Source organism: Channa argus, chromosome 19 (genome assembly GCF_033026475.1).
Source record: "Channa argus isolate prfri chromosome 19, Channa argus male v1.0, whole genome shotgun sequence".
NCBI lineage: Eukaryota > Metazoa > Chordata > Actinopteri > Anabantiformes > Channidae > Channa > Channa argus.
The window spans coordinates 3,070,917-3,215,095 of record NC_090215.1 but is presented as its reverse complement, the minus strand read 5'-3'; the positions used below and the strand labels follow the sequence as shown (position 1 = coordinate 3,215,095).

The 144,179-nt window shown below is 39.7% G+C and overlaps 7 protein-coding genes across 19 annotated transcripts; 4 read left to right on the top strand and 3 right to left on the bottom strand.

The window, feature by feature from the left end:
- The first annotated feature begins 61,289 nt into the window (after positions 1-61,289).
- On the top strand, positions 61,290-71,986 carry LOC137105043 (cyclic nucleotide-gated channel beta-3-like). The gene is given in 14 exon segments (XM_067486997.1): positions 61,290-61,343; positions 61,848-61,929; positions 62,865-62,946; positions 64,719-64,847; positions 64,849-64,874; positions 65,011-65,545; positions 67,980-68,114; positions 68,704-68,796; positions 69,051-69,241; positions 69,353-69,439; positions 69,519-69,613; positions 71,344-71,465; positions 71,719-71,871; positions 71,968-71,986. Coding segments are annotated over 14 exon segments (1,803 nt in total).
- A 1,635-nt stretch (positions 71,987-73,621) lies between these two features.
- cngb3.1 (cyclic nucleotide gated channel subunit beta 3, tandem duplicate 1) lies at positions 73,622-87,210 on the top strand. Its single transcript, XM_067486996.1, has 17 exons — positions 73,622-73,702; positions 75,543-75,624; positions 77,765-77,936; positions 80,162-80,313; positions 80,409-80,702; positions 80,789-80,997; positions 81,072-81,122; positions 82,143-82,229; positions 82,325-82,389; positions 83,342-83,464; positions 83,833-83,974; positions 84,061-84,220; positions 84,919-85,016; positions 85,223-85,306; positions 85,384-85,502; positions 86,265-86,417; positions 86,880-87,210. The coding sequence occupies exons 1-17, from the start codon at positions 73,622-73,624 to the stop codon at positions 87,208-87,210; spliced, it is 2,403 nt and encodes an 800-aa protein (XP_067343097.1).
- An 834-nt stretch (positions 87,211-88,044) lies between these two features.
- On the bottom strand, positions 88,045-107,875 carry nsmaf (neutral sphingomyelinase (N-SMase) activation associated factor). The gene is made up of 31 exons (XM_067485652.1): positions 107,724-107,875; positions 104,410-104,496; positions 103,440-103,518; positions 102,827-102,888; positions 102,501-102,537; positions 102,253-102,303; positions 99,883-99,954; positions 99,691-99,738; positions 99,029-99,081; positions 98,788-98,917; positions 98,173-98,244; positions 96,997-97,105; positions 95,550-95,726; positions 95,386-95,465; positions 95,211-95,301; positions 94,632-94,695; positions 93,946-93,997; positions 93,527-93,647; positions 93,285-93,416; positions 93,168-93,210; positions 92,929-93,095; positions 92,549-92,660; positions 91,736-91,794; positions 91,088-91,155; positions 90,940-91,007; positions 90,737-90,860; positions 89,735-89,818; positions 89,352-89,502; positions 89,171-89,273; positions 88,893-89,002; positions 88,045-88,142 (listed from the first exon to the last, which is right to left on the bottom strand). Exons 1-31 carry the CDS (start codon positions 107,759-107,761, stop codon positions 88,048-88,050), a joined length of 2,739 nt encoding a protein of 912 aa, XP_067341753.1. The 5' UTR covers positions 107,762-107,875; the 3' UTR covers positions 88,045-88,047.
- Positions 107,876-108,559: 684 nt separating this feature from the next.
- Positions 108,560-115,284, top strand: LOC137104459 (UDP-N-acetylglucosamine transporter TMEM241 homolog). 9 transcript variants are annotated; one of them, XM_067485661.1, is made up of 17 exons: positions 108,575-108,783; positions 108,924-109,009; positions 109,148-109,232; positions 109,312-109,358; positions 109,759-109,848; positions 109,934-110,015; positions 110,121-110,198; positions 110,360-110,385; positions 110,722-110,773; positions 110,887-110,944; positions 112,161-112,206; positions 112,311-112,346; positions 112,546-112,580; positions 113,083-113,152; positions 114,188-114,281; positions 114,483-114,547; positions 114,808-115,284. In XM_067485661.1, exons 3-17 carry the CDS (start codon positions 109,179-109,181, stop codon positions 114,863-114,865), a joined length of 891 nt encoding a protein of 296 aa, XP_067341762.1. In that variant the 5' UTR covers positions 108,575-108,783; positions 108,924-109,009; positions 109,148-109,178; the 3' UTR covers positions 114,866-115,284. The 9 variants fall into 9 exon arrangements, with proteins under 9 accessions (XP_067341759.1, XP_067341766.1, XP_067341761.1 ...); XM_067485662.1 differs by lacking the exon at positions 108,924-109,009 and having other exon boundaries at positions 109,144-109,232; XM_067485658.1 differs by lacking the exons at positions 108,924-109,009; positions 109,148-109,232 and having other exon boundaries at positions 108,560-108,783.
- On the bottom strand, positions 114,807-126,191 carry rbbp8 (retinoblastoma binding protein 8). Of its 4 annotated transcripts, none has more exons than XM_067485657.1 (19): positions 126,073-126,191; positions 123,160-123,299; positions 123,009-123,051; positions 122,688-122,783; positions 120,457-120,548; positions 119,514-119,586; positions 119,016-119,197; positions 118,824-118,913; positions 118,492-118,565; positions 118,339-118,409; positions 117,543-117,747; positions 117,276-117,447; positions 117,055-117,140; positions 116,785-116,890; positions 116,495-116,638; positions 116,358-116,400; positions 115,655-115,742; positions 115,435-115,576; positions 114,807-115,324 (listed from the first exon to the last, which is right to left on the bottom strand). In XM_067485657.1, exons 2-19 carry the CDS (start codon positions 123,257-123,259, stop codon positions 115,227-115,229), a joined length of 1,905 nt encoding a protein of 634 aa, XP_067341758.1. In that variant the 5' UTR covers positions 123,260-123,299; positions 126,073-126,191; the 3' UTR covers positions 114,807-115,226. The 4 variants fall into 4 exon arrangements, with proteins under 4 accessions (XP_067341758.1, XP_067341757.1, XP_067341754.1 ...); XM_067485656.1 differs by having other exon boundaries at positions 123,160-123,295; positions 125,958-126,123; XM_067485653.1 differs by having other exon boundaries at positions 123,160-123,269; positions 125,958-126,123.
- Positions 126,192-127,686: 1,495 nt separating this feature from the next.
- On the bottom strand, positions 127,687-136,549 carry fam168b (family with sequence similarity 168 member B). 2 transcript variants are annotated; one of them, XM_067485669.1, is made up of 7 exons: positions 136,412-136,549; positions 134,425-134,516; positions 133,856-133,939; positions 131,220-131,362; positions 130,898-131,096; positions 129,548-129,673; positions 127,687-129,447 (listed from the first exon to the last, which is right to left on the bottom strand). In XM_067485669.1, exons 2-6 carry the CDS (start codon positions 134,492-134,494, stop codon positions 129,561-129,563), a joined length of 609 nt encoding a protein of 202 aa, XP_067341770.1. In that variant the 5' UTR covers positions 134,495-134,516; positions 136,412-136,549; the 3' UTR covers positions 127,687-129,447; positions 129,548-129,560. The 2 variants fall into 2 exon arrangements, with proteins under 2 accessions (XP_067341770.1, XP_067341771.1); XM_067485670.1 differs by lacking the exon at positions 136,412-136,549 and adding an exon at positions 136,173-136,191.
- On the top strand, positions 136,293-139,862 carry fbxo45 (F-box protein 45). Its single transcript, XM_067485668.1, has 3 exons — positions 136,293-137,548; positions 138,184-138,540; positions 138,626-139,862. Exons 1-3 carry the CDS (start codon positions 137,225-137,227, stop codon positions 138,809-138,811), a joined length of 867 nt encoding a protein of 288 aa, XP_067341769.1. The 5' UTR covers positions 136,293-137,224; the 3' UTR covers positions 138,812-139,862.
- Positions 139,863-144,179: the final 4,317 nt, after the last annotated feature.

Below are 144,179 nucleotides of genomic sequence, written 5' to 3'. Positions count from 1 at the left end.
CTTTATGAATAAAATTGTAGCTATTAGAGAAAGAATTCACCAGATCCTCCCCCCAAAAATTACAGATAGATCTTCATGTGCAGCAGTGCTAGAATCATGGATAAGGCCCCACTCCCTGTTAGACTGCTTTTTACCCATAGATCTCTCTGAGCTAACTTCAATTATTACCTCATCTAAACCAACAACCTGTCTGCTAGACCCTATTCCAACTAAGCTGCTCAAGGAAGCTTTACCCTTAATAGATACGTTCATATTAGATATCATCAATCTATCTTTAGAAACAGGCTATGTACCACAGGCCTATAAGGTAGCTGTAATTAAACCATTACTTAAAAAACCCTGTCTTGACCCAGGTGTTTTAGCCAATTACAGACCAATATCTAATCTCCCCTTTATTTCTAAAATAATTGAAAAAGTAGTCGCAAAACAATTATGTGATCACCTTCATAGGAATAATTTGTATGAAGACTTTCGGTCAGGATTTAGAGTTCATCATAGTACAGAAACAGCACTGGTAAAAGTCACCAACGATCTTCTCATGGCCTCAGATAATGGACTCATCTCTATACTTGTTCTGTTAGATCTTAGTGCCGCATTTGATACCATTGATCATAACATTTTATTACAGAGACTGGAACATGAAATTGGAATTACAGGAACTGCACTAGGTTGGTTTAAATCCTATCTGTCTGATAGATTTCAATTTGTTCATGTTAATGATGAATCCTCCATGCACACAAAGGTTAGCTATGGAGTTCCACAAGGCTCTGTGTTAGGACCAATACTTTTTACTTTATATATGTCTCCTTTAGGCAACATTATTAGAAAACACTCCATAAATTTCCACTGTTATGCTGATGATACCCAGCTATATTTATCTATGGAACCAGATGAAAATAATCAGTTAATAAAGCTTCAAGCATGCCTACAAGACATCAAGGCCTGGATGTCCCACAATTTTTTACTTTTAAACTCAGACAAAACTGAAGTCATAGTATTTGGGCCCAAAAATATCAGAGATATGATGTCCAACCATATTGTTACTCTAGATGGCATAAGTCTGGCCTCCAGTACTACTGCAAGGAACCTTGGAGTTATTTTTGATCAGGATCTGTCCTTTAAGTCACATATAAAACAAATCTCTAGAACAGCCTTCTTCCACCTACGGAACATTGCCAAAATTAGGAGCATACTGTCTCAAAGTGATGCCGAAAAACTGGTCCATGCATTTGTTACTTCTAGGTTGGACTACTGTAATTCCCTACTTTCAGGATGCCCCAGTAACTCCCTAAAGAGCCTGCAATTAATCCAAAATGCTGCAGCAAGAGTGCTGACTGGAACTAGCAAGAGAGATTATATTTCACCTTCACTAGCTTCTCTCCATTGGCTTCCCATTAAATTTAGAATAGAATTTAAAACCCTGCTTCTTACATATAAAGCTCTGAATGGTCAGGCTCCATCATATATAGAAGACCTCATAGCACCATATCATCCCAGTAGACCACTTCGCTCTCAGAATGCAGGCCTACTTGTGGTTCCCAGAATTTCCAAAAGTAGAATGGGAGGTAGAGCCTTTAGCTATCAAGCTCCTCTCTTGTGGAACCAGCTCCCAGTTCAGATTCGGGGAGCAGACACCCTCTCTACTTTTAAGTCTAAGCTTAAAACCTTCCTCTTTAATAAAGCATATAGTTAGTTATAGTTATGCTGCCATAGGCTTAGACTGCTGGGGGACCCACCCCCCAATGCACTGAGCTCCTTTCCTCCTCTTGACCATCTCTCCTCTCCTCTCACCCCGCAATTCTCACCACTGTATGTCATTAACTCTGTGTGCTCTCTCCCGTAGTTGTCTTTGTCTTCCTCTGTCCCCCTCTCTCTGTCCCTTTCTGCAGGTGTCCCCCGGCTTTGAAGCTGTGTGTCTTCCAGCGTGCAGCTACTGGTCCTACCAATCTGCCCGATGTTTTGTTGTTGCTTTTTGTTGCTCTGTTCTTTTCTCTCTCGCCTTTCCACTCACCCCAACCGGTCGATGCAGATGGCCGTCCACCCTGAGCCTGGTTCTGCTGGAGGTTTCTTCCGTTAAAGGGAGTTTTTCCTCTCCACTGTTGCCTATGGCTTGCTCCAGGGGGAATTGTTGGGTTCTCTTTATATATCTTTATAATCTTGACTTTATTCTGTAAAGTGCCCTGAGATGACTTTGTTGTGAATTGGCGCTATATAAATAAAGTTGAATTGAATTGAAAATTAGCTTGGAGAGTCACACAAACATAACATCACCGTTAAATGAAAAGTTATTCCCTTTGCCCGATCGCCCTTTTTATTTGAGATTTGGTTCCCCCACAGCATATTCATTTTAATGTTAACACTTAAAATGGCACAAATAAACGATTCCCAGAACATATGTTCCCAGTCAGTTTTGCCAATAACACACTGCAAAAGGCTCATTATGTACAGCAGGGGAACTTATATAAAGCAGTATAGGGCGATTACCTCAATCCTCTTATGGCCAAGTAGTTTGGATCAGAACTATAGGAAATAGATAACCAATCATAAAGTGAGTTAGAGACCGTCAGACACCCAGACTGATTTGTCTGTGGAAACAAATCAAGGGATCAATGAGCATTATGTTTATGGATACAAACCGCCTGCACTGAGGTGGCTCAGTCAGGCAGCTTTGGATTGAAATCAGCGAACGCATGCTGTGCACTCATTATCTGCCTTAGAAGATTCATGCTCATGCACATATAGAGAGGCACCTGAGCACACACACACACACACACACACACACACACACACACACACATGCACACACACTAATCAGCAGTCTGACAGATGCACAGGGTGAACACACAGTTCAATAGAGCAGAAGCCTTTTTATTGGCTTCATTAGATCCCAACCTGGGGCAGTGTTTCTAAGAATAAATAATAATAAAATAATGAAAAGTTTTCAATGAGTTATAAAAGTCAGTTAAACGTTTAGTAGAGCCTACAAGTATTTGAAGTATGGCCTGTCTGTAGCGGATGATGCAACAATTGTGAATATTCTACACATTTTACAAATGAAATGACCACCAAAGCTCAAGCACATGGACGGATTACAACAGAAACTTCCCGCGAGGACATAAACCGTTTCGATGCTAATAGGTGGCCTGGTGAAAAATGGTTTTATTGGAAGGAAAGCTCATAGTCACTGATGGTTTTGATTGTTGGCTCCCTGCCATCTCTTTCCTTTTTCCCACAGCCCTGTGTGTAACTTATTTAAGAGACAGGGACAGGGACAAGACGTATAGAAAAAAACGTCCAATCTAAGTTTAGGCTGGCATTGATGCTAGTGCTGACGTTCCAAAATTACAGACCAGATTACTGAGCAGCAAAGATTTGCTGTAATTTATAGGAGAGATTTACCCACTTTTCTTCCCCTAAATGCTGTGTCTGCTTTTCTTTTTTCAAAACTTTGCTGGGATCTCAACCAAAGCCACACGTTGCAAATGCTCTTGAATATCCGGTTTTACTAAATCCAAATGTGTAGGCCTAGTTGAGATTTTAGCAAAGTCTCATGAACACATTCATCTTGGTAGTATGTTCTTATGAACATGTGCAGGGGTCTTTAGTCATAATAAGTTAAAGGAGCTATAAATAAGAGCTAAAGAGCCACATATTGCCCTCAGGAGTTTATGAAGACCAATTGTTTGTGTTATGTTCAAAACCAAAACCTCAAACGTCTCATTTACAAAGCTTAAAGCTCACTCTTAATTCAGTACTGTCTAGGCTATTTGTTATTATCTGGATTTGGGTTCTTCCTGGCAGATCCTCTGAAGTTCCAACAAAATCAGTGGAAAACTTCTGTCCACTGCCAACTTTCAGGTCTCTCTACAGAAAGGTTTGGGATTTGATCTTTCTGTTCTGGTTAGTTTTTCGCCCCAGTTCCCAGCATGCTTCACTGATAGATTCTACAACATGATGAGCAGTGCCTACTCTTAATAAGAAAGATTGCTTGGACCTCTGCCTAAACAAACTTTAGTCTGGTCTCATCAAGCTAGAGAATTTTTGTCCTCTCAGCGTCCTTTAAATAAATATATATTTATATAAATAAATATTGGCAAACTCACACATTGTAGTTTTATTCTGGCCACTTAGAAAGGTCTGATTGATGGAGTGCTGATGAGATGGTAATTCTTCTGGCAGACTCAGACTGACCACTAGGTTCTTGGTCAAGTCTCTGACCAAGGCACTTCTTGTCCAGTTACTTAGTTTGAGCCTTTGTGGTTTCAAACTTACTCCAGTTTGCACTTAAGCCCCTTTCAGACATGCACTGGAATTCTGACATTTTCCTGACTTTTTTAGAAAGTCAGAAGGTGTGAACACAAATCACTGCCAACATTATCCGGACTTCATCCCTCAGGCCCCCTAGTGCAATGTCTGTAATATGTGCATGAGCTTGTGCGTGCAACACGCTGCTCTGTGCTGAAGTGGATTTAAAACAAGTCAGTGGGCGTGTTGGTGACATTTCGATCACTTAACTGCCATTATAGTTGAGTGATTGAACATTTTTTAGATGCACTGCTCCAATGCGCTTTTAAACAAAACCCTGTTTCCCACAGCCCAAGTTTCATATTAAGCTATGGCTTCTGATTGCACATGGATATTCATATGTGAAAGAGCCTTTAGTGCGACCCACAGGTTTAGGCATGATCTTCCAACATTCTTCCAAACTCTTCCTCACCACAAAATGTTTTGCAAAATTTGCAGTCGTTCGAACGGGTTGGAATTTTTGTTATATGTACCACTTTGATTAGGACCCCAAAAATTCACACACTTTAGAAACTTTTTTGCAAATAAGCTACTTGAAAAACACGGATTGATAAAGTCTCATAACCCTCTCTGTCCTTTCATCCCATCCCTAAAGCACAAATCCAGGCATTTAATCATCGTTTTGCTCTTCAGAGGGAATTTTCTGGTTTTTGATGATATCTTTGACTGGGTCATGGATGGGATCCTGGGTGGATCCCTTCAGACTCTTAGCTTAGATGAGCTCCAATAGCTGGGTTTGGCTATCTCTACCATTCTTACTTACCAAGGATTTTGTAGGATGGTCAAATAAGAAAATCAACCCTACTGAACTCATTAAGCTTAAATCTGCATAGTTACTGAGTTGATTGGCTAAAGTCACGCACGCTTTGTCTCGTTCAGACTGTAAACGCCTAGTTTAATGACTGTCTGTAAAGTCCTTGTTGATCTTTCAAACAGTATTTGTTCTGCACCCGTGTGCTGTTCATTTGCCTCTCCCTCAGTTCTTCTGGTCTGTCAACCTGCCTATCTATCTGTTAGTCTGGCATGAACACACATAAGTGGTGCAAGGTTAGCATCCATAATGAATTTTCTTCTTAAAGTCCGGATTTGAGCCAGAGCAATGATGTAGCACAGTGCACACTGTAATCATCTTGGGAAACTGGCAGAAACCCAACACACATCTGAGATGACACCACCACAAACACACAAAGAGAGCAGGAAGGGCAGAAAGTGAGAAGGCAAGATTTGTGGTGGGAGAGAGGGGCTTGTTGGAAAAAACAAATCCCCTGTAGCTGCTGGCAGAGAATTAGTAAGCTCTGCAGACTATCAAACCAAGTCAGCGTTTCTTTGTGCACAAACTCACAAAGCAGGAGGATGCATTAAATAAATAATTCCAACACACTGAAATGTAGTGGTGTCACATCAGATATGATGTTACACAAAGTGGATTTTGATGATTTTCTGACAGTTCGTGCTAATAGTTTCACGCGGTTAGTTCTCTGTGACAAATGGAAGATTGTTGTGAACCTGTAAAGTCCAATTTGATCTCTTACCAACAACAGACAATAGAATTCTAAGAATAATAAAAAAACAATGAGAATCTTACACACAAACATCAGTTGGTCTGTGTTTTGAACAAAAAATTAGGCACATTATAGACTTTAAAAGAAACCGCTAGAAAAAGGTTAAATATTTTATAGTAAATGTAATTTAAATTATTTTAAATTAAATAAATGATTCCGTAAATTATTTATTACTAGTTTTGCATACATGGATTATTATAATTGCAGACAATTTGCGAACACTTAGTCACAAATATGCTGGTGTATGTACTTAAGTGTGAAACAAAGAAGCTGGAATATGGAAGACTTGTGTGCACAATGATGATTTGGGGGAAATCTAGCAGACTGAAGTCATGGTCACACACTTTCCAAGGTCATGAGCTGCTCTTATTTTCAAATGTCACACTGAGAGGGAACAGATGGTGAGCATGAGAGTTAATGTGTGAGTTATTGCCAATAGTTTTAATAACTGGTATTTCATATATATATATATATATATATATATATATTTTCTGTTTTGTGGGACTTTTGTGCTGTCACTGTGTGATCTGTGGCTGTCTGAGTCGTGCTCGTGGTTCACAGACACCACTGCACATGAACACAAGACAGACTCATATTCTGTGGCACACAGCTTTATATAAGTTTAAAAACTGAGTGATAAAGCTGAAAAGTCCTAAGAACATACAGTCAGAGTAAACCTAAGAATACTCAATACCTTTCTATGTATCAACTTTTTACAGTAAAAATACATTTATTTAGATGTGACCCCATTTTTATAACTAACATTTCGATTAGAAACGGTGATTTACATGCATATTTCAGTAGCTTTAACTTATTACATCTATTCGTTCACTTGCATGTTATTAGCTAATCACCAACACTGATCACACATGACTTTTTTAAAAATACAGGCTTTATAGACAGTGTGACATTTTATACTATGTGTTAAGTTTCAGAGGAAGTGGGGACCATGTTGTGAACCATGCAGTCTGATTATCTGTATGTGCTATAGTGGTTAGAACGGGCTAGATGCATATTTGCTGTGTGTTTGTTGTTTAAATCATTCAGATATGATGGAGATAGGAAGAGATTTTGTTTTGCTCTGTGCAAAATCTGCTAATTGACAACGCAGCTAACTGCCCGAGCACATCCATACTTGCAAAGGTAAGGTGGCCTTATTTTACTGATCTACTATGGCCTCAGAATCATGACAGGAAGTCAAAACACTGCCTGCAAATGAACTACAAATAGGCAGGTGATTCCTCAAAACGTGGTAAACGGAAACAAACTGAAGATTCACTACGGCATAAGGTCAACTTCGCATTCTCTGCAGGCCTAGGTTCTGATAGCGAGCTCTATTCTGGATTCCAGGTGTTTTGATCAAAAGTCCAAATGCAAAGATATTCCACTTAAGGAAATATATAAGAAAATTAATAAATGAATAACAATATAGTACTGTATTATGTATTAAATTAGTTAATGGAAATTCTGGCACTGCTAAGTCCTGCTGGTAAAGGAAATCAGCATCTCGAGAAAACCAGTATCAGCAGACGACATAGCACCCGACTGTGGAAAATTCACACTGGGCTTCAAGCAACTTGGATTCTGTACTTTTTCCCAGTTTTCCTCCAGACTCTAAGACTTTGATGTCAAAATGAAATGCAACATTCACTTTTATCTAAAACAGGGATTTGGGCCACTGTGCAACAATCCAGTTCTTTTTTTTTCCTCAGGCCATATTAGATGCTTCTGACATTCTCTTTAGTTCTGTAATTGTAGCCCATTTCCTAAAGGTGTGTAATCATTTTAGAATATTATCTCTTTTATCTACAGACTTTCATTTTTTGAAAAGTCTTTTTAAACATATAAAAAATGTTTGAGATGCACTAGTATATCGTCATAACTGCAGAACAGTAAGGTACCAGTATTACAGTGTTTGTACACCAACAAGATACAGATGCAGATATTTCCAGTATTATTCAGGAGGCGTGAGCCGAGCACATTTTTCTCAAACATAAAGTTTAAAGGAACAATATAGTAAATAGTTAATAAATAATAAATTAGTTCAAATGTGCTTGTGTGTGTGTTAGAAAGTGAGAGAATGTGTGTTTACTCCTCACATATAATACTACTGTGCCCATGTTCATTATTGAAGAAACATGTAGCACTGATGTAGATGATTTTATTGCGGCTTGGACAGTAATTAAGATCTGTGGCACAGAGAAATGACCTATATCAGGCTTTGATGCACACTGAATACCTGTTAATTAAAATATAAATATCACCAGCCTATCTTATAAGTAAACAGATTGCAGGCCCAACAAATAATTAAAGGCTACATGTCCAATAAAGAATTAAGCTGGTGTCCACACTGAGATGGACCCAGTCAAACAAAGCTTAGAGACAGTGCCCGTAAACAACTTCACTGAACGCTGCTATTTATTTTCAGCACGATTCAGCATAATTGGCACTAACGTCTACTGATTAGCATTTGTTCATGAAATCCATATTCAGGTTTAATTAATGGCCAACAAATACATAACAGAAATTCTAGCTCACAACACATTTAATTTGTTGCCAGAGTTCCACTTATCCTCTGTGTCCTCAGAGGAGCCACTGTCATGTACGGTAAAAAGGTGGTTTTGCTTTTTCTTTGGTACGAGGAAATTTCAGCGCCAACAAAAGGTCTCGGCAGCAGCCGGATCGCGTGTTGTTGCTGCTGTTTGTAGCCTCAGCAGAACCTGTAGAACATCGAAAAACAATCAGAGTATTTCAAATGATACTTTGCAGGCATTAGATACTAAAAGTGTTTGTCGGATGCAACGTTTGATTGCTGGGAGCAACAAGCCATAGTCTTCAAATGTGTCCTAACTTTTTAATGTGTTTTTTTTTTTATCTGAAGGAACGCTGATGTGTCTCTTGTCACGTTGATGATAATGCCTGTAGCTTCCCTGTGGGCCAACAGAACCGAGTGAAGGAAGACATCCTGCTACTATTTAGCCTAAAATGCACAAACATGCCTTGAATGACATTTCACTTAAACCTGTCAGCAGTGTTGTCAAACAGCTGCCTGTCACTATACATCCACAGCTGTCAACCGTCAGAAAAACATTACCAGTATTTTACCTCTCATATGTTGTTGCTTATGGACCACAGTGCAATGCAGATCAGGCATTAAAAATGCTGTGTGATAGGACCAAAAGCTCATATTTTAATAACTTAATATCCGGATAATGATACATATTGCGATCTGGCACATTTTCTGTAAACAAAACAACAAAACAAATGGAAAAGCCTTTTTTTTAAAAATGATCTATAGTGTTGTTACAACACTAAAATTAGGACTTTGATAAAGATACCTGTCTAAATATCTCAATATGGATATTAAAAGGATACTAAGGATACAATCAACCTAAAAAAGACCTGACAAATAAAGGAATAACAGATAAAAGAACTAAAAATCCTGAAATCTCAGAAATCTAATTTCACTAAATAGCAAAGTACATCAGTTATTTATTGGTGTTACCGGGGTGAACTAATCTTTCTTTGGCACCGGAGCTCTGCACACACACCACAAACAGAAAGCAGATTTAACCAGTGTGTCACTGTTGGAATTAATATTCATTGGTGACATCGAAAATAGACCATGGGGTGACTGAGAATCTCGCAGCTGAGGCTCCTCCAGTCACATGTCGAAGTGTCCTTGAGCAAGACACTGAACCCCAACTTAGTTGCTTCCGGTGAGTGTTGGCCAGCTGCATAGCAGCTCCCCCATCGGTGTGTGAGTGTGTGTGTGATTGTGTGTGTGAATGGGTGAATAAGAAGCAGTGTAAAGCGCTTTGAGTGCCGATAGGTAGAAAAGTGCTTTATAAGTGCAGAACATTTTACTGTTTACCTGCTGCTGTTGGAGACTTTGCCATTTTAACACGAACGTGCAACATTAGTACTCGAAGGGAAAAAAAGCAGATGCTAGCTGATTGTGAATGTGAATGTACCATTCGCTGATGATAACAGGCATCAAGTTGAACAAATTATTGGCATTTTGCCAACATCACTGTCTGAAATGACTTCTCATCCAAACTATAATAGTTTTTTGTAATTAAGTAATTTATCAAATTTGTTAACCTGTTACTCCAAGCAGCCGTGTCTCTGCACCATGAGAGCTGCCTGCAGTGTAGCTCAAAGTGTGTGTGGCAGCCACTGAAGAGAGAGCACTGCTCACACACACTTTCCTACTGTCACACATTGATGCAACAGGTTTCTCTTAAAAAGCTTTCAGTCTTACAGTACTGATACAGTACGGATACTGGGAATAGTGTTCTCTGTTTTAGTATTGGTTTACCATGAAGCTACGTCTCTACTTGACAAATAAAAGCTACCTAATCATAGAGGGATTGATTTTATCTCTTTATTTCCAACCTTTTTCCAACTTTTCACTCTAAATGCAGATATGTCTTTGCATATTTAAGTTATAGCAGCAGCCGATATCTCCTTCCGTCTGCTTAGTCCTTATAAGGTGAGCTGGAAGCAAAAGCTTCTTGCTATAAGGTCAGTTCTGAACACTTGGCTGTACTTTCTAGCTCTCGTCCATGCACTTCCTCCGTACTGTCTGACATAATTCTTGTGTAGGCGGTAAAAGAGGTTGGTGGTGTTCGAGACTGTTGCAGAGACTTGTCTGTGGAATAATATGCAAAGTAAAGGTTTCTGGACCGGGTCAGACTGATAATACCTAAATCACCTCCGTGTGACAGCACAGCCTCTCTTTCAGGTACAAACTCACTTTATCCCTTGATTGGATTGACCCTGTTCGGTGACATGTTCACTTTCCTCCATGCTTTTCTTTGTGCTACTTTCAAACAGATTTTCACGTCTGTTTCTGTGTGGAATGACTAAAAAGATTTGTTCAAATGATGAAAGACATTGCTGTAAAGAGCAACACAATAAACTAAACAATGTAGAATATTCTGAAACACATTTTATGTCATTACACATTAAACTATATATACATTACATACAAACGTTTAATAATTAAATACATATATTCTAGATTAATTACCCATTAGGTAAAATGTGTGAGTTTCCTGTTGGGATGAATAAAGTATATGTCTATCTCTCTACCTTAACTCTTTCTCTTCTCTTAACTCGTGAAAGTAAATAATTATTCAAAATATTAGAATAATAACAAAGATTAATCAAAAACACTTGATGTCAATCTTTATTACGTACATTGTTGCTCAGTATTTAGTTGGAGATGCTTAAAAAAATAAATTACTGAATTGACACAGCACAGTATGGAAGCAGTCAGCCTGTTGGTTGAAGACCTCACTGCTTTGATAGCGGCTGGTCTGTGTTGTTTGGTCAAGTGTTTTTCCATCTTTCTCCTGATTATATCTCATAGATTCTCTATGTGGGGGATTCGGCCGGCCAGTCAAGCACAGCAATAATACGGTCGGCAAAATTAGTTAATGGAAATTCTGGCACTGCTAAGTCCTGCTGGTAAAGGAAATCAGCATCTCGATAAAACCAGTATCAGCAGACGACATAGCACCCGACTGTGGAAAAATTCACACTGGACTTCAAGCAACTTGGATTCTGTACTTTTTCCCAGTTTTCCTCCAGACTCTAAGACTTTGATGTCAAAATGAAATGCAACATTCACTTTTATCTAAAACAGGGATTTGGGCCACTGTGCAACAGTCCAGTTCTTTTTTTTTTCCTCAGGCCATATTAGATGCTTCTGACATTCTCTTTAGTTCTGTAATTGTAGCCCATTTCCTAAAGGTGTGTAATCATTTTAGAATATTATCTCTTTTATCTACAGACTTTCATTTTTTGAAAAAACTTTTTAAACATATAAAACATGTTTGAGATGCACTAGTATATCGTCATAACTGCAGAACAGTAAGGTACCAGTATTACAGTGTTTGTACACCAACAAGATACAGATGCAGATATTTCCAGTATTATTCAGGAGGCGTGAGCCGAGCACATTTTTCCCAAACATAAAGTTTAAAGGAAGCTAAATATGTTGAAGCTCCTAATGTTGCTCGTGTATTTTCCTGTGTTTTTTTTCTCAGTGTTGTATCACTGTTTGTGTGATCACATCAATTTAACAATGTTACGTTTAGATCATGTTGATCATTTCATATTCCCAAGTAAAAACTGGTTATACCTGGGAATTACTGTAACCTGCTGGCCTTATAAATCTTTATCAAACTGTTACGTTATTTTGATAATGCACCAAATATTCAGCTGGACGAAACTGGCTGGAGGCAGGAAATATTTTCTCACCCATGAAAAAAAGGACAAAGGCAAAATTTATTTGATTATGCGAATTGTTTTAACGCTGCTTTACTCTCACCATATTCATCCTAAACAAGAAAAATGTGATGAGAAAACAGAAGCTAGACGGCACCTTAAATAGTTTACTGGTACAACAGATGGATAATATGACTGTGTGGTTACAGAAACCGGAGGAGAGAGAATAAGATGTTTTTGTTCATGAAGACAGATTTTAGCAAACTGGGTGGAATCACAGTTACAGGAGTTTCTGAAGAGGAGGTTTAATAGCTGCTTCCTGTGTCTCACTTTTCAGAGACACACTTTAACCAGTGGAAACATTTTCTTAGATGTTAATGATAGCGAACATTCAACCAGATCACATGCGATTAGTTTGTCTGAAAAGCAGCAGTTACAGTCTTTGACTCATCAAACCAAACCAAGTAAACAGGTTCACAGCAAAATCCCCGGTGTAACTCTGACCTTGGTGATTTTCCTGTGTACATACAGGAGAATAGACTGGTTGTGTCCTCAGCTGCAAACAGGAGCTGCTATAATAACACGTGGGGGGGGGGGGGGGGGGGGGGGGGGGGGGGGGGGGGGGGGGGTGTTCTACTACTAACAACTTAGCAGGGCGGAGGAATTGAGCGCTCTGAAAAATTAGAACCAAGCCAATGCCTTCAGAGGAGTCTGGGTTTTCATTCATATTTAAATGAAGTCGTCATTTCTTAGGTGTGAGACCATCTTCATGTTATCCACCATCACCCTGCCCAGGGGGGAAATCTGAAGCAAAGCAGAAACACTGACACACCACTGCAGAGCTCATCATCCACACAGAACAGCTGGAACTTTATTAATGATCCTGTTATTATTAAATATGTCCAACACTGAGACAGGACAGGATTTTTAAAGTCATTAAATCCGTCCATCTCACCTGGAAAAGGCTCTGGACATTGACAGGAGGGGACTTCTGCACCTCTTGTGTCTGTTTAGTTACTAACACGTGATAATTAAAAGGCAGCGGATCCCGCTGGAAAGTCTGACAGTGGAAACAACGCAGTGACAAAAGAAGCAAGAAAAGAAGCCGCAGATTCATAAACTGTATCAATTGTGAATTTTTAAAACTTAGACTCGTACAGGCCACTTTGTGCTGGTTGCAGTTTTATTCAAATGTGGTTGGACTTTGGTGTAGAAATGAGCAGACATCACTCTGTGGTGATAATGTCTCTTTTCTGCCTCTGTGCTCTTAAAAGAAGCCAGTTGGGTTTTTTAACAGGTGGTCTAACAAATCTACACGCAGTGAAACAATCATTCAGCACATTCATTGTTCAATAAATGTAAAATCTAAATAGTCTGATAATGATGAGCTCGTTGACAGCAGAGGGAGGTGGTTGTTGTAGTTTAGCCAACAACTGACACCAGCTTTTTTCTTCCAAATGAATTACAACATTTTAAAACACAATGAACACGAAATCGGTAACTCGTTCTCAGGCAAAAAGATGAGCATGAAGAACACAGTGTCAGTCTTGGGATGATAATTAAAAATCTTTGAGCCTCAAAGTCCCAGACCCCGGGAAGACCCAGACCCATTCCGGTTCTTGCACTTTACCGGGGCAACATCACCGCTGGCAGTGCGGATGGAAACGTCGGGTCAAATTTATAGACTAACTTTGGATAAACTGATATACTCAAAGTTAGTCCATGTCAGACCTGCAGTTTTAGAGGCCGACATGTGAACCGTGATTACTTCAGGTTCTAATTCTAATATCATAATCTCTAATACCATAAGGAAAATAACTGCAATTGTTTATGTATCATTTATGGTTGCGTGGAAAAGTCACTGAGAAAGACGTGAGAAAGGAGGAGCTGCTCCAGCTGATCTGACACCAAACCGAGGACAGTAAAACATTCATCGCAGCACATAATGAATAAAAACTAATCCAAGTAATTCACATAACATTTAACAATATTTACACACAATTTGTTGCGCAGACAGAGACAGAATTTCATTCGCATTTCTGTAATTTCTCCAACACTGTTGATGTGTAGACCTGTACTTCCAACTGAGAGGAGAACTCATTTTAATAAATAATAAAACTACTTGAGTTGCTGGTTATTGCTCTGTCATGGAACATTGTCTGCACTTTACCAGCTCTCCTCTCCGGCAGAGAGAGTGTTCACATGTCTATCGATAAATGTATCAATATCAGTGCATCCAGAAAATATTCCCAGAGCTCAACTTTTTTCATATTTTGTTACGTTACGACCTTATTTCAAAATAGATGAATTTCTTTTTTTTTTTAATTCTACAAACAATACCCCATAATCACAACATGTAAGAAGTTTCTTTGATGTATTAAAAATTAATAAGTATTCATGGCCTTTGCCATGAAACTCCAAATTGAGCTCTGGTGCATCCTGTTTCCACTGATCATGCTTGAGATGTTTCTACAACTTTATTTCCACCTGTGGGTATTGCAGCACTTCACGATTTTAAACTCAGCGTCGGCACACAACCATGGTGTTCGTGCATAATAATTTTTGATAAAACACTACACCAAAGTATTTCTACAGAAAAAAGATAATTATGTGAATACAGAGATTCTCACTTCCTTAAAAATCTGTGCTATTGCTGGACATAGCCCACTGTTTTTCTTAAAAAATGTCCATGATAAAGAAAGATACCTTACTATTGATAACTCTGGGTTTGATAATGATTGACAAGGTTTACACGAGATTCTGTGTGCAGCACTATTACAGCTATCTGCCCAGTTTAGAGTCGCCCCAATCCCAAATGAAAATGCTGCGATCTCTGCAAGACCTCCTGGCAACTGTAGCTGCGTTTAGCTGAGGTTCTTTATTCTGTGGTTAAAGAGCAGAAAGGACAAAAGCTCTGAAAAACAGTTCCAAGCATGTTGAGGGACTAGTTGATTCAGTTTACATCTGCAGTGAACTTTGGTCTATCTTTGTTCTTGTTCTAGTGCCGCTTGCTTGGTTGGTGTATACAGTACGTTCCCGCGCTGACAATATGACTTAAACAGCAGTCATGAGAATGTTTTGTGGTACGATTAGTTACTCAGTTCATACTAGGGATTAATGCAGCTCTTCTCAACTCAACTTTTAAGTGACATGATCTTTGTTCCAAGTAAAACTGAGAATCATTTGGATGTCTCCTCTGGATGTTCCACTGATGAAAAGTATCACTGACATCATCAGCAGATGTTTTTAACTCTTCTGCCAATTTTATGTTTACTGTGAGCGTTCTGCTGCTTTACATCTTTTACATTGACATGAACAATATATATTATTCTAAAATAGCCTAATTGTTTAACTTGGATGCCTAAAATATGTGTAACTGTGTATTAGAGGTTATTTAAGATGGACCTGATAATTTAAACACAGCAACATCAGCCAACTGCTGGTACAGTTTACATTTTCCATACTAACGTGCAACTACAATTTAGTGGGACCAAAATTATGACCATCAGTTATACAACTGCTTGCAGATAATGCACCAATTTGAAATCCCATTGTTTTAACTCCATCTTTACAACAGTTTATTTTACAAGTACAATTTAAGGAAATATTTTAATGATCTGTTCATTAACAGCAAATTTGTGACGTGACAAATAGAGAATTTACAAGACATTCACCCACTACATAACATAGTCCATTTGTAATTATGTTTATTCCAAAACATATTTTGTGCTGCTCGTTATTTGTGTATAAATTTCTTTCTAGGAGACAACGTGATCTTAGATCCTACAGTATTTGGCCGTTTAGTGCCATTTAATTGTGCCGTGCAGGTTTTGCACCTCTTTTTTCATGCACTACCAGATTACTCCAGCACTACAGGAAAGTACAAGACGACGAATAGAAAACACAAGAAAACTCTCTATATACTCTATAAACCACCCTCTCGTGTAATCAGTGCGCCTGTCCCTGTTGGTAATGTTGGATCTTTAGTGATAAAAGCCCATTATGTTGCAGTCACTGTGGGCCACTCAGCATAGGAACATTAGCAGAACAAGTGCGAATGTAATGCAGATGTCTGCAGTCAGCGATGCTCATTTATACAGAGCGTTACTGACACAATTTCAGTGTTTAAATTCAGGCTAACAGTCACTTTTTCATTGCTGCCTGTGCCTCCTAATCCTCTGTTTGTTTCTTTCTCTCACATTTGCGTCCATTTGAGTCACTCAGGCTGTTGCCTAAATTTTCCTGTGATGTGCCTTAACACCTCCTGTAAGAAGTGAAGAAAGCTCTGTGACAGCTCTGCGACTCTGTTAAGGCAACAGTTTCATTTAGTTACTGGATGTGTGGCTACTCTGGGACTTTCAGGCACTGGTTTATGGCATATGACACAATTCCCGTGGCTCGCATTTATGACTGTGTGGAAAACTTCAAACACTTGTAGGTTTAACTTCAGTATAAGTTGGTCACAGACTAAGCTATATGAAAACCTTGTTGCTCTACTGCCAAAGGACATAGACTGCTGTTAACACACCGTTTGTATTTCACACTTAATTTTTAATTTACAGTTCGCTGTCCACTGAGAAATACTTCTCACCAGTCATATCCGACTTCAAAGGCCAACAGGGTAAATCTAAGTCAGGAAATCGGAATAGCACCCATTCCCTTCCTGTAGCTTTTACTTGGGATTTCCGTTGACACAAGCATGTCCTCATATTACCGTTTAGCTTAATGTAGCTCTAATATTCCTCGAACATATTTCAGATTTTGCATGACCACTCACACAATTGCACCTGTCCTAATAATGGCTTTTATAACTTGTGTCTACTGTTGAATCCCTTTTCCATCACTGCCACCCTTCTGCTCTGTCCCTTTTCCTGTGTTTACAGTCTATATCCTGTATGAACCAATGACTCCATCATCTGCTTCAATCTGTTCACAATATGGAAAAAAAACATGCCACTGTAGAAGTTCTAAGAGGAACAACACAACTTTTAAGGAATGCACCCACCCTTTAAGCATCAGTAGTGCAAAGTTTCCAGTCTATGGAATCCAGGGCTCCCTACAGATGAAATGTTGTATTCGAGTATTTCTGAAAACGCTGGATTGCTTCATCAAACGTCAAACAAAAATAAGTAAAATGACAGATCAACAAACATTTTAAGAGCTTTTTTTAATCAAACAATACTGAACTCTAATTGAATCTGTGTCAGCATGTATTAGGCTTTAACTGTGTGCTTTTGGGAGATGGTACCATAAAAAACGAGGGAGGTTCGATTAGTTTATACGTTTGTTGTCATTGTCAGCATAGTGCTTTCAAGACACTGCTCTCAAACTTGTAGAATTCCAGTGGGAAAAAAAGCATCTCAGTGCAAACCACTGACAAATGCTTCACATCTGATAGCATAAAAGCAGAGAGAAGAAAGAGACAGAATGAAAGAGGTCAAAAAAAAGAGATTATGTCTCCATGTGAGAAGGGGTGTGTGCTGTTACGGTGGTTACAGTTGCATTGATTTACAGCACAGTGAAACATCGGTGCTGATGGCTGTTTTTACAGCCTTATCTTAGTGTGGTCCCGGTTTACACAAACAGGAAGCATCGGTTCTTGCCTGAAGGATGAAATGTGTTCCTGTGTGTGTAGCTTGTGTTTAATTCACTTCAATTCAATTTTATTTATATAAAAAAAATGATCTTAAGGCACTTTACATAATAAAGTCAATAGAGATTTAAAGAGAAAAATCCAACAAATTCCTTTGAGCAAGAAATGAGCCGATAGTGGAGAGGAAAAATTCCCTTTAATGGAAGAAACCTCCAGCAGAACCAGGCTCAGGGTGAGCGACCATCTGCCTTGACCGGTTGGGTTTAGTGGAAAGTGAAGAGAGAAAAGAAAAAAGAGCGACAAGAAGCAACAACAAAACATGGGGCAGGTTGGTGGGACCAGTAGCTGCCTACCAGCTGACGTGTGCAGACAGAGAATCCTCCAGCACAATCTCAGGGTGCAGGTTTTGATGCCCTGGAGCCAGGAAACTCGTGCAATGTTTGTTTTTTTCTCCATTATAGTGTTTTGTTGTATTGCATGGCTCATTCAGAAAAAAACATCAAAATCCAAATGTTCCGCAGATGTACAGTTGGCTATAATAATGACTATAATTAGCTGTATAATATGCAACCTTAGCAAGAAAGGACGCAGCAACCCTTCAATCACATTCGGAACACTGGGGACACTTTACAGTGCTATTTATTGTGAAATGAAGTAATGTTATTGGACGGTTTACTGCCAAGACTCAAATGTAACATGGTGAAGTTCAGCAAGATTCAAGATTATGCAATTGTCCTCAGACTGGGGATTAAAGTTTTTATATTCCCCCATGAAACTGAAGCCCAGAAGTCTTTACTACTTAACTATTATGTCAAAGGTTGACAGCCTTCCAGTTCTCTATGATATTGTTCTAACAAGCACTCAAATATTACTCTAGAAGTGCACTACTTTGAATATTGCTTAATACAATATTGCTAAAAATATGAGGTTTTCACCATGTAGAGTACATAATGTTGTCAAAATATTGTGAGTCTCCAAAAAATCTAAGTGCTTGGCCTTCAAGTCCTCAGGTCCATCAACACAGCTTTTAGCATAAAATATTACCTTAAAAAAACCTTTGTTAAATAACGCAGTCTATTGTTGCATCCAGAAGGTCAACGTGAATAGTATGAGGCCATAGATCAAGTTTGTGCAGAAGCACCACTGAGTTCTCTGTGTCTGAGCTTATGTCAGATAGACAAAAGACAGTGGAAATGTATTCTCTGGTCTGACACGTCCACCTTTTAGCTTGCTTTCCTGAGAAATGGACATTCAGCTCTGTGTGACATAAACAAAACACATCGTGCAGAGTGTTATCAGTGTAAAGTGTTTGCAGCAGGAGCAGTGCAAGAAATTTCGGGCTTGAACAGTATTTTGCTCACAAACATCATCTCAGCACAGCCCTGTTCTGTCATTTCTTATCTGCAAGGATATGGAAAGGTATTTTCCTAACATCTTTGATTTATATCCTATTTGCCAGTCACCAATTCAGAGGTGACATTTTATGTCGGCTAAAATGTATTCCATCAGATTTTTTCTTGCTTTGATTCAAACTGCTCCTGGATAAAAATGTTGTTGACCAGAAACAGCAGGTCACACGTTGCTTACACACCTGTAGTTTGTGCCGTACGGTGACGTGGTTTGATTGTGTAGCATGTGGCTGTGTGGATGTAATGGGCATCAAAATGTCAAACTGATCATTTGGTTTTTGTGTAACCTTGGAGCCCAGTCTGGTTTAAATCCCAAATATGAATCCATCAAAACATCTCTACATTTTCCTCTAAAAATGTTGCTACACTTCTATTCCAAAGACGTTTCACTGTATTCTGGACGGAAAACAGTCTCTTATCAGTCAATAGATTATCAAGTCCACTCTCTTCAAAGATACTCAGCTAATAGCTACTTTCTTAATTTCATTGGATTGAATTGTGCAATTTCTATTTCACAGCATTACTAAATAGCAGAAGAACTGATTAATAACCAGCTGAAAGTTCAGGTATAAATTTCAAGCATGTTCTAGAACCTGAAATTGGTGTCATTGATTGACTCCAGGCTGATGGGGTGAAGGTTTATAGTAGTTGGTGGAGACGGCAGAAGCAATTACCGCCTGGCTGTACAACACGTATACAACACAATATGTCATCTCACGGTGTGTTGACACACAGATATTTAAGTATATTTCATGTCTAACTGAGTAAAAACAAAGTCATTGAGCTCCACTCATTGCTTGTGCTCTTACCAACCTGAAAGGGCTAATAAGGGGCAAATCATCTTCTTTTATTGCTTAGTAATAGGCAGCTATTACCCTGTTTGAGACTTTCATTGACAGTAATGAGGCCAGTGGAGCTATAATCGGTCCATAATGTGGTGTGGAGCCCTGGCACATAGAGCAAAAGTGGGGGAAAAAAGGAAGAAAAAGACAGCTGAGAATTCTCAGACCAGGCCACATGCCAACAACGCACAAGCTTTAGGAGGAAATTAATTCATTCCCACAGGATGTATCGTGTAACATTAGAGCAGTCGCACTGCTGCTAACCACTGATGGCTCAGTGGGAACAACACAAAACTCCACAAAATACGCAGCAGACTGTAAGCTTTACCACCTGCTTTCCCTGAAGGCATCGGAGGGATGCCATGACGAAGAGCTGCCCCACTCAATTAAAAGACAGGACTGCAAGCGAGAGCTGGACTGTTCACAGGATTAGGGCAGAAGGCCTGGCAAATGCATCAGGTCTCCCCCTATACATAAATGTAGACTTTTTTTAAACATGTAATCCATCAGGCTGGTTGGATTAAAATGCCTGCACATGCACTATATTTAATCCTCGATTCTCAGCGTAGAAATTTAGCAATTAGACCTGCAAGTCCTCCATGCAGTGTGTGCGCCTGTGTGTGTGTTTGTGTGTATGAAACACACACAATAAGTGGTGCAGTGAACTAATACGACTGGATATTAGACAAAATATTCCAACAGTTTGTCCAGTAGTGTGTCCACTGTTAAAATATTCCACGGTATCTTATTCCAGGACTCCAGTTTGGAAGCGTGGGAAAGCAAAGCTGCTGCCTGAACTAGGCCAGTCAAAGGGCCGGGGAGGTTTGTGTGTGTGCGTGTGTGTGCGCTTGCACACTTTAGTCAGTCCAGTTTTTAAAAAACGCAAAACGATGTGTGTCAGGCTACTGTGTGGGTGCTCATTATAGAGAGATCACAGGGTGGCACAGACTTTAAAGTCTTTGCATCTCCTCATTGAAGTGTCTCAGTGAGAAAAGCTCTCAGATTCCTGTGCACAACCTCTCATAAAACATCAATACTTCATTATAGGACAGACAGTGCTTTAGTGCAAAGCTAAAAAATAAAACAGGGAGACTGGTTAAGAAGGGAAATGTGTCCCAGGCGATTGAGGTGGTTCGGAGGAAAGGGATGAGGTGACACCATGTAATGTTTTTTTATGAGAAACATCAGTCAGTCATATTGGAGGTCATCAGTACTATGTTCATGCTATTTCACATGTATATGGTTTGAAGAAATGTTTGACATGGGAATTAAACATTTTAGCAAATAGGCCAACTACATGAAATACAAACCTTTAGCCAGGAGAAGGTTCTTAGCTGTGTAGACTAGAAATATGGGCAACAGCTAGTACATCCTGCTAACAAAGGTAACAGTACCTCCAAAGAATACTAACAACTTCTGTCTGGAACTTTGTGTTTAAGACACGTAAGACTGGGATTCATTTCGCCTCATTGAACTCACTGAAAGACAGCAAATGAAAGTGTTTTCCAAATGGCCAAACTTTTCCTATAATTTATCTTAAAATAATAATGACCAATAATCACAAAAGGACAGATTCCAGGAGAGTATGCCAGTAAAAATGACTAATGAAATACTCCTGCTTCAACAACAGGTTTCAATCTGTCTCTGCACTGTTTCATTTACCTTTTTGTTTAGACTTTAGCAAATTCTTTGTCTTATAACCAATCAATTTGGCATTTTTAAAATGCATTTACTATCTTTAGTTTAATAAACTGAATCTTGTGGATTCGAAATATATTTTTAATAAAGGTTTTATCAAAATTTGATGAAGACTTCAATTCAAAAACTCAAAGATTTTCAGTTGATAATAATTTGAACTAAACAAACCCCTACATTACTGGATTTCTGCTCAGTGTACGCTAAAGGTCACTATCTGAGGAAACCTACAGAGCAACGTCCTCCCCAAACTAGACACTCTCCTCCCCCAGTCTGCATCTTGAGCTCCTGATCGTGAAAAATCACCAACAAGATTGGTGACAAGGGACAACCATGGCAGAGGACAGCACCAGCTGGGAACATGCTCTGCTTCCAACTTCACGATTTAACTCTGGTGCTTGATTGAATTTATCCTACTTATTAGTTACATTTTCATTTATTTTTTTCAATATTATTCACACATTAGGAAGAAAGAAAATATATAAACCAGCATGACACTCAAAATCAATCCAACCAGGCCATCTCTGTATTTCTGTGTTCAAGCCTGTGGCGTCTCAAAGATTTATGCAAGATGCCATTTTGCGCCTGCTCGGGACACAGGATTTGGCAGCAGTTAGAAGGGCAAGCGTTCCTAGAAAACCTTTAGAAGAGAATATCTCTGTGTTGCTGCCAGTTCGGTTCTGTGAGTCCGTGTCACGGGTGGCGTCTACAGCAACACTCCACAATAACATGAATTATGCACAATCCGTTCAGCCATTCATCCATTATCCAAACAGCTTATTCTGTTATTTTTAGGATGGTGTACAGGGGTGCTGCATTCTACCTTAGCTGTCACTTTGCAAGAGGCAGGGTTCACCTTGGAAAGGTCGCTGCTCTATCACAGGACAGTGGTGCAGCATGTATATACAATATGCTACAAAATGTACGTACTGAAGATTTAGGCATTGTTAACCAACTCTTAACCATTTGGTTAAGATAACTGTGTTTTCCATAGGATTTGTTTCTGCAGCGGTGCAGCTGTGACAAAATGGGGTCAGTGTAATAATACAAATAAAACCCTTCAACACAAAACGGGAGTTTTCCAGTACAGTCCATACAGTACTACACAAGTCAATGTAGTCATGTAAAAAAAGCCAAAGTATCACAAAGTATCAGAATTGGAAGCATCACAATCAGCTCTATTGGCTGAGTATGCTAACACGTGGTCGTTGACGGCTCCCAAAAAGAAAGACTAAATAATACAGACAATGTAACAGTGTAAACTACTGACAAAATCTGAGATTTGCACTGAAAATAATTAGCAAAGCTGCAGACAACATGAGACTGACCTAAAGAAGTCAAACCCAGTGACCGTTCCAACTCAAATTTCTTGTACACTGAAGGTGCTGTGTGTGTGATTGTGTGTGGCTGTGCACATTCAGTCACTGTGTGGGCAAGTACAGGGTGAGTTGTTCATGAGTGAGAAGGCCTGAGTAAAGAAACTTAGTAGTTTTCACAGACAGGACTCTGTAGCTCCTGCCAGAGTGGGGAAGCTGGGACAGGTTGTGTCCACCGATGTGAATTTCTTCGCCTGCTTCCTGTCTTTCAGTGCGTCCTGGAGTCCTGCAGTGTGCAGGGAAGCACTAATGATTCTTTCCAATGCAGTCTGTTCTTGTCCTGTTTGGTGGCTGCTCCAAACCATACTGTGATAGAGGAGGACAGACACACACACACACACACACACACACATGACAGACTCAAGGACAGTAGAGTAGGACAAGATTGGCAGCTCCTGTGATAGGAAGAACTTTGTTAGCTGCCCCAACAAGTACATCCTCTGCTGAGCCTTTCTGAGGTTTCAGTTGATGTTGTTCTCTCAACTTAAATCTTGAGAGACGGTCAAGAATTTGAAGTGTTCACAGTTGTTATGGGGCTGGCGGATATGATGAGGGGACGCACTATGGGGGAGGCCCCTCCTGAAATCTACTGTCATCCTCGCAGCCTCGAGCATGTTCAGCTCCAGGTTGTTTGGAATGCACCACACAGCGCCGGCTGATCAGCTTCCCATCAGTATGCAGTCTCATCATCATCTTGGTAATAGCGGTTGTGTCAAACTCTAATTTTAGGAGCTTGATATGTGAGTCGCTTTAGGTGCAGTCGTTTGTGTGGAGGGAGAAGAGCAGAGGGGAGATGACACATCCCTGAGGAGGACCAGTACTGATTGTACTACTGCAGAATGTTACTTTTGCCACCTTACCGGCTGTGTTGGTCAGATCCACTAACATATGGGGGACTGACAGAGTTTGGAGCTTAGGAATTCTGGGGTGATGGTGTTGAATGCAGAGATCTGTGCACATGTTCCAGGTTCCTGTTGAGGTGTTCCAGGATGGAATGCTGTCCCATATTAACTACATCCTATACTGACCTGTTTGCCCCTATGTAGCTGGTTTCTTGTCTTCATACTCACCACCTGCCCTCAACTAGTGAGAACATGTTAGGATCTCTACCTCTCTGGAGCCTGTAAGCCCAGCTGCCACCGAATAACTAACTCATGTAAAATGTGTTTGTTCACAAACTTCACAAATTAGTTAATAGTTTGATTTAGAGTCTCTTGGCTTATCTGAGTTGAAAATGTTTGTTGCTGTGTCCAAAAACTTTACTAATGGAAACTCCCTTTAACAGCATAAGAAAATAGGTGAATGTAGTTTTTAGTGTTTGTCCCTGTTTTAAAATATCAATCGTTTTTTTTGTGGCAAGTTCCAGCCTTGGATTTAGATTTTTTACAAGGAGTTATTGCTTATTTTATTCCGATGTTTTTTTTCTGCCTTCTTTCATTCGTCCATGTTCATCCCCTCTTCTGACATCTCCTCTCTTCACCCACCCTGACATGCAGTCAGGATACAGGTTAGGGAGTGTGGAGAAGCAGCAACACTTATTTAAAATGAATAAGGCTGCCAAAACATTAGAACCACCTCTTCTTATAATTCTCTCCAGTACGACCACACGACCCAATTTTGCTTCATTAATAAACACATAGCAGAATTATCACCTTTCTGACAGTTTCAACCTGGTAAAAGTAGAATTCATGGCAGAGCCACTGTGTTGGATTTCATTAAATTGCACAATTGGTCATAATTTTATGCCTGAACAGTGTATAGTGATCCTCTGAACTCACTCTGTCCTCCATGACAGCAGGCCATGTTATGTAGCATTTGGTAGCAAAAGTTGCGTTTGTTCGATGTCCTGCTTAGCACAACAAGTGGATGGTGCATTGAAATTTGCACTGTACACAGTGAGTTTGGGAGGTGGCAGTATAGAAAGTTGCTGTGTTGTTAGTGCATTTCTTCCTGAATAATATCAGCACATGTAATTTCAGCAGTGGTGTGCATCCATTTAGCAGCAATGATGTTCCGCTCATTAATAAATACATGGAAAACTGTGGGTTTATTTTATTTTTGAATGCTCCTGGATTCCCTAAGTTTGGACATAATCTGGCTTTGCCGTTTGGGTAAAAAAAACATAAAAAATAATTTTTATTTACTTTTGCAAATGTAGCAGAATGTAGCAATTTAGTTTAGTTTTGTCTTAAGAACAAAATGTAACAGATTTTTAACTTTGTATTGTGTATTTTGGTCAAAGCAACAAAAACTGATTCACAGTTTAAGAACCTGTGTTAGCAGTCGGAACAAACTTATCATGACACATTATAATGAAAAATACACTTCATTTACTAAGAAGATGGTCCTTTATATTATTACTCACCAAAATCACTATTTGTATTTCTGCAAGCCTCATGTGATCTCAGGCAGGCAGCCCTTTCTACAAAATGATATTTACATTGTGTACTGCATATGTGTATGAGAGAGAGGAGGAGAGACCTTTTTCTTTTTTTGTCTCTCATTCACAGCACAAGAACATCCAGAGCAATCACAAACACATGTCTGGGTTTATTTTGTGCCTACAGGGAGACCACAGCAGTTTAAGATGTGATACATGACATCTCTCTCTCTCTCTCTCTGTCCTGCTCACTCACTAACCTCCCTCACACACTGATGCAGGGATGCACACATCTTTTTTCCTGTTCCCGAATTAGGAGAATGGATCATTGCATACAAATTAGACAAAATAACAAAGACGCCATCGTTCATTTTGTGTGTGTGTGTGTGTGAGAGAGAGATATGTAGATTTTGGCGGTGCTGAGATTGTGTATCTTGCTATCAGTCACCTGTCTGGTGTAGGTGCTGGTAAGACACGATCAGCTCACCTTCACTCTGTCAGCGTGGTCTTAGTTTTCACCTCAATGTCTTGTTTTTTTCTGGATGTTTTCCTTTATCTCACAAGCTTTTCTTCTTTTCTCTTTCAGCTCTTTTTTCACCCACCGATGTCTCTATGTCATATAGAACAGGTAGAATTCAGTCAGACTTGTCAGGTCTAAATATCTACAATGAAGAAAAGATTAAAACTGATTTCAATGTCTGGTACAAAGTCTTTCAAGCTTTGGAAAAAGTGTTACCTATTTCTTCACAAACTATATCTATGGCCGATGATTTCCAAATGTACTTCAACAAACATCTAAACATATGTTTTTTAAATAAAACAAGGGCAGGAAAAGGAAAAGACTTTAATACAGGAGGCCAATAAATAAATACACCTCACATTTGTGTATTTCTTCACTGCCGCAGTGTTTTCCACCATATCTGTGACTCTCCAGCAAATCCACACTATCTAGTGAGAAACGTAATTCTTTTATCGTGCATCTGTACCTTAAGTCCATGATTGCCAACATGTTGCACAGTCTCAGTGACACAGTTGATCGTGGAGCAACAAATGTTAGGTGGGATCTGTAGTTGTGTCAACAAACTGTTTCCATCTACATTTGTTTGCATGGTTCTTATTTGACATAGATGTGGAAAGATATTAGCATTTTTTTTTGTACATTTTCCTACAAGTTAACACCACTTTGTGAGGTTTAAATTAGAATAGTTACACTGTATTTACCTGGAGTTATTTGATATAAAAATTGGGGTCATTGTTAAAATTAAGTTAAGTTTATTAGCTTAGATGATTAATTTAACTCAGCATTGACATAACCTCTATAGTTCTCTGTACGAACCTTACACCATCAAACTTTTAGGAATTTCCTGCTGAAGCAGTTGCCACTTAGGTCTTCTCTCTTCCTCAGCTGTTTTGTGCATTATCCGTTTTGGCTTCTCAATAAAGACACATTTATAATGGGCAGTACTGTCCAGACTCTGGTTATCGTTAAATAAAATAAGACTTATTCTATTTAAACCCCTGGGTTTGTCTTGGCATTAATGGCAAGCGACTTCTTCATGAATCCTGTTTTCGTCAGGGGGATTTCTGAGAGTAGATGGAGACAATTTGTACAGACACTTCTTCAGGTAGATTAGAAAATGGAAACATGCCAGTACTAAGATCAACAGGTTTTCACTTAATTGCGTAGTGTTAAATCAACCAATTTTATCTTATTCCAAATTACTAGACAAATTACTACAAAATTTAAGACCATTAATGATTTAAGATAAATCTTAAAGGCCGCAGGTTTCAGCACCACAGAGGTGAAGATGGCAGCCGGAGACAGAGAAATGTTGTTCCTATCACTAACACTAATCCACCCTCCTATGCAGAATGTGTCCTTCTGTGTTACAGTTCATACCCGATGGCATCTTTAGTGAAGTGAATTGGCGATGAATCACCTGTATATATAAACCGTTAACACCCTGATTTTACATATGATCTATGATAGAAACCAAGAAGAACCTCTGTCATAAGCTTTAATCATGTTACTTTAGTCAGTGATCTAGTTTGTAGATAAGCTCTGGCTGCAGTGTAGCAGTTACTGAATTTTGCTTTGCCCTGGTAGCACGAAGTTTGAACATTTTAAATCATGTCACAACAGGCACTTTAGAAACATGACTCTAAAATATTTGCTTCATCCCACAGCCACATGTTCGGTATCAAATGAAACTACACAGCCTCACCTTTGTAATTATCTCAAACAAAATTGATATTATCAACACAACTACTGCAACCAAGATGAAAGCAAAAATCAATTTTTATATTCAAAGCTACACAGACAAATTGACATTTCATTTGTCTGTCTGCACCAAACATTTTTGTGACTCGAGGCTGAACGTGTTACGGAAGATATGCCCTGTAGTAGTTATTTGATCACAATCCAGCAAAGAAAAAAGGGGTAAAAGTGAAATGGTTTTTGGGAACTACTCTGGACAGTATTTGACTAGCTCTCCAATCCAAATGGCTAAAATTGGCAGGTTGGCTTGTACTGCATCAATTATAACGAGTCAGTAGTATAATTGTATATTAAAAGTATTAGTTATTCAGTCACTCTTTAATTTTACGTTTTTCACATCCTAATCTAACCTGGTGATATGGACAGGCTACCTATTTTACTCCATGACTTATCAACCAGATAAAAGTCCTGATGTTGGTCTAAAGAGGTGTCTGTGTTTCCGGCTTAATGAAGGAGGCCATCATTAGGCTGGAAACACAAAATAAACCCACCACAGAGGTAGCAGTAACATTAGGGATGGGCAATATACCCGTCTGGATCCTTTTTAAAAAGTAGAGATTGACTGATGAGCTCACCAACAGCAAAAGGCCTGGAAGACCATGGAATTCTGGTTATGGTGAGGAGGAACACTTTGACAACATCTAGCCAAGTCAAGAAGACTCTTGAGCAGGTAGGTGTGTAATTGTCAAAGTCTACATTCAAGAGATGGCTACAGAGGCTCCACAACAAGGAACGAAGCACTGGTAATGCTGAAGAACAGAAAGGCCAAATTAGGCTTTGCCTACAAAGCCTGTCCAGTTATGGATAAATAATTCTTTGGACTGATGAAAGCAAGATTAGAACAGTTCATGATGCAGAGCATCATCACATCATCTATCAAACATGGTGCTATGGCATGGGCATGTACAGTATGGTTGCCAGAGGAACCAGTACACTGGTGTTTATTGATTACCTGAGTGCTGAGAAAAGTCCGATTCAAGTGGATAATGCAAATGGATACAGCAGAAGCTAACCAAGAGGGGCAAAGGTGAAGAAATGGGATTTTCCTCACTAACCAAGTCAGTCATCTGATCTCAACCTAAAAGAGCAGCTTTTCACTTACTGAAGACAAGACTGAAAGCAGAAAGACCCATAAACAAGCAGCAGCTGAAGACCTCATGTCTGTAATTACAGTACACTACTGTAAAAGTAATGAAAACACAAAGTTAGGAATATTCAACTTTCTATTGAAATTTCAGAACTCACAGAAAATGCACTATAACCTTCACAGCTGAACTCAATTTCATGTTTTCTACATTTTGAATGCACATGTCCAACTGTTGAATGTCTCTGGACCTATTGAATAACATGCTGTTCTCCAACAAGGTGATTCACAACGCGACTCACATTGTGATTTTTGCCATACAATGTACTGGTTCAATGAGAATTCGTATTTAAACAGTCCTCTTCATCTTGATATTCACAGTTATTGAGACATTGACTGACATTTGTGTTGTGGCAAACTCACCACTGTTAGCTTTTGTTTCAAGAAACTGTTTGAGATGAAGAAATGACCATCGCATGCCTCTACTTAAACACTTGAATTCATTTCAAATTCAGTGTGGTTTTACACAGAGGCCAAATGCTGGACGGCCCCTCTGCTCGTTAGACTGCAGGATACGGTGTCCATGGTTTCCAAAAAGAATTTCAAATTTGGATACATAGAACAGTTTTCCGTTTTGCCTCAGACCATTTTATATGAGCTTTGGCCCAGAGAACACGGTGGCATTTCTGGATCACACTGTTCACATCTTAGCCTGATAACGGTTTAACTTACATTTATGAACAGGAACCTGTAGAAAATCAGGCGTGTTTTTAAAGCAGTGCTGCCTGAGGGCCTGAAGATCATTGGCATCCAGATTTGACCTTCGGCCTTGTCCCTTGCGCACAGACATTGCTCCTGATTCTTTGAACCTGTGGTTATTAATATATATTGTAGATGTCGGGATCTTCAAAGTCTTAAACATTTTTCAGTGAAGATAATTTTCCCCAATTTTTTGACGCAGTTTGTCGCAGATTGGTGAACCTCTGCCCGTCTTTACATTTGAGAGGCTCTGCCTCTCTGAAATGCTCCTTTTATACCCAGTCATGTTACTGACCTGTTGCCAATTAACGTAATTAGTTGTCAAATGCATTTGTTTTGTTTTTTTATTTGCAGTAATTATTTTTTCAGCCATTTTTCACCCCTGTTCCACCTTTTTTAAGATGTTATGCTGCCATCACTAATATTTTCTATGAAATGGTAAAATATCTCAGTTTCAACATCTGATATGTTATTTATGTTTTATTGTGAATAAAATCTGGGTTGATGAGATTTGCAAAAAAGATTTACTTTTTTTGAATTGGGGTTGTAGATAGATATTTTTCAACACCTTTATTAGTGCAGGCTCAGTGCTCTGATGTTATCTGAAGCTAAACTGAAATTTATTTCAGTATATTATTCAATTTATTATTAACAGCCATTTGCATTTAAAAAAGTTGGTCAAAATCAATTACATTAATGTTTTCCAATAAACGGAGGGTTAGAGATGAGCCTGTAATTATGTATTACTCACGGATCTAGGCTGGTTTTCCTTAGTAGGGGCTTAATAACTGTTGTTTTCAGAGATTTTGGAAAAGTCTCTAAAAGCAGTGAGGCACTGACAATTTGCAGCGTATCTATTTCCAGACAACTAAAAACAATTTTTAAAAGGCTTGTTGGCAGGACAGCATGAATAAACTTAGCGTCCTAAGTACATCTTGAAGGGTTTTATTATTGATAGCATTCAATGGTGAATGTCTGGGCTTCTATCTGTGTTTCCAGCTGTGTTGGGGGATTAGTTAGCTTCTCAACAACTGTTAATATTCCTTCAGATGATGTTTAGTTTTTTTAATTATAAGGTTGTAAATGTGAAGATTATCATTAAAGATCTCCTTAGTGAATCTGCAGATTACTTTTTTCTGCTTGTGCTCAGCTTTCCTCCATTCTCTTTCCTGAATTGTGACAGTCAGGCTTTTTCCACTTTCATTTCTTGCTTGTTGATGATTGGTTTAAGGGCTTCCTGCTCGCTCAGGCCAAGTAAACTTTATATTCGGGCAAGTGGAATCATGCTCATGCAGTTGCCAGATCGGGCTAGTGAAATATAAATGTGATGGTCTGCAGTCTTTCTCAAAATTGATTTATGTGTCACTCATAAATATCTCATTACTAGTTCCTTTGGATTGAAGTTTACCACGGAATCCAGATCACAAGGCCACAACTAACTGTTCACAATCACTTCTTCTTTTCCTTTGGGCTGTTCCCTTTCAGGAATCTTTACAGCGAATCATGTGCCTCAACCTCTGTCTTACTGCGGCTAAGCTTCATTCCTCTGTATTCCAGAGCAGACCTCCACCTCACTAGAGTTTCCTCCACCTGCTCCCTGCTCTCACTACAAATCACAATGTCATCTGCAAACATCATAGTCCATGAAGATTCCTGTCTAACCTCATCTGTCAGTCTGTCCATCACCAGAGCAAACAAGAAGGGGCTCAGAGTTGATCCTTGATGCAGACCCACCTCCTTCCTGCTCCACACCAGTCACCTCTTCTACTCCACTCTTGTACGTCACCCTATGTTCCTGCCTCTTCTTGAAGAAAGTGTTCTCTACAGCCATTTCCATCCTCTTTGCAAAGTCTACCACCATCTGTCCTTCTGCGTTCCTGTCCTGAAGACCAAACCTGCCCATCACAGTCTCCTCACCTCTGTTCCCTTCACCTACATGTCCATTGAAACCTGCCCCAATCACCACTCTCTCACCTCTGGAGATGCTCTCCATCACTTCATCTAACTCACTCCAGAATTTCTCCTTGTCTTCTAACTTACATCCTACCTGTGGGGCATAACATCCAACAACATAGAACAGTGCGCCTTTAATTTCCAGCTTCAGACTCATCAACCTGTCTGATACTCATTTCACCTTTCGAACCTTCCTTGCTACCTTTCCACCTGGTCTCCTGGACACACAGTATGTCCACCTTCCTTCTCTGCATCATGTCAATCAACTCTCTAACCTTCCTTGTTATAGTCCCAACATTCAAAGTCCCTACTGTCAGTCTTACATTCTTAGATTTCCTCTTCTCCCTCTGCCTGAGAACACACCTTCCTCCTGTCCTTCTTCGACCAACAGTAGCCCAAATTCAACCTGTACCATGTGGCTCAACAGCACCGGTGGCGGTCGTTGTTAACCTGCAACCTGGGCCCGATACCGATCCGGTATAGAAGTAATTTTCGGTGTGAAAGTCATGATTTGCATTTTTAATTTGGCATGTGTTTTACGTCGGATGCCCTTCCTGACACAACCCTCTGCATTTATCCAGACTTGGGACAAGAAGACACTGGCTTGTGTCCCCTTGCGGTTGCATTAACTGTTCACAATCACATAAAATCCAAATTTCAAACAGGGAGGAGAAAAGAGCATGAGTCATAATGCAGCTTCTTTCTGACTGAACATCATCATTGAGTGATTTCATGACATGACCATCAGCTAACACATCAGTCATTTTGAGTTTGATTTCTGCACACTGCTGTTCAACTTTTGTTGAATTCATCTCCTCTGATAAGCCAACCTTCACCAAGATGAAAGCCAGACACTAAACAATGAAAGAGGCTTATGTCAGGAAAAAAAGCCAAACCAATTATGCCAGAGCTTTTGATTTGAAGAAAAAGTAGATAAGCTAGATATAGATATAGATATATATGTATATATATTTTTAATGTCAGATTTCATAAAACAGTATAATATGTCGGGTATTGTCATTCAGTGTGGTCGTAATCAGTCATTATTCTCTGTCTACAAACTGCTGGCTCTTCAACCTTTACACAAGGCAGTTGTGTTTTTCTCTAGATTGGTTCTTACATCAGACTTCTTTCCCAATAATTAAGAAACTACAATACAAGTGATTATCAGATCTGACAACGGGGAAAGCAATTTTGTATGAATGTGAGAAAGAGAGAATGGCTCATATCAAAACAGGAACAATCCTGAGATAACAAATTAAATTCCACTGAGTGTTGTCGGCTTTGGTTTGACGGTCTTTGATGATGACAGATTGATTTATAAATCGAACCCGGTTTTCAGCAGTTTCTCAGTGATCAATTTAATAGATATATTTTTATTTGCAGCTGAGCTTCTGTGTTCTTAGCAGAACAAGTTATTTTAACCACAGGGGGATATTATTCTTCTAAAAGCATGAGATAATATTTTTGTGCTGTGAAAAAGAACACTATGGATTGCTTCAAAATGGGGACTAAACCAGGATGTGAAGATAGAGGTGTCCAGGAAACTTTGACTACAGGTGGCCATAAAGTTATGTCAACCCTTCAAATCTGCAGCCAATGTTTCATAATCAGTATTTTTTAAAGTAGTTGCTAAAATGTTTTGCCAAGAAACAGAAAAAGTACTTTTCAACATTCACTGTTGTATTTTAACTGTTAGTCAGCTAATACGTGACCTTGTTTCATCGTTTGCGCCCTTCAAAGTGATTGATTCAGTGGTTCTTTCTTTTTCTTGAAATTACAATCACAATTGGCGCAATCACATTTTCCTGAAGCAGTTAGGTACTTGGAGAATCAGGGTGAAGACCCAGTAGGTTTTTTTGTCCTCCTATTTGATGGTGTATGGCTGATATGAGGAGTTCATTCTGACCAATGGATCATGAGGCTCTCATTAATCATAGGCTAAATGTGTTGCTGATTTAGCTCAGTGGTTCCAAAGGCCCAAAGGCAATAATTTAATCAGCAAATGTAATCATATCTTATGGAACAGTGACTCCCCAATGGTGGATTGACCTTCTCACCGTTACCTCACATGCAGCATGTTGTTTGTGTCCATTTGAATTGAAATTGCTTCTCAGTATCAACGACTTCTAATACACCTGAAACCAAGTCGTTCCCTCCCTCAACTTTTTTCCTTTCTCTATTTTCTCATTTTCCTTTCCTTTCCTTGCTCCCCAGCAAATTTTCTCTTTTGTGGATTTTATGCTAACAAAACAAATCATTGGAAGACATATATGTAGACCAACTGCAAATGTAAATTATTGATAGAAATAATTGTTGGTTCCAGCTCAAAATTGATGCATAATTCAGTCGCAGAGCTGTGGGAGGAGGGGAACAGATTTTGGGGAGAAGAAAGGAATCATGGCAAGTTTTTATTGTTGCTAATTCATAGTTAAATTATTTCTGACACTGAATCGCTGACAGTTTGTGGAATTCCCTCTCTTCACTTTTCCACTTACCTCTAGTACAAAATAACTATGCAAAGAAAATTACATTCGTACAGTCAAAATCCAGTTTAAATCAATTTAAAAATTACCTTGATCACAGTCTTCTCCAACTAGTCCAGCTACAGGAGTGTGTAAAGAAAAAAGAAAAAAATTGTAGATTAGTATTTCTTGTACTAGACAAAAAAAAAACCTTAGACCATTTCACACTGGAAATAACTATGAAATGCTAAATTGTTGAAATAACTATCATTTAATTTTAGAACTATTGATCATACCTTATACACGAGGCTATGTTATTGTACAATCACAATAATTACTCAACCCGTCCTGTCAGCATTTTTGCTCTTTTCTTCTATGTTTCTTATCACTTCTGCTTCCTGCGCACATCCTCCTCTCTCTGCTCTTATCACCTAGAATGGGGTTTCAGTTTGCCTAATTCAACAGACTGTACATGGTGAATGAGCTTTTGTAGAGTGCAGGAGCAGAGAGAGTGAATTATAGATGGATGGATAGAGACTGAATAATTGAAAGAAACAGGCAGATGGGACAGCTTTTGGGAAATCAGTCTGTTCTCCTGACATTCAAGTTCAAATCATTTTATAAAGAATGTGGGGATTCAGTGTTGTGTGATGTAATGCATGCATGAGTATTTATTTGCATGCATATGCATTTGCATCTGTGTTTAACGATTGTCCCTGCATGAGCAGGCCGGCTGCTTCCTTTCAGCAAAATCTGACCACCACACAGTGGACATAATGTATTCAAATGGCTTTGCCGAAGAAAATGATTTATAGATTGTAATTGTAGGTGTCCTTTGTGTCTTTAGTCCAAAAGTAAATAGGCTCTTTTCTGGACCACACAGTGGTTGTGAAAACAAGCAGCAGGAGAGTTGTATCTGTCTGATTTAGCTTAGATGATTTCACTCTTTCTTAACCTCCTGTCACTGTTTCACTAAAAAGCATGAAACATGCAAATAACACTACACATGGGAAGAATACATTTGAATTCGTACAATATTCGTAATTTTAGTTTTAAAAGCAAAAATAAACAATTAAACAAGTAAAATGTATTAGTCAATTTTTTTTTTGGATGTCTCTGGTTTCTAGAAATAGTATGATTCTTTGATAAGACATCTGAACCTTGCATATACTAGAAATTCAGTTGGTGACTTCTCGCAACAAGCAGTTACAACTCTGGAGTTTTTATTTTCTCTCTGTGCTGATTACCTCCCTTGGCAAGTTGCTCACGACTGCAAAACGTTAAATTTGATAAAACGTTATTAAAAAGGGAAAAGAAAGCTCTCAGGGCTACCGGACTTACTAAGCAAACAACAAAAAACTTTGCTAATTAAAAAAACGTTGTTAGCTCAGACGATAATGGTACAATGACACACAGAGTATAATCAGTGGTTATACCGTCAGTCTTGTCTTTAAACCATGTATTTTTGTGAAACTTCCATTTATAGATAAGGTTAAATAACAGTTGGTAGTGTTTAGGGATAATAGACTAACTTGCTCTGTTTTGGACTGTCCCACTTTAGTTTTATTGGAATTGATTTTCACTATGAATGCTTGCTCTTTTTAAATCCAGTGTGGCTGCTTATTGGCAAAAAATAATTATTTGTTTCCCAAATTCCCCTAAACTATCTAGTAAGGTACAAACTAATCTATGCCGTTTTGGCAGTTAAAATATTTGGCAATATTTGGTTTCATAGAACCCATCCTGAATACAGCAACTAACCAACTGTGAACCAACGGAGAAAAAAAGTACTTCAATGGTTTGATTATACATCCCACAGTGGTGGAGACATAGTGTAACCCAAATGATGGCACACTCACACTCATGCTTAAAACTGTTTTTTACCAGGATAGTAAAATGTTTCCAAATACAGCCACGGTGAAAACAGGGTAATCAGGTTGCTAGCGTGTCTGCCTGCTGAAAGAATAGGTCCAAGACATCAATCACAAAGACCTCTACAATGCAGGACTACTGGGAGACACTTCCTAGTCTGAGAGACAGAGGCAGATGTTGTTGTGCAGACTTTTTTAATTACTCAGGCGTGGGCTCAAACTCCATATAATTACAGAAACTAGCTTGTCCAGTCTGAGGATGAATTCACAATGCAGTAAGGATGCCGTGTCAAACAGGATAGCATCTGTTGTTTTCTTTAAGCCAGCATATTGTAAATGTGAGTGGAGGAAGCCAAAACAAGATTTTAGCATATCTTTCTATATTTTTCTCGTCCTTACTCAAAATTTGGCAGTTAGAGCGAGAAAACTTTCCTAATGAACTCATTTGTTTTTTACCAGAAGACATGACAAAAGGCTGTTGTGCAAAAATACTATGTTATGACATTATTGTACAGGCTCGCAACACAAAAAAACTACAAAAATTCACTATATGGCATTTTAGAACTGGACAATTTATGATGTGGAACCTTGTTTCCCACGTCATTACAAACGTTTGTACGACTAAACGTACAAAAACCAAAAGGAGTCCGAAAACAGGCATCTATCAGCCATTATAATAGAACAAAAATAAGCCATAAGTTTATACAAAAAAGAAGTATGACAAAACAAAATGGGGTTATCAGGCAATAGTAATCTCCAACAAAGGTTGTGTCCTTAAGCTGAATCACGAGCTACACAGTTATCACACTCCAAAGAGACCTCAACACAGGCTTCAAACTATTTTTAAGTACAGTTCCAAAGCCAGCGAACAAAGCACATGGCACAGCAGCAAGACACTCACACTAAATCACAGCTCCACAGTGTTTGGAGCTTATATAGTAGTCAGGTGTGTCATGTACAGGGTCTGATTGGTAGGTGGATCCAATGCAAAAAACACTGAAAGACAGCTTCACACACCCACACACACTATGAAAGGACAAGAAGAGAGAAGGCCAGAGGCCGTAACATCCTCAATTTCTAAGTCCGCAATAAGAGAATGTTAAAACTTACAGTGAGGACAAATCATCTGCAATCACATTTTCTGTTCCCTTCTTATGCCAAATCTCAAGATAGTAGTCCTGCACTAATAAAGCTCACTGTATAAGATGTTGGCTGAGGTTATACATTCTTGCTACGAAAACAAGTGGGTCATGGCCAGTGTACAGCACTAAAGGCAAGTGACTGGATCTGACATACACTTCAAAGTGCTGCAGTGCAAGCAGTAAGAACAGAGTTTCCTTTTCAATAACAAAGTATCTTGTATCTGCTGATATAGAGTGAACTTTCTAGAGAAGTAACAGGCAGGAGGCTCAGTGCCTTCAGCATCTTCCTGCAGCAACACAGCTCCAGCTCCTGCAGCATTAGCATCAATTTCAAGCTTGAAAGGCCCGGTAAGGTCAGGAGATGCAAGTACAGGGGCACAACATAACAACGATTTTACACTTTCAAAGGCAGTTTGGCAATCAGCTGTCCACACAAAGCCAGATCTCTGGGCTCAGTAGATTTGTCAAAGGCCGAGCAACAGAGGAAAAATCCTTACAGAAGTTTCTGTAATAGCCTGCCATCCCTCAGAATCAGCACAGGGCCGACGGGTGGTGGGTACTGGAAACTCCGTAACGGCTTTGAGCTTTTCTTCTTAGTGGCAGACTTGAACTTGCCCTACTTGTCTGCAACAGTAGCTCTACCAAGCTCACATTTTGCTGGATTTAAGGTCAGAGCAGCTACGGCTAGGTGAGTAAAGACATCCTGAAGGACTTTTACATGTTCCTCCCAAGTCTCAGCATACACAATGACATCATCCAAGTATACATTGCAATGTGGCAATCAGGCAAGTACAGTATTCACTAGTCTCTGTGCAATGCCCCTATGTTAGAACCACAATCTATCCCTAAACTTAACCATACAGTAGGTGCCATGGGTAGATATTGATAGAAGCAATGGTCTGAGAAACAGAAATTAAACATTTAGAAGGTGTTGGAGTTGTTGAAGCATTGTTGAATATTCAACATTGGGGTAGAAAGAGAGAAACCTTCAGGCATGAAGAGCATTTGGCACTGCATGTCATAGTTCTGAGACAAAGTAATAAATCAGGAACATTTCAGCCCAATTTAGTCTCTACTCAAGTAAAGGCACAAGCACTTATCTAAAAACATACTGCACAACAAGTAGAAGCACCACTTCAAATTCTTTATTGAGGTTACTCAAATAGATGAGTACATGCACTAAGATGTACTTTAATTACTAAAGTATGAGTTACCGGTAAAAAACAACAACATTATCTTTATTCTCAGAGATCCTCTCTTTTCAGTCTTACAACTTGCTTTATTTCTTTTTTTGACAAATGCTTTGCCATTGTATTTGCTATATCCAAGTTCATGTAATGTTAGATTATCTCTGTGCAACGTCTGATCCTCAACACTGTAAAAGTCATATGGTGAGCTCTGCTTTCCTCCTCCTCCTCCTTACTCATTCGCAAAGCCGAGCATGGCTTGTCAATGATGAATCCTACAACGCCGAGGTCCTCTGTCCTCCCCGACCGAGTCATGCATGACTTTTGCTGAGCTCTGCTTCATAGCTCCCAGCTTATTTCAAAGGTTTAGTGCAAGACAAGCTCAAAGAGCCCGCATGCTAAATCAATGCTTATATATCCAGCCACACTGAGGCCAACAGGGAATAGGCAGTCTGTGGTATCTGCATTCAATTTCTTTTTGTAGTGCTATTGCATTTGTAAGCATAACGTAATAATTAGTTTATGTTTATTGCACCTCATAAGAGATGCGATGAGCTCAGTTTGTAAGTTAATTGGAGTCACAGCAGTCTGCATTATGCTGAGATGTGTTGTTTGAACCTCTTTAAACCATATTCATAGGACTATGAAAGGTTTCCCTGATGGTCTCTGACAGACCATGTGTTTTTGTTTTTTTTGTATCTACATTACATACAGTGTAAGCAAAAAAGGGAACTGCAAATATAGAAAATAGTTTTATCTCCAAAATGGACACCATGACATTCCTCTAATGTCCCCTTCTCATTATGAAGAAATAATTAGACCTGCGACAACTAACCCTTTTTCAACTCTTTGTCTTGACCCTCTGGCCTACACATATTTAAATGTGCTTCCCTTTTGATTGACAGGCATCACTGATGTCATTATATCCTACATGTGTTGTCTTTGAAAGTGGGTTTGGTTAGATGCTGCTGTAGGCTGTAGGCACAAACAAAGCATGGTTTGACCAAATTTGTCAGCGTAATAAATGAAATAAAACCTCCCACAAGGAACCTTTATATAATGTGATGGATGTTTCACTCACTGTACGCAACAAAAACATTTTGTCAGTAAAGGTTGACATTGAAAATCAAATGGTAAACTGTCCTAAAACTAAAGCATTTCAATAAAGCAATGTATTTATTAATAGTACCTAAAAGTTAACGTATTGTTCTGTAGTTATGGGTGTAACGATACATTTATCTCAGTGAATGCATCGATCCAATAACCAAACATACAATGTCAACAATGCAAAATTGAAACATCAATTTATATATAATCTTTTAAGATGTACCTTTATTTTGACACTCTTATGCCAAGCCTGTCCTCTCAAAGCATGTGCTCCCTTAACTCTATATGACACAGGCCAACGGGAGGATTGGTAACTGTGTCCTGTCATTTTATTGACACCAACTGGCAAATGAGGAAGTCAGACACGTCACAGGTCAAGCTCCCGGTAGGAAAACCTCAAAGTATTTTGCCCATAATACTGATCTATCACAACAGTGATTCTGTGACACAGGATATATCGAAAAGAAAATAATCAATAATATATTATGATACCTGCAGCAACAGAAAAATGTCTTTAAAAAGGTAAGTTTTCATAAACCCCAAAGTTTTCAGACCATGTACATTGTTGAAACATGAGTTTTTGGACCAAGTGATAGCCCTAGTGGATTATTCACTGTTGGAAAAAACTGCTTAAGGCGTAGTTTTGTGTTTATGCCTCTGCACCAGCAATAGGTGTGGCAGTTTTTTGGGGGGGGTTTATGTTAACTATCCATCATTTTGGTGGTCAAAGGTCGAGGGTCAAAAGAAATGTGAACACCCACTCTCAGAAATGTGTGGGTGGAATTTCATTGCATCTGACACAAACATTCACTTGAACCTATGGTTGAACTAATGACTTTGGACAAACATGCATGAAAACTGCAACTTGACCATAATGCCTCCTTTTTAGATTCATGGGAACATTTTCATGGGAATGTTTTCATTATATACCTAAAAGTCCCTATAAAACACTAATAGGCTCTTGTAGATAAGATAACCTGTACAGAAATTAGGTTCTGGCAGAAACATGCCACGAATCAGTCATTGCAACCATTTCTGAAACAGTTTTTAGTATTTTTTTTTGCCACAAGACTGGTTTGAGATTCCTATCAAATTCCTATCATGTAGCTTTCAGTGTGCGGGGAGATTGCTCCTGGATAAAGCAGACAGCTGTTTATTTAGCTTCACCTATCTCTGTCCAAGAAAGGCTGCTTCACTTCAGCAGCTTAGTGTGGCTCTGGGTGTGCTCACTCTGGGTAATCCATATATTGCCTAAGCATGCTTTACCCACACACTCAGTTTTTTTGGACTAGTGTGATTGCCCTGTTCCATTCTCAAAGCATGGTCCAGCCTGTAGTGTCCGGGACTACTTAATAGGTTGGTTTCGGACTTAGGCATTATATACATTCACTGTGAGGACGGAGCCTGGTACTGTGACTATGTGAGAGTTTCTCTCTGTCATATTAAATCTTGGTGATGTAAGGAGGGTTTGGCATGGATCAACAAGTGCAATGTGAGTGCAGGCCAGCCTGAGGCCACTGGGGGAGTGGGGGACGATCATTAACAATAATTCAACGTTTGATTGTCTTAATGAGATTCCTCATGATGTGATCCCACTTTACAGCTGAATAGTTGTCTTTTACACATAGAATGTTAGACCATCTCACCACTTTCTATGGCTGAGTAAATTGGCCCATGAGATCATGATTATGCTTATACACAGTCATACACATTCATACATGAATATACTGACATTAAAATAGAAGAGATGGAAAGATTGAGCTTATCCATAACGATGTGTAGGCAGTGGCCAAAGCATGGCTCTCTAAATGTTTTCACATTAGCTTCACGCTCCATTGTCTTTCACTTTTGCTACTTCTAATCTAGATCTTATGCTTGAAGAACAGCTTAAAATAATTAGCAGTTTCTTATCTGTTACTCATCAGGGAAAAAACTCCATTCGCTGAGTATGTGGTGGACCGTACGGCTGTAAGCACTGGTATACTGGTGAAAGTTTAAGTTATTATAGGAAAGACTCCAATTATGCATCAGTAAGGATGAAGGCTGCTGACTTTCAGCAGGTGGACTCAGCCATAGAAAGAAACGTTAGTTATCAAAAACATGTTTATGACAACAACGAGCCAGGTAGTGATTTAGTGACGTTACTCCACAGCATTACCTCACAGGTGTAAGTGACCAATAATCAATCTTAAACCATCACCTGGAAAGCTCAACAATCCTATCTAGGTTATCTTTTGTCTGATGGCTGTATGACATGACATAAAGCTGCAGCGCTGGTTTTGTTGTCTCCCTCAGTGATGTTTTCACTCTAGGAAGCTCTGACCTCAAGTAGTCAGCAGACAGTGGCTGCAAAAGCTAATTTAATGATGCGGGTCATAGAGTATTGTGTAACCCTGCACACAGGATCAAGCATTGTAAACGATGTCTTTTGTTTTTTTCGGAGGCAACGAAAAGCGAGTGACCTCTATCCCTCTATTGTAAGTTCGGAGTACTCCACTGCTCAGAGAGTAAATAAAAAAATAGCAAAGCCATGCATTTCTTAGGATCTCAGTGTTTGTCTGTGAGCAACGCTTGGTCTTCATCCTGCTTTCGCAGTAAATGCACATCTCTAATTAATTCAGGCCTTAACTGCTATTTTCATATGACACTTGGTGACACTATTCATAAATCTTCCAATGATAATAATAATTGCCCACTCTAATCCTTTCACACATTTGTAATTAACTGGTGGAAAGGTTTATCACTGCAAGTATACGGATGACTTAAATTATTCTTGTGGAAAAAATGTTTTCTGCAGCGTCAACGCTTTGTGGCTCATTGACACACATGCATGCATAAACTCTTTCTCATTCTCTAATTTTTTCTGTAGTCGTGGAAACACTCACTGTCATAAAGTACTTACACTTAAACATTGCCCCTTACCTTCACACTCTGGAGTCTAGGGTATATCTGGCTGTTTTTGAATCCTTTCGATTTCACGTTAATATTTCCATTAAAACTGTTACCATGCCAATAGTTATTTTTTCATTTTTAAATACTGTAATAACAAATTGATCTAAAGTGTTTTAGCTGAGTTTAACGTCAGCCGATTTACCCTGGAGGTGTTTGTATCCTAGCAAAAAAAAAAAAAACAACAACAAAATTTTGCAATTGAACACACGCAAACCATTTCTCAAAACTCTGGTTACTTGGTCAGGACTTATTGACACCTGCAAAAGTTGAGTTTGACACGCAAAAAATCAAGCGTCTGCATCCCTTCATCTTCCTGCTACGTCAGAGCTTGTGATTTGGACACGCGAGCGCGTCCATCGACTCCAGAGGGTTAACCTAAACCTAATTCTCACCTGAACCCTAAAATCAAGTTTGAGTCTTGAGTAGGGGGGGGGGGGGGGGGGGGGGGGGGGGGGGGGTTTGCTAAAATATCATATTATAGCCTTAAGACAGAATTACAATCAGCAACTTAAATTATGATCTATTTCCTCAGTTGTTAAATCCATTGCATAGACCAGTCAGACTGGAAATAGCCAGTGCTTTAAAAACAATCAGTAAAACCTCTGAATTTTTATTTTTCCAGTATGTGAGTAAGGACAAATTATGCTTTTTTTATTTTTACATGTAAGTTCACTGCTTCACTGATTGGTGGCAATATTAAATAATGCGACCGTTCCAACACATGAGTTCATGGTTTATCAGTTTATCTTTATTAAAGGCTTTGTACCAAGACTTTTAAGGTTGCTGTAATCTAACGCCCACTCAAAAAAAACCTTCTCTTGACCAAGGAATTTGTGAGCACCTGCACAAGAATTATTTCTTTGAAGATTTGCAGTCGGGGTTTAGAGTACATCATAGTACAGAATCAGCACAGGTGAAATTTATGTTTAAATTTATTTATGATCTTCTCTTAGATGAAGCAGCTCAGAATTACTGCTCTCAGGTGGCTGTCAGGGAGGTGTCAGCTGAATGCAATTCTCAGCTTTCTATCAGCTCGTGTGTGTGCAGTCAGACACACAGACCTGAAACTGGAATCACGTAGAGTTAATGTTCACGATGCAGATCACAGTCAGAAAGAGAAAGATGAACTGTACACTGGGGGTATTTGATGTGACACAAAGTTCAGACCATCACACACGTTACAACGTCCTAACACTAATCACTGCTCCACCTGGCAGATCAACACACCACTGTAACAGGATTCTGAGGAGGTTGTTTTAGGGTGGTTACAAGGTGGGTCTGATTTTGTCAGCACACATAGCAGAGCATCTTCATGGGGGGGGGGGGGGGGGAGGTTGTGAACAACTGCTCTACCTTCCTGCGCCACAGTTGCCCCAGGAGAATTCACGGTACACAAATTTCCCATAACCCGGTTACTTAGGTCCATGTGAACACGGTGCTTCACTCCTTCTTTGAGTTCTATGTTTCAGTCTTGTTGACAGAAATAACACTGTCCACATGTTATTGTTAACATAACATTTCATTTTAATTGGCTGATAAAAATTCATCACACTTCTTTCTTTCAAAGGTTAGCTAAGTATTTTTTTTTTTGTTCTATTTTGTACTGGGATTAAAGGTTTTCAGTGTAAAGTTCTATAATTGATATGCTCTAATGCAAACTGAAGCTGACCTGTAAGGATAAACAGTATCTTTTATTTGCTTGCTTTCTCTCACCCAAAGCATTTAGACACATTAACAGGTTGAAAAGCACAGCACAGCATAACAAAGCAAAGGCTTCGATTCTGGTTCATTGATCTTGCTGTGACTAATCAAAATTAAAGTGCTAAAGAAGAGTTGTCGTAAAAGTTGGCAGAGCAACTGAGAGACAGCTAGATGTGATTTCATGAGAGCTGTCAAAAATGTTGGAACACATCTCAGCAGACTCCTTGGATAGAAAAGCTAATTCTCTGTAGTTATGGATGTGCGTTGGTGGCCTTTCGCTGTTGGAAAAGATTAGTCCTCTGTCATCAGTCTGTCATCATTAATAATCACACTGATGGTGATTCCACCTCCACACATCCTGCTCGTCCAGCATCATCACATCACATCAGCCTTTCTGGACCAACACTCTGGGCATCGAGGCGTTGGATGAGATTAGTTTCAAGTCCAGAAATGCCACAACATTGCAGGATAGTGTTCAGGGTATCAGTATCAGAAAGAGACCTGCTGTAAGGGACCCGACAAGAGACAGAGCGACTTGCCTTTGCCTCACAAAGAACAGTAATCACTGTGATCACGCCGCCTTACCCCGGCCCCTCTACCACTATCTCAGTGGCCACAAGATGCCTTCTTTTTTTCCACTATCTCTATCATAAAATTGCTACCAAGGCACAGTCAGTCAGTGACATAAATCATTGCGATAGGGCAGCACTAATAAGAGCTATCAGACTGAAAGTTGGGGAACAAAGATTCCCAACGAGGACAGTGAGTAAAGTCAGAATGGGGCTGACAAAAGGTTCTGTACTTTATTCTAAGTGCTATTCTGTGATAACAGTACGAGAAGTCGTCTACTGGCTTGATCTGTGGGATCTAAAGAGCGATTGCTTCTTTGACGTCCCTAACTGTCTTAAAGGTCATTCATAAAAACAAAAGCAGACTGCTTTGGTTTCAGCTGCAGAGGATGCTATATCCTGGTCATGTCTTTTGGGGACAATGGGGCAATGAGATTCCTCCTAAAGCCATTTAGAGCTTTATCAGAGCAAGCCAATCACCGAGGCCACTATGGAGTACAAAGGGCCATCCATCATGGGAAGTGAGCAAGGCCTGGGATGCCTCTGTCACTAGATAACGCTGTGTGAGGAGAAAATAGGAAAAAGCATCGTCAAAGAAGGGTGTGTGTCCTCATTGGTACTAAAGGGTTTTTTCTTTCAGTTGGATGTGGCCTCTTACTGTAGTCATGACTTGTACATTGTAGCCAACACTGAAACAGTCCATAATAAACAGCTGAAATGCAAAATTTAGACAGAACCTTCAAATCCTTTTCACACTCAACCAACCCTGTTTTTCTAGAAGCCGGAGCCAAACACCAGGAGCCTCATCGAGGCCTGAGCACTCAGAGCCAGGGGGCTCAATGTCCACCATCATCACCCAGTCTGGAGCAAATCCCAGGGTTCAGCCACTGGAACACTGGGTTTGATTAATGCCCTGACTACTCCATCTATTAACAAGCGAAAGAAAGTTAGAGCGAGAGGATGAGAACAGCTTGAACAAAAAAGAAAGAAAGGAACAAAGAATGGGTGTTTAGAAGGACTCTTCTGTCATGGGCCTTTTTTTTCCCCCTAGCAGCAGCTGTCTTTACGCTGGAAGAGAGACCTGGCAGTGAGATGTGAGGTAATCTCATACCTATGCCAAAAAGAATTGAGCCTCAACAAAAAGAAATCTGCCACAGAGATTAGAGTGATAATATTTCAGCTGAAACGAGTCTCTGCAGCAGCCAGTGAGAACAGAGAGAAAGGGGGAAAGAGCAGAGGATGCTTTTTTCCTGAATCCAATAGAGAGATAAATCAGGTCTTGTATATTACTTAACAGCCAGAGTATTTTTTTTAATATTAGCAATAACATCTGCTCCATAAAGTATGATAAAAGAAAAATGTAAGCCCTCTTCAATCAAAGTGTCTATCAGCTAGCTGTTTTTGTTTTGTGTCTGCAAAAGAGAAAAGAAACACCCACAATGTTTAATCTCCACCACAGAGGCCACTGACACCGAGATACCAAGATAACATTTATTAATATAAAGAATAATAACGATCAGTCCACTGTCTGGGCTCAAACATTAGCATAAGTACTGTGGCCAAGCGTGAGGTAAAAGTTTTTTTTAAGAGATTGAGCATCAAATATTCACGTTGTTAAAAATGAAAAAAATAAACATTTAAATAAGAATTTATATAGAAATTCTAATATCTATTGATAAGTGTGATTCTTGTTGCAGCTATAAATAAAATGAAAATGTGATAATCACATCTGTTAGAATCACACACTCCAGGTCATCGAGGTTGAGGATCAGACCAGAGCCCGAACTGCCGATGTATGTTTGCTGAGGTTCACCACCTGTACCTGTAACCAGGTTAAAGTCAGCCTTCTCGAAAGCGGGAAAGTTTAATGTAAACAGGAAAGCTGGTTTTCAAAATCAGGGTAGGGGATTAGGGGAACCTGTTTCCCCAAGTAGATTTTTTTGCTGTGCATAAGCATAACCAGTCTTCTAATCGGCTTTGTCCAACTGTGCATTTGTGCAACAAGAGGCTGCAGACACAAACACACAGCTGAGTAAAGGGCTAAATGAAAGGAGAGATCATTACAGAGCTGATGGCACCTTTTATAAAACAAAGCCTGCCTAAAGTCCGACAGAGAATTTGACACAAACTCCCCTATTTTTCCTTTATATACTAATATTTTCAATGTTTTCAGACACAGTGCAGTGTAAATAATTAACTGAGCGATGTTCCCATCCGCTAGCCTGCGACCATGACTTCATCAGTTTGAACTGGGGAGCACTCATACCCTCGACATCTGTCTGTGGCTTCTACATGTGGGAGGTTCAGAGATCATTTTCATTCCTGGCTTGCACGCTGTCTGTCTTTGAGTTAAAATGCCTCCATAAAAAGACAGATCCCCATCGGCTTGTAAACAGTGATGTGTCTTATGTATCTGTACAACTCTGCTAAAGATTGATGAGCCTGGCACTCGCAGATCTTTCATGTTGGACAAAGCACGCTGGTAGCAACCACGCTCCCTAAATATTTGCTTGGTAGTGAGTGTTGCATAAGATAAAAGCGGAGATACCTGTAAATTCGGGTTCCCTCAATTCCTATCTTACTTCACATGTGCTACGAATATTTTCCACTTTTTCCCATGTTCCTCTCTTTTGTTAGCTGACTGAGCTGTACTCTGTAATTTTCTATGCCCTGCTCGGTTCCTCTCATGTTTCACCACCAGACTGGAGACACTCCATAGGCAATTGTAGAGTGGGGAGCTCATGCACTCATAATGAATGACGCCGTCACCTCCTTTGACCTTTTACTCAGTCCTGAAATAAGTGCCTGACCTAGAAAACGTAAATGAAACACAGTGATTCTTGCCTGACCCGTAAGCTGTGTAGGATTGCTATGCACCTTACTAGGCATGAAAGACGCTTTACCTCAGTTGACCCTCTGAGTGGGATGGGAAGGAAAAGTCATTTTGCATTGTTGCACTCCACAGGATGACTCACTCCTTCTGTGCCAGAGCCAGACAAGAGGGAAACTTCCCTTCATCCTTCCTTCAGCGACTCCCATCTTTTCCCTCCGTTCTCAGAGTTGACGTTTCCACAGCATGATGAGCACCCAGGTTGATATTTATGTCCTGCCTCTTTTTCCCCTCTCGGCACAGTGTCAGACATATTTAAATTAAAAAAAGAGAGAGACGGGCATAAAATGAGGTAAGAGCCAGACAGTGAAAATGATGAGGGGAAAGTAATCTGTATTTCCAGTACTGTATGTCTGCCGGGGAAGGGGGGGATTGCTGGACGGGCCTCGGTGCTACAAAGCTTTTTCCAAGCACCTGTCTTATATTGGAGAATGATGCTCTGCCTTTCAGTGTTGTTCACTCCATCATTCCTGTGGCAGGGAAAGTACTGGCATAGACTTAGCAGCTATCTGTTCCATCTCCTGGGCTGGCACTGTACCTGAACACATCTTCTGCAATGCATACACTATTGCATTAAAGCCATTTTTCTACTGCAAGCAGAGCAGCGCAGACAGTTCTGGGCTTCGCTCGTATATTGTGCAAAAGCAAAAGCAAACTCTAAATGTGAATGTGCTGTGAAAACATGCAGCAGCTCCTTGGTTTGATTCATCTAACATACAGCCGAGATGACGTTGGCTGGTTAAATCATTTGCTCATGAGACAAAATATGAGTCCCACCCAGACTTCTGGCATCAGTTCTTTGGAAGTTTACAGTCTCTATAAAATACTCCACTGTGCTCCTAGTCCTGTAGGTCTGTGGTCTCTGGAAAAATCTGGGGAAGACAGAACCACCCTGCAAAACTGAGAATATAACAGGGTCCCATAAACAGGCTCCAGCCTAAATAACACAATGCATTGTTTGTTTGCACATGTTCTGTTCTGTTCTCAGATACATTGAGGTCTGTGCAGGTAAATGAGACCCTAAGAAAGCTGAGAGATCACAGGGAGTAGCTACCACCGGAGCTTTGCCTGGATCATAGCTGTTTCAAAGCTTACTTTAGGACAAGTCAGGGACTCAGTGTGTCGTCAAACAAACTGATTGGACAATGGGAAATGCACTAATGGTGCCGCACGTTTTTTGCTGAGTTTAAAGCGCTGCACACTTTGCAGGACTTAAATGCAGGCTACACAGACACAACAGTGAGCTTAGTTTTTAGTCTGATTGCTCAGGACTTGCTCCTTATTGATCACAACTTCTACTTTGACAGACACAAAGCCAGAGCAGGCTGACTATCACATTTCCATTTCCACTCTAACATGATAGTGCTTATTGACTGTGCTTGTCCCTATAGCTTCTAGAAAATGTCTTGTTGCCTTAGCTGCTCCACATTTTCCCTGAGCTTGCATCTCTCCTGTAAGGATGCTGTAAATCCCCTGTTTGCTCTGAGTAGGACCACCTGCCATTACTTCCTCTATATTTATTATATGTACAGTGTATATGTGTAATATATAAAATATAAGCAGGGTAACGGTGTCAAGCTGAATAGATGGACAATAATAATAGATGGCTTTAAGAAGAGCAGAGCTATCAGCTAGGGCAGAGTAAAAAAAATCTGTAAATGAATAGCTGCAGTGTGTGTGTGTGTGTGTGTGTGTGTGTGTGTTAAAGACAGAATGCTTGTCTTGCTGCACTCACAGTGTACAACACAAAGAAAAGACATCAAGCTGTCTGGCAGCCTTCCATTAGTTTAATTATTTCTTTTCTCTTACCCACCTGTCAGGTCTTTACTTGTCCGCTGCCTTTCGAGCTGTTCACTTCTCCGTCCAGCCTCAGCCTTTGTACAGTCGTGAGGATTACAGTACTGCATTCTTTAAAAAAAAAGAACAAGCTGGCATTCAGTTATGAAAATGACATTTTTTTCTATTAGGTAGTTTCTATGAGCTACTACACCTACTGAGATTTCTCGGTAGGCGTCTGAAAGATTGGCATGAAGTTTTGGATCTCTCCTGTTGACATTTATGTTCTCCATACTTTGTCAAGCATCTCTAGCGAAGTTGAGATTTTTTGCTAAGTTAAAATGTTTTGAAAAATTTTATCAAGGGATTTTTTTAAATGTCTTTTTATTGATTTTTTTGAACATTATTTTTGCAATGAACCTGAATTTCAATTTTAATTTAGTTGTTTGTTTGTGGTATTTCTTTAGGCCATGTTATGAACAGGCAACAACAGTGTGACTAGTTTTGACATCAATCCTCAGTGTTGAGCTAAAAATGTAATAAAAGACTGAAACTGAGTTACTGAGCAGCCAGCAGAATTTAGAATTTCAGAATAACTATATTCTTTGAACGATTGCATGTCACGAAGCATCGTTGACAAACCGGATTCACTGAACAGCATCTTCAGTGTGTTTATTCTCACTACAAAGATCTTTTCATTTGTATTAGGATGTGTTGTTTGCTGTATGCTGACGATTGCCTCTTTGCTCTCATTCTTTTCCACCACTGCTGTGGCTTTCTCCCAAATATCTTCTCTTGATCTACGTAAATGTAAATAATCCAACGGAATCCTAAAACTTCAGCAACTGGTCTTCTAGACACTTGTTAAAAGAAGAGGGGAAGCTACACAATGGTAAACATCACCCTCTTCCAACTTTTTTGAGATGTGTTGCTGCCATCAAATTCAAAATGAGCTACGAGTTTCCATGAAATGGTTAAATGTCTCACTTTCAACATCTGATATGTTGTTTATGTTCTATCGTAAATGAAATATGGGTTGATGGGGTTACCGGTACTCAGAATCAAACCCTTGCAGATGATCAAAAATGCGGCAACATGCCTAATTTTTAATCAGCCAAAAAGGACCCATGTCACACCCCTCTTCAGATCTCCACACTGGCTTCCTGTAGCTGCTCGCATCAGGTTCAAAGCTCTGTCTCTAGCTCACAGGGTGGTTAACTCACCAGCTCCCGCTTACCTCAACTCACTCATTCAGGTCTACAATCCTTCCCGTCCGCTGTGGTCTGCCAACGAACGACGTCTGGTGGTCCCAGCAACACACAGAAGACACCAAGCAAAACTTTTCAGCGCAATGATCCCACGATGGTGGAACGAGCTCCCAAACTCTGCGCGCTCAGCAAACTCACTCCAAATATTCAAAAGTAAACAGAACTCTTCCGCATCTTCCTTTGCACTTAAATCTATTAAAAAAGAGAGAAAAAGTGCTCTTTTTTACACTTGCATCTCATGAACTGTGAACAGTTTTCTGATAGGACTTTGCTTGGATGTTTTCTCCTTGACTTAGATTTTTGCTGCCTTGTACCTCACTTGTAAGTCGCTTTGGATAAATGCGTCTGCTACATGACTAAATGTAAATGTAAATGACGAGACTTGCAAATCAATACATTCTTTTTCAATCGTTTTACACATCGTCCCAACTTTTTTGGAATTGGAATTGTACATCAGCTACAGTAATATGTCACCATCAAAAGCATGTAGATCATAGGCACACGAAAATTTAAGGCACCCTGCCATTTTGAATGGAACAATATAAAGAATGAGAATTATTTTTTGTTTGTTTTATGTCAACTATTGATAGTGTCATTGCATTGATTCCAAGGTGAGTAAAAATAGTTTATTTCAGTTTAGGAATGTTGATTTTATGTTAGTTTATTGTACAATAATAATGCTGCTGTGAGAGTGACTTTAACTAAAAAACAATGTTATTAGGGTTAATTATATTATTTGAGAAGTAACTGCAAAATTGTAATGTGTATGGACATTAGTGAAAATGGTTGAACTCAGAAACAATGAGCACAGACAAGGCAAGTGGCAGAATAGGAAAATTAGCAAACAGGAAGACAGGGGTGGAACAAAGTATTCATTTCCTGTTTTGCTTACAGTCAGGCTCTCATTTTATCGAGCAGGGGGGCATGTGTGGTACTACTGAGACACAGCTCCCTGCCTCGCTGAAAAAAGTGCAAGACATCTGCACATGGACATATCTGGACATGACATAAGATCACTAGTATTGTACAGTATATGAACAAACATGCAGCAGCTACCTTTTTATGACTCTCACTGACGTAATGCATTCTGTAGACGATCACAGCTAAATTCCTCACTCTAATCCTAAGAGGTTACACATTTGTGTTCACCAAATCTCTAATCTGCTAATGTGTGAACTCACATATTAAAGTTGCAAAAAGCAGCCTCCTACTTCGACAGCTCCATGCTGTGGTAAGAGGTCCTGAAGGACATGATTTGCAGATGATCTCAGTAAATTCTGTGTTTTTTCTTTAAACTTTCAAGTGAACATAGAGGTGATGAGCTCTGTGTTCAACATGTGTCTGCTATGGACAGATTGATGAAGACCAGTTTATCCTTAGATGTTTAGTACAGTATGTGGTTTCTGGGTTCAAATCCACAGGCTGAGATTAAGTCAGCATTTATTCCTCTGACTGTGGGTTTTCTGTGAGAGCGCAAGTCTCATCTCACATTCTCGAAGACTAAAATTGGCGTTATATCTGGACACTTGTCCAGGTTGTACACTTCCTCTTGCTAAATGTGTATTGAGATGGCATGGCCCAAGCAGATCTAGGCATCAAGATTAGCAGGTGTACTACAGTGCTTTGGGCCTTGTAACAACTAAGTGCCTACTGTGATCTTAAGCAGTCCTCTAAACATGACACAACCTGTGACGTCTTGTCCTCTTTATGACCTCTTCAATAAGCCCGTCTTGGTTGAATGTTTGCTAATTATCTAACTATATGACTAAATTTACTCTATTCCCCCACATTCCATCCTTTTGACACTAAGTGTCAACACGGTAAATTTAGGAATCTTAAAAATATGTAGCGTTCCCTCTTTAGTTACGCAAAATATCTAAACAAATAAAACATACAAGAACTAGGCAAAATTAAATTTAAACATTAGTTTAGGTATTTTGATGTTCCGTCATCTAAATCACTATCAGTGTAAGGGTTTCCTGAGGCCTAGTCAGACATGGGATCCAATGCTATTTCATTTGTGTGTATTGGATTGGTTGACATCTTACATACAGTGATCTCTGTTCACCTCCAATGTTTGCTACTTATCTAACTATATGACTAAATTTACTCTATTCCCCCGCACATGAGATGCCCCAGTAACTCCCTGAAGACCCTGCAACTAATCCAAAATGCTGCAGCAAGAGTGCTGACTGGAACTAGCAAGAGAGATCATATTTCACCTTCACTAGCTTCTCTCCATTGGCTTCCCATTAAATGTAGAATAGAATTTAAAACCCTGCTTCTTACATATAAAGCTCTGAATGATCAGGCTCCATCATATTAAGAAGACCTCATAGCACCATATCATCCCAGTAGACCACTTCGATCTCAGAATACAGGTCTACTTGTGGTTCCCAGAATTTCCAAAGGTAGAATGGGAGGCAGAGCCTTTAGCTATCAAGCTCCTCTCCTGTGGAACCAGCTCCCAGTTCAGATTCGGGAAGCAGACACCTTCTCGACTTTTAAGTCTCTGCTTAAACCTTCCTCTTTAATAAAAGTTATAGTTAGTTATAGTTATGCTGCTATAGGCTTAGACTGCTGGGGGACGCACCTCCTCTTGACCCTCTCTCCTCTCCTCTCACCCTGCAATTGTGACCACTGTATGACATTAACTCTGTATGTTTTCTCCTGTAGTTGTCTTTGTCCTTTGTCTGTCCCCCTCTCTCTGTCCCTTTCTGCAGGCGTCCCCGGCTTAGAAGCTGTGTGTCTTCCAGCGTGCAGCTACTGGTCGTACCAACCTGCCCTATGTTTTGTTGTTGCTTTTTGTTGCTCTTTTCTTTTCTCTCTTCACTTTCCAGTCACCCCGACCGGTCAAGGCAAATGGCCGTCATTTTGAGTTTTGCTGCTGGTGTCTGCACACAGTCTAAGATTTTACCCACTTTGGGTCAAGTGTGGTATGTCATATGTGTCACATATGTCATTTTATATCAGAATTGTTTTACAGTACGTTAGATCATGTAAACACGTTCAGTGTTCTATCTCACCAACCACTCACTCACACTCGAGGTCAAATGACATGTTACTGTAATAGTACTTCAGTGTACTGAAGTCCCACCATGACAAACACAATATCTTCCAAATTTGATTCCTAACATAGATGTTTTATCTTGAGATCATTTTCACATAAAAGGCAAGTAACAGTATCACAATAAAAGGTTGTTCCATATTCCTCTTGTTTGTGTAAGAAACACACACAGACAAGATTACACTTGGTATCTGTAGCATACACATAAAGACAGTTGGTGCTACAGCTCTTTACAGAGGAAGCGGAGCTCAGCAGGGAGGCAGCCGGGCCCAGAAAGGAGAGGAAAAGGGAAGATATTATCAGTGTCTCCATCTGTGGAGGGTGGCACAAGATGAGATGAGAAACACACCTTTCATTAACCTTAACCTTCCTCTGCTTTTGTGTTCATATGGTTAGATGGCAGATAAAGCACAGGCTAAATGTGTGTGTGGAAAGTTACTGGGAGGAAAAGTGTGTGGACACTTTTCATTTTGTTTTCACTTGTTTCATTCTTTAGATTTAGGAGTTTTGGACACATTCTGCATCCGTCTTTTGTCCCTGTCTTAAGGTCTTTGTCGGTGAGTAAAACAAGTTAAAAACAAGCAAAAACTAGGCTTAACATTACCCCTTTTAACGTTGACAGTGACCTATAATGGACAGCTTTTTATTTTTTTTTTTGGCAATTCTATGGGTTGACACGGCATCGGTCAGCATGGCCCCATCAGTTAAAGACACTACTCTGATTGGCTGTTCAGCTCAGCAAATCAGTGCATGCAAAGAGATCATGGCATTAAAAATGCCAGCGCATGTTGTACTGTCGTTGTAACTTTTTATCAGACATATCTGTAGTCACAAACCAGAGTGGTGTAAAAATGGAGCCGAATTGACCCAGTTCTTTAATGTAAACTTGGTGTTTCATGGGCCTTAAGCAAGGGATCCAATCACATCTTGCAGTTAACAGTTTTACATTGTTGAATTAAAAAAAAAAAATCATTGCTAAAAACAGTTCTCTTGCGTAGTTCATCATAAATAGGCTTTACGAGGAAAACGATAGGTCCATAGGAAATTTACATTACATGACATAAAAATGTCTTTGTGCACTCGTATTATTGTGTTACACATTAGCCAAGTGACATACTTCAGACAATATATTACTGACGTACCTCATCAAGACTTTTTAATTAGATTATGTTGACTAATTGTTGTACAAGGACTTATTGACGTCCAAAACAACTCGTGGTAATGTGGTTATTGGATGGTGATGGTGATCACGTGTGATGTAATGTAAGAATCTGGGTTTAAACCAGATAAGGCTGAAACTGGCACGAGTAGAAACTCCAGTAATTAACCATCAAACTACACCATGGACATTGACATCTGTTTGGGTTGTAGAGCTTCCATCACATATTTTCTCACTTCTTCATTAACCCTGTCCTCACTCATTCTGCTTCTCACTAGGAGCCTGTGCTGCAGCTGCACAAGTAAAAAGAATCTTCACTCTACTTTATCATGAAATGAATATACGTTCAACAAATCTCTGATGTTTTCCACAGTCTAATCTTAATTGTCCCAATTTGATCTTTTTTCACTAGTACTTTCAGTGGTACAGACCTCTATGACACTTCTCTTCTGTAAATAGTCATTTCCTCTGCTTCCTGTGTCCTACAGCTGTTTGCAGCAGTAATGTCTACTTCCTGACAAGGTTCATTAAAGTTTCATGTCTTCATATTGGCCTCAGTGTAACTAATTCAGGAAGTGTTGACCCAGGGAGTAACCTTTGTCAGGATAACAGTGTTGTGATGAGGAGACTGGTAGCTTAACGGTGGCTGACAGCCTTGTCATGTAAGATTTGATTGGTGCCAAAGGGTGTGTCAGACGCTGCCATAAAAAAAACAGGAGAAAGAAATTGCGTTGTTAACATTTATGAGAAATGATCAAGATGTCGTCATCTCTCAGACAGGATTGATCGCTTTGACTGTCCATCCCTGTTCTTTCTTTCTCCCTTGCTGTTCTTCACTTCATACTTTTCGACTCCTTCATTTCCTTCTTTCTTATTTCATCCCTTTCTCCCTTTACCTCTGCCTTCCTTCTAACTTTACTCCATTTCTTTCTTTGCTTTCACTTTCCTTCCCTTCCTCTTTTCTTTACCCCCTTTTCATTTACTTAATAATTTGCTAATTTGCCTTTATGCATCCCTCCCTATTCCTTCTTTTTCCCTTCCCCTTTTCCCTTTTTACTTATTCTTACCACTCTTTCCTTCTCTTCCTTAGTTCCACTCTTTTCTCCCTTCATCTCCACCTTTTTTCTTTATTTGGTTCCGTCCTTCCTCTTCCTTTATTGGCTTTTTCCCCTTCTTCACTCCCCCCTCTTGCTTTCCATCCTTTTTTAAAAATGTCATTCCTTTCTTCACTCTCTTTAATGTTCAAAATCTTGCATTTCTATCCTGTTAACTGTCTCCAACAATATCACTTCATGCACCACTAACCACCTTCAACTTGTTACAAGCCAGTAGCACAAATATCACTCAGATTCGACTATCGTTGAATTTGACACAGAGTTAAAACATGCAGACAAACAGCACTGAAGATATAAATAAATACAGCCACAAGAGACCGACCTGAAATGCTAAGTGTTAGCTTAGTCTCCCAGCCTGGAGCCCCACTGTTAACGGGCAGCGGAAATCACAGGCCTGTCACTTTGTGCCTTCATTCAGATTAATGTGCACACTACTTGGCCAGGCATTAAGCCCCACAGGCCCTCTCAATGACACACCTCAGTGCTCTGTGGCTCACTGCTGCACACCTACTGCACAAAAATACACACCGCATAGACAGACAGACACTTGTCATAGTTGTTGGGAAGCACATGCGCTCAGCATACACTCACATAACTTGGACCAGGAAAAGCAAATAAAGCAGCACACTGCAACCTTGGGAAGAGATGAAATGAAAAAAGTGAAACAATGGGAATATCAGGGAATCACATTTCCAATAAAAACACAACCACCGGCTTGGTTCTTACCTCATCTCACCCTCCTTCAGGCTTTAGTTAGAAACTGAAACATACAGGTCATGTTTATGATTTTGCAGTAGAGTCTAGTAGGAGAATTACTGGCACATTACAAATATTTGAGTTCAGTGAGTTGTTTTTTCAGAAGCTATGAGGACAATGATACAAAGATTGTGTATATAGCAGTAATATAAATTAAAGATACTGTTTTTAACATTACAGAAGATTTGGAGTGGAGATTTTCCTCACGCGTCTCCTCTTTTTAGCCTGAACATTTAATGGATCATAATTTAACTAAAAGACCTTAGTTTGAAACCAAGCTTGACACCCAGAGTAGTATCAGCAGTCACAGTCAGTGCCCCAACAAGTCTCATCCAAATGAATCAGATGTAAAGTATTAATTTTCTGTGTTATGAAAATGAATTAGTGGCTCTTTTTTTCTTGGGCCAAGTTCTGCAGTGGCACCAGATGTTTTGTCTTTAGGAAGCTCGTAAGTCACGCTGCCATCAAGTCTTTTTCACTTTCTTCGAGCTCAGGGTGAACAGCATCTGGCTAATTGAAATGAGCATACAGTAGTTTCATCATCTGCTTTGGGAGGAGTGGAGAGAGGAGATATGGAGGGAGGCTGTGCCCTCATTTGGTGACAGAAAGAAATGCAGCCATTGGCATGAAGAGTTGAGACGTCAAATATAACCAATACTCAGATCTTCTCAAATATTCCCTTTGAAGATAAATCGTGTTCTGTTCCCAACCTGCTTTAAACTCTGACATATCATTTAGATCAGGGTGATCAAACACTTTGTACAGATTATTTAGTAAAGGCAGCAGAAGATTTCTCCAAACAACACCCACCACCATTTAAAGAGTTATATTATTAAACTTAGCTATCACGGCTAAAAAGGTTTCACATATGAACGTGTTCTTAGCAGCCAAGCAGAAAGAAATATTAATGTTTCTTCTACATACATTTAGCCCACATTTTGGAATTTTAGAATTTAATATGGACGCTGTGTTAAACTATAAATAGAATTTTTTTAGAGGTTTTTTTCGATTCCTTCTGCCAAAATGTTCTGGGCTTTCTCATGTTTACACCCACTGATTTCCAATGGTGCTAAATAACATACTGTAAAGCCTCGTCTTTAATATTTCAAACCCAAAAAAATAATATTAGTTGTTCTTTTTTGTGACTTGAAATAGTACTTCAGCCTGCCGGAACAAATAACTGCAATTTCCCTTCCTCCTCTTTGCACAAGCGAGACCCCTCACCAGTAACTGAACAGTGCTTGATTGTTGTGGCATTGTTAAAGGAGCAGTCATTGTGGAACTCGCTGCTCTATGAATTGGCCTCCTTTGGTTAGACGTTCTTATAAGTCCCAGACCCCTGGTTGAGAGCAACTCTCTATTACACCAATTAGAGCAGTGAGTCATGTGTCACTAGCCAGTGGACAATTCAGCCTCTTCCACTCTGAGCTCTAAATGTACCTCACGCTGTTACAAGGTCTTTTGTCATTCTGCTGCTGACTGACAGGTGAGACTCAGGTGTTGTCTGCACAGGGGTCAGGCAGTGTTCTAGAGGGTCTGAGCAGGTGACAGGTCAGGGTTTAGTTTAGAGCTACTGCATACAACAAAACTGAATCCCTACCTTTGCGATATAAATAAAATGTTCACAGTAAATGTGTTATTTTTTTTTATTTTGAAGTGTAGGTTATTGGATCTTAGGTACAAGATAAACTAGACTTTTTTCTAGACTTGAAATCCTTTGGTGTAAGAACAGCGACGAAACACTGAGTCAAAATCAGCAACAGCCAATCAGACAAGGCTCAACAGGAAGCGTCACAAACCAGGTATTGTGAACTTCAGATCTGCCATATGCCTCATTTAAGAATACTAATAGAACTTATGTTTTTTCTATTCCTTACTTGTAATTCATACTGCAAAACATAAATTTAACATTCCTCCATGACTTCATCCACTGCTTGCTTCTGCTTTTCTCTCTTACTATTAAACAGAGCACAAGTGCTGCTAGTTTAGATGCTAAGATGAAATGTTAACTAACCAAGTTTCTGTGAGATCCCAAGTCCTTGGAATTTCCACTTTAAAAGTGTTTAGCATAAATGTCATGTCTGTTGTTTAGGCTCCTAAATGAAAGTTGGTTATGTCTGTGGTCTCTTGCTTTTTAAATGTGGTTAAGATTTGAAAATTGTCTAGTCTGCAACAGGCCTAATGCTACATAGCACCATATAGCTAAAAAAGGCCTGTAGAGTAGACAAACAAGTCAAAAACCAGATTTTTAGACTTGATGAAGATGGAGAGGTTACAAGAGGATCAGTAAGTCACTGACCATAAGCTAATACAAGTACAGCAGTGGTTGGAAGGAATTGGATGATCCATAACATCACACACACTTCACACTTTGTGCAAAATGAAGTTTTGCATGTTTTGTTAAATTAATTGATTCCTGCAGGAATCAATTAAATTAATTCATTCTTTATTCTTTCTCTGGACTTTACTTTTCCCTGAGTGCACGTTGAGTACAACAATAAAAAGACCAGGATTACCATTATTCTATTAGGGACTTTTACAGCAATGTCAGAGGCTTGGTCCAACCCCCCCAAGGCTTAATTAGATTAATGGAAGAGATGGAAAGCATCTAATGATCTTTCTGCATCACTGGATGGCGGAAACACGAAGAGGCCTAAAAAAAAAAAGGGAATTGGTCTGCTTCCTCCTCCACTCATCCTCTCCTCTACTGCCACAGACAAGTCAATGGTGCTCAGGAATACACGGAGATTCATTACACAAAGCCAACAGCTGAGTCAAGCCTCGACTGAATCTTTGTGGCATTTTGTTGGTAGTTCCTCGGCGTGAGAGGAGCAATGGAACAGCAGAGTGTGTTCTGAGTGGGTGGCGAAAGTGGCGTAATTATATTCTTAATGACAAGCGAGCATATGAGTGTCTCACTGAGATAAGGACTAATGAAAACAGGAAATGTGCAACCATAATGAAAATGACTATGGAGAGAGATTTATAAATGGAAATAGCCACACTTTTATTCCCCTCTTATGAAATCCCTTTAATGTATTCATGGTGTGGGATTTAATAAAACTGTATTTAAAAAATCAAGTTGATGCTGGTGATAACTTTAATTTACGAGTTTAGTCCAGATTTTTCCTCTATGTGCCTCATGCACAATAACCATTTTATTATAATGTTTTTATTAAAAATCTCAGAGAACACGCTTGCTGAGGATTATCTACCACCTTAATTAACCAAACTAGCAATATTCCCTTTGTGACCTTTTAGGTGACCTAAAGGTTAGAATCACTGTAAATTTGAATTTTGCACGCTGACCCCTTAAGGAATGGTGTTTCCCCCTTTTTTGTTCACTCTCTTAACATCAAGACTTCAAGTACAACTGGCCACCACTGTCACCTGCAGAACCTCTCAGGTGACGTAGGGAAATGAGTAGGAATACAGGGGAGTCATCAGTGGCTTTACCACCTGCTCCTGAACACAATAAAATCAAAGGAGTTGGTGACTACCCCCACTAGTCACACCGATGAGCTACCAGGGCTCCTACAAGGTGTGTGTGGACACTTTTAAATACCTGGGTGTGGACCTAAACAATAAACTGAACAGGTCCAACAACATTGATGCCCTGAACAGGAAGGACCAGAGCTGCCTCTACCTGTTGAGAAGACTGAGGTCCTTTGGTGTGAAAAGGGAACTTCTCCAAACTTTCTACGACACTGTGGTCGTAGAAAGTTCGATTCGATTCCATTGAGGAGGTGGCAGACAAAGGAAAGTTGGCCAAACCCACCCTCTGCACCACACTGTGGAGGCTCTGTTCAGCTCCTTCAGCACAAGGCTGTTACACCCCCACTGTAAGAAGGAGCACTATCGCGGGTTGTTCTTCCCCACAGCTATGAGACTGTACAACACATCAATACACTGATAAACAAATGGGAGCAGCATTTTTTGTGCTTGCAATGTGTATGAATTACATAGAATGGGAGGCAGAGCCTTTAACTATCAAGCTCCTCTCCTATGGAACCAGCTCCCAGTTCAGATTTGGGAAGCAGACACCCTCACTATTTTTAAGCCTAGGCTTAAAACCTTCCTCTTTGATAAAGCTTATGCTTAGTTATAGTCATGCACAGGCTTAGTTTCCGGGGGACCCACCCCCCCAATACACTGAGGTCCTTTCCTCCTCTTGTCTCTCTCTCCCGTAGTTGTCTTTCTCCTTGTCTGTCACCCTCTCTCTGTTCGGATAAGCCGACAGGACAAAAAAAAAAAAAAACACAAAACTGTACAGTAACTGAGTAAATTGCTTACCATCTCGAAATAATTTTACATGAATGGGGACTTTTAATGCTAAGCCACTATGCTGAATGCTGAGAGGCATTCAGGCAGATGTGGTAGGCATGTTTTAAAGCAGTTGTTATAATGTAATATGCATTGTAAAATCTGTCGCAAGGACACACACACACACACACACAAATACTTCCAGTGTCTCATCGCTGCTTTAGACAGCTGAACATTTAAGCCTATTGGGATTATGACATGATGATGATGAGCTTAGATGTCAGGGGTTGGCTGTGGTGGTATTGGTGGGACCTTCCCCTCTTGACAGCATCAGTGGTACAAAATACAGTAGCTACATGAGGGCCGACTTGGTTAAGAGCACGTGTTGCTTTAAATTTGTATTGTACAAAACGGTGGACAGGTCAAAGCCAGGTGGGGACTTCGGTGCACAGATTAGCACTTGATAGCTGCACCTTTAGGTCTCTTGACATGATCGGTAAGTTGAAAGGCCTCGTCTGTGGCCCAATGATGTCAGCAGTTTCTGGGACCACCAAAGTGGCCCCTGATCTAGCTGCAGCCAAGGTAAGACCTGTTTGGGTATAAAATAACAGATATTTTTCGGTGTTCTTACAGACTTTTATAAGCCTTCCCACTGTGTGCCAGGAGCAGCAGCCGGAGCCGAGGCTAAAATCAAGCATAAGTAGAAAAATGAAACGTTTGCAATTACTATGTAATACAGCAAGTTTGGTTGCATTTATTTGTCCTTAAATCACATCAGTGACTCCTGTCTTTCCCTCTATCCATTTAATTGTTCAGCCTTTTTTGCCAGAAAAGAGTGAAATCAAATTGTTTCATTACACAGACCTCATTAAAGTCACTGATTACCCAATGGGCACTTCTAAATTCATTTAATCTCCAGCACAGCTCATTTTTAACAGTGTCTATCAGGCGAAGGAGTCGTTTATCTAATGCCACATTCACCATCCTTTAAAACGTTCTCTCATTTAAAATTTCTCTCTAATGACCGTGGTTTGAGTAATGAAGCTGAACATCTGACTCCGTGGAAAATGTTGATTTGCTGTGTAGGGGGAGAAGTCAGTCGATAAACAGAATGAGGCCAAGAAAGTAGACAAACCGCAGGCTAAGTCATTCATTCATCTGGATTACTGTACATCCCTTTTGGCTTTGTCTCCTTTTCGCTCCCTTTGACCAAACCGTGGACAGAATACAGACACATGCTGGGAAACTGGTTCAGGAGTATGGTGTTTAGTTTAAATATGTCCAGGGGCTCTTAAAGCATCTATAAAGTCAAGTATAAGTATAAATACTTTTATATACTTATGCTGAGAGTTTTTCCAAACTCATTACTGTCTTGCTGTAGCTCTCAATGCATTTGTATGCTGATTCCTACTGGGATGAAGGAAATAGCTGCAAATATAAGGTGAAATATGATCAGTTATACCTTGCAGCTGATTTACTTTTACCTTTACAATATCTACAATATGCAACTTAAGGTAGCGTTAGCATGACACTTGAAATCAATTCACTCTCCCTGCTCCAGTGTGTTCCTCTACTGTCTGCTAGGCTCCATCACAGCCTGCATGGCTCTTTAACTATTAGTCATTATCAAAGAAGCGCAATAAATAAAAAATAGCAAACCTAGGAAGCAGAAACTGTGGCTAAGCCTTAATTTAAATACATTTTGCACTGCTGCCAGTGAGTCTGGCTTTATGGAAGGCATTGACTGCCCCTCTCCACCATTAGATCTGTTTTGGAACATCTATGAAGGAAAACTTTAAGTAGAGTGTGTAGGATCATCCAAAAGACCACTGTTTTCCAAAGAACATTAATCATTCACACCCATCATATAACACATTTTACATCAATAATTATGATGCTGGTGTTACTTAAATGGGATAAAAGAGTAAGAAAGATGGTAAAGTCAGAAATTTAACAGATAAAGGTTAAAATAGGCTAAGTATTGTTGGAACATGTTAAAAAACAGACTGAAGCATTTTGTGTTTGTGGGAGGTCTTAAAGAAAATCAAATCTGGACGACATCAAATCTAAGTCCGACTGACTGTTCCTTCTCAAAAACACCAGCCACAGCTCCTGCTCCAGCCCAGTATCCAGCCTCAGGCTCTACAGCAGCTCCCACTAACCCTCATCAAGCTGGATCTTAATGGTTTTTCCACCTGTGTTGTGTTTTATTTTCTCCTAATAACTTTTTTTTTTTTAAAGAAAAAATATATAACACGAGTATATATTGTGTATAAAATGCAAGATTCTGTCCTAGGTCCGCTTTAGTTTACTAATTCACACGTCTGCCAAGAACACAGACACCACTAACCAGCGTCAGATTAATCATCCAGTGGACACTAATTAATTCGATTCTCTGGCAGGACGGCAAAGTGAAACAGAGAAGGGCCTCAGAGATGAGCACAGCACGTGAGATCTTTATCCCCTAGTGCCACATGCATATTAGCAGGGAGATGACCTGCAAGTGGATTAAAAGCTTTTCAGCTTTTTAGATTTGAAAGCTCACCAAGGCCTCTTCTCCCAGCAACCAGCACAGTTGTACAGATGTTACTTTCCCAGATGAAAAAGACATGTCGTGTTTCATAGGTGGATTTTAAAAGCATAATGTCTGCTAGTGGTATCAGCTGAGTGCAGTGTGAGATGATGTCAGACTGTCAGGACTTTAAAGGTGACACCATAGTACTTCACTGCTACAGCCAATCAACTTCATTTATTATTTTATAATTTAGACTCTACTTCTGTAAAAGTTGAAGCCATTACCTTCTCTGGCTTTCACCAAGATCTCTTACTTTGCCCATTTGGATGATAGACATTGGGAAATCCGATTTTGTGGTGTCTCAGTAGGACCTTTATTTTGAAAGAAAACAAAAATAAAATAGAAGATTTACGGGCTTAAGTCAAATCTGACACTGTTTTTTTAACACTGTACTGTGCTGTGCTAATCTCTGTATAACAATTGGACAAAGATAAGTTCTTTCCTGCCCTCTCCTGTCTGTCAGATGTACTACTACAGTTTTTCCATTAGGAGGCGACACAGTAACACAGATGTCTGGACTGTCTGGACTGATTGAAGTTTGAAGAAGAATTTCTATTAACGCAAAGCACTAATTTCTGAGTATAAATGAATTTATTTGAAATTACAAATCTCAGTTATTAAACTAAGTCTCTGTGGGCTGAAACAACAGCTGCCGCTTTCAGTGACATAGACTTGTTTGACTTAAAGGGTGAATTCACATATTATCAACTTGCCCTCTTTGGCTTTAGTTTAGGGTTTTCTTTTAGGTTTAAATTTACATGGATGCTTTTAAATTTGCCTCTGACTTCCCTATATTAAAATATTTCCCTGCCTGTAGATGAAAAACTCCTCCAGATGACATCACCTAGAGGAGTTTGCAATCATTGGGAGTTCAGATGATGTCATCGGAGGGAGCTCTGGAAAAGCATGTTGACGATGATTACAAACTCCATAGTGTGAGCTACAAGAATACATAATATGAGCTGAAGGTTCCTTCAAGTGATGTCATCTGGAGGCAACTTTTAGCTAAAGTAGAGAGATCATTTGATTTAGTCAATAGAAACATTTTATGGCATTTATGTAATTTATGTACGACCCAAACTAGAACCAAATGAGACAAGTTCAAAATCAGGAAGGCTTCCTTTAAGAATAAACAGGTGGTATTCATCAGTTTTTAAACAGGCGATTTTAACGTGTTTGTAGAGTTATGTCATACTCATTTATTAAGATTGTGGCCAGTTTGTCATCTTTCACTGTTAATCACATAATATAATCATTAAACAGTTTAAGTTTTGAGATGTGAGAGGAATAATTATTTATTTCAAAAATGTATTTCAACACACATATCGATGTGTGTGAATGTATGTGTAGGTTCTTCTTATGAGTGTGTTTTTCATGTTAAGTCAGGATGCAGCCCCTTCTCCACCTCCACCCACTGTCATCAACAAGTACTCAGATGAGCAGCTCAGAGCCATAATCAGACGTACGAGAGAGACACTGGAGCTCTAGAGGGAGAAAGTGGTTGATCAGTACTTCCCCTGAGATCAGCCCTTCTGTCAGTGAGTACAGACAAAGGACTGGTCATTTTTATGGGAACAAGGCCGAGCTTCATTTCATCACAAATTATAATTTTCAAATTATTTATTACTTGACTTAAATATTTCATCATCTTCGGTCTTATTATTATCTTTATAGCTCCACTGCATCGCAAAGACCAATACACAAAGGTTGTGGAAGAGAGAAAACAACAAGCAGCAGAGGAACAAAAGAAGAAGGAGGACGAGGAAAAGAAGAAGAAACAGGAGCAGGAGAAGAAAAAGGAGGACGAGCAGAGGAAGAAGAAGGAGAAGGAGAAGGAGAAAAAGACAGCGCAGAGTAAAGTTAAGAAGAAGTTGAACATTAAGTCCAGGTTAAGTGAAGCTGTCTGGATTTCTGTTGATGCCGTACTGAAGCCAGTGGAGGACAGAATGGACTCTGTGCTTGGAAAGACCAATGACCCGTTCACAGACCGTCACTACATTGCCTGGCTAAGCTTGGTGACTCTGGCCTTCAACTACAACACTTGGTTTCTCACTGCCCGTCTGTGTTTTCCGTTCCACACCGAGAGCACCGATCCTTCCTGGTTCACACTGGACGTGCTAGCTGACCTAATGTACCTGACAGATTCTATCATCTTCTAGCCCCACAAACACTTTATCCAAGGAGGGGACATTATTGTAAGTGACCCTGAGTAGTAACGGTCAATCAGAATTACATAAAGTTAACACATGACAACATGACTTTTTAGGTACACACAATTTTTTTCCAAGTACAAGAAATGTAGAATCATCCACTCTCAACAAGAGACAAAAGGAACAAGTAAAAGAAACAGTAACAGACACAGATCCAGAAAGAGGACATTTGCTTTCTCTGTAGTGGGTATGGACTATGTCCATATTGGCCCGAATCAGGAAGCAGCATTTTGATGAGTATGAATGTAGGAAAGTATGAATGTACATATAAATATAAATGAGATGTTACACACAGTGGAATGTATAGAAAATGTATATATAACATTATAACAGAAAGATGTTATAAAATACCAAGTTAAGATTCAACTATAAACTAAAAACGCTAAGTGAATAAAAAATAGGGCAATATGCTGAAAAACGTGTCCACGAATCAAAAGCATGGAAACAAATATGGGTGAAAAGTTACACTGATATGGTCAAAGCCCATTATTGTCCTTGGCGTCTTTGGGCTGTGGGGGTTGGGGGATTTTTTGGACACTGGCAGGGGAGATGGGCCAGACGTTATGGTGCCCACTCTTTTGGTGACTGAGGTTGTCTGGATGTGTATTATGGAGGGAAGTGACCAGCGTACAACATCCTCTGTTTACAGTGTGATCATGCAGAGCTGGGGCTGGACAACATGGGACAATACAGCTATTACACGAACCATCAACACATCTCTCAAAACAGGCATTTTTCCAACCTCGTTCAAGCAGGCCCAGATTCCCCCACTGCTCAAGAAGCCTTCTCTTGACCCCTCTCTTGTGGAGAATTACAGACCCGTCTCTCCTCTTCTATTTCTGGCCAAGACCATGGAACAAGCAGGTCTTCAAGCAACTCTCAGGCTTTCTTTCCACGAACAACCTGCTGGACATTAACCAGTCTGGCTACAGTCTGGCTGCTCCACAAAAATGAGAATCCTGTCGTAGAATCTCTGCTGCAAAACCTTGATTCTACTCGACTTATCTGCAGCCTTTGACACTGTGAAACATCAGATCCTCCTGTCCACACTCTTTGACTTGGGCATCTCTGGATAAGCTCTAGCTTGGCTTCGGTCGTACTTATCGGCACCAACCTTCAAGTTATCCTGCCAGGGACCTGTTTCTAACTCTCACAGCCTCCCTACCAGTGTGCCACAGAGCTCATTTTTAATAAGCTATAAAAGGACTCATGTCACACCACTCTTGTAGCTTCACAGCTCTGTCTCCTGCCCACAGGGTGATCAACTCAACAGCTCCTGCTTACTTCACCTCCCTCATTTCCCAACACTGCACCGAAGACACCAAGCAAAATTTTTCCGCTCAGTGATCCACGATTGTAGTACGAGCTACCAAACTCGTCATCCTCAGCCACCTCACTCCCAATATTCAAAACACTGCTGAAACAGAAGACTTTCACACCTTCCTATGCAATTAAATCTACTAAAAAAATAAACTAACTTTCTGCGCTTTCTTGCACTTGCATCTCAGGAAAGGGAAGCACTTCTTCTGATAGGATTTTGCTTTGATATTTTCTCTTTGACTTACATTTTTGCTTACCTTGCACCTCACTTTTAAGTTGCTCTGGATAAAAGCAAGTCTTCCGCACCTTCCTATGCACTGAAAAGTTTTTTTTTTTTTTAAATAAATTTCCTTTCTGCTCTTTCTTGTACTTGCATCTCATGAAATGTAAACACTTCTCTGGTAGGACTGTGCTTTGATGTTTTGCCCTTGACTTAGATTTTTTTTTTGCCTTGTAAGTCGGTTTGGATAAAAGCATCTGCTAAATGACTTAATGGAAATGGAAATGGAGGAAGGACGACATGATTGATTTATTGATGCCTATATAGAACTGCACCAGCAAAGCATAATGTTCAGAAGCTACTGTAGAAAGTGTAGAGTAAGCACTGCTGGGCTTGGTGGTGGAGGGGCTGCGCATGTACTATTTTGGCTCTTGCTGGATCGTGGTTCCCATGAATGTCTGGAACTCTATTGGCTGTTGTTTCCCGAATGAACAGTGATCATCACATATTTCTGGGGAGCGCGGGGTGCTCAGGTTTGTTGAAGTGCAAATGAGTAATGACAGTATTGACTTCCACAAACAAGATGAAGGCATTGGGGGATGTTCAGATGCTGCAGAGCACTTTGAAGGACCATATCCATGCTGCCTTTTTCTGACCTAACAAATGCCATCATTGTGGTTAACACACATACTCATGATTGGATACTGAATGGGCCTATTGGACACAAACAGATGTAATATCTTTACATAATTACAAAAATGACCCAGGTTCCCATTGTCCTGTTCATGTTCCATATTTCATATAGTCATTGATTAATAAGTACTTGTTGAATGTTCCAAATGTACATTTTAAAAAGACATTAACACAAATGAATTTAATTACTTCTTCGTTAGAGTGATTGGCACCACCAGTTATCTCCTTTTTGCGCTTCACCTCAACGCCCGCTTTTATTATCTGGCCTCGGACTAGCAGGGCATCGGACGAACTCACTGGGTCTACTCTGGTCAGGGCCTCTGTTCTCTTGCTTGGGATACTAACTATCTGGGACTTTCTTTTTTCTTAACTCCATATAGCTGCATACTGCAGCATGTTAATGAAAACAAGATCTCTGAAGCTAAAAAGCTCCTTCTGCACACCGAGCTAACAAGCAGCTTTTTGTTGGGTGGTAATAACTGTTGCCCACTCATCACTTTTCTCTAATTTGCATATGAAAACAGCCTATGTTGATCTCCGCATAAACATTTTGGGTCATTTTCTGAATAAATCTTACTGATAATGTTTTTCAAAAAAAAAAAAAAAAGCTGTAAAGTAATGCTCACAAGTATTTGTATTATAACAAGATAACAACTACATTAAGAAAACGTCAAAGTCATATTGTAACAAAAATAGTTCCTTGTTTAAATGGTGAATACAATAGATGCAGGCTGTTCACAGAAGTGTGAAGAATTGTCAGATGTGTTGAAAACACACGTATAGTAAATTATACAGCTTTTGGCAGTAACTGTAGTGTTTGGGACACTGTAACAGAGTCTGTCATTTACAGTGTACAATTTCCATCAGAGCAAGCCATAAAAAAATCAAACCTTTAAAATGTATTGTTTCATCTCTTACCTCATATGCTTCTTACCTGCTGATGTCCCTGCTGTTGACCAGTGAGTTGCCTTTTGCAGACACCATGTTCAGACAGATGACAGAGTACTTTTCTATGGCATTCATGGTCTCCACAGGTGCCTGCGGTGCTACTACTTTGCTGTCTGCAGTCTGATCAACATCGGGGGTTTTAACGAACCACAAACCCTCTTTCTGCCCATAAAGATCAAACCTATCAAACCTATTATGGTAGAAATGATAGTGAGAGTTTACTGTCACTGTAACTGTTGCCTGTGGAGTCCTGAATGTCACAATGTTTACTTGCATCATCAATTCTCACATCTAACTTTCCAATTCAACTTTACCTCATTTGATTTATTTATTTTCTCTATCATTTTACCTCAGATGCGAGATGTCATTGGTGCAGCCAGAGCAGGACAGTCCTACTTCCAATCCTCCATGGACAATACTGTTGTCTACATGATGACCAATCACATCCCCACTTTGGTACAAAACAGAGTCCGCGCCCGGTATACACACATGTGGGACGCTCAAGGCATGTTGGGTTAGTGAAGTCCTCTACATTTTTATAGAATATCACCAAGTCTAAAAAGTCTCAAAGAGAGCTAGTTAGACCCCAGAATAAATGTTTTCAGCTTTATCTTAATGCTTTCAGATGAGTCTGAGCTGCTGGACAAAATGCCTCTGGTGATGAGAAGTGCTATCACTGTGGACATCAACCTGACAACTTTCCAGAAATTTATCTTTCCAAGCTGCAAGCGCAAAAGTAACCAGAGTAAAACTAGATGCAAATTGGATGTAAAGTTAAATATTTCCTGTATGTACTTTGCAGGGTTGTGACCAGCAGATGTCGGTAGACGTGTTACTGAGGCTCAAGTCAATCATTTATCTACCTGGAGACTTTGTGATGAAAAAAGTGAGTTTTGTAGTAATGACTGAATTGTAAACTTGGGAACTAGTGTTGAATAATGTGTTGGGAGTCAGGTTCAGTCATGGTAACTGGTAAATGGTCTGCACTTATTTAGCGCTTTACCTATTGGCACTCAAAGTGCTTTACACTGCTTCTTATTCACCCATTCACAGTCCCACACACACACACTCATACACAGATGGGGGAGCTGCTATGCAGCTGGCCAACACTCACCAGGAGCAACTAAGTTGGGGTTCAGTGTCTTGCTCAAGGACACTTTGACATGTGATCGGAGGAGCCGGGGATTGAACCAACAACTGTGAGATTGGTGGACGACCTTCCTGCACCAAAGTCGCCCACAGTCACTGAGAAAGACTCAGGTGTGGGGCTAGAGGTGTCGCCAGCGGTGTTACAGACTCCCCCTAAAACCCCAACCACCTCTAGTGTATATCTACCAGTCAGAGAAGATGGTGTATGTATTTAGCTTAAGATTCTAAATGAATGTGAATTCTTAAGCACTGACTGTATTCGAGGCTGAAATAATTAAAAATATCATTATACTGAATCTACAGAAAACAATGAATGACAGTGGCACATGTATGCGCTGCAGTTTTAGCTGTGTTTTGATTAGGAGGACCCCCACAGAGCTCAACAGGCTACCGGGGTCTCCTTAGGTAATTGTCACAACTCTAGGCTACACTAGTAATTGACCCAGATAAACCTCTGCTGCCAAACCGCTTCATCATCAAAGCAAGATCACTTCACAATAAAACGAATTATACCAAGCAACAAACTACAGGATGGCTGCATTATGGTCATCACAGAGATGAGCCTCAACCTGTTGAGGATGTGGATATCAAGTTAGGCTGCAGAATACATCGACCTGACAAAACCATTAAGAGCAGGGGAAGGAGACTTTGTGTGTACATGAACAATTTTTTTCACTGGTGTCTCAAACACTGCTGTTAACATTCCTACAGATGCTACAACAGCAGTGGGCTACTTGCTAAGATTCATTAGCATACAATACAACTCCCACCCTGATTTATCACATCTTAGAGGATCTCACACGGACAGATTTCACCTCCACCTAACTATAGTATGATTTGTTATTAATTATTTGGAGTTTACTAGAAACATTTATTATCACCATTTCAGATTCAGGATTAGAATCAGCTTTATTGGCCAAGTATCTTAACACAAACAGAGACTTTGCTTCTGGTCATTGATAGCTCCCAAGGACATAGAGTAAATGTGTGTATGAGTGTGTTTAGTCATTTTGTGGAGATGCAGTGGTTGAGCAATAGTATGTGCAGAATTTATGTGTAACGTACATTTTTACTGCTTTTTACTGCTAGTTCAAATGCTCCATCCCTCCTTTGAATTTGTGCCCTTGATTACATCATCTTTAGAGCCGCTTCTGCTTGCACCATCTCACATGTTTGAAACATGTGCTTGTCAGAAATGACAGACTGAATTTGTTATTTAGAGAGAAAGATAAAATAGTTTACAAGAGCTATAGATCCCCTCTTCATGAGAATATCTTCATTGCAGCATAAACTTTGCTGATGGAAAAGAATAGTTAAGCAAATTCTGTGCTATTTGTGACTGGTGCAGATTGTTTTTGGAATATTGAAAACACCTTAGTTCTGAAATATATGTAATGATTTTCTTCTTTCCCTCCTACATCCCATCAGTAAATCCTCTGCATGAATTGTTGACTCTTGTCTCTACAGGGAGACATTGGTAAAGAGAGGTACATTATCAAAAGTGGAGCAGTGCAGGTGATGGGAGGATCTGATAACAGGGTTGTGTTTGTCACACTGAAGGCTGTTGGCTGTGTGTTTGGAGAAATCAGGTGAGATCAAGTTTGAGGATTGGATTAAAAGGCTGACAAAAACTGGACTGATACTGGCAGCCTCCAAAACAAAACGCTTTGTTGGCAACAGATGCTTGAAATCTTACATTTTGCTGATAAGACAGATTGTTGGACTGATTTGTGACACAAACAAGACCACAATGTCTGTTTAGAGATGTTTTATTTTACACAGCCTGATGTTGGCTATGATAGAAGGATCAATGTAACCGTGTTTAGTCCGTGTCTTTCTCAGTCTGCTTCAGTCTTCCAAACATGGAGAAAACAGGCGGACTGCTAACGTGAAAGCACATGGCTTTGTTAACCTTTTGGTGCTGGAGAAGAAGGACCTGTTGGACATCCTGGTGTACTACCCAGAGTCTCAGAAAGTCCTGGCTAGGAAAGCAAGGTGAGTCCGCGGCTGAGCGTAATGTCAGGTGAGGCGTGTAAGTGTGAGGTCAGTGGTGTAGGATGGGAATGTTCTTTGGTTTTGTTTATTTTTCAGACGGCTGCTGGTGCACTGAGCTACGGTAAATGTGATTTTGTCTCCTGATAATTGTTTGGAGTAAATGTACAGCTCTGTTTTCAATATCTTTCTTTTCTTTTGTACTGTGTTTCCTGTCATTACATCACATTATATTAACTGTTCCTTCAATCATTTCCTTGGCCCAAAACATTTATGTCTTTTTTTAGTAATTTTTCATTTAGCACATTTAGCATAACCACAGTGACCATGAGATGATCTTAAATGGACATTAAATATGAGAACAACAAAGCGATTTCAGCAAAAACTAAAAGTACATTTAAGATATGTTTACAATTTATACATTTTTTGGTCCTTTGTCCTCATCCCGTGAGTTCAGGGCCACAGCGGATGATTTGTCTGCATGTCGATTTGGCACAGTTTGCACCCCTCCCCAGTTTTTACCGGGCTTGGGACCGGCACTGGATGGCTGGGGTTAAGGGTGGGCTGGTGGGGGCTCAGTGTGCTGCCCAGGGACACTTCGACATGTGGACAGGAAGAGTGCGGCTCAAACCTCCGATCTTATGGTTGGTGGGCAGCCACTCTACCAACTGATTACAAATGATTTTGATATAATGCTGCTCCACTGCTGGTTGTATGTAATTTTTAATAAAATCCCATTAGCCAGTGCACAACTTTAAACAGTGTATTAAATAATAATGTGTCTATACTGAAATCTTTCTTGTCATTCCTGATGAAATACCACTAATAGGTACAAAATTTTAGTAACATTTCCTGTGTGCCCAAATTACACGTCACCTTATTCTAGACTGGTTTTAATTCTAAGTTCTAGACAGCGTATGGAACAATCATTCACATGAGACAAAAACCCAAAGCCTCATTCATTTGATAATTGATAACTGATTGTGTGACATAATTTCAAAATACATTTTCCTTTTTAAGATGCCGTTTTTTTGTGTGGGTTTGCATTGTCCTTATATTCCGATTATTACTGTATCATTCTACAATTTTGTTTCATTAATGCCTGACTGATTTGAGTGTATCTGCTTAAATAAATAATTACATAAACTATCCAGTTTTTTTTTAGCTTGTGGATCAGTCAGTTAGTACAGGAGGAGCTACAGTTCACCTCAGATGGTGAGGTCCTTGTTAATCCTGTTAGCCAGACAGAGACATTTCAAGGCCTGATTAACTAAGTGGTTTGTGAACTCTGCTGCCATTAGGGACGGAAATAACCTCACCCCATGACCCCAGCTGCCTTTCCTCTCATGAACCATGAAATTCCTATACTGTTACATGATGTAATTTAATCAAAGATGTGCTCATTTCTGTGTGAAAGGAGCCAAAACCCACAGTTGTTTTAATCTTTTTCATGACGGCACAATTAAGAACAGTGTTTAATAATGTCACAAAGCTGCATTGTAATATTTTATGAATAATGACTTTCCTACTTGTATACAGTGTCTAATTAGGCCCTCTGCATGGTCCTTGGTTTGGATTGGAGTATGCCTGTCCTGCCTAGTAGTGATTGGTGAATGAGCTAGCTGATCTCCAGGGGGAAGGGGAGACTTAAAGGGAATTAAAGCATGTACGTGGGATGACGACTGCAGAACAAGGACTGTAGCATTCAAGACGGTAATTTGTGGGTTTGCTGTTGCCCACACAAACTCACACCATGTTCAGCACATTGAAAAGGTTGATTCGGGCTCCTGAGCCTCCCCCTGCCCCTCCTGCTACACCAGCTCCACCACCTAAGGTAAAGTCTCACCTGTTTCCAATAATTTAAACATGGGAAATGGAAATGTTTTTCAGTATCCAGCCTTTTAACAGTAACAGTAACGTAAAAAGAAAGGGACTAAACGGTCAAAAGGGACAAACAGTATTGTTTTTATTTCATTAATGTTTACTCCTCTAGCTGGATTTTTTTCTTACTTATTGATCAGTAGTTTGTACTTGTTTATTTTCTTGGTTTGGTGGAAGTTTTTTCATTTCTTTTCTACTATTTACGTGGAGAGCAGCTGTAACAACACAATTTCCCAGTGGGAAGTTTTTTAAATCTTGAAGAAACGTCTATTAAAGGACGACTTCAACTTGCTTTCTATGGCTTTAGTTTAGGGTGTAAAGTTGCATTAATGTTTTTAAACTTCTCTCTGACTTCCCTATATTAAAATGTTCCTCTGCTTTTAGCTGAAAAACTCCTCCAGATGACATCACCTGGAGGAGTTTTTTATCATTAGGAGTTCAAATGATGTCATCTGGAGGAGCTCTGGAAGAGCAGGTTGACCATGATTACAAACTTTATAGTATGAGCAGCAAGATGACGTAATCTGACCTGAAGGTTCCTCCAAGTGATGTCATCTGGAGGCCTTTTTTAGTTAGAAGTAGAGCAAAATGTTAACATAGGGAAGTCAGAGGGAAGTTTAATGACATTTATTCATATGTTGTAGCCAAGCTAGAACCAAAAGACCAATATCAGTGAAGGTGTCCTTTAAAAAGGTAAGAAAGGTGGATGCAGAATAAGACAATATATAGTTGAGTGCAATCCGCTACTTTAAAATGGAAAAAACCTAATGTTTAACATAATTTTTAATGCACATTAAACTAGCAAAAATGCTTCTTTATCATATACTGTAAAAAAAAAAAAAAAAAAAAAACTGGTCGAGTGTATAAAAAGAAAAGTTAATGTAAAAAAAAAAAGGTTGGAACCCCGTTTATGAAATGTTCTCGAATACTTGATGTTCTCCGCCTGTTTAACCTCCTCTAAACTCTTTGAGTGGCCTGTGAGCAGCGTTTGTATCCTTTCAGGTATTATTCTTCAATACATAATTGATCAATTTGCTTGGTTGTCTGATCCATCTATAGCCTTCTTCTGAACTATCTTCTAACCAAACACCAATTACCAAATAATTCAAATTTGGTCCCATCAAACCACATAATCGTGTCCCAAAACTCATTTGGATTGTTCAGATGCACCTTACGTGCTGCCTCTACAAGTAAGCAATGGCCTCCTTTGTGCTTTTGTCCCAAACAATACAAACTTGTGCAGACACCTGACTGTAGAGATAAAGCAAGTTTACTACTGGCTTCCACTCTTTGGAAGAGTCTTATTGTGTCCATGTTTTTTCTGAAGTATGGTCTTTAAAGAGTTCAACACGTTTGCAATTCTCAAGAAACCTGGTGCTGACCCCAACAACTTTTTGCCTTCCTATTGATGACTTTTTCCCACCTTTGCTAAACCGACAGTGTTGTTCTTACATTATATTTTAGTTTTCACGTGCACACTGTTAAATCCATAGATTAAATGAAGTAGCAGGGTGTGTACACCCGGCCTGCATGGGGTGATTTACGGATTTATATACTTTATATACAGCTGAATCCCTGTGGTACTTTTGAGCAATAGGAAATAAATGCAACAGTAAAGAGGTGGATTTCAGCAAATTTGAAAACTGTGCCTGAATTTGTTGAAGTAGCATTTAGCATTGCGTGAGCTGCATTCACGTCAGTCGCATAATGCACGGTTGTCTTGTATTTGTCTTAAGTCAGTGTTTGTTTTCCACCTTTGTCTGTCTACTGGTACCAGTTTTGTGTGTTCACAGGAAGAAAAGCCTCCTGAAAAGAAGGATGAAAAGGAAGAAGAGAAAAAAGATGAAGTGAAGGAAGAAGATGAGACAAAAACAGGTAAAACGCAGTGATCTGCACACAGATAACACGTCCTTTCACACACTCACTATTTGATGCTTCTTACTGGAGTCAGATTCTCCTTCATTCTTTAAAAATAGAAAAATGAAAGTGGGTTTTTTTACAATGAATAGTGAATGCACCACTTTGCACTGGTGCTCCATAGGAAATGCAACCTCTAGCCAACAGAGCTTGGTTCAAGCATTAAATAATTTCAAATCTGTCCTGTCTTATTATACAAAGTGTAATGAAAGATCTTTATTGACCCTTGTTTTACTGGGGATCTCATTGGAGTGGAGTTGTTTTGTTTCTATTTTTAATTTGGAATTGTAAAATGTACAAACACATCTGCTGCTCCCTTTCAGGGGTCTCCACAGCGAATCATGTGCCTCCATCTAACTCTGTCCTCTGCATCCTCTTCACTCACACCAACTAACTTCATGTCCTCCCTCACTACATCCATAAATCTCCTCTTTGCTCTTCCTCTAGACCTCCTGCCTGGCAGCTCCAACCTCAGCATCCTTCTACCGATATATTCACAGTTTCTCCTCTGAACATGTCCAAACCACCTCAATCTGGCCTCTCTGACTTTATCTCCAACACATCTAACATGAGCTGTCCCTCTGATGTCCTCATTCCTGATCCTGTCCATCCTCGTCTCTCCCAAAGAGAACCTCAACATCTTAAGCTCTGCTACCTCCAGCTCTGCCTCCTGTCTTTTCTTCAGTGCCACTGTCTCTAAGCCGAACAACATCTCTGGTCTCACCACCGTCTTTATCATCTTTCCTTTCATTCTTGCTGATACTCTTTTATCACACAACACACCTGACACTTTTCTCCACCCGTTCCAACCTGCCTGCACTCGCCTCTTCACCTCTTTTCCACACTCACCGTTGCTCTGAACCGTTGACCCTAAGTACTTAAAGTCCTGCACCTTCTTTCTGTCTTGCTGCAGCTAAGCTTCATTCCTCTGTTTTCCAGAGCAGACCTCCACCTCTCTAGATTTTCCTCCACCTGCTCCCTGCTCTCACTACAAATCACAATGTCATCTGCAAACGTCATAGTCCATGGAGATTCCTGTCTAACCTCATCTGTCAGTCTGTCCATCACCAGAGCAAGCAAGAAGGGGCTCAGAGCTGATCCTTGATGCAGACCCACCTCCACCTTGAACTCCTCTGTCACACCTACAGCACCTCACCACGGTCTTACAGCTCTCATACATGTCCTGCACCATTCTAACATACTTCTCTGCCGCTCCAGACGTCCTCATACGATACCACAGCTCCTCTCTCTGCACCCTGTCATACGCTTTTCTTAAATCTACGAAGACACAATGCAACTCCCTCTGACCTTCTCTGCACTTCTCCATCAGCATCCTCAAAGCAAATATTGCAGCTGGTGTACTCAAGCACAATGGTGGTGGATTAGTTATCACTGTCACATCACAGCGAGAAGGTCCCCAATTTCAATCTGTCTGCTGGCTGCAGCCTTTCTGTGTAGAGTTTGCATGTTCCCCCTGTGTTTTTGTGGATTTCCTTCAGTTACCTCCTTCAATCCAAATACATGCATGCTAGGTTAATGGGTGACTGGATAATGTGAATGGTTGTCTGTCTGTGTGTGTCCCTGTTTTTTGCTCTGAGATAGACTAGAGACCTGTCTAGGTTGGACCCCACCTGTCACCCAACTGTCATTTGGATACAGGATAAGCGGTTACAGATAATAGATGGATGGAATAGAGAATAGAACATTGTGCATTAGGACGGTCCAGTGTTGTCGTATTTGGTAGTGTACGTTAGGCTGGAGCTAAGATCAAAAATGAACACTGTCCAGTCTTTATATTGCAGTAGTATTTTTGTTTGACACTTGAGTACTACTATGATTAACCTATGAATATTATTTTGATCTACACATTTTAATGGATCACCTCAAATTTTTGCTATTAATTAATTCTAGTTTTGTTTGAGAGTCTCTTCTTTCCCATAGAATTAATATTTGCCTTTGAGAGGTTGCAGGTTTTTTAAACACAAAACATTAATCACAGTTTGTCTGGTGTATTACATTCTGACATCCTTATTAAAATTTGTTAATTTGTTTTAAAATTTGTGACTTGAACAGTGTCGTAATTTTGTTACAATCCCAGCTGCTCCAGTTCCTCCAGCTGCTGCTCCAGCTGCTCCTCCAGCTGCTGCTCCAGCTGCTGCTCCCGCTGCTCCTCCAGCTGCTGCTCCCGCTGCTCCTCCCGCTGCTGCTCCAGCTGCTGCTCCAGCTGCTCCTCCAGCTGCTGCTCCAGTCAATGCAGATGGGGCTGAGGGGTAAGAAGGCATCATATACCTTAGGTGGCCTACATGTTTCATAACATGAACTTGCACCACACCCAAACACAGTAGTTACAGAGGTAAACTCATATTTCAACTCCAAATGTGCAGACACATGAAAGGAGATGATCCTTTATGGACATGGATGTGGAAACATAGTAAAAGCATTAAAGTCCTGTCAGATTTAACTCGCTAAAGCAGATGGTCATCAAATCCTGGAGTAGATATGCAAATATCAGTGGACTTTGAACTTTAAGTGTATGATATAAAAGTTAAGTGTTTTTAGCTGTATTATCTCCTCACATTATGGTGAGGAATGATAACTACAGCATACTTGTCTAAATTTCTTCTTTTATAGAAAGCAACAACCCTTGTGTTTTTAGGTTGGTCAGAAACGTTTGAGGATTGTTAATGAGGTGTGGAACAGGCCTTTTTAAATGCTCCACACTAAGTGACTAGTGTCTGTGTGCCTGTCTGGGTAGGTCAGGGGCTTGAGGGCATGAAGCCAGAATGTTGCTGCTCAGTGCCCAGTGCAGGCCCCTAAAACCCCTAAGCGTGGCCCCTTACAGCTAGTGGGGAGCCTTTTCTGGCTTCTTTGCCCCAGGACTCATCTAGTGTCATCACACAAGATCCATACTGATCCCCAGTCCAGCTAACCCCTGCTCTAACCCAGCTCTTCAAGCAGGCCAGGACACAGTACAGATTGCCCAGAGTGAGTTCATCCTAATTGACTTTCATTAAGTGACATTCAGTACATGTACACCAGTAACAGTTGTTGCCACCCAAATCCATACTTCCCTTTTATCTCCATACATGATTATAGATAGGAACTGATTTTATTGATACCAATGGTATTATCAAGTTATTTATTAATCCTCTTATTGATGCCTGTTCAGTTTGTTTCACCACCATCATTGCAGCTGTGGTCGCTCTTTTTTTATGCCCCAATTCCTTTTTGTTCCAAGAAATAGATCAGACAACCTTTCTTAAGTAGAACACCATTCAACTTATCAACTAGAACTTTACTCAGCTGGTGTTCTGCTGAAGTTAGAGCAGCCAAGACCACATTGTGACTTTCAGTCTGTGACTTCTAAAGAAGAAAAGAAGCTTAGGAGCTTCGTGGTATTTGTGACTGAGAATGATACACATGCAACTGGGAGTAAATTACAACTAATTTTGTGCTTTGCAGCTCATGTCTACACCTTTTGCCTCACAACCTTCTAATAAATAAAACTGCGTTTTTTTAAAAGACAGAGTTCTTTATTTCATATTGGTTTCTTGGGTTTCAGATAAAGATGGAAATGTTTGTGGCCTTGCTAATGTCAGTCATAAGTGTCATAAGTGTTGTGTCTGCCGGCTTTTTCTGCTAAGGCGATGAGGATAAACTTGAACTTTTAGGCTGAATGTTATATACAACAGTTTCTAAAACTAAGCTAAATGTCAAAGCTATTTGAGATGTTACAGCACTTCTATTTAACCAGTGAACCCAGTGTGAACTTGACTCGTATTTTATTTTAATGTTTGACTAAAATTTCCATCTTACTTTTGACCAATGTCAATTGTTTTTCAGGAAATGTGTTTAAGCCCTCAAGTAACCTTGTTACTGGAAATCTGCACAAACTGTACAGTACAGACATACTGTAGTATAGAAGGTTTTAATTGTATAGTGACAGAAAAATGCTGACTTCTGACTTTTTTGCATCTCTCTCCCTATGCTGTCACTACTGAGAGACAGCATAGGGAAAAATTATAAAATCTGACTTATCATGCAGCAGACATTGTGTCAGTTGCAGTTTTAGATGAACTTGGAGCTGACTTTCAATTAAAAATGAGGCGGCATTGCTCTATGATCTCTCCTCTCATTCTGGTGCTTGTCTGCAGCCTTTTATCATGTTGTAAAAATGTTGCAAAGCCCAGTTGGAAATAAGTTTATGCCAAGGTTATGTTCTGGTGCTTTCCTCACTCTCCATGACACGGGACCACTTATTGGCCACTCTGAAATAAACTAGCGGGCTAAAACCCACTGTGACACTGTGAGCAAATATACAGTAGTGATACAGTGAAACCTGAGACATTATGACCATGTCAAAGTAAAATCCACGGCAGAGCAGATGTGTTGGACTGCATTAGGTTGTACAGGTGGACTCATGTATTAAGAATCTTACTGAAAGTCCTAATTTCTTAAATCGGCTTTATATTTTGCTTCTTCTCCCTGTTTTTAGTGAAGAAGCGCCACCTCTACCTGTCGTCTACTCTCGCTACACAGATGACACACTCAGAAATTTGGTCAAGAGGTTAAAAGAACGGACAGAGATCCTCAGAGAAAAAGCAATTGATCCCTACGCCTCTTCTCCAGAAATCACTCCACCTGTTAGTAAGTACAGTCACACACACACACACACACTCACACAGTCCGAACAGCAAGATGCCAAAGTAGCCATTAAATCCATGATACCTCTGTCTGATTAGCTCCTATTCTGAAGAAAGATGAGTACATCAGGCTAAAGGAGGAGGAGCGGATAGCAAAGGAAGAGGCGGATAAGAAGAAGGCAGAAGAAGCAGCAAAAAAGGCAGAGGAGAAGAAGAAGAAAGATGAGGAGAAGAGGCTGGAGGCTGAGAAGAAAGCAGAGGAGGAGAAGCTGGCGGAGGAGGCCAGGAAGAAGGCAAAAATCCTCCCTGAGTTCACCTGCTTCGATGTCCTCTTCCGTCCCATTGAGGACAAGATGGATACGATCCTGGGAAACACCATAGATCCTTTCACAGGTAGGTCAAATGGTCCATGGCTGAGCTTAGAGGAACACATACTGTATATATATCTAGACTTCAATCTGTGTGGTTTCTGTTTCCAGATCGTCGCTACATTGCCTGGATGACTGTAGTAGCGATGGCATTTAACTACAACGTTTGGTTTTGCTCTGCGCGATTGGCGTTTCCATACCATAATGAAACTCTCAACCCCTACTGGTTATTTTTTGATGTTCTCAGTGACATCGTGAATGTTATTGACATCATGATTTGGCAGCCTCGACTTCAGTTTGTCAAAGCTGGAGACATTATTGTAAGTCACAAAGCATCTGTCGTACCTGTGATATAATCTGAATGGAATCAACAAATCTCTCCCGTTGCCCGCAGAAAGACAGAGCTATGACCAAGACCCATTATCGGAAATCCCAACAATTCAAGGTGAGATTGTAATTAAAACTGAAGTACTGTACAGCACATAGTTCTTGCCTAAAGACTACTGCGTTTGACTAAAGGTCACTTTAACTGATTATGAACCTACTGCTTTTGGTTCTCATTGACTTCCCTATATCAAAATATCTCTCTACTTCTAGCTGAAAAATGCCTCCAGATGACATCACAGAACCCTTCACCTCAGATGATGCCATCTTGTTGCTCACATGGAGTTTCTAATCATTGTCAACCTGGTTTTCCAGAGCTCCGCCAGATGACATCATCTGAACTCCTGATGATGAAAAACTCCTCCGGGTGATGTCATCTAGAGGAGTTATTCAGCTAGAAGCAGAAATATAGTTTTAAGATAGGGAAGTCAGAGAAAATTTTAAAAGCATTAATGTACATTTACACCCTATAATAAAGCTATAGAGAGGAAGTTGTACAAAAACATCTTTAGTTAGAAGCTGAAAAAAAAATCTCTGATGACTTTACTCTTATCTCAGGATGAGAGTAAACGTGTTTTCAGGGTGTGTTTTCTCTGCCCCCTAGAGATTCATTAAATGCACACCAGTTATTTTCACATTTTTATTAATAGAATTACTAATATGGCTAATACTTAGACCAATGTATGTTTACTAAACTAGTGATTACTTGGAGGAACTGAGCAATTTTATGTATATTGAAAGAAAATATTCAGAATTCTCATATAGCTGGAATGGAATAATCCTTGTTTCATAACCAAATTTTGCATCAGTTTGAGAAATTTGAGACATTGGATCAGGCTCCTTACATCGATTAGAGTGTTCGACTAGTCAGGCTCACTCTGAGTTTGTGTAGCAGACAACCCATAACATGTAACTAATGACCTGTGGCTGGAAATCAACAGTATATACGTAGTGAAAAGTGGCTCCAAACAACTTGCTTATTGTGTTGCTTTTACAAGTACAGTAAATGATCTTAATACTTTCCCTGTAGCCTCATGACATTTAAACCAACATGAAATCTAAAGCTTTTCTCTTTGTGTAGATTGATATATTCAGCATAATCCCCTTTGACCTCCTCTGCCTGCGCTTCGAAGTCTCCTCCATCTACCGACTCAACCGCTTCACCAGGGTACTTTTTTTTTTCTTTGGTTAAACCAATAATGTAAAGACAGACAAAAGCAGACATGGAGTATATTTGACAGTATATTTCCCGTGTTTTTCCAGATTCAGTCCTTCTTTGATTTCAGTGATCGACTTGAAAGCATCATGGCCAAGGCCTACATCTGGAGGTAAAATCTTTCATACAGTTTTTAAAAAGGGTGGAGAAACAGGGTGACATCCATAGAGCACGAGTGTTTTACCAGATGGTTCCATGCGTATGAAAAAGACCTGAGTCATATGCTATGGACTTTAAAGTCACCAAATCTCAACTATACTGAACACCTATGGGAGACTTTGGACCAATAGGTCAGACTGTGCTCTCCACCATCATCCAACCCCAAATGAGGGAATAGCTTTTAGAAGAACGGTTCCAGACCCTTGGAGAATCGATGCCAAGGTGCACTCATGTTTTTTTCGTACCGAGAAACCTTGTTGGTTTTCTCTTTAATATCTCCGTGTATGGATATGTTTGTAGCTTAAGAGTATGTGCCGCGCTTGTGCCTCATACCAAGTATTGTTGGGCCTGGTGCCATTAGAGGCTGACATCTACCCATTGAAAGAAATAGGTGGCTTTTCCACATGTAGCCACTATAGTAACATGTATGTAAATGATGGGACACTGATTTTCAATGTAGCCCCACTAGTCTCCTGCCAAGTTTACTTGCATGAATCTAGTCATGAAGCATAGGAAGACATTTATCGGAGTGGAGGGATGCTCTCACAACAAGGAGCATTCTGAATGAGGATCTGGACGCAGCTGTGTATCTTGTTCACAATTCCTGAATTTAAACACATATCCATATCCCATGAATCAAAGATGAAGCGCTTTCAGCTTGTCCCTTCAGTTGCACAGAAGAACCTGTTCTGCAGTTGATTTGGCATGAGTTTACCGCTGTTGCCCTTCCTGCTGCAACCCTGCCCAATCTTTACCACCTTGGCTTATGTAACCTTAGCGGCTGGGGTTGGGCAGTTTAAGGGGTTGGGCCAGGGGGACTTTTAATATCACTATAGATTTTTCTTATTTTCTTTTACCATGATCATTTTAATCACATCTAATCTGTTTCTGTCTGTCTGATTCAGAGTGGCTCGCACCACAGGCTACCTGCTCTTCATGCTCCATCTCAATGCCTGTGCCTTCTATGTCGCCTCGGTCCATCAGGGCCTTGCAACAACTACATGGGTGTATGATGGGAAGGGCACGGCGTATGTATTTACTTTGTCACATTGGGATTTGACGTCAGTGAAGTCAGCAGTGCTCTGAGCCTCTGTCTTGTTTGAGCAGTAATGTTTCTTTCTTAAGGCTTATGCAGTGCCCACCTCAGCTATGGCCTGATTGTGACTTATGTGCATTTTGCAGAATGAAACATACGGTGCATCCAGAAAGTATTCACCTTCTTTCATGTTGTAATCATGCGGTATTGTTTGTAGAATGTTAAGGAAAATAATGAATTTAATCTATTTTGGAATAAGGCATGAGGTGAAGACTTTCTGGATGAACTGTAGCACAAAGTAACATACAATAATGTGTATTGCATGTTGTCCAACAATAGCGTGTGTCTTTACCTCCACAGGTACCTGCGTTGTTACTACTTTGCTGTTCGCAGTTTAATCAACATTGGTGGGCTTCCAGAGCCTATAACCCTTTTTGAGATCACCTTCCAGATGACCAACTTTTTCATTGGTGTCTTTGTCTTCTCCAGTTTAATTGGACAGGTAGTTTAATTGTGACAACTGTCCAAAGATCCCAGACTAGTAGATATGTTCCAGTCATTTAAGTTTGCAAATATTCTTTGGTTCAGATGAGAGATGTCATTGGTGCTGCAACAGCAGGTCAGACTTACTTTCGGGCATCAATGGACGGCTGCGTTGACTACATGAACACCTATACGATCCCAAAGCTGGTCCAGAACAGAGTCCGGACCTGGTACAACTACACCTGGGCTGCTCAGGGTATGCTGGGTAAGTGTTAAAGTACTTTATCCCAGGAACTGTATCCAATAGGACTTAAGCCATATTACTTAATACACTGCTCCAAGAGCTGAAGGATGGATACAGTACATATATACAGTCCCCTTTTCAAAACTATTAGAACCATTTATTTGTTTTTGCTGTGCAAGATATTTGGCTTTAAGATCAACAGATGGATATACTATAAGATTGTAGTTGAGAATTTCAGCTTTAATTTGTTGGTATTTATACCTCATTATGTTAAACAAAAAACAAAACAAAAAAACTAGTATCTGATCATCCACATTAATCTCTTCCAAAGGTATTGGGACATAAGACTGGCAGGTGTTTCTTGTTACCTAGGGCTGCGCTGCGAGATTGATTTTCAAATAATTAACAGCTTAAGCAGATAAAATGTGGGTGATTGACGCAAAGGTGCTGTGTTCTATATCATTAAACATATCAAGGTTCAAATAAAAGAAATTCAAATGATAGAGAAAAAAAGCTGAAATTCTGAGCTTTCAACTGATATCTGATTTTTGATCTTTGAATCCAAATGTCCTCAGTGTACAGCAACAAAAAACATAGCCTGTTCCAATCCCATATAGTGGATTGTAAGTGTAGGGTCACTACTGTGTGCGGTGTATGTTAAAGTATGCTGTCATCTTGCCTCCATGCTCATATCATGGAAACACCTTTGTCTTCTCCAGATGAGTCGGAGCTGCTGGATAAGATGCCGCTGGTAATGAAAACTGCCATCGCTGTGGATATCAACCTGGCAACTTTTCAGAAGATTGCACTGTTTCAGGTGAGTCAGTGTTCACTTTTTCTGGTCTTGTTGGAGCAGCCAAGCCTTGTCTCAAGTTTGTGGACAGCAAAGCTGAACAATGCAGTGAGTAGTTTGTTTTCTCAGCGGCTAAAAACTATGTTACATTTTAGGAAGGGTCACGACAGATCAGCAAGGTGAATACAGTGGGACACTAATATGCAGAGAAAATTGATTGTATCTTCTAGGGTTGTGACCAGCAGATGCTTGTGGACATGCTGTTAAGGCTCAAGTCAATCATCTATCTACCTGGAGACTTTGTGGTGAAGAAAGTAAGTTTGCGTGTGCACAGGCTAAAGTTTGAATGCCCGAGATTAGTTCTGACCTGAGCATCGTGCGTTCTCTGCAGGGAGACATCGGAAAAGAGATGTACATCATCAAAAGTGGAGCAGTGCAGGTGGTGGGAGGACCCGACAACAGTATCGTGTTTGTTACACTGAAGGCTGGCTGTGTGTTTGGAGAAATCAGGTTAGTGTGATATTTATTATCACTGGACTAAAACATTCAGGATCTCATCAAGTTCAATGTGGTGCAGTCATTTCTTATACTAAACAGAGCCAAATGACACTTAATTTTAACATGAAAGAAGGGAAACACTTGTTTTGGGGTGGGCTGTTGGGGGTTCAGTGTCCTCCCCAGAGACAGATGGCCGTAAGCGGGGATTGAACCACTGAGCCTGTGGTCCGTGGACGACTGCCTTACCAAAGGAGCTCCAGCCGCCCCATTTCATATTTATTCATTTGTTAAAGTAAAAGGGTAAAATTAAGGGAAATACTTGTTTTATTACCAGCTTGGGATGTCCTGATCTTTTTTTTCTAATCTGTCTGATCTGATACTTTTACTGTAACAGTTCCCTCATATAGAGTTTACTGCAACTGTGTCTAACTGCTGTCTTCACCTCAGTCACATGTAAGAAGTTGCTATATTCTGTTGTGTGCTCTGATGTAGGATGTCTTAAGCTTTTAAGATGATATGTCTCAACTTCCAAGTCCACAAGAAGTCTGCTAATTTCCATATATGGTTTATAGTAGCTGGCACTGGTCCTCAGGCTCAGCCTGGGTCAAGTCTAATGCTGCCACTTATGTTAGTGTATTAAAGCGTAACGTAAGGGACAAGCAACATCTTTTAAACAGCTGTACGTTATGTCGGACAGTATCCACTTAATAGATGTGACTCAGAGTTATTTGACATAAATACTTTGTTAAATTGTGTTTCTGTCCACCCCACCAGTTTATTACAATCTGCTAAAGATGGAGGAAACCGGCGCACTGCTAACGTGAAGGCCCATGGCTTTGCTAACCTCTTTGTGCTGGAGAAGAAGGACCTGTTTGACATCCTGGTCCATTACCCAGAGTCTCAGAAAGTGCTGGCCCGGAAGGGAAGGTATGTTTTAGAGGCAGATCAGCACCACCCTGGTAAAATAAAGCCCAGAGACATATTGGCCTGCTCTCAAGCTCTTCTATTACCAGGGACCATCCTGATAGCTGAACACTTACACTTTATGCCACCTAACCACAGTTTCCTGGGTTCACGGCTGACTGCATGTCACACCCCACTGTCCTTTCTCATGTCTCCACTGAACCCATGATTAATAAAGGCATAAATAGCCAGTGAGATCCTAAAGTAAAATAAATAAAAATCTAGAGAAAATTGCCAGCATGCCCCTTTCCTCTGTTGGAGTCCCTTACTCTAAGTCCCAGTAAAGCTCATTTAAGATCAACAAATACCTTCGGTATATCTATGTTAGTCATAAGGTGATTGGGAAGATAACGTGCAATACACCACTGATTATCCTTGTTGTACTGAATGTTAATATGCAGCCTGGTTTGTCATGTGATTGGACAGGAAGCTGACTAAAGCTAAAGGTCCTGCAGCTCCTAAAACCAACGAAGAGAAGCAGAAAGGTCTCACTCTCTTTGGACAAAAACCACCAACACCCAAGATGCTCAAAGCCTTTGGAGGCCTGATGGATAAACTTAAGGTAGTCTGTCCACTGAGGCACCAACATCTATTCACTGATAAACTGGGACTGGCAACACACTTACACATAAGCTTAGAGAATGTAAGCACAGGGATGTACACGTTTAAGAGCTTTGTGCCAAAAAACAATTTGTCATCTCTCCACAGAAATCTGCAACGGAACAGAAGTGAGAACAGGATGCATTTTTGCTACTGAGCAGCCCATAAAGGTGAAAACCCGAAAAGGGATTCGAGAACCGAACCATGGCATCTGTGATTAAACACGTATCCATATTCACCATGTGAACTTAACAGACACAGAATTATTCTAACAGTATCGGTTTTCATTATTTTTTTTGTTCTCTTCTTAGCAGCTTGGTTGATAATCATTTGCAGTGAATGATCACAGCCAACACCAGATGTTAGGTTTTTCACTTCCTTCTTGTTGGGGGGAATTTTACTCTTAGCAAGTTTATTGTTTGTTTCATCAGAATACGACAGCTGTCACTGTCCAAATACTTAAGACTGACTCCATGTGGTTTTGCTGCTTATTTGGATCAGTCACTGGTTCCATATATAACAAAGCAGCCTTTGTCTGTAAATACATACATTTGTATGAAGCTAAAAAAAAAAAATACAGCAGAGTACAAAGCATATTTTGAGGTAAGCACTAATTTGTAATTTTAACACCTGAGCAGCATCACTTGGATACAGAATAAAAGCACATTGTGGTTACTAATTTAAAAAGCAGTAAATATGATGCATAAAATAAGCCACACTAATTTAGTCCAAAGGCTAGAAAATTAAACATGTACACGGTTGAGCTTCCTGATCTCATGCACAAAACTGCAATTGGACATTTTCTCTCAATATGCAGATATTATATTGACCTTGTTTGGTTTTGAATATAAAACAGCTGAGACTGCTTTGTGGGTCACAGTACATTTTTCGGCTGGAAGCTACGAAGCGACTGCTTCGTGAGTCTCTGCTCCGAATCAGGTTGGAGGGCAGTGGGGAATACTGGCCCCGTGTGAGTCTCTGTCCAGAAAAATGTCTAACTCTGAAGCTTCCAGAAAATAATCTGTCTGTCCTCTCCTCCTGTGATCACGGCAGTGCACAGATCATTCATCCACATGGCTGTGACAGCACCTGGACAAAGCAAGAGCATTTTTACTATGGGCAAGCTGTATCACACAGGACAAAATCCACCTGCGCTGTGCACCAATCGGGCATAACATCATGACCCACCGCGCCGTTTAATGCAATCCAAAACAGCGGCCACGCGATTTAAAATGAATGAGGAAGCCAAAACATTAGAACCACATCTTCTCATAGTGCAGCCCAGTACAACTCCACTGTCCACTATGACCTCAATAATAAACCGTAGAATTATCACCTGGAAGTTTTAACTTAAAAACTGAGAAATTGTAACTCTGAAAACGAGAATTCACGGCAGAGCTGCTGTCTTGGGATTAATATGCACGGGCGGTCATAATGTTATGCCCGATGGGTGTAGTTATGTAGCTTTTGAGGCCCCACACTAGTGATGAAGTTATTTAAAACGTTTGTGTGGGTGAAGCCAGAATAGTGGTGGAATTACCTGTTACTGTTGAATAAAGAATTATGAAAACCTTTAATCGACAACCTTCTTTAAATGATGTGGCAGAATCATATCTTGTTCAAAATCAAGGAATGATGTGAAATACTCATCATTTTTAGTGAGTGATACCACTGATAGACATACACTTCTGGTAGTGTTAACAGTGTGTAAATGTTTCAATCCACTTCACTTGATCTAAGAAAGTAAATATAAAACATTTCCCGGCAATCTGTGACCTAAAGTATTGAAAACATAATAGAATTTTAACTTAGGGTGTGTTCTGCAAAGCAAATATGTACCTGAGTGTGCAGGAATCCTCTTGGTAACTGTGTTGCTGAGCAGGTCCCACAGCAGGAGGTCCCCAGACTGTCCTCCACAGAGCACAGAGCTCCCATCCCAGCAGAAACACCTGGAAACAGCAGGAAAACTATAATTACACTTACAACAATGCTGATTGATAAATGTTGCTCTGAATTCAACGTGCGCAATGCAGCGTGAAACGCGCAGTCAAATACTATGAGCGATGGTTTTGGGTAAAAGTGTCATTTGAGCCGCCCTGCGGATGAGGTGGTCGCACCTTTGCTCCTCTTCAGCTTTCACGTTTGACATCATCATTCCTGTCTGGACATCAATCACCTTCATAGAGGAGTCGACACCAACACTGAGTATGTGGCGGCTATCTGAAGATGCAAAACAAAATCTGTCAAAGTCTGTTAGTGAAAGTGTGCATTAGTCTTTCCTCTAAGATAAAAACCCACCGGGACTAAAAGCTGTGTGATGGATGGTTCCGGTGTGGCATGGGACCTTCTGCAGTACTTCGAAGCTGCTCGTGTCCCAGATAGTGACGGCCCCGTCTTTACAGCCAGACACCAACAGAGTGCCCACTGGATTCAGACCAATGGTGTTCACCTGGACAAGGTGACGGGAAAATGTTAATATTTTCAGTGCTCCACATATTTAATGTTTGGTATTTAATGCTCAAAAATGCATTTCACTTCAGATGATTTGTTTTTGGTTTTGGAACATTTTCATTATCCTGTATCAAACCAAATTCTTTTTCTTCAATGATAATCAAGTCAATTAACAAACTCCGAGTATTCGTTAAATGCACATTTTATGTTGGTGACAGACCCTCACTCACCCCAGCATCATGCTCCAACTCAGCCAGCAACTGAAACGGTGATCTCTTGTTACTCGAGGAGCCATCAGATGCACACTGCCAAACCTGGGGATAAAAATGATTCACTGTGCTCAACTTTCAGTTAAGTGACGATTTGAAGATTTAAAATACATCACAGTACAGAAAAAGCACTGGTTAAAGTCACTAAGTATCGTCTCTTAACTTCAGATAAGAGACTTATCTCTATACTCAATCTGCCAGATGTTAGTGCTGCATTTGACACCGACCGTGTTTTATTACAGAGACTGCAACTGCACCACCTTTAACCCTTTCTGCATGTATCCCCAACTTTGGAGCTGTGTGTTCCCAATATGCAGTTACTAGCTCTACCAAGCTGCCCGGTGCTTTGCTGTTGTTCTTCATGCCCCTCTTTTCCTTTGTCTGTCCACTTTTCATTCATTCCAACTGGTAAAGGCACATTGTCCTCCACTTTGAGCCTGGATCTGCTGGAAAGATCTTCCGTAAAATGGAGACTTTTTTTTGTTTGTTTGCTCATGGGGGATGCGTTTTTCCATAAGTCCGCATACTCTTAACTTTATTCTGTAAGGTGCCTTAAGGTTTTTTTTTTGTTAACTGGTGCTATAAAAATAAAGTCGAATTTAATGGGATTGGATCTGACAAACTGTAGAAACATTTAAGCTGTCAAACTGAGGCAAAAATTACTGTAGAGGATTTTTGTTCTTCTTGCTCTCCTCTGAAATATGACGAGACAAGATGTAACAGAATGTACAGTATATACCATGACTTATGCTTATGATTAGTCTTAGTGCAAATGGCCTATTTTCAGTCTACATAATCTATGTCTTGGTGTATTGTTGAATACCTGCTCCTATATAAGGGTAGAAAAGAATGAAAATAAATTAAATAATTTATACAATCTGTCGATTGAATGACAGGTGGATTACACCTGGACTGGTCACCATGGCTAAAAAAGAAAACACACATCAGCCTGACAGTTTTTACCTTGACAGTGGAATCCCAGGACGCTGTGTAAAGTCTTTCATTAAACCAACAGATTTCACTGACGGCATCATCATGACCCATGAGCGTGTCCTGTCGCCTGCCGTATGGGATGGAGTAGAAATACCTGAGAGGAGAGAGAAGTTCAGGAAAGCAGGAAAGCTGAGAAGAAGTTCTGATGCTGTGCACAAATATACTCTACTTACACATTGTTGTCCCAGGAGGAACACACCACAGTTTTCCCATCAGGCAGCATTAAACATGATGATAAGGGCTGAAAGACAGAGACAGTCAGAACAGGTCACATGGAGGGACACACAGAGAGGGTTGGTGAACAGGGGAGCAAAGTTGTACCATGTTAGAGAAGGACATGCTTCTCTGAAAGTCCTTCAGCTCTCTGGAAAACATCTTCAGCGTTGAGTCTAGAAGGACAGAACATAGTAATGAGTCACGCAGAGTACAGCTGCCGTCCAATGTGTTAACACTACACGTCTATTCCAACTATAGATGCCAGCACCTTTTTCTAAGCCTCTGTATTGGGAGCAAAACAAACCTTTGTATTCTGTGTGAGTTCCAGTAATACTTGTGTTACTGCTGGAATATGTGATATTTTTACTGCTATAACTTTGTACTTCAATGACAACAGAAGAACCCTGAGAGACCATTGGATGCAGAAGTGGTCATTGTGTTGAGCAGATACAGCCTCTGGCACATTTACAGTAAAATTACATAATGTCATAAAAATAATGAGGCAGGCTTAACACACACTGCTCTGGTATCCTCCTACAAAAACAGGGTTATGGTTGTACAACAATAACTTGTGGGAAATGTGTAACCTTTACTGAATTGGAATATCTCATGGACTGTACTGCAGTTCTGGAAAAAATACATGCAATACGTCCAGCTCCACTGGAGTAACATGTATTCTGTGTATCCCTCAAATGAGTTGCTCCGCGTCTACAATAACATCTACTTGTCTCTGTATGGAAATGTGATCCAGACCTTGGGATGTGGAGAAAATGGCTGCTCCGTCCCCAGTCACAGCAATGTCCATCACAGCCCTGCATGTTTACATGTGAAAGAGGATAAATTTAGGTGACACCATTGTACAGATTTAGTCATGATCACTGTTACTTCTAGAGGTCAAACTGCAAAAAAAATATTACTATTAGAAACTATTACGAAGACCTACTCAAATAAAACTCAGTGATCAAACAGATCATTATAACGTGCAATGGACCAACACACTTAACAAAATTATTAGAAACCAAAGGTCAAAGACAAACAATATAGTTATCCAGAAAAAACACTTACCACGTATATATTACTCCCCACATGTGCATTGTCTCTCTCCTCGGGTTTCACCTTGTTTGTGGTTCTATTTTTTTTCTAAGTAAATGCATTTTTAGTTCTCACATTTGGCGTCTCTTCCTCTGTCCAGCCTTGTTGTAAACTTCACCTACTAGGTGTCTACAACAAGTCTACAACTTTAACAACACAACACGCACTGAATGCCTACATATTAGATAACAAGGCTACACTAGCACAACACTAACCATTACTACAGAGGCTAAACATATGATCCCAGATGAGCCCGAGGAGAAACCAGAGGAGAAAGAGATGGACTAGAACCAACTTTTACACCGCAGCCACTTCCTGACAGCTGATTCTCACTGCTAACCTGACCATAGGCTCCCTCCCCCTCTGGGAGAGGCCTGCCCAGAGGGGGCCATCACACGAGCATATGTGGACTAGCGAAGCAATTCTAATTGTACTCTGTTGTTACCGCAGCCATATGAATGTCTCTTGACTTACTCTTTATGGACCTTGTGGCTGGAGATGGGTGTCAGATTGCCCATGTTTGCCCAAGCCCACTTCCTGCTCTCCTCAGTCAGATCCTCAAACGAGGAGTCCTCAGGCTGAGAGACTGGAAAACACATAGATAACAGTTAGAATGTGTGTTGGAAACAGCACCACACAGTTTGTGTTAGATGAGGGTTCTTGGAAAATAACACCAAACTACTGTCATACTGATTAGTCATAATCAGTATGACAGATCATTACTGGAAATCCAGATCCAGATCATAACTGGAAATTACTTTCTACTGTTTTACGCTTTACTGGTCGCACAATATTAATCGCAATGAAGAACAGCATCACAAGCTACTAACACACAAACGTTCTTCTGTAACTACCTGGAGACAGTTCACTGACAGGCGAGTTGATGCTGGAGCTTCGAGTCATGTTGTGAAACTGTGATGTGATCCTCTGAGGGTGAGGGCTGGTGAACAGTTGTGTGGGTGTCTGACCAAACTCCAGGATCTGCATCAGCATGGCGATCCTCTCATCGGGGTCCTCGATGCTGTACAGAGAGACAGAGGGCCGAGTCAGGCGAATGACGGCAAAGGAAGAAGATAATGATTTTGGTTATTACCTGTCACAATCAATGCCACCTTCATAGGTCAACGGGTGAAACACTGAAAGACAATCAGACCCATGTTAGAGTGTGTCCACATTTGGGGACTTTTAAAGGAGCTGCCAGTTGTTTTACCATTGTGAGCTGCTACAGCTTCACTGCCTCTCTGTTTGTAGCCAAACACCAGGTCAATCCATTCATGAAGGTGCTCTGATACATACTGACTCTCCAGTGCTGCCTTGTGCCTTTGGAGAAAATCCCTGGGATCTGGAATAATGAGATAATCCAAGAAATTGCACTAGCAAAACACATATTTATTAATCAATAAACAAAATCATCCGTGGGAGGTGAGGAAAGTTCAGTACAAAGGATGTTACCTGAGGCCCATGGTGGGAGAACAACGTCACCAACTAAACGCCCATTCTGCTTTCTGCCCAAATCAAGACTCAACTTGTTCTCCAGGAAGCTGCAGTCACTTCCATAAAACTCAGGAATCAACTACATGAGAGAAGAAAAAAAAAACCCTACAGTATCATGGAGAGCAGGTATCGGCTAAAGCCGTTTGAACTCAGTAAAACACTGTTCTGCCAGCATGTCTGCACAGACGTTTCTGCAGCTTGTTTGAGCTACAAACAGCAAATGCCTGCTGCATCAATAAGCCTGTTTCAAACCTCCGGAAGGTCTTGTCAAAATGTCTTTGTCTTTTATTCAGATATACTGATATTACAGCGTGAATAAGACCAATTTTTGTTGAAGTTTGTCCATAGTGACAACAAACAAACAAACAACACTTTACCTCTTTAAAGTCTGTTGCTCCCTCCAAGCAGTTTTTCCATGTGTCACATATGCTGTTAGAAAGAAAGAAAGTTATATCTAAGAAAGGGTTTAAATACACCAACTGTGGAGACATTTTGTGGTATTTTGTAGCATTTTCATGTTTTGATGTTTTACTTTTTCACAATGCTAATGATCAAATCATTGCGTAAACTGTGCAGAGTTGGCTAATGATATCCTACGATTTATGGCTTATCAAACTGGTAGGATTGTGGGGCTTGAACAAATATAAAGTGATGACTTATTGACTTAAGGAAATTAAAGCTGGAGTATTTAACTTAGTTTTTTAAAGCAAAAACATGCTACAAAATGTGCAGAGGTGTTAAAACTCATTGTAAAGCACTGGCACGAAGTGCTTGAAGTTTTAAAGATTCTTATTTATTGTAATTTCATTATAACTAATACCTAAGCAGGACCATGTTGTAGCTTTAAATTATATTTAGTCATTCGGCAGGTGCTTGTATTCAATACATTAGATATAATCATATTACAAATGAGCACATTGGTCAGTGTCTTGACTAAGAACACTTTGACATATGTTCAGGAGGACTTTAGGTGTGAACTGCAAACCATGCCACTAGACGAAAACCTGCTCTACTTCCTGCCCCAGAGGCCCTTATAAGCTTTGTTGTACAGAGCTCAACAGACCTGTTAAACATTCGATCTGGGTGGTCATAGCGGCCGTTCTGGAGACACAGCATGTGTTCGGGGGCTGCAGATAGAGGACAGTTCCCGATTAACAAAAGAAACTAACAGAAGAGTATTTGTACGGCAGCCGTGAGCGCTGAACATACTGCAAATAAAAAATAATAAAAAAAAAAAAAACACCAGTAAATGGATAAAGTACAAGCAAACAACATCTTGACCAATGAAAACACAGTCAAATGCAAAAACATGCTGCGAGAAGAGAAAACAAGCAAATACTGTAGTTTTTGTTGCTATGGTTGTAAAGTGGGCTCAGTGGGTCTTTGTACTTGCTGTACGTGTCTATATTTGGTGCCATGTGTTAGGCCACAGGGGCACCGTCATTTTGAGTTATTATAATGCATCTGTTTGTTCACAGGGAAATTCTAAAATGATTTTGATGGCAAGCCAGTGCCAACGTTTCAGAATTTAGCATTTTTAGAACTGCCTATATTAAAAGTTCAGGATGCACCTAGAAAATGTACATGTTAGTGTAGGCCACTGTTAATCCACCCATGCTGTGACTTCATGTGTGTGACTTACCAACTCTGACAAGGTAAAAAAGGACATAGCCCGGGGAGGAGTAGTGGCTGCCGTACATGAAGCGAGGTTCCGGCATGCCGCTGTAGCGAGCCTGTGAACAAGGGAACATCTCTGTGATTACAGAGTCGTTTCTGTTTGGAGAGAGCCCAGAGTCATTGCTGCTTTACAGCCTTACCAGTAATCTATCCAGGCGGTCTTTGTTCAGGGCCCCCACAGGTTTGCTCAGGTCTCTGAATGTGGCAGTGTTTGTCAAATCTGGAAGACAGGGAAGCCATTTTTTTTTTTTTAACACTCTAGTCATTTTCAATGGTTAGGCCTTGTTAAGACCTGCTGACCCACCTAAGTGTGCGCTGGCGTAGTCAGCGATGACCCAGGGGAAGACGGGATACTGAGAGAGGTCGTTGCAGCTGCGGTCAGCCAGGTTGTTCAAGTGCAGAAGGTACTGATAGTTACTGAGTTGACCTCGCTGCCATTGCAGCATGTAACTCTCTGCCGTGTGCTCTGTCATGTGGTTCTCTGACCAAGCGGGATAAAAACAGCACGGTTAGATGGTTTCAGTCAGGAATGTGTAATTGGGGTTCACTAATTTTGGTTTCCAAAATCCAATCCCAACATTTTTACATCACTGAGAATAATTGATCACTGATACTCAAACCACAGACCAGAGCTTCCTGAAGCTGTGGATTAGACCTGCACAACATTGAGGAGTCATTCTGAACCATTCTTCCTTATAGAACTGCTTCAGCTCAGACAAATTCATTTTGAGGTCATTCCAGTGCATCTCTATTAGGAATTGTGTCTGGAGTCTGAAAAGGCTGTTTTTGTTTTTTTTTTAAAGCCAATTTTAAAATCTTCTGGGCCTCAGCTGATGGACAAATGTTCCTTAAAGATTCCCTAATAAGTAATGATGAGGCTGTTGAGGCCCAGAGGCAGTAAGGCTACAAATCATGTTTCCCCCTCTGTCCTTCAACTTCTGCTTGAGAGTTGGCAAATGTTCATGTTCATGTTCAGAAACTTAACCCTAGTTTCATCTGTCCACATAACTTTTTCCCAGTGGTGTTGAGGAGATTCAAGCTGCACTTTGACAAACATACGTTGCAGGGAAGACTTTTTGGAGAGCAGCAGATACCTCTGTGGTCTCCTGTCATGGATACTACACCCCATGAACTTTTATGTATGTGAGGGGGACTCGTGAACACAACTACACCCCCCAAAATCCAACCATCTGAACATAACTAGCCCCAGTGTCTCTTTTAAAGCATTTAGCTGGTAATTTGGGCTTTATTTTTTCCCCCCCATCACTGAAAATTCTGTTGTGCCTTTGGAGTTATCTTGCTGGGCACCACTACTTTTAAAAGAAGTCGCAGAGCTAAACTGTCTATATTTATACACTTTTTCTAAATGTGGAGCGATGATAATATAAACTCTTTGAGATTACTTTGGGACCTCTTTCCATCTTTATGCAAATCATCCATTTTTAAAAATGAACTCTTCTGACTCTTTTACTTTATCTATTGTTTCATGTAAACAGCATTACATTTTTTGAAGACACAAGCTCTGACCCACACCTCCAATTTTCATACTTCATTAACCTGCTTTTTGGCCAGAATGTTTGAAGCGAGCATTCAATATAGAACAATACACTGAGTGTTAAAATACACAGGTGTTTTAAGACAAACACCGCATACTGTTTACACAGAGACCCCAAAGAAAGCCCCATATTGTTAACCTTAATAAAAGCAAAAGCATTTCCAACAGATTCACTGATGGCTTTGAGTTTTCTCACCCAGAAAAGTGGCGATGTAATAATAGATTTCATCTCTGTCGGCAGTGTTGTAAAACTTCAGGTATATGTCAGAGCAGAAGTCACTCTCGGTACAGAAGACCTCCAGACCCTGCTCAAGGGGAGAGGCCAAACACATGAACACACATATTGCTGCTACTCCTTAACCCCTTTCAGACATGCCCTGCTTTCCCACTCAACAATTTGGCTTCATGTCTGAACGACCGGTCTGACCACTTTTAGATAAACCTAGAACTGCTCATAAATGTCACTAAGACAGTAGAACCACATGCAGGCACATTAACGAATAAGCACCAGAGATGTTATCCTTTTACTAAAATAAAAGCTACTGGTTTATTTTCATAGAGTGAAATAAAATAGTTGACGAGAATAAAGCATAAAACTAAAGTGAAACATAGGTCAGAGCTCAGAGAGCGTTAGTTTTGATAATAGTTACTTCACGTTAACAGTGTCTGTTGCTTAGAAATGAGAGCACGAGCAGCAGCATCCGCAGCAGAGAACGCACTGAAAAGGTAAGAGGATTGCACTAAACCAAAAGGTAAAACACTCATCAATCTAATCACTACGGCCAACAAAATTACAGTCAAGCCGTCAAATTATTTAATGCTGCATTTGATTTGAAATGTAAAACTCTGGAGCGTGCACTCATTCATTTATTGTGCTGAAACTGCAACTCAGATCATCATCGGTCTTTAAAAATGTTATCTAAATTACAGAGTTGATAGAAAACAACCAGTCACATTGTTGATGCTTGTGTATAAGGTGTCCTGAAGCAAATGCTTCAAATACTGTATCACTGTCTCTTGCATACAGTCTTTGTAGTAGGCGCCTTTGAAAGGCTGAAACAACTGAGCCCAATCAATTAAGGGTTAGGAATAATGACTCATAATCATAATCATGCTTACATACCTTAGCTTTTATACTCAACTAAAATGACAAACTAATCTCTCTGGTTGAAGCCGTAAGAGCATTTACGTAAAAGTGACCAATGTCTGAATGACAGCTCGTCACTTTAAAAGATTTTTGAAACAAGCAATGTTGCATATCCTACATCTGAAAAGCATGTGTGTGTTGTTGTGACACTCTATGTTCTAAACTCATTGAGTGAAGTTTAGAACATAGAGTGCACAAATATATTGTGATTATCTTATCACTCACCAGGGGTCTGAGTCCATGTCGTCTTTTGTAGATTCTCCTGATTTGTTTGAGTTTGATTTGAATCACATGTTCCTGGCATCAAAAGTCACATTTAAAAAAAAAAATAACACAATAAATCAAAGAGCATACATATGTGAGGAGGTGGCTGTAGTGCTGAGATCAGTGTTTTGTCCTGCAGGTAGCACAGTACCACCAACCACCCAATATGTCCACTAATCTCCACATCCATAGTTCAGTTCAGACCTCAGTTCTTGTTTTGTTCTTGATCACAAATACTATGTAACGCTAAGCAACATGGAAGAGTTCCCTGAATGCCTCACCGCACACGCTGACACTGACAGCTTCGTTTTAATCTTCTAAATCTACTATTTCAAAACCCACACAAAAGTAAAGTGATACAAGAACAGAGGAAATATCAGTATCACTTGTGGAATACCGCAGTGTCCTAGTGTCGGTTTGCTGCTATTCATTTCAGGACGTTCCAGAACAAAAAGAAGACTGTGTGCTAGCGGGTTGAGGGCTCTGCCGAGAAGCTATGATGCACGGCCTGTCGCAATTTAACGCTTAGTTTAGAACAGTTAAACCCCTAAAGTCTAGTAATACATGTCACCTCACCGGATATCCATTCAGAGGCTGGAAGTACAGGTTTGCATCGGTTATGCAGACATGGCCTGGATTGGACACCAGAGGCATGACCATCTCCACAGCACATTCCATGTGAGGCTTCTCAGCCACGTTCTGAAAACTTTACAGCAAAGAAACATCACTCCTCCACACAGCACCCTTCTTCATAATAAAAGCATTCATGTTAATATGTTAATCAAAAGGAGCCGGTAAAAAGATGCCATTAACCTACCAGTTTTTGTCAAACGAGGTCCTTGCCAGCCGTGACTGCAAGTTGGCTGCAATCTAGTACACCAGAAAAAAAATTATGTTTGATGGTGATGAAGGATTATATGATGGCAACAGTTATAAAATAATCATGAACTGAAAAATAGTGGCAGGACTGCATGGTTGGATTCCTCACAAAAGTAACAATTAGGATCTACAAAAACCTAGTTTAACTAACTAACTTAGCAAACCTGCCATCAGTGAAACAAAATGAAGGTGTGGGTTAAAGAAGAATATGCTATTAGTGATAAAAAAAAAAAAAAAACAAAGCTGATATTAGATATTCATCAGACCCCATTATGACAAACTGTCTAGAAATGAAGATGGTTTAGATCTGTAGCTACTTTTCTCAGGTGGGTTTCCTGAATGTTCAGCGAGGTGACAAAGAAGCCGAGAGAAACAGATAAATGTTCCTGAAACTTGTTAACATTTCTCTTTAGCTTTAAATTCAAACTACCCCACACAACAATTTTAGGAGTGTGGATTGTGCCTGTTTGTGATATAGATGAAGATGCAATTGACCAATTATTCTCTTGCCATGGAAGATGAGCCAAAAACAACTATTATTTGTTTGGATTTTTTTTTTTTTTTTGTCTTTTTTTCAGGCTATGGAGTTAATTGACTTACCATTGCAGTTTGGTCTCCAAGTTTTTCCAGATAGGATGCTCTGTGAAGCTGCACAAATTACACATAAAGCACTGAATTCTTTGTTCTCTTAAAATTAAGATGGAAACGTGAACTGATTTGTAACAGCTTAGTTTATCACACAACATTTCCCACAAGCCTCAGGGGCAGTACTGTGATAAAAAAGACACATACTTGAAGTAACATTTGAACAACGTCTTCGGTTTTATTCCAAACTTCCAACTCGAATGTCATCTCATTTGCCCCCTGTTAAAGTAATGAGAAAGGTTTGTTCAATATCCACATTGGAGTCTTTTCTGAGGTCTCAGCACAGCAGTTTGGCTTCTGTTTGGCTTGAAGCAAAACAATATGAATCTCAATGTTGACATTGTGATGTATGAAAATTATGTCAATATTTAGCTGGTTTATGATCCAAAAATGTGATAACTGGAATACACAGTAGCACAGTACTCTGCCTATATCCACATCTTATCTGAGGATGTTGAGGCGAAGGTTATTTTAGAAGTGCACCAGATCAAAGAGTGATAATTTCCCGATGTAACTGGTGGCTACTGAACACATCAGGCTTTCATATGAGCCTGCATATTAGCCAGTGGGATCTACCACAGCGGTTTAGCGTAAGGGCCACGACAAACCAAGCCAACGTCAAAGAACTGTCTTTACCGCTGATTCAACAGCTGTACTGGCAGCAGAATCCGACCAAAGGTTGCTGAAAGGGATTCAACTACTGCCAACAGTGTGGGACACACCTTAAAACTGAGGGTGACAGATGTTCCCCAACACCCTGACATGATGCGCCATGGCCCTAAGCGCCTTGAAAAACTATTCATGCTCCTTGAACTTGTCTACATTTTGGCACATTACAACCCCAAATGTAAATGTGTTTTATTGTGATTTTACGTGATAGACAAACACAAAATTGCACATGATTATGAAGTGAATGGTTCTCAAAATTTGTTTACATTAAATATCTGAAAAGTGTGGTGTGCATTTGTTTTCAGCCTCTCTGAGTCAATACTTTGTAGAACCACATTCCACTGCAATTACAGCAGCAAGTCTTTTGAGGTTTGTCTCTACCAGCTTTGCACATCTAGAGAATAAAACTTAAACTCATTCTTGTTCACAAAATACCTCCAGCTCAGTCAGATTGGATGGAGACAGTCTGTGAACAGCAACAGAAACAGTCTTGCCACAGATTCTCATTTGGATTTAGGTCTGGACTTTGACTGGGTCATTGTAACACATGAAAATGCTTTGATATAAACTGTTCCATAGTAGCTCTGGCTGTATGTTTAGGGTGGATGTCCTGCTGGAAGGTGAACCTCCTCCCCAGTCTCAAGTCTTCTGCAGACTAACAGGTTTTCTTCTAAGACTGCTCTGTATGTGGCTCCATCTATTTTCCCATCAACTCTGACCAGCTTCTTTGTCCCCGCTAAAGAAAAGCATTGTCGCAACATGATGCTGCCACCATCATGTTTTACAGTGGGGATGGTGTGTTCAGGGTTTTGTGAAGTGTTAGGTTACCACCACACATTAGGCCAAAAAGTTCAGTTTTGGTTTCATCGGACCAGAGCACCTTCTTCCACAGGTTTGCTGTGTCCCTCACATGGCTTTTACTTCTTAAGGCTTTCTTTCAACAGTGGCTTTCTTCTTGCTGTTCTTCCAGAAAGGCCAGATTTGTGGATCTCTGCAGCTCTTCCAGAGTTACCATGGGCCTCTTGGCTGCTTCTCTGATTAATGCTCTCCTTGCCCAGCCTGTCAGTTTAGGTGGACGGCCATGTCTTGGTAGGTTTGCAGTTGTCCCACACTCTTTCCATTTTCGGATGACAGTGCTCCTTGAGTTGTTCAAATCTGGGATTTTTTGTTTTTTATAACCTAACTCTGCTCTAAACTTCTCCACAACTCTATCCCTGACCTGCCTGGTGTGTCCCTTGGACTTCATGATGCTGTTTGTGGACAGATTGACCTCAATTAGGTGACTTCTGAAGGTCATTGGTTCCAGGGGGTTAGTTAGGGGTATCAAAGTAAAGGGGGCTGACTGCAAATGCACGCCAGACTTTTCAGATATTTATTTGGAGAAAATTTATTATTTTCCGTTCACTTCATAATAATGTACCACTTTGTGTTGGTCTATCACATAAAATACATTTACGTTTGTGGTTGTAACGTGACAAAATGTGGAAAAATTCAAGGGGTATGAATACTTTTTCAAGGGACATCGTAGATGTAAGCCTGGCTCAATGCTGATAGTTTGGACTTTGGTGAGGGTGGGAATATTTAGCAGCATTTAAACTTGTTGCCTCAATTCAAAAGTACAGTAACAGGGCTAGAGAACGGTGTCTGTTGTCATGGAGCCCAGCAGATTCATCATGTCACTGTGGGACCCAGTGATCAGTCAAAACATTTTTACCCTAAAAACTGAGCTTATGTATGAATTTTCAGCCAATGTTTATAGCCACAGAAGACGTTGCATCACCAGAAAGTGCACAAACAAACACTACAAGCTGTAAACATAGAAATAATAAAGAGTTTCAGCTGGCTCACCCTCTCATTTCTGTAAGGTGCAATGACGTTGCTTTCTTTGATGTAAATAACCTGAAATCAGTTAAAGAATAAAAATCATGACCTGTCATTAATACACTGCTGGTACAATTCAATATAAGAACCATAGACAATTATAAGTTAAGTGGAATCCAAATTACATATCAGGGCAAATTATTACTATTAGAAACAGGCTGTGGGGATTAATTAATCAACCACTGTATCATATTCATGTAGAAACAGAAACTTACCTGTACACATGAAATAGAAATGGCTGAGGTTCTAGGTCTAAGAGAAACACACACACACACAAATCAACATTATTGGGATGTATCTGAAAAAACTCAATTGCAAATATTAAAATATTTCTCACCAAATTAATTGGCCATTTGTCCAAAAAGCAGTATACAACATATGAATACTTTACAATGGTTTGTCAGTAATGGTTTCAAACTGGTTTACTAGTTAAGTGGATGCGACGTTTGTGTGCTGTTTTCAAGTGACCAAACTGGTTTGGCAAAGCAAATAAAACGCGTCTGAACTAAAAATATAACACAATTGATGAAATCAGACTCACTTATTGAAAGGGTTTTTCTCTTCCTCCACAAAGTCAATCTTCTTACAGTCTCGAAGAGGAATCTAAAAACCCAAGATATCAAGACTTAGGTCATTATATCGTTATCGCTATGATTTACAAACCCAATTTCCTGGAAAAAAGTACAAGAAAACCACGAAAAGAGTTGTCCACCAATCTCACAGTTGTTGGTTCAATCCCCAGCTCCTCTGGTCACATGTTGAAGTGTCCTTGAGCAAGACACTGAACCCCAACTTAGTTTCTCCCGGTGAGTGTTGGCCAGCTGCATATCAGCTCCCCAATCGGTGTGTGAGTGTGTGTGGATTTTAAAAATTGAAAAGTGGGATAATGTATATAAAAAAATCCTCTATAAATAAACAAGCACACAGATCTGCGGTACCTGCTGGCGGCTGCAAGCCCTCAAAACTAATTATTCTTATAAGTGTGCATCTTCAGCTTTTCTGGATAACTGGCCTTCAGAATTCTGTGATGAACTCTTTCATACCAATATTTCCCAAATATGGAAACTTTCATTTAGTCTAGTGGGAAGAGTTAAAAAAAAAAAAAAGCCAAATAAACAAAACACTACATAAATAGAAAAAATATTGAAACTAACCTTTATAATTGGCTCTGCAACATCGTCTGGATCAAATATAACTGATCTGGAACAGACCTTTAACGAACCTCGGATTTTTCTGGAAGGAAAAGAGGTGACAATAGCTTGTTAGCACTTCTACCTGCTCATATAACCTATTTAACACTCACATCAACTCTATAAGCTGTTAAAACTGTAAAATAGTTATAATGAAAATGATTAATAACTATTTGTAAATGAAACTGCTAACAACAACCTCTTAGTTTGTCAAGCTAATGTTAACTTGGTCTCAACATTTTGCATCTAAAACATGAAAAACTAAAACAATCAATTCAAACAACAGATTACAAACTGAGATGTCTGACAAAATGTCCAAAAGTTGGGTTTCTTGTACGGCTATTGTCTTATTTTGTGTTGTATTTTAAAAACTTTTAATGGCATCTAGGCCGAGTTGTGGTACTAGTACCACTAGTTCTAGTGGTACTAGTACCACTAGAACTAGTGGTAAACTGTAAAACTGGGACATTCACTTGTGTTGGAACTTATACATAAAACATTTTTGAAAACACCATGTTTTATATATTAGAGAACTGTGGTGACTGATGTTAGTTTGCAAAGGTTTCAGCCTTAATTGAACCTTTTTCTCCCCATTACAGGTTCACAAAAGTCATTATCACAGTTTTCATCTTGCTTTATATGACAATAAAAGGGAAGTGTTTAAAATGAACAGTATTATTATGTTATTCTAACATTTGCTCAAGCTGTGTAGCAGGATAGTGTAATGATATTTGAACAGCTGTTCCTTACAAGCTGGTGTAAGAGAACCAGCTTACATAAAAAATATAATAAAATGGCTACAAGCTCATCTAACACTTTAAAACCACTTTCGTTTTCATAGATTAAGTCAGTGAGATTATGCTCGAAAACATCCACACTGGGAAACAGTCTCATTATTTGTAGATAAATCACTGCTGGTAATAATGTAAGTTACCTCTTCTTTTTGGAGCTGCTTTGCACATAATATGCAGTATGCTGTTCGAAATAATACTCCTCTAAATCCAGCAACAAGAGGGAAAATCTAGGGACGAAAGGAGCAGAGTAGCATGAGATAACACAAAACAATTGCAAAAAGGCTGCAACAGTGTGTTGCACATCAAGGAAACAACAGCATTAACCCACCACTCAAAATTAAACAAGTGAAAAGCTCTTATTTTACTTAACTTTCAGCGGGAATTAAAAAAAATGCAGGAAATGTGCCTTTAAATGAGTCACCTGATTTGTTATTGACAAGCTCCCTGCTTGCAGTGTGTGTCATAGTTGCAAATGATGTTAGTGAGCTGATAGTCACAATGTCTTTGTTACTGTTACTGCACATGAACAAAAAAATCACGGAATTGTTCAAAGTCATAGTTTGAGATGCTGTTGTGTATGTTGTTAAAGTTATAGCTGAACTAAATTTGGTTGGTATTGAAATTGATTTGTACCTGAGCTTTTCACCCAGTTTTAGATGTGTTTACACAGGACAAACAGCAGCTTCTTCCCAACAAATGGACCCTGAAGGTTCATAAAGTGCAACAATAAGCCCAGAATTTATTAGATTATGGTGAAAACTGACATACAGCTCACCTATTTTCAATATTTAAATAATGCATATGGTGACATGGAAGCTAAGCAGGCAACTTAATAATGTACCCAACTTGAAATATTGTAGTCGAGGACCAGTTACCCTGGTCGGGCCTGCACTGCAACTTTCTCCAGGGTGAAATATTTTTGATTACAGATAGTGAGCCTGAGCACATTATACCACTCTGATGAGATGGTCACATTCTGAACTAGCAACAACTTTCTCAAGGCTCAAAAGCACAGTATGAAATCATTTTAAATTTGATAACATACATAAGTTCTGATTCAAATGCAGATGTTTATATACAGTATTGTGGCACTTGAACACTTATGAACCCTGGAGAAAATAGAACCCAAAATGTGAGTGCGCACAATTTTTTACACATCTGAAATGTAGGAAATGAAGAAGTAACAAACCAAATGAGACAAAAAAGTTACACTTTTGTAAAAGTGTGTGAACCTCTAACCCCCCCAACACCAACACCAACAAACAAATAACACAGAAGTGTCCTCGAAGGTGCCCCTGCAGTAAAGCAAATATGGCAATGAAAAGCTGCCACCACAGCTTCTGAAGACTTTATAAAGGGGAAGGGGACGGTAACCAATGCAACTATCCCTGCTTCAACCCTTGCTCCTCTAAATTAATACACCTGATGAATGCACCTGATTAAACAGGAGGACTGTAGCCCTTGGGAAGCATGAGTTCCCCACCTCTGCTTTAAAGGAGGAGTTGTCTATGCTGGGAGGGGTTACAAAAGATCTTCTGGAGAGTTCGGACTGCATCAGTCCACTGCCAGGCAGAAACATGAAGGGATATCACAAGCCGTTCAACCAAGGAGGGTTAAAGCTGAAAAATGTCATTTAATGAGCGAAATCAAGGTCTTGAAACTAATCTAAGACAAATGCTGTGGAATTGCCTAAAGCAGGAAGTTCATGCAAAGAAGCCAACAAACATCCCTGAGTCGAAGCCGTTCTGTAAATAGGAATAAAGGCTCAAATCCCCCCAAGCTGATGTACAGTGCTGAAAAACTTCAGTTGGAGTCAATGCTGTAAAAGGGGGTCATACAGCTACAGAAGACAATTCAGTAATTTCCCTCAATAAATACAGGAATATGTATGTTTTTGTCTAATTATAGAGGTTTTCTGTATCTATATTTAAGGTGTGTGAAAATCAGGACATTTTAAACTGAAATTAAGAAACCTCCTAGGGTTCATAAACTTTTAGGCACAGCTGTAAATATACTGCATATCTGCTGCAACACTGCAATAAATAGAGATTTCTAGAGGAAATTATTTCTGAATACCACAATGTCATAGAGGAGACAATACACAGCGTTTTTCTATCTGTAAACCTAATTCATCAGGACAGGAAACCTACAGTAGCTGTAACCCAATATTCCCAGCTAGGCTAAAGTTTCACCACTGATCTGCAGACAGTATGTCACAGTTGCTGCAGAAATTGTTTCTGCTCCGTAAATAGGAGCTGATCTATTCTCCTCGCCGAGTTCCCTGTGAGTCAAAGCGCACTGACTGTGCACAAAGAGTAGGGCCACATGGAAAATCATTTAAAAGCTTTTAAAGTAGTTACTTGGCTCGAGTGGTCAATTTGTGCCACATGTAATTTACTGGACTGGTTCAATTGCCACGATTTGTTCCTTTTGTTCACAATACTTGCTGTACGATCCATTATGCATCATATAAGGACTGGGGCGATAAACTAATCAATTATACACGAGGCCGAATAGCCAAACAGGCAAAAGTCCAGACTTCCAGGAGCCCAAAAGTCCAGACTTTCACGGACGTTAAAACCTTGATCCTACAGAGGAATCGTAGTTCAAACCTCATTTTAAAACATACAGTTTGTTCAGATGTATCAAGCTAATTAGCTGTGCTTTTCTGTTTATCGAAAACCTCTGTCAAATATTTTACATACAGAAAACATAGTGTATCAAAGTCTAGAGCAACAGAGGAAAGAAGCAACTACAATGTTCATTATCGATTCGTGTCTTTTTCAGTGAGTAGAATGTGAGAAAATAAAAGACAACTGTCCATCATAATTACATGAAACACGTTACACTGTCTTGTTTTGTGAGACCGTCTAGTTAAGTGTTTGTTAGAAAGAGTCACAAACACTAGAAGGTTAAAATTACTATCAACATGTACAACACAACTGTCAAATATGCACATTTGAGGAGCAGGTGCCAACTGATTCTATCAAAAGTGTTCATTTAGCCTCATCATGTGAGCTCTGGAGTATTGGTTAGATTTTGGTTGTCTGGGGAAACAATGAAACTGTGCAACACGTTTTAATCCAGCTATGACTGCAGCTGGATTCTGTCCTCCTTGTCACTTCACGTGGAGCTGCAAATTATGATCATAAAAGACACTAAAGAAACTAAAACACTAAAGAGATTAAATTAGGACAGTTTAGCTATAACACACTGAACATGCTCTCATCATCAGTTTGTCTGTGTCCAGCTCTGCTACAGACTGAACTCCTGCTCCTCTCAGGCCTCTCATGATGCCTTCAGGAACAGCAGTGCATCACACAGCTGACACAGGACCTCTCATCAGTGTGTGGACTGCATTTTCCCCACAGGCCGCTGCAGCCGCAGGACGCGGACTATACCCCCCAACACACAGAGCTCCACATGTGGGAACAACAAAAGAAGCAGCACCAACCTCTCTTTAGTCCGCTCGTGAGTCCTTACAAAAGCCATAACTGCACACCATCCTCTTCACAAAATGAACAACGAGCAGCCACAGACAGTTCTCTGTAAACACGGAAACCAGCTGGGAACCACGTGATTCAACACCGGGAAACAGTGAGGTATCACTCTGACACTTTTTTTTTTTGTCCACACCACGTCTGAGTAGCAAAATTTAGGTTTTTACAACGATAATTAGATTTTTTGTACAAAATGTACATGTTACACACTCTATATATATTTATTTCTTATTTATTGCTGCAAGTGATCCAATATTACACTTTTGGAAAATTATGTGAGTGTAATGAAATGCTACAAGCATACAACCAACACCTGAATTAATTTCTTCTATCTGAAAAATATTCTAACCCAAGCACACTCCTGTCTACCACAAAAAATAAGAACTTACAGTAGCAAATATACTGTACACAGTAAATATTTCTCACTTTTAAAAACTCCTGAAACAAATAATGGCTTATCAAAAGTAGACTTCTTATTATTTGATCCATTAACCAGATTATTATTTCAGCTCTAGAGCAGCTTCCTGTTAGAGTCCTGGGAACCTGATGAAGTAATTCAACTACTACAGCCGTGGGGCAGGTGTTTGTCCTGGGCCCCTTGGGTTAATCCAGCCGTGCCCATTGTTTCTTTATATTAAAAACGTAAAACAAACTACAATCTTTTGACAGAACGCAACTTTAAAACAACTTCATTTCAATCCAGACTCCTGTGATAGAAGTAATCTATGATATGGACTCAGCCTGGGGTTTGGTGCCTCTAACGTTGTAGGATCCTGCTGGAAATAGACGATCTTTGTCTCCCAGCGTCTTGACGTGTCACCGTGAGGGAAGTTTCCGATTTTGAAGTCTGTGTCCAGTTTGGAAACATGCCCCGTGTCTGAGATGTAGACTTCTCTCAGTGTTAGGAACCATGTCCTCGCTGTGGACTGTCGGCAGGTCAACATGCAGTGGAAGAGACACGTCGCCGGCCTCGCTTTTATCTCCGTTTTCGTTGTGTCATATTTTACCAATAAGGTGAGTGTTTGAGGGAACTGAAATCGTTTCATGATCAGCTCGTCAAAACTCTTTTTTTATTTTTCTGCAGGTTTTAAAAATACGATGTGATTGTTTTTCACTAACTGGCTCTTAAACTGTTTACACTTATGTGTCCCCAGAATACAGGCAGAGACCAAGTAGAAACTGCAATCCGACTCTCGCCATAAATAATTAGCATTACGGAAATTGCTTCTACTAATCAGGCGTGAGCGTTTTCCATCAGCAAAAGCTTTTCTCTGCTGGGGAAAGGTCGCAGCAAATGAATATGAACAAGCTGTAAATATGCGTGCTTGATCAATTAAAGAGTAAATCTCACAATTTTGGGGTGTTTTGTGTCAGATAGTTCTGGTTCAATCTGAATTGGCACCTTTGTGATGTGGGTTTGGTGCCAGGGCGGAGCATCTACTGCTGTCAGCGTGATAAGCTGCGTAAGTTATTAAAACTTGCACATGCTTCCGTCCGCACATTATGTGAATTGCACCTTTTTTTTTTTTTCTGTTTTTCTAGTTCGTCTTGTCTGTGTTGAAATTCACCTATCCCACTTTATTTCAAGGGTGAGTAACTGAAGGTAAACAGCATCCTTTATTCTTCCTTGGTCATTCTGGGATGTCGGCTCTGTAAAGTCAAAGCCCAGTGATGCTCCTGAGTGAATGTAGAGTTTTCTAAGGCTGCAACTGGTTTATAAAATGCCATAATGAAGCTCTCTGTGTTTTATCCAACCAACAATCCAAACTATTAAATCAATACTATTTTGTTGTTGACTTTCTTTAAAGTGACTTATTATTACCTATGTGATTATGAATCAAACTGTGGACAACTTTTTGCAGCACCGCAATTCATATATCAAAACATTATCAGTCATTATTATTATCTTGCTCAGTGTTAAAACAAACTTTCCAATAATGAGGGATAAAATGCATTGCTTCTGTTCTTGTTCACTAACATGACACAAAGACATGCTTTCAGATGGCAGACATTTATTGGGGCTGTCCTCCTCCTACTGTTTGGAAAGCTGGGATGGGTGGAAATGAGCCGCATCACCAGGTACTTCACTTAGACCACTACCGAGCGATTTATGATCATGTAGCATATGGAGAAGTGTGTGATTCGTTGCATTGTGGTGTTACAGGTCAGCAGCTCTTTCCTGGCTCCCAGCCTCCCTCCTGTTTGTAGGAAACATATATGCCGGTTCCAGGGCCTTGTCTCGCATAGTACGTCATGCAGTCTCCTCCGTTTAATGATAGGGATTTTTTTGGTACTTTGCATTAAAACTATTGGAACAGCATTATTAAATTGTTGCTGTCCTCTCTGTGCAGGACATTCCTTTCTTCTTCACGCTTCAGAATTCCTCCCATGTTGTTAGTTACGTAATCCTGAAGGTGGTGCAGAGAGAGGTAAGTGCACCACCTGCTCTGTGTGAATATGTACAGCACACTGTGTACTTGTACATCTTCTGCATTAGAAGCCAGTGGAATTCGATGACCTTGAATAACAGCTACCCATTGCAAGGTTTCTGTAATGCTTTGACTGTGTCGTCTCTGCTTTTATCCCACAGAAGACACAGTGGCTTAAATTGATCAGGTTTGTACTGTTTCTCTCACCTCAGGTTTCTCACGAATAGTGTCACATTTAGCAGAGTGTTTGAATGTTTTTAGATATTTAAGTTGACATACACAGCTCAAGTGTTCTGAATGCATCATGTAAGTACTTTATAGTCATTGCGCTATTGTTTTTTCCCCATTTAAGAGATAAAGTGCCTTTTAGAAAAGACCATGTTTAATAATATAGATATTATAATATATCGATAAATGGAAAACACATTTCCAGCTCTGAATCTCCAATACAGCAATTACATTCAGCAATACAAAGCATTATGATGAAATATTACTTTCTAAATGAGTTTCTTCTTCTTAACAGCATTTGCCTCATGATGCTTTCAGCCGTCAACCTTCCCCTCAATGATCCACAGGTAATAACATGCTCGTTTTCTTCTTACAGATTTGATAAATGTCCTTAGTATGATGGGAGGAATCGAAGTTGTTCTTGTTCTGATTGCTATCAATCTGCTGTCTTCACATGTAGTTTGACTACGGTGGCTACCTGTGGGCTGTGGGTCATCTGTTCTGTGTTGGCAAGTCTGGTTTGTTTTCCAAATGGATTTGCATTGTTTTTATCCGTTTTTATAATTTTCATAAAGCGAATGAGGCAGTTATATTTAAAATAGTGTAGTGTTTAAGAATACGTGTAATGTGGATGGTGCTGTTAGTTGTAACATGAAGAGAAGAGCCAAAGCTAAACGAAAAAACAAAACAAGACTTGGTGCTGTAACCGTTCATCTTGGTTATAAAAGCCATTAAGAGATCCCCAACGTGAGCTGTTCAGAATGTGTGATGGTGAGACAAGGACACATCACGATATTTTTATACTAAAACACAAATGTTGGAAGATGGCGTCGTGATTTATCAAGCAAAGACAGCTGAAGCCGTCAAGAATTCACATCTATTCACATTTTATTGTCTCGTAAATTTATTACAAATCTAGAAAAAATGCCAAATTTATTGTCTCTTATTTACAAAAGTGTTCACACCCTTTGCTATAGACGTCTAAATTGGGTTGTGGTGCATCCTGCTTGCTTTTATTTGATCAGTCTAAAAGTTGACTACAGTCCACCTGTGTCAAATTGAACTGATTTGACCTAATTCAGAAAGGTACACGGTCTTTCTCTGACTGTCCTTGAGGGTCCAAGCAAAGCCCAGACTAAAACCCCACAGAACACCTGAAGATGGCGGTTCAGACACTGCCTATCCAATCTCATGAAGCTTGAGAGGATCTGTCAGGAATATGATGATGATGATAATAATAATAATAATAATAATAATAATAATAATTGGGGGGTAATTTGCAAAGAAATATTCTAAGATTTTAAAATGCTAAATGTTTAAATTATTAATAAATGTTTAACACTGTCCAAAAACTGAAGAAGTCTAAATACCAAAGTTATAGTATTATTGTCATATAAATGTTGGAATGTATTTTAACAATGATTTTGTATTTTGTCTTCAGCCACTTCCAATGAAGTTGATAAGAATTTATATTGAAGGCTAATATGAAAAGGAAAAAAAAAAAAAAAAACGGAATTTAACAACAATATACATAAATCAACTGTTTTCTAAACTACAAGGAATAATAATAATAAAACTAATTAAATAATTCTAACTGTAAAATAGACAAAACAAAGGGCATAAGGGAGAAAACTCAAACATACAGTAAATGCATGTGATTTAAATAAAATAAACATTCTTATGAAAAGTGTGAGACGTTCAGATATAATGGAAGAATATCCTTTGATTCTTCAGGTGCTTACAGGGTCTTTCAAGTTCACTACAAGTCCAGTAATTTGAGGTAAGTCTGTGCTCAGCTGATGGTTCTTTCTGTGACAAAGTTAAGTTTCTCAGCCTAAACACAAAGTGTACAGACACTTACTTTCTGTCATGTTTCCGTTGCAGTGACATTGAACAACAGTGCATTAATTACGTGTTCAGGTAAAGGTTGGTTGAGGTCATCATTTCGTAGCATGTGTTGATGTAAATAAGAATTTTACTTTGTATATAAAGAAATGTAATAAGTGTCCAACAACATTTAAACATTTTAACATTTAAATGTAAGTACATTGGGACGATCACGTATTACCTAGTGTTTTAGTGGTGACTAATTCAGTCTTTTACTGCCTTTGAATAACAGTGTACTGCTGCTGGCTGTTGCTGCTCACCCAACAGGTACGGCTGACCCTGTGCACATGTGGCTGACCCTGTGCACATGTGGCTGATGTTTCAGAGCAGCTAGTGTGAAGATAATCAAGATGCAACAATTTAATGGACAGTTCTTTATTCACTTGGATCATACACACACTCACGCTGTTGTAGTGTAACTCTGATATTATCCCATGATCATTAACAATGCTACATCTACATCTATACTAAGGGCAGATTATGAGAAAATGGTCCCCCACCGTCTCTTTTTGGTTAATGTGAATATGTTTGTGGTAATTTTACAGTTTGTTTTTCACTTTGTCATTTTGCATTTTCCTTTAGGTGGTTGTGGGTCATTCATTTTGTATCAGTTTGTGTATTTTAACTTCTTTCAAATAAAAAAAAATATATATATACATCATCAGTAACTAAAAAGGCTCAAGCCATTTAGTCCCTACTGGTCCTGTGCCCAGTAGTTCCGTTCAGCCACCCATACATGTTTGTACCAAGTGGTTTTGTTTCCCCGCAGGTGACCTCATGGGTGCCCTAGAGTTCCCCTCCCTTCAGTCTCACACGTTTCACTGTGGATGCTGTGCCAGGTAAATGGAAACATTTTACTTTAATTGTATTTTTAACTTGTCTCTGAACAATTATGGTTCCTCTTAGAGGTGAAAGTAACACTGCAGTGACATTTCAAGCAAGCTGTTGTTTTAAGTCTAAAACTCATGAATGACTGATAAGTTTAAACAGTGAGTCAACTGTCCCCAAACATTGTTAATGTGCACTAACTGGTGCATGTTTCTGAATGACAATAAATTATCCTATTTTTATTACGATAGAGAATAGATCTCACTGCTCTTTGGTATTTATATATATTTTTTTAAGAAGTTGAATGTGAACACATGGAAAACTGTGCCCAGATTGCTTATAAGGAAAGTTTAAATGCTGGAGAACTTAGTGCCCAGTGTAAGACAGTGTAAGACGGCCGTGTCTCAATCACAGCTCGCGGCTCCTTGAAGAGGACAGTAAAAACAAACCAGAGACCAGAAGCTATTGAGTGTTTCCAAATAGCTGCTATATGCATCCAGATCTGAATCCAAGTCAAGTTGAAACTCAGTTTGGAGAAACCACTAATCCGATGAGAGAGAACAAAAAAAGGAAGAGCTGAGATTTTAGTGACGAGTCATAGAATCCACTTATTGGCGCTTTGGTGGTTCGATCCCTGACCTGGCTCCGTCAGTCTACATGTTGTTCTTGGGCAAGATGCTGAGTAAAGAATGTTTCTTCAACATAATAAATGTACATTTACATAAGTCGTTTCATTCAGTTGTACGTTCAGGTAGAAATTTAATTAAAATGTATTAAGAGTGCAGGTTTTTATTTTTCACTCCTTCTGATAATGAATATTTGTACAAGGTGTGCAATAAATATGTTGATGAAAACTATTTGCCATTTCACGATAAGGGGATGCAAACTTTTGCACCCAACTGTAAGTGCAACACTTTGATCCATGTCTGTACTGTATGTATTCACCAGAGCTTCCTACTGAATATCCTGTGTCTGGTAACATGGTAGTTCACTGTTTTTGGGAGTCTGAGTGTTGTTGCCATCATCCGACTTGTTTTACTCCACAGTGCACTGCTGGGGTTTCTGCTGCTGTTGGCCACAGTCAGACTAAAAAGTGGACTGTCCCTTGAACACTTTCGGGTTTGGATGTTTTTGTCCAAGGTAATTTTTTCCGTACCCCAACTTTGTCATACTTAAGTTATAATTGTGGTATATGGTAATGAAATGTGACATCATCATCCACTTGATGAAATACTACATATAGTGTAACAATTTCCAGCCATCAAAAGCTGAACGGATTTAAAAACCTCAGTTTTGTAGCAACTGTACAAACTGTACTATACTGTACTATTTTTCTCTCAGGTTACTGCCGTGTGCCTTTCTCCATTCCTGTTCTTCATGGACATTAATGCTCCATCACTTATTTGGTAAGTATCTCAACTGTTTAAGTCAAAGTGTTATTTTTATGGCTGATGTGCATCAAGGGTCTTTAGAAATTGCATATACCCACATTGACCCTTGAATCAGATGAGAAATATAATCTTATCCGAGTTCACAGTTTACATTTGTCAACTTGGTGTCCAACTTTGATACTTAATCTTAACTTTTACATAAGAATTACAGAGGATTTTAATGTAACTTTCTGATCTCTAACAAACTGAACTGGTGTCGTTGTGATTGGTTACAGTGTGGTCATCAGCCATGTTGGGGAGGCCCTTTTTGTGTATTCCGAGAGAGAGTTGTGATCCACCGCTCCACATATTATTTTCCTAAAAGTTATTTTTCATGTTTCATTTGACAATCTGTTGACCCAATAAAGTTCTTTGTGTACATAGTGTTTTTCAGTAACCTCAAGTTGTAAATTTTATCCTAAAATACCAGCGTTTGGATGTTTTTGTCAACAATTTACCTGAATAAAGAACTGCATTATTTATAGACATGTCCACTTTAATTCAGCTAAATGTATCTTGTGTTTTATGTTTCTTGTGCTCTACAAAAAACACAAATCAGCACTTTGATACTATAGACATCGCAGTTAAATGTTGCTCTAAAAACACTGCTTCACTCTCTTCCTTCTGCAGGTTAAAGTGTTGTACAGAATTACTTTTAGCTCTCCTGCCGCTTTCCCTTTGGAGAGAATAAAGCATTGAATGGTTGTCTTCTTCGTAATCGTGCCTGTGGATTCTTGTCTTCTTTGATATAACCTGCAAACAAGCAAAATGATCACGTGCAAGGATGCAAGACTTCATGCATTTTAGGTTAAGGGGAAACACTCGGGTTTCAAGAATGGCTTAGCTGAAAATGGATAAATTACCTCTTTCAATGCATGTTTGTGTTGATGGGAATCCAACTTCCCAGAAGTTTTCAGGAGTACAAGGAGGAATGTAAAGAAATCGGTGCCTTGAACATGCAGACAACTTTTTCTGTTTTTCCTCTTGAGGGAGATGAGCATAATACTGTATTTAGAAAGAAAATGGAAGCTTTAAATAAGATCTGAGTTTAGACATTTAACCTTAAGCTCAAAAATTACTTACAATTTCACATTCCTTGCAGGTAGTGCCCTTCAGTTTTCTCCTCTCGTCTTTCTTTCGGATCACTGCCACGTGGGCAAATGTTGGACGTCTGATCCAGTGAAAGAAATGGTAGGTTATGAGAAACTGACAATAGCTGCCATCGTAGGGTTAAAAAAAAAAAAAAAACTTGTCCATCTTTGTTTTGCTGTCTAAGCTTTAAATATGGTAAATGTTCTGCACTTATATAGAGCTTTTCTACCTATTGGCACTCAAAGCGCTTTACACTGCTTCTTATTCACCCATTCACACTCACACAAACGCTATGCAGCTGGCCAACACTCACCGGGAGCAACTAAGTTGGGGTTCAGTGTCTTGCTCAAGGACACTTCGACATGTGACCAGAGGAGCCGGGGATTGAACCAACAACTGTGAGATTGGTGGACAACCGCTCTACCTTCCTGCGCCACAGTCGCCCATATAAATATGCATAAAGAAAATACCAAAACAAGTTTGTGTTGATTACGAACAGGGGCAGGATATAAAAAAGCAAAACAAAAAAAGGCCCTTGGGAGTCTCATCGAGAAATATTGACGGTCACTTCCTGGAGATGTTGAGGCTCAAAGGGCCCAGGATCTCTCAGGTAGGCACATTTGGTAACAAGTGCGTGGTCATAAAGCCCACCAAGGGACTTGCTATCTGACTTGTGTGAGGCAGGAGGGCTTACCGAGCTTTACTAGAACCCAAAACATCTTCAGGATGATCTTGGTCTAATTTGGGGGGACAAACAAACACAAGTTCAAGAGCTGACCTCTAATGTCAAACACAATTAGTGTTAAAAATACATGTGACTAAGTTCCCAACCACTGTCGTCTTGTTCTTCCTCCTCCTCTTCTTCACCACAGGGCTGGCTCTGGCCTAAATGTGTGGAGTTGAAGGACTTGTACTCGCCACAAGCCGTTGTATCAAACATCATTTCCAAACTGTCGTTTGCCTTCTCACCCAATCCTTTAAAAGTGGATAGATAGTTTTTAATCACAGCATATTAGACACACTTAAGAATGTTCTACATTTCTGCAGATACATCTGTGTCTGTAATTTCAATGTCAATAACAACATTTCAGTAAGCGACTATTTGAAAAGCTTTCATTTACCGGAAACACTGTCTCTTCTGTCTTGGTCATTTTTTCCTCGACACTGGAGCAAGCTGTGACTGACCCACGTGCAGTCGCTATCTACCATAGACTGTTCTTCTTTTTCCTAAGATACAGACAAAAATGTCAAGATCCCATTTACCCAGCACTGGACAAAAAACAAACACTTAGAGCTTCTTAAGTTATATATCAAATGAAGAGCTATTTCTAGTAATATAATGCAGTCAGTATTTGAGCACGATGCCACAACAAGGCCCAACGGCACAGTACCTTGTGTCCTCTCTCCGTGTCATACATGGACATGGGAAGTGCAGGGTCAATGCTCCATGTGGGCTCCACTCTTTGCTTCTTTTCATCTGGGATAAGCAGTCATGAATTCATCATTCATAAAGAGATACCTAACAATGTATAGTTTGTAACACCCCCCCCCCCACACACACACACACACACACACACACACAGACAAAAATTAATAAATACAAATAATTCACCATCATCTCGCTCAAGTTGACCATATGAGGAATTCAAGTCCTGCAAAGGGTTTCTTTTCTTTCCACTACCATCCACTTCCACTTTACATTTCCTGTTTGGCTTCATAATAGCAGGGCTTGCATAAGAAATATTCTGCTTTTGGCTGAAAGTGTCATTTTGTGCTGAGTGAACCTGTAAAAGAAAATATTTTAAGTCACTTATATTGGTTTTACTCAGATTGTTTGAGAAGATCATAAGTTATCCAATAGGCCTCCTAAAAGACTAACCTTGCTTAAATGTGTGGAGGTTCCTTTAATTAGTCCATGTTGTATAAGTTTGCCTTCCTCCTCTTTCTGGATCTCTTTGTTGTCTGGTTGCACCCCTTGCTCATTTTCCTCCTTCTTCCGTTTAGCTTTGTTGATGGAGTTGTCCTCTGAAAACCTCTTGACACGTGGGAGAAGAGAGGGAGACCTTTTTGTGGTTGAGTCTGGACTGTGAATCAGTGTAGATAAAGAGGAGGGCTAGTAAATCCTTAAGGCAGGGAAATGTTTTTTTGTAAATCTGACACATAGTGGCTACATTTTTTACATTAATGGAAACATAACCAATCCCTTATGAATCCTGCCTGACCTTCCAATGTTGTCCAATTATCACAATTATTCCAAAGATTTGAGCAACAATTTACTGCAACTAAATGCTTCAGAGCCAGTGCACAAGATGAGAGCTATCGATAAAAAGTTTACTTCTGCAAAACACACCTACTGAATAGACAACTGACTGTGACAGTGGCTGTTTTTAAATCTAAATCTACTGCAAGTGCTGAATTAAGTATAAGAGTAGCAATAGTGTGGTATAAATGACAATTCTAATGTATAAGATAGTTTGAAAAAGATGCAGTAATTCCCCACTTTTTCCCTTTCTACAGTTTCATTCCTAATGACACATCATGCATCACACTTTGTGGGAAGTCAGGCATTTTAGGGTGTAACAATCCCAAACAATGCCAGCAAAACCCTGAAAGGACTCAGTAGTACGGTATGTGTGCTAGTATCTGCTCATGATGGTTATTTTTATCATCCTTACCTTAAAGGAACATTGTTGTTCCATGGAGATTTTAAGTAGTTTTGCTCTGCTCCTTTTGCAACTTCAGTTTTCTGAGCAGGAACAAGAACGAAAAATTACACGTGAGTTGTATTACATCAGTACATACACTGTGACTGCAGGAACACGACCTACCATTCGACAGTTGTCACGAAGTTCCAGACCACAGGTTTCTGCAATTTCTTCTTCCAAATCGTGATTGACATACTCTGAAACAATACCGACACACGTCTCAATGCCAAAGAAATCAAACTCTTTGGATGGAGGCACTCAAGACATTTCACTTCAGAGTTTTTATATAGCAGAACAGGTTAAATGTTTTCAGTGATTTCAGCTCAATTAATTTTGCAGGAAATACTGAAAAAAGTAACAGTTTCCAACTCTCTTTCTCTCATAAACTACAAGGTTTCCTGTTTTCATTGTATTCTAAAACAATATATTACAGGAGTACGGCGGAAAAGTCGTACTTTGCAATGTGTCCAATTCACACGTGTTGGGTACAAGCACTTCTGCGACTCCAGGATTCTCTGAAGCATCCTCATACTCCTTACTCACTTCTAAAATGAAACAATGCACATTTAAAAAAATGATAAAACATACTTGTGATACAAACAACAAATCAGATTTTTTAAACAGAAGATTGTTAAAGCCAGACTGACCGCTGAAGAGTGAGTTGTTGGCCTGTGGTAAAGGCAACTCTGCATAGCGAACATGTTTGCTTTTCGCAATATTTTTCCGTTTCTTCAGTTTGTTCACTATGGGCAGTGAGCTTGGTAAGATGGGCGAGTCTGGGATGATGCATTCTTCATGTTCTGGGGATGAGGCCTGCGGGGGATATGAGCTGAGGGGGGTGGGGGGTGGGGGGAATAATAAAACACCTGCAGCATTTCACTGGGAAATGAAACTACTGTAAACAAGTTACTGTGCAGAAGCAGCTCAGCCTAAAAAGTTGTACAGAAATGACACTTGAAACCTGACTTGCAATAAAAGCAGAAATGAAACCACTTTGTTTGATACAGCTGCCAGGTCTTTAATAACTGTAGCTTTAACAGAAACACTGCTGATAAAAAAATATAGATATTTTTATTGATTTTATTTGACTATTTTCAAAATTTCAGAGACAGCATGTTGACAAAACCTGGCTGCTCCAGTCTTACCAAGACATCTTTAATGTTTGCAGTTCAGCATGAAGTTTTCTATTTTCATCCTTCAGGGTGCTTCTTTCGTTCTCTATGGAGAAAACAGGAGTTTCACATGCTGCAGCAACGTACAATCTAAATTCTCATGAGAACACAATATCGTGGTGAATCAGATTCTTCTGCATGATAACCAGTTTTCTGGTGCACATGATAAAAGTACCTAATATGCAGACAGAATAACTCTGTGATCCAGGTGTTTTCGGCTGTGCTTTACCTTCGTAAAAAGAGCTTGAAAATAAACTTTATAGAAGTTACTTTTTAGGTTACCTTAAAAGAGCTAATTTCAGATTAGGTATATGGAATTTATCATTGAGTTATGCCCCTTTTAAAACCTTATTTTACCACAAAATGCCAATCACGTCTGTAGTTTGAAGAACCCATAAAGGGGCCTGATCCAAATACTTGTTTCTCTCTCACACATTAGTATTTGGTGCACACAGGTAATATTGTGTGTTCACAATAAAAGTTTCTGCTGCTAATGAAGTATTTTAATATAAAGGAAGTCAAAGAGACGTTAAAGACCATTAATGCATTTTTACAATCTAAACTAAAGCCATTGTAAGAAAGTTGAAAATTGGTGAAGTTGCCCTTTAAGTGGAGGACGCATTATTTAGCATAGATGAGCTACCAAAGTAGGGATTATGGTTACTCTGACAGGACAGCAGGATTTCATATGACAAAATACTATTCAGGGTGTATGCAGCACCCCTTTAAGATACTATATAGCTCAGAATGGGCAGAAAGTTGAACCTGATGGTGGAGCTACCCAGAGAGTCAGCAAAGTTGTGCCATGAGCACAGAAAAATGATATTTCACCAGACAGTAATTTCTTCCTTCTTACAAAAGGGTCAGTGTTCACTGATCTATGTGAGACTAATATGAGAACAATGAGGGGACTCACTCAGTTTAGTGATAAGGTGCAGATTCTGGTCCTGGTTATTTTTCAGGGTCTCCTCTAACATGGCACATCGCTCACACTCTGCTGCTCGGAGCCTGAGAACACAATTGCGTGTCTTTATGTTACATACGATTTGATCTAGAGATAGAAACTCAAAAGAATATTATTCAATTCAATTCAATTCAATTCAATTCAATTCAATTCAACTTTATTTATATAGCGCCAATTTACAACAAAGTCATCTCAAGGCACTTTACAGAATAAAGTCCAGACTACACAAGTATGTAGAAGCAACCCAACAAATCCCCCTTGAGCAAGCCCTAGGCAACAGTGGAGAGGAAAAACTCCCTTTAATGGGAGAAACCTCCAGCAGAACCAGGCTCAGGGTGGGTGGCCATCTGCCTTGACCGGTTGGGGTGAGTGGAAAGTGGAGAAAGAAAAGAAAAGAGCAACGAAAAGCAACTACAAAAAGCAACAACAAAACAACAAGAAAAGCAACAACAAAACAACAAAAAAGCAACAACAAAACAACAAAAAAGCAACAACAAAGCATCGTACAGGTTGTAGGATATAGAATTAATGGTATACAGTGGTGACAAGTAAATGTATAGAGAAAAGCTAGTTCAGGTTGAGTGAGCAGTTTAACTATAAGCTTTATCAAAAAGGAAGGTTTTAAGCCTAGTCTTAAAAGTAGAGAGGGTGTCTGCTCCCCGAATTTGGATTGGAAGCTGGTTCCACAGGAGAGGAGCTTGATAGCTAAAGGCTCTGCCTCCCATTCTACTTTTGCAAACTCTGGGAACCACAAGTAGGCCTGTATTTTGGGATCGAAGTGGTCTAATCGGGCGATACAGAACTATGAGATCTTTTAAATATGATGGAGCTTGACCATTAAGAGCTTTGTATGTAAGGAGGAGGGTTTTGAACTCTATTCTAGATTTTATGGGAAGCCAATGAAGAGAAGCTAGTGAAGGTGAAATATGATCTCTCTTTCCTAATCCAGTCAGCACTCTTGCTGCAGCATTTTGGATTAATTGAAGGCTTTTTAGGGAGTTATTAGGACACCCCAGAAGTAGGGAATTACAGTAGTCCAACCTAGAAGTAACAAATGCATGGACCAGTTTTTCGGCATCACTTTGAGACAGGATGCTTCTAATTTTAGCAATGTTCCGTAGGTGGAAGAAGGCTGTTCTAGAGATTTGTCTTATATGTGACGTAAATGCCAAATCCTGGTCAAAAATAACTCCAAGGTTCCTCACCGCAGTACTGGAGGCCAAAGTTATGTCATCTAAAGTAACTATATTGTTAGACAGCATATTTCTCATGTTTTTAGGCCCAAAGAGGATGATTTCAGTTTTGTCTGAATTTAGAAGTAGGAAATTGTAGGACATCCAGGTCTTTATGTCTTTTAGACATGCTTCAAGTTTGACTAATTGGTTAGTATCTTCTGGTTTCACAGATAAATAGAGCTGGGTATCATCTGCATAGCAGTGGAAGTTTATGGAATGTTTCCTAATAATTTTGCCTAAAGGTGACATGTACAGATTAAAAAGTATTGGTCCTAACACAGAGCCCTGTGGAACTCCATAGCTAACTTTGGTGCATAAAGAAGAGTCATCATTAACATGAACAAGTTGGAATCTGTCTGACAGATAAGATTTAAACCAATGTAATGTGGTTCCTTTAATCCCAAATCCATGTTCTAGTCTCTGTAATAAAATGTTGTGGTCAATGGTGTCAAATGCGGCACTAAGGTCTAGTAAGACGAGTAGGGACACAAGTCCATTATCTGAAGCGAGGAGAAGATCATTGGAGACTTTTACCAGTGCTGTTTCTGTACTGTGATGAGCTCTGAATCCTGACTGAAAGTCTTCATACAAATTATTCCTGTAAAGGTGATCACATAATTGTTTTGCAACTACTTTTTCCAGGATTTTAGAGATAAACGGGAGATTTGATATTGGTCTATAGTTGGCTAAATCACCTGGATCAAGACAGGGTTTTTTAAGTAATGGTTTGATTACAGCAACTTTATAAGCCTTTGGTACATAGCCAGTTTCTAAAGATAGGTTAATCAAATCTAATATTATGTTATGTTGATGATGTTCAACGCCTTAAACATCACTGGTGCGTTGCTCGGTTTTTAAGGTGTTTGAGTTACTTCAGTTACTTCTGAAAGTGCTTCATATAGCTTAATTTACACAGAAGCACTTTTAACTTAAACTAGACAAAGTTACCTTTCCTCCAGGAGACTGATGGCATCCTGCAGGCTTTTGTTTTGTTCCTTCAGCTGCTGATTCCGACTGTAAAACACCTCAAGTCTCTGAGCATCTCTGTAGAAAACACACATAGACCAAAACAGGTTTAGAGCTACAACAATTAAAACATTGATCAACAGAAGATTTACTGTTTCTAGCTCCTTAAATTTGGGGATTTGAAGATTTTCATTGTCAAACATGATTTTAAAATAAGTATTTCCATCAATCACAAATAATTTTCTGAAAGCAGTCAAATGACATGTCATTACATTTCAAAGACAGATGGACAGTACTACTCACAAACAGCGTTCATTTTTCAACTTGCTGACTTTCGCCTCAAGGTCTGCAAACAGCAATAAAAGCCATGTTGTATTTGATGCTGGTTGCATTTGTTTAAGCTACACAAAACAAATATCTCTTAATATAGCTACTCGGTACAGAAGGAGGTTACTTTGAAGGGCAGTTTGGTGGCAGTCTCCAAGCTGTCTCCATAAATCTTCAAAGAGTTCTGCTGCTTTGTTCGTCCCACTGCTCTGTCCTGGGCTGCTCATCCTCCAGTTGCTGCTAAAACACACGCAGTCCTTTTACTTCCTGGGGTAAAGGAAAAATGTTTATTATATTCATGTAGGATTCAATGCATACACAGACCCCTCTTTTCAGTCCAGTCGCAGCTCTTCATAAAAAAATTTAAAAAAAAGAAAACATTAACTATATATTGGGCATTATCCTTCAAATGGTTTTTCCTTCCTGGACTTATGCAATTGATACTTACTAAGAACAGTAAAACAATTTTTTCATGTCAGTTGAGTTTTTAAGAAAGAAAATCCAATAGTTTGCCATTTCAACACTAGTGATAAGAATTTGGTTAAAAGAAAATATGCAAAATGCATCCCACAGATTATGCCACGGGACATTAAATAAAAGATGAAAAATGAACAAGTCCACAAATCCAACTACTCACATTGATATTAACACCCACCTGTGTCACCAGTTAACTTGTCTTTGAAATGTGAAAGCAAACCCAGCACATACAGTGAGAACATGCAAACTCCACACAGAAAGGCTGCAGAAACACTGACCACCATTCATATTTTCACTTCAATTCTGTAAATATGGCAGGGAAATAACTATTTAGCCCCATTTAGAATCAGGTAATTCTCATTGCCTAACCTGAAGTTTTAATTAATACCATAGCTGCATTAATATACATTTTTAAGTTTCTCCTGTCCACTGATTCTCCCGTTAGCACAGCGCATCATGAGCTACTGTTTTGGAAAGTAAAAGTTCAGTTCTACCCTAAGCAATGGAAGATTGAGGCTGCTCTGCTCGAATTGTCCAATCTAGCACCAAAGCTGTACCTGTCTCTGGGCGACAGGTCATGTGAGAGCAACTGAAGGCCGTAAGAGCAACTGATTGTACATTTTTATTTCTAGACTAAACAGTATAACGTTTTAAAGAAGGCGATTGTATTGTAGTGTGGAGGATAAACAGAATTTAGTGGGTGTTTTTGGTCTGAAAGGCTTAAAAGCCACTGCTACTGCTGCTGCTTGTGTGTCTGTGATTGAGAGGGCAGGTGCTGTGGCGACTGTGGTTGGTCCACAAAGTGTGAAATCAGCTGTGAGGATGAACAGATGTTTTTATTAATTTAATTTGACGGGGTCCTAAAGGTTAACACGGCTGTGGAAAGGATAGTTATTAATTGTACTTTTTTTTTCTGTCTCCATTGAAAGTAAACAACACTTGTTCATGTTCCACCTTTCAAGATTGACAAGTTGCCTAAAACACAACAGATATGGTAGTCTCACCCATAAAAAAGCTGCAGTCAGGACGGATGGGGTAGAGCAGCATGGAGGGGAGGCATACAGGCAGGAAGAGGGTGGAGGAGAGGAGAAAAATAAATCAACATACAGGAGGTAGGGACAAGGATGGATGGCAGGCAGACAGAGGACTGGTCAGGCCGAAGGACAGGTGAGTGATAGAACAGATACTGCCCCTGAAAACAGTTTTGAGGAGCAGGATGGAGGTGAGGGAATGTGTTTTAGCTTACAAAACAGCCTGAGAATATTATTGTCACTTTGTGATGTTTTATTAAGTGACAATATTCTCCTAGTGATTCTAAATAATAGTGCCTTGTAATTTTATTTCATTCTAGCAGATATAGAGCATACATGACATCAGGTTATCACCTTTCTTCTTTTATCTCGTTTTATTATCATTTCAGACTAACCTACCTTTCGGCAAAAGCTCCCTACAATAGCTCGATCCATGACAATTAATGATTTATTGTTATCTTTATTATAAAAGTAGACCTAACACTGGTGTCAAATTCCCTTTCATGTCAAAGGTAACATAATAGAATGTGGTCATAGGAACATTTGGTTCCTATTTCGGTGTAATTTGAAGAGGCCTGCTGAGTGTGAGGGATGGATACTGACTGTAAAAGCTGAACAAGGAATCATTTATTATATCAGCTCAGGTCATTGTTACATGTAGGAAATTCAGACTGTACAGTTAGTTTCTCACTGTATATGAAATTTATATGGTAAAGTAAAACAGATCAACCTATAACGCTGATAAGCTGTGATGATCCTGAAGCATTTATATGATGTGAGTGATTCTAAATCCATGTCTGTCTGTGTTGGCTCAGACGTAGACTGGCAACCTGTCCATGAGAGCTAGGACCCCTGCCCCTTAACAGGATGAACAATTGAGGTAATGGATGGATGTTTAACAATTAGTTAATTAATAAAAGGTAACAAAAATTGTACAATCTCTGAAATTTATTTTCAGATATATTTGGAACCAACTTCTTCCTCTTCACTTCTCAGTGTAGTAATCCTGTCTATAAGATTTGGAAGCAAATCTCAGCATCCTCAGAATCTACTCTCTCTGTTCCCCCCTATGATTATACCGCGATTAATATTTGTCAATGTTTGCTTAGATTGTGAGTTGTATACGTCTTGATCTAGTTTAGCTACAACATAAAATCATGACGATATAGGGCATATATAATATGAACATTTCTGACTTTCAAAATGCAATAACTCACAATATATAACATAGATATACAGTGATATTTTTTAAAGGTTTTTGTCCGAACAAGAAGAACACACTGGACAAGCGTTTTAGGATCTTTATATGACTCACTTTTAAACTTTTCTCTCACTGTAAACCAAACGCTAGCAACAAGCGCTGTTAGCGAGACCAACATTACAACAGGTACAGGTGTTGAAAACAAGCGAGACTTACAGCAACTGGTCCATGAGACATACAGATGTGTGGAAATGATGAGGAGATGGCTAATATTTGGCTAAAAAAAACTTTAATTAAGCGAACATGTAGCCCGTGTGTACATCTTACTCACTCCACAACAAGATGCAAATTTCCCCGCGCTGCTTTGCATGCTGGGAAATCTTTCCCACGCCCTCCTCGTTCTTCTTCTTCTTCTTCTTCTTCTTCTTCTGCTGCTGCTAAAGCTTTTTCTTCTTCGTCTGCTTAGATTTATTGCTGATTGGCCCATTTAGAGGCCTACTGCCGCCCCCCATTACACTAGGTTTGGGAAGGGGAAAAAACTAAACTTAAATGAATTCGCTTTATTAAACCAGTTTCCTTTAAATATTCTATAAGATGACTACATTCGCTATGATGTTTGTCCAAGAAGATGTAAAGTTATACTTTTCTTCTCTTCTCTACTCCTTTGAATAATGAAGCTCCTGCTTAATATACTCACATGATTTAAATGAAATTTCAAGTGATACTGACGTGAGATCAGCTGGATGTTTTACAATAGAAGGCATCTCATGTTTCAAGTTAACAAATTTCTTCAAACTACTGTTCAGAAATTACAGTGATGCCTTTTAACTCTAAACCATTTCCTTGCCTCTGATTTACCCACAACAGTGTCAAAGCTTCTTTCTCTACAGAATTGCACGATTTGTATGAAATGAGGAATACGAGCGGGAACATCAATAGCAGTGAATGCTTTGCTTTACTTTTCTTGAGTGGAATATCATTTAAACTGTCTATCTAAACTATCATTTATATCTTGGTGGCTATTGAATCCACCCTAACTGAAGACAATGGACAGGACAGAAACTGAGTCGAAGCTATACAATTATTTAGTTGTATCCGTTTTATTCATTCTTAAGTTGTTCAAAATGATGTATCAACAGTCAACAATATACACAATTATACAGAATTAGAAGGAATCTAGACTATAAGGCTCATCGCATCTACATACCAGTACAGTTTCTTGTAAGGATTATTTCTTAATAATTCCTTCTAGTACTTCCAGGTGCCATCTGTTTTACAGACCTCTCTCACTACTAAGTGACTGTTTACATCTTTTATGTATAATTAATTAAACTGCATTTTTAATTTATCAAGAGGGATCAAAAGGTGATTAAAAATTAATCTTGAATAAAGACATTATAGCTGAATGTGCAAATAATATTTGAAGGAAAAAAAAAATCTGTTTTGACATTTCAAAATAATGGGATGCAAACTTTTGCACCAAACTGTAATTGCTTAGGCCACAGCATTCAAGATATCAGAGATGAAGACACACTCTCACAATGATGATTAAATAAAAACTGAACTGTCAAATGTCTCATGTTTACATGCACAGTATTACCAACAAGAGGATTTTTTTTTTTTTTTTGGTATAGTCTGACAAAATTGAACATGATAAATTGCATTTAATTCTCAACCAGGATGTCAAGTCTTAACTCTATACAGACATCTGACATTTTGATGTTTATAAAGCACATGAAGCAAGAAACATGACAAACATGGTCTTGACATTGTTGAACAGCTGAATTCACACATTTAGCAAAAAATGGGAAACACTCTCGCTTTTCAGTCGATCTCTAAAGTTCCTGTACTGCTTACACAGTGTTAAAACAAGAGGGAGTGTAGTGATGAATATGTCCATTCCAAATGTGTTTTGTTTTGTTTTTTGTTTTTTTTTTTGGGGGGGGGGGGGGGGTATTTTTAAAATGAACAGATAAAGATTAAAAAAAAAAAAAAATTTATGGTTGTTGTTTGTATTATTTAGAACCAGAAATGGGTTTCAACAAATCATTGCATTCTCCTTTCATTCACATTTTACACAGTGCTCAGTGGACAATTAGAGCTTCTGCACGGAAGCAACACGCCAAATAAATTAAAGGTTGTGTGATAAGATTCTCCCACTGTTTCAAATCCCCCACAGCTTGTTCTTTAACCTTTCCTCCCTACCTGCCAGATACTTTGAGGTCAAAAACAATGCAGAAATCACTGAGTATTCTTATATTTGTTTTTATTTTTGGTTTCTTTAGAATACAAAACAAGAACCAAAAGACACAAAAATAACAATTAAAAAACAGATTCTCAACTGAGGTGACCGAGGCAACATAGAAAAGCATGTCTGACAGAGAAATTTGTGAGTTAGCCTGGAACACTGAGGTAAAACAGAGAGCGATGTCAAAAGGTAAGATGTCTTTACAAACTGGTTTGAATTAGTGCCTTCATTCAGTAGTGCTATTCACTAGTGGAGTATATCATGTTTTTCTTACATGTCCACAGTTAGCAGTGATTTCATGATGTAGTGCTTTAGACATACCTAAGGACAAGTTGATTATTGTGACACGTTGCTTTAAAAATCTAAACATGTTCTATTGTATGGCACCATTCTTAATGGTTTTTATTTTAGTACACGCACACACACGCACGCACGCACACAAAATTCACCCTATTAAATGGGTGCAAATGGTTTTTAACAAGTTCCTCTACTTCTTTTCCACCAAAAATACTTGTGGCTAAAATAAGTCAATTGTTTAAACATTAAGAGCATCCAAGTGTCTCAAGCAGGAAACAAAAGCTGCTTCAAACTGCTGGAAAAGGTGATACACTTCTTGAAAAGTCAGACAGAGCAGGAAACAAATGAAAGGCGTAAATGATAAAGTGTTGGAATGGTGTCACTAAGATGGTTCGAACCCCAAGACCCATTGTTTTCCTAAAAATACAAAAATGATAAGAAATAATGTATATGCTGCATCACTGGAAAGAAATAAAATCATAAAAACTTAGCGTCACTTACCAAAACACAAAGCGGTAATAGTAGAAATAGTACTGCTTAGTTAGTCTGCACTTGATTGTGCAGGTATGTATTTGCATGAGCAAACATTTTTTGTCTTTTCTTCTTTTACATTTAAGACATGGTCACTGGTGATTCAGCAATGCAGATTATTACTTTTTTTTTTTTTTTTACTTTCTCTGGATGTGTGCCTTTGATTTTGCATCTGTCACAGCAGGTAGATTGAGCTAGCATTACTTCATATATCTATATATACACATGCATTCCACATCAGATGTGTCCCCCAAATTAAAAAAAACAAAAAAACAATAACACATAAGCTTCCTTTTCACCACTTAGAGTTGAAGCTATAAAAACCTGCATGACAGTCCACAAAAAGTTTGCATGGAGGCTTTGCTGTTTCATGTGAGATATGCAGCAGGTAGTTGAGGTGCTGGCGCTGGGGTGTGGTGTGGGATGCAGCCCATTAAGAGGGGATGATGGGGATGGGCCTATTTTTCACCGCCCCTCTGTTTGAATGGGCTTCTTTCTGTGTAGTTGGGTTTTAGATTCACATTATGCTGGAAGAAGAGTAACAGGTAGCAGACACTGGCAGGGCAGGTCTTCACCAATAGCAAAAAAACACTGGAGTAGAGTGTGAATGCATATCTACCTTCTCCTGACCTGTGGAGAGAACAACATGTAGATATAGAATATTTAGATCCACATGTATTTTTACTGATGAGTTTGAGACTATTAACTGCATCCATACATCATTACTCACATTTCCCCTCTCTTCACCACTGCGGGGGAACATAGCTGTAGCTGGGTGTGCCGGGAGGCCGGTATGTGGCCATCGTGACTGGGTGGGGGCCAACAGACGTTGGTGATGGAGTTGTCAACAAAGTTCCTGAGAGGAAGAATGAACAGCATAAAAATAACTTCAATATCACATCAAAACTATCAGCTGTCCCCTTTTCCTGTCTGTTGATCCTGAAAGAGCTATGCATTCCATTTTTTGAGGTTTCATAAATTTCTTTATTCATTTTAATCATTTAGTTTGGTACATGTTCATGTAACAAACTGTACAGCTTGTAATGTCCCTTAAGGCAATTTTAAGCTTTGTGATATCTAGTTAAGGCTCCAAAAACATTGAACATTGTCCATTTTAATGAAATTGCTTATGACATCTTATATGGGGCTTTGACTTACAACTGAACATTAAGCTCTCTCTGTGAAAATACTGAGTTATATATGGTGCTTTGCCATTCAACCCAAAAATAAAAAGGGATATAAATTATTCATATCATCCACATTAGTCAGCACTATTGCACCAATTAAATTTGATTTGAACTCTTTAGATCTGATCCACTTCATATATACTAATCCACATTATGTAAACATTATCTAAATCAAGAGGATTTGATCCACCAAAAGGTTCCATGGCTAAAATGTATTCAGAGAACATAAAAATACTTGCTGGTTTATATAACAGATCTACAACATGTTGTTTTCCTGTTTCAGTATGTAGTGACAACTGCATCTGAGTTATTATTAATTATACTTATTTCATTTATAACCTTTTGAAAGTAAAGTATGTAACTTTTAATACATTTCTATAGTAGAAATGTGCTCCATAACTTCTCGTTGGTGCATTCAAAGACTTTTTTGACTTAGACTCATTGAACAGCTCAGGCAGAGTTGATGAGATTCACTTCAAAAAGTGTATGAGTGAGACTCACCCTTCTGACTCCTTCTGCTTAGAAAGTTCTGGAGCAATTATTTAATGTAATTTCGTTAAAAAAACTGCTCGAAATGCTAGGAAAAGCATAATGAAGCAGGATGGACTGATGTTGAGCGTCATGCTTAGCATTAGCTTTGGCTGCATTTTGTAGCTTTAAATAACCAATAACTTCTCAGTCTGGCTTTAGCCAGATCATTTTTGCCCATGTGAATATGTAATTTGCTGGGTCTTGGTGATTGCACTCTCTGCAATTTTGATACATTTCTGCACAAATATTTCAAAAGTGGATTCACCAGTAACAGAAAAAAAAAAAACCCTATAAATCTATCACTGGCGGCAAAAGGAACATTACTGTATACCGTACATTACACTGATGAAACACTGTCTTACCGGCAGACATAGCCATGGTGGTGCCAGCTACAATCCCCATAGCAACGCTGTTGGGGCGCGGAGGAGGAATGGGTGGGGCATACATAGGTGCAGGCATCCCATTGGGCTGGACCACTGTTGTGTGATGGATAACATGAGGTGGCGCAGCATACAGTGGCTGTGTGTAGTAAGCACCTTGTTGTTGTGAAGGTATTAATGCCTAGATCACAGAAGAACACAACTGCATGTCATCAGTGAAAAGCGTCACTACTTTGGTTCATTCAACTGAAACTGGATAAAGAGCTGGTGTGTGTGTGTGTGTCGGTCATCCTTTGACACTGACCTGTGCATACGGGTTCTGCTGTGGGTAGGTGCTCCTGACAGGATAAACGGCAGCAGGGTAAGGGTTGGGTGAGGTGGAGTATGGTGGGACAGTCCCCGTGTTGGGGGAGCAGGACATTTTAAAAGGAGTGCCTGGAGCGTAGCCTGAAGCGGAAGGAACATTACATTAGTGCTGCCGCTTTCAAATGTTCACTCACTTCCAGTAAATAGCTGTGGTCATGGATAACCACTCTGTATACTGACTTTAAACACATCTTGAAAATGTAGCCACACTGAAACTTGCACATTTGTAAAGACTTACCATCATTCTCACAAGTAAAAATACATGTATTGGGCTCATAACTGAAATGACAATTCATATGCAGTTTGGTCAGGCAATTTGGAATTGACAATTCAATGTGCAAAGTGGCCATTCAATCCTTAATTCAGTTTGAATTAAAAATGTAAGTTAAACTTATATCACTTGCATTTTAAAATGCCATGGCTTTTTGTAATCTTTATTCAATTGCCAATTCCATTTTCAAATGCCAATTCAATATGCAGTTTGGTCATGCAATTTGAAAATGCATTATACAATTGACAAATCAGTATTAAAAGTTGCAAGTCAATATTCAATTTACTTTGAATAATTAAATTTGTTTAACATTTTCTTGTAAAAAACTGAAAGAAAGATCAATACACTTCATGTCATATTGCCATGGTTTTCTGGTGTCTATTCAAATGTGCAGACAAATATTGCCCCCCCCCCCCCCTTTTTTTTTTTTTTTTTTTTAGACCAACGCTGTTGTTGTCAAAAGTCAAATTACCATGCGGTCTGTCAGTCCACTCATCAAGGCGTAACCCCAGCTGCACCTGGTATGACTGCAACTACTCTGCCTCTGATTGGCAAACTCTAACCGTAGGTTCAAGGAGCCTAACCAATAAAAGCAACAAGAACCAGATCAACAGACAAGGAAACAGCTGAAGGCAGCTAACGTTAGCCCCCTTGCTATTGGGACATCAACTTTAAGCCAGACACTGACATCAACAATGTGTTTACTAAATTAAACCAAATGAGGACAGACCTGGGAGGGAGTATCAGTGTTTGGTTAATTACCTGCTACTGGAGAGAGACCTGGTTGTGGAGCAGCTTTAAAAACTACGACTGCCACAGCCTCTACACACAAGTGGACTGTTTTATTTGTGTGTAATGTTGGTGCCAATAGCAGCTTTTTGTATTGATTAACACACTCACCTTAAAAAACATCTCATGTTTTTTGAAAAATGATAGCAGCTTAAAATTATGTTCAATTATAAAGTAACAGCTACGCTCAGTTGGCTAAGACCAAATGGGTTGGTTATACTGACTGGCGAAGGGTAGACAGCTAAACGTTATGAAGGAGAATTATTGCAGCACAGTTTGGACTGTTTTAGCTGCTTTTTAGCCATGTAAACCTTCAAACAGCCAACTGACAGAAGCTCTTATCTAACACACACACACACACACTTATTGAACATCCAATGGTTGAGGCTGCTGTATGAGATGTATTAGTATTCTGTGTAATTTCAGATTTCAGACAACTGGTGAGACATGAGGGGGGACTTCTGAAGCAGACTGGGAGCAACAATTCTTCTGGAGAAGCTTTTGCCACCTGCAGACAGCAGAATAATTTTCCATCCCTCCTGCAGTCATAGGAATCTGTAGTTTTACCACAGGTTACAAATCATATGTCTAGCTCTTCAGCAGCATGGAGTAATAATCGACAAAAACAAATTTGACTTTGGACCACAGTTAAAAAGCACTATAATGGCAAACTACACAATCTGGTTATTTATTGGATGTCAAATATTTTTCATCTATAGATAGACACAATGGTGCAAGTAGAGGCCTGCTAGCACGTGCAATGAAACCTTATGTCATAGTTAAATTAAAGAAAGCACATGCCACATTTGTCCATCATTTGTTTTTTGCTTTGCACTCAGTGTTCAAATTATGTCCCGTCGGTTTACTGTACATGTAGATAAATACCTCAGAGACCATTACACTGTTGGCCTAAAAATGCACCAAATTAATTTTATGACCAAACTTATAATGAATTGTCAATTGAAATCTGAATTTTGCATAACAGCCCTTTACACTCACATAAGACACTGGATATTATTTTGGATGGAATTTTTTCAATGTTTGATAAAGGAATGGTCTGCACTTGTATAGCACACACACACACACACGCTATGCAACTGACCAACACTCACTTATTAAGGTATATTACAAAATCAATAACCTCGTATGTGTGTAAATTCTGGTGCTTTTAGACATGAATAAATAATATCCATGTATCTAACAAGTCATCAACAAATGTGCTCAAAACTGAGTACTGAGAAAGTACTGGACAACACTGGGACAGCCTTGCTACATGACTCTTAATTTGTTAACCAGTATATTGTATTTTTAATAATCTTTGGTGAATTTGTGGGGGTTTTCTGAAACACCTTTTCTTTTAATTGGATTTTAAATGTGTTTTTACAATTCTGTCTTTGAAACATAAATGGTTGAGTATGATCATTTTATTGAAGTGTAATGGTGTATTAAAAAAAAAACAAAAAAACATACAATGTACACATTTCCACTGAGTTGAAGTCAAATGTCTGCCTTACCGCTGGGAAAGGCTGGGTTTGCTCCTGCATAGACACTGGGAGTGTACGCTGGAGCAGCAGCTGCGTAGCCCATAGGGAATCCAGCTGTCATGGCAAAAGGTAAAAAAAAAAATATACCTTTGTTATTTTATTTTGTTCCTTTAACAAACAAGATATCAATACACCTGAATGTGTGATAGGAGCATTAGAGGACAACACTATTTAAACTCTTAAAACTGGCTCAGTTAGGCTGCAATATGTATTGATTTATTAAGTTTTGGGCTCTCGGAAGATCATCAGGTATCTGGGAATATCCTTTCATCATTCCACCCAGCATATACCCATTAACAATTGGTTGCACTGGCTCCTAGTAAGGAATAATGTAAGGTTTTCCCCTGATATCTAATGATCAGGGAACCGGAATATTTTTGCTAATAGTTTGAGTGTGCAAGTCATCACTAACATGAGACTCATCATTAGTCCTCTCTACCCTGCCCAGCTCTCCCTCCTCCTGCTAGAATGCCAATAAACATACCATTATTATTAAAAAAAAAATTGCTTACACTTTACATACCAAGACATAAAATTACCTGGGTAGCCTATACCCTTAGTATTGGTAAAGGGTACCCCTGTTGGCGCAGGGCTGTACACCGGATTCATGATGGTCACCTACTTACAGATACTGCAATGAAAGAAGCACAGATCAGGTGGATTTCATCAAACAGTTTCATAGCATCTTAAGTTTAATGCAGAAATCATAAGAGCAGCTATGCCCACCATTGTTCTTTCTATAGGGATTGAACATTTAGTTGATATGTGCTTCAATGGAACTTTTGTTTTTAACAGTTTACTGGAAAACATTGTTCACAGGGGCAGCTGTAGCTCAGTTGGTTGGCAAAAAAAAAAAAAAAACAACAAAAAAAACATTGTTCACATATTAAAAAAAAGCTACAAGCTAAATAGTAAAATGCAGCAACCCTGGCATCAGTAGAATGGTGGGCTCTAAGTAAATTACAGAGCACAGACAGCTCATTACACTTTGAAAACAGTGGAATGAAACTAATGTAAATGGCTGCATAACATCAGAAAATCAAATTTGGAAATATATTAAAAAAAAAACCAAAACAACAATTTAGAAAAATATAAGTTATTATTGTTGGATAAATGGCTCTAACACCCCCAACAAAAGTGTTGTATTAGGGATATGACATAATTATTAGGTAGGGAGAAGAGTGAAGACAGACCTTGTTAGGTTGTAGTAAACAGTTTTCCTTTCTTTCAGAATCACAATCATATATTGAATGCCAGCATTAGCTGGTCATAATGATATATATATTTTAGACAACGTTAAATTACCACTGTGCAAGGCAGCATCACAGCAAACAAACACAAAAGTGTGGAGCTCTAAGTGTTTGGTTTGGGTGTTAACATCTTATACTGTGCTGTGTTAAAAAGTCAACCATAAAGCATAGTTTTATAAATGTATTAACTTTTATGTAATTTTTGCCTACATTACACAATGTCTTTAGTCACTAGATGAAGCCTTGACTTTGTGCTCCACATGATGCTCATTAGTATTAGTGTGCTTTGCGTATGCTGCCCTCTAGCGGTGCACCAACCACCATTACATCACTTCACAAATCTGTTCATTCAAGCTAAATTTAAACACAATGAAACATACTGTGCTTCATTTGAGGTCAAGCGAAAACAGTGAACATTGGTCTAAACATGGCGCGTATATAGTCAGCGGAATATCTGGGTCTTATGCAAATAAGCAAAGATTACTTTGCAGCCTGACTTTATGGGATTATACAGTTGCAAAATATGACTTGACCACCCTGCTGCAACAAAGGAATTTTTGCAATATCAATTAATATGCCAATTATTTTGTTCATTCATTTATTTGATGTTGGTGCAGCATAGAGATACTGTAAAGATACTCAGTAATCTGAATTTTGTGTTTTAAGAAATTGTTGCCGTTTCCGCTATACGCTGCTAACTACTAGGTGCTGCCATCTGAATTCTAAACGCATTGTGTCAGCGTAAACCAACTGAAACGTTGTCCTCCCCCTTTTTCAAGGTGGTCTTAACGCAAACACAACAAAAACATGTCGAGGTACAAAGAACAAGAAAACAACGCAGTCGATAACAAGAGGACTTGCGACCTCATGGTAACGCAGCAGCCTTTCCACAAAACGTGTTTCTTCTTAAAGGTGACGTTATGTTGCAAAAAAGAAAGATGGCACCTGTAAGTACAAGAATTTCAAAGGTGAACGTAACCGGGGCTTTGTTTCATTAGCTAGCTTAGCTCACAAGCCCCGGTAGTTGCCCAACCTACTGTTAGCTGAGCATGTGTGTCCCCGCAGGTCGGTTCCGATGTCCAGACTGACCTGCAGAGCACCTGTCTGACCGCGCTAAACCCCCGGCCTGTCCCCGGACAGCGCACGCACTGATGGGGGCAGCTTGTCAACAGGCCGCATAGCACAGGAGACAGCTGTGTCCCGCAGCACCGCCTGTCCCGCGACCACAATAGGCAGCACAGAAACCTTACGTACATAGTATCTAACACGGACTTACTATTAGGTGTTCTGAGCGTCCTTTAGCCCTCTGCTGACAAATTAAACGCGGCTAGCTGATATTTTGCTTTCAGACGCTTTGCCGAACTCTTTTGAGCACCCCGCGTCACTTCCGACTAGCGTCACGTGGTCAGCCAACGGTATTGCACTTTGTTTTCCCAGGTGAGCCGTTCTGCTCTCGTATTTATCGCTTAAATATATATTCTTTATAAGTATTAAAACATATTATAACATGCACAGCCTCTAAGGTAATTATAATTAATATCATATTATTCGTACTATATTATTTTGTCCAAAAAAATACACAGTATTTAGTAATAACAATTGCACATTTACTTAATAGTTGTTTTATTGCTTGTTTTAGTCGCTGCTTTGACCCTTTGACAGTGTAACGTCCAATATCACCGCAGCTGTGGCCGCTGAGCTCATTATCATGTCCGCTCTATGGTCCTTGCAGGGCACAAAATATATTTAACTTGAGAAGGGCGTTTTTTTTAATCTGACAATCCGTCAACAGTAAATTTAAAACACACCTTTTTAATAATTTTAAGAAATGAATTCTTTTGCAAGTAATTTCTCTTTTGCCTCTGCCAGCCACCAAAGGAGTGCGTTTGCGCTTCCAGGACCTTGACGCATCGTCTCCATTCAGCCATTGAAGTGGGAAGAGCAGGGTCTGTGCTGTTGTTGTTTTAGTACGACCTGTGTGTGACTTTACAGGTGAAATGTTGTTATCTAGCTCATATCAGTAGTCATTCTCCGGCGTAAGGTGAAATAGTTCGCTCTGCCGGTGCCGTCGGTAAAGAGCAGGGGTATAATGTCTGGAGCGGCCGGTGGAGGCTCCTCCTGTGTAGGCGCAGCAGCGGCGGTAGCCAGTTGCAGCTCCGCCGGCTCTCCCTACACTGCTGCAGCCGGGGGGAGCGCGGGGGTGGCCGGGAGGTTGCCAGCAAGGGTCTTAGAGCATATTTTCTCTTATCTGGAGCTGTTTGACTTGATGCGATGTGCTCTGGTCTGCTGGCACTGGAACAATATCCTGGCGGATGAAAACAGCGAGGTGTGGCGCAGCCTCTGCACTCGGACTCTTAGCGACGAAGCTTTGCGGTCTGACATCCTGTGCAACCTGCCTACCTACAGAGGAAAGGTACGCTACTGTTCTCGATCGGTGGGACAGTTAAGAATTTTCCACAACTGCATTCAAATGTCTGCCAGTTTAGTGCTACCTCTGTTCTACGTGATTGATATTGCACCATGTCTTCAGAATGCGTTCCTAAGATGCAGTAGGCTGTAGTCGAGCAGACTGACTCCCTTTCAGTCTTTTAAATACTGTGGAAATAAGTGGTGGATTTTTTAAAGTGGGGTCTGGAATAACTTTGGTTTGAGTCAAAACATACTGGGGACTTTGCTAGCTAAACCAGCTGTTGGGTTGTTGTCACATTAGATCTTGGACCACTATTTTATTACAAATAGCGAAGTCAGATGTATTTATAACTGCATTTTCCTGTGTCGCTCTGGAGGTCACCAGAGCTCACTGGACCCCACTGATCTGCTGTAGTTCCACATCAGTCTTAGATTATAAGAAACACTTTTAAAACACTACAAGAGCTGAAAACCTGACTGTGGAACACATTGTGACCTCTGTGGACATAGTTGATGACTACGTCTCAGTTTGTTTATGTTGTATTTTTTAAGTAGGAATTGTTTCCCAAATCTTGAGTATCCAGAGACAAGTATAATACAGTGCCAAAGCTCCTGTTAACTACTTCTTGTCCTTTACAGCTCAAGGCCTTTCAACATGCCCTGAGCTCACACGACTGCTCCCGGAATGTGTATGTGAAGAAGAATGGTTTCACCCTGCACCGCAACCCTATTGCACAGAGCACTGATGGCGCACGTGGCAAGATCGGCTTTTCAGAAGGACGTCACGCCTGGGAGATCTGGTGGGAGGGCCCTCTGGGCACCGTGGCAGTGATAGGCATCGCCACGAAGCGGGCGGCGATGCAGTGCCAGGGATACGTGGCCCTGTTGGGCAGTGACGACCAGAGCTGGGGCTGGAACCTGGTCGACAACAACCTGCTTCACAATGGAGAGGTTAATGGAAATTTCCCACAGTGTAACAATGCACCCAAATATCAGGTAAATTATGTGAAAATAACACGTTTGCTGTCGGCATTTCTTGTATTCTGACTCTCATCCAACATTCGATCGCGTTTGTCCACAGATCGGGGAGAGAATACGAGTGATTCTAGACATGGACGACAAGACGTTAGCGTTTGAAAGAGGTTTTGAGTTTCTGGGAGTAGCATTTCGAGGACTGCCCAAAGCCTGCCTGTTCCCGGCTGTCTCTGCAGTCTATGGCAACACTGAAGTCACTATGGTGTACCTGGGAAAACCTCTGGATGGCTAGAAGCAGAGCAACACGTACCACCATTTAAGCTAACGTGCCACTCTTGAGCGCAGGTCTCCTTCTGTCAACAGAACGCCAACCATGTTTGTTGCACCGTGTCAAAGGGTTTTGAAGAGGAAGTGGCCATGTTTCTTCCAATAACTCTATTTACATACTGAAAGGGAACTGTTTCTTCTAGAGCTCAACATCAGCCCAGAGTCAGGTTTAGCCTGGGCAAACTACAGGGGAAAGGAATGTTTGGGGACTCAACAATAACACGTTTCTGCATCAATGTGGAAGTCTCCACTTTTACAGTTTAGCTGCTGCATTGTTTTATTTACAGGACATTGGGAACAAAATTTTAATTCATATGATTCAGACCAACCATTTCTGAATATTTACTTGAGATTTTAAATATGTTTTAGTGAGGCCAAAACTCTTCCAAACTGTGTCAGATACTTTAAAAGACCATTTTACTAAGTGTACCAGTAGTTGTTATAACTTGCTATCTGTTGTGTGAGTGAATGGAAACAGCTCATGCAGTTGATCTATAATCGATGACTGGATTATAATGGTTTTATGCCAAATCAATGTGACCTAATGTGTTGATATAGGGGATGTGCAGACCTGCTGTCATGCATGTGTAAGGATACTGGGGTATGAACTGAAACATCTGCCCTTTTTATTTTCTCATCCAGTGATGGTGGAATCTATTCCTATATCATCTTGTTATGTCCATTTTAATGTGCTACTGTAGTATTACACACTATTTATTTCTTGGTTTTATCTATGGTACTGTAGATACTGTATGACTATAAGGCCGGTAAATAAAGTCTACATGTGCCACTGTTAATAAATATCGTGTTTCTGTGTGCCTTGCATAGATGGTTATCTGACAAACACGTATGAACGCTATCGCATGTGACACCAGTTACATTAACAAGTCACTTAATGAAAAGGCCGCAGAATTACTTTTTTATAAAAATCATTCAGATCCATCCAGACGTTAAGTGGCCCTCCAGTTATTTCTCTACAGTAACTGCAGGTTCTTAAAGGACGAGGCAGGTTATTTTACTACGTTGTTCTTAATAAATCCTATAAATAAACTAAAACTAACAATAAGGTGTGTGTGCTTACTGCAGCATCTGGAAATCTACAACCTTATGTTTGCGTAGTCCTCTGTCCCAAAGTGCTCCATTACTGGCCCATAATAACAGACCACTGTGTTTCTCGTAGCACTGAGTGACACTGTGTCTTTGAGATCCTTTCCCACAAGAGTTAAGCAGAAATTATAGTCATCCATTGGTAGTTTTAGTCTTTCTATGGGACAAAATATAGGTAGGTTCTACAAATCAACATGGCCTGGGGATGGAGGCATTAGCTGTGCTGTCTCACAAGTAGACGGTTGACTGCAGGTTGACTGACCCTGGCTGACTGCAGCCTTTCTGGACTTTGCATGTTCTCCCAGTGCTTGTGTGTTGGTTTCCTCCCACAGTACAAAAACATGCACGTTAGACTAACTTCACCTGTTGGCCCTGGCAAAGCGTTTAAGCCGTACTCCACCTCTCGCCCAGTGGCAGCTGGGATGGGCTCCAACCTCCCAGGACCCTGACCGGACATGCGGTGACAGATTATGGATGGGTGGATTGCTTGTTGTCAAGGGCAGCACGGTGGTATAGCAGTAGGGATTAACTAGACAATAGGCATTTGGAAATTCTCCTAAATTTCACCAAAATATAAAGAAATCACGCAAAATTTTAAAAAACTTTTGAAAACCACATAAACATGGCGGTTTTTCTTAGTACATGAGAAAACCTTTGCAAACCCTTATTATGAAAGGGCAAAAAGAGTAAAATGAAGAAGAAAATCATTTTTTTCATCAATATATATTGTTATATTAAATTTAATGTACATTGAGCTGGCCCAAATATTTCTTCATCAAAAATGAATTAGAGTTAATTTTTTAATCAATTCATGAGAGGGATGCAATTCTTTCAAACAACAACATGAGTGGTTACTTCTTATAATGAAAGAACATTTGAACAAGTTAAAGGTACCTTGTTATTATACTGTAGTTTCATTTTTTAGTTTACATAAACCATAACCCTAACATATTAGTAACGCTTATTCAGTTGGTGCTAATGTTATTTCATCACCAGAGCTAACAAAAAGGATCAAGGAGGATATATAAAAACTTATAGTAAAATAATAAAAATATATTGGTGTAAAAGTTCAATAGTAAAAGTATCTATCAGTATAAGAAAAAGACTAAGAAATTAATGTATTTTAAACAATACTGACTATGGTAATTATTGCAAAATACACTATATTGCCAAAAGTATTCGCTCCCCCATCCAAATGAATGAATTCAGGTGCACAAAGCCAGGTCCATAAAGACATGGATGAGTGAGTTTGGTGTGGAAGAACTTGACTGGCCTGCACAGAGTCCTGACCTCAACCTGATAGAAACCTTTGGGATGAATTAGAGCAAAGACTGCGAGCACTGTGTATTATGTATTTCATAAACACACTGCTAAACCTCGTGAAAAGCCTTCCCAGAAGAGTTGAAGCTGTTATAGCTGCTAAAGATTAAGAATGGGATGTCACTAAAGTTCATATGGGTCTAAAGGCAGGTGAGCCAATACTTTTGGGCAATATAGTGTATGTACAGTAACATATGATAATTTTATATTAAAACCATCAAGTGGTGTTAATGTTGAGGCTGATCAGGCTTATAGTTTTGTTAATAGTCTCAGGAAAATGCATTAATAAAAATTAAGCTAGTGTATGCTAACAACAGTTTTCTCTCGTGGCTGCTGTGGCAACTGTGGCTGTGCTAACACTGTGGATTTATGGCAGTGTTGGTTTGCCAGCCTTGGTCAGTTGATTCATCACTTTAACCCGTACTCTCAGCAACAAGAGCAACTGCACAAAATATTGTGCAGATATTAACCCTCCCCAAAAGAGGATCCCATTTTTTCCTGTAATTCTGTGGTTATGATGAAAAATCTCCAAACATAGAAACATATCTCTGCCTATTATATCTTCAAACACTTCAAACACTTACTTTACCATTAGTATCCTTCTGAAAACACAAACTCTACAAGTCTGACTTGTCCAGAAACCCTAAGAATCCAGTCTGGTAACAATGCAATACAATGTGTTTCCACAAGAGGACAGTAACCTTCCTGTGCCTGTTATGCAAATGGCCGAGCGCCACAGAAAAATCTGGTCATGTGCCGTGTGAATTCTCAAGAGGACAGAGCTTCTCCACCTTAATGTATTTATAAATATGGTGTAAAGTGGATCTGTCATAACTAACCTGTACCAGATAAATTAATTTCATAGCTTAAAGAGGTAAAATGTGATTAGAATAGTATTTGGTGAAAGAGATGAACTGTCTGACTGGTGAACAGCTTTACACTGGAAACACTGAGTCCTTTAACCTTCTAGTATTTATCTTCACTTTGGTGTAAGTTCTTATTGCCGTAGTTCTTTTTTGTACTGCATACACTACAAAACCCAAGAGAATTCATGCCACTACAGAATTGTCTCAGCTCCCAAAAATAGAATGCAAATCTTCTTACTGTACCATGTGCTGATGAGGTATCATGAATAGAGTGAATGGTTCCTAAAACTGACACGTGCTGCAGTTTAAACCGCTGCATGGGTCCAGTGCGGTTGCTGCTGTCTCTCAATCCACTCACAATATGTGTTAGAACTTTTACTAAACTACAATGTTTAACCACAGACTGCATGTTAACCAACCATTGAAAGTGAATGTTCTACTTTATATAGCTACTTAAACCCCTTAAAGTTACAGTTGGAGTCAGTAAACATGACCTCGCTGATGCAACATGAAGTATAATAAGTCATGCAAATACTAAATGTGTTTTTAAGTCCTCTAATTTTTAAATCCTCTCATTTCTTTAAAACGTCAAAGAGACCTTTAAGGAAACAATTTGGAGTGGAAGTCTGTAGAGCAGTCATTCACAATTACCAGGTGGTTGGTTCGATTCCAGGGTCCTTCTTCCCCCAGTGAGTCAACCCAGCTTTGTGTCAGCTCCCTCATTGGTGTTTCTGTGTCAGTGGGTTAATGAGAAGCAGTGTATGGTGCTTTGGTGAAACGTGCTATGAATGCAGACAATTTAATTGTTTCTTGTGCATTTTTTTTACTTGGCATTTTTAATGGCACATGATAAGGACGTGGTCTGAAATGAGAGCAGAGAGAAAGATCAGGCAGGTTTCCTCAGCAGGCTTCTTGCAACAGGCTGAGCAAACCTCCATGTGCACCAAAATTAAAATTGCAGATTGCAAATTTTCTTTCTCACTTGTTGGTGTTTCTCACATTGGTGTTTCAGTGCTGCTGAAAGTTCTGAAATGTATTTGATTCCTGCAAGCCCACAGCCTCTTAACTTCCTTTTAGCGATCACCATTATCACCATTTACTAAAGCTCTCTGTGCCATTAATAGATTGGTACAATCACACCACATCGCTGACAAAGAAGCCTCGGCAGCAACTCCACTCGCTGTCCAGCCTAATGAAGTCAAGCTCAGCTGAGTACATTGGTTCAGCGGGTCAAGAAGAGTCCAGGAACCATCATGACACACGCTGGAAACAGCAGTATCACTGTCTACAGTCAAGCCAGTTTTCCGCTACAAACTCTTTGGCAAACATGACCCATCTCAACCCCTAGAAGACTGTACCTACTGTTTAGCATAACAGTGGTAGCATCACGATCTCAGACTGTTTGGCTGCCAGTGCATAACTTCCGCATAACCCTTAAATTATCAGCTAGGGTTGAAACTTGGACACACACAGTGTTGCTATAGGACATTGACCCCAAACACAAATCAAAGCCGGTTATAGAAGGGATACAGCAGCTTTCTAAGCCCTGATCTCAGCCCTATGAAACAATTGTGGACCACGCTTAAAGGTAATTTAACTGAACCAATTCTGCCAAGAAGAGTTGTGAATTATCCAAAAGTTAAAGTGTTGTACATGTAGCTTTGATCCTGTTTGTATAATTTGGATTCTGTGCTGAATCCTAAATAAACGAAACCCTATGCACCAATTATTTACTCTGCTGTTAAATTTTCCCGATGCTTAGAGAGACAGGTACTAAAACCACCATTACATACAGAGCTGAATGAGGGGTTCTGCATACAAGTCCATTCAAAGAAACATAATCAGCTTTTAGAAGTGTAAATTGTTCCCCACTACCTCCGTAGAGCCCCAAAATAAAAATGCTGACTTACAATTATGTTCAATATGGCCTCTTTAATGTCAAGACACTGAACCCCCCACAGCCCATCCCCATCCCCAGCAGCGTAGTCTCAAGCCCCGGCTGCGGCTGGAAGGGCATCCGGGGTAAAAACTGTGCCAATC

Coding starts and splice junctions, on each gene's coding strand:
- rbbp8 (XM_067485653.1), bottom strand. Junction 118,410..118,491: donor TTCGTGACAACTGTCGAATG/GTAGGTCGTGTT, acceptor GTTCCTGCTCAG/AAAACTGAAGTTGCAAAAGG. Junction 115,577..115,654: donor CCTGCAAGGAATGTGAAATT/GTAAGTAATTTT, acceptor TTCTAAATACAG/TATTATGCTCATCTCCCTCA.
- fbxo45 (XM_067485668.1), top strand. CDS start 137,225: ATGTCTGGAGCGGCCGGTGGAGGCTCCTCCTGTGTAGGCGCAGCAGCG. Junction 137,549..138,183: donor TGCCTACCTACAGAGGAAAG/GTACGCTACTGT, acceptor TGTCCTTTACAG/CTCAAGGCCTTTCAACATGC. Junction 138,541..138,625: donor ACAATGCACCCAAATATCAG/GTAAATTATGTG, acceptor GTTTGTCCACAG/ATCGGGGAGAGAATACGAGT.
- fam168b (XM_067485669.1), bottom strand. CDS start 134,494: ATGAATCCGGTGTACAGCCCTGCGCCAACAGGGGTACCCTTTACCAAT. Junction 131,363..133,855: donor AAACCCAGCCTTTCCCAGCG/GTAAGGCAGACA, acceptor CTTCCGCTTCAG/GCTACGCTCCAGGCACTCCT. Junction 131,097..131,219: donor AGCAGAACCCGTATGCACAG/GTCAGTGTCAAA, acceptor TCTGTGATCTAG/GCATTAATACCTTCACAACA.
- cngb3.1 (XM_067486996.1), top strand. CDS start 73,622: ATGTTCAGCACATTGAAAAGGTTGATTCGGGCTCCTGAGCCTCCCCCT. Junction 77,937..80,161: donor AATGCAGATGGGGCTGAGGG/GTAAGAAGGCAT, acceptor CCCTGTTTTTAG/TGAAGAAGCGCCACCTCTAC. Junction 80,314..80,408: donor AGAAATCACTCCACCTGTTA/GTAAGTACAGTC, acceptor CTGTCTGATTAG/CTCCTATTCTGAAGAAAGAT.
- LOC137104459 (XM_067485658.1), top strand. CDS start 108,712: ATGCAGTGGAAGAGACACGTCGCCGGCCTCGCTTTTATCTCCGTTTTC. Junction 110,199..110,359: donor TGAAGGTGGTGCAGAGAGAG/GTAAGTGCACCA, acceptor TTTATCCCACAG/AAGACACAGTGGCTTAAATT. Junction 110,945..112,160: donor GTTCTGTGTTGGCAAGTCTG/GTTTGTTTTCCA, acceptor TTGATTCTTCAG/GTGCTTACAGGGTCTTTCAA.
- nsmaf (XM_067485652.1), bottom strand. CDS start 107,761: ATGGCTTTTGTAAGGACTCACGAGCGGACTAAAGAGAG. Junction 93,096..93,167: donor GGTGGCATTGATTGTGACAG/GTAATAACCAAA, acceptor CTCTCTGTACAG/CATCGAGGACCCCGATGAGA. Junction 89,503..89,734: donor AGTTGGAGCATGATGCTGGG/GTGAGTGAGGGT, acceptor CACCTTGTCCAG/GTGAACACCATTGGTCTGAA.